The sequence below is a fragment of the Tasmannia lanceolata genome, unplaced genomic scaffold (assembly GCF_043159265.1).
Source record: "Tasmannia lanceolata isolate RefF3 unplaced genomic scaffold, GAP_Taslan_0.1 ptg000002l, whole genome shotgun sequence".
Lineage (NCBI taxonomy): Eukaryota > Viridiplantae > Streptophyta > Magnoliopsida > Canellales > Winteraceae > Tasmannia > Tasmannia lanceolata.
In genome coordinates this window covers 43,921,066-44,038,979 of record NW_027518679.1, presented here as the reverse complement: position 1 = coordinate 44,038,979, position 117,914 = coordinate 43,921,066, and the positions used below count along the sequence as shown (strand labels likewise).

At 38.9% G+C, this 117,914-nt stretch overlaps 3 protein-coding genes across 5 annotated transcripts; 1 reads left to right on the top strand and 2 right to left on the bottom strand.

Moving 5' to 3' along the window:
* Positions 1-2,726: 2,726 nt before the first annotated feature.
* Positions 2,727-4,799, bottom strand: LOC143892224 (uncharacterized). Its single transcript, XM_077396692.1, has one exon. The coding sequence runs from the start codon at positions 4,797-4,799 to the stop codon at positions 2,727-2,729; it is 2,073 nt and encodes a 690-aa protein (XP_077252807.1).
* A 10,581-nt stretch (positions 4,800-15,380) lies between these two features.
* On the bottom strand, positions 15,381-89,437 carry LOC143874309 (tRNA ligase 1-like). 2 transcript variants are annotated; one of them, XM_077376880.1, is made up of 27 exons: positions 89,048-89,437; positions 87,360-87,776; positions 86,788-86,838; positions 80,663-80,745; positions 80,405-80,504; positions 78,514-78,592; positions 64,232-64,355; positions 59,729-59,835; positions 59,469-59,597; positions 59,260-59,324; positions 58,831-58,995; positions 54,208-54,368; positions 54,046-54,077; positions 36,407-36,588; positions 32,818-32,897; positions 30,126-30,191; positions 29,695-29,984; positions 28,102-28,209; positions 24,313-24,410; positions 24,140-24,200; positions 23,475-23,551; positions 23,296-23,367; positions 23,122-23,198; positions 19,903-19,983; positions 17,753-17,855; positions 16,996-17,157; positions 15,381-16,146 (listed from the first exon to the last, which is right to left on the bottom strand). In XM_077376880.1, the coding sequence occupies exons 1-27, from the start codon at positions 89,204-89,206 to the stop codon at positions 15,754-15,756; spliced, it is 3,522 nt and encodes a 1,173-aa protein (XP_077232995.1). In that variant the 5' UTR covers positions 89,207-89,437; the 3' UTR covers positions 15,381-15,753. The 2 variants fall into 2 exon arrangements, with proteins under 2 accessions (XP_077232995.1, XP_077232996.1); XM_077376881.1 differs by lacking the exons at positions 86,788-86,838; positions 87,360-87,776; positions 89,048-89,437 and adding an exon at positions 86,263-86,267 and having other exon boundaries at positions 80,663-80,747.
* Positions 89,438-94,745: 5,308 nt separating this feature from the next.
* Positions 94,746-107,080, top strand: LOC143874288 (uncharacterized). Of its 2 annotated transcripts, XR_013248988.1 has the most exons (8): positions 94,746-95,939; positions 97,025-97,442; positions 102,575-102,719; positions 103,864-103,979; positions 104,059-104,137; positions 104,473-104,706; positions 105,840-106,211; positions 106,491-106,629. XR_013248988.1 is itself a non-coding variant. In XM_077376879.1 (7 exons), exons 1-7 carry the CDS (start codon positions 94,919-94,921, stop codon positions 106,839-106,841), a joined length of 2,364 nt encoding a protein of 787 aa, XP_077232994.1. In that variant the 5' UTR covers positions 94,760-94,918; the 3' UTR covers positions 106,842-107,080. The 2 variants fall into 2 exon arrangements, 1 of the variants encoding a protein (XP_077232994.1); XM_077376879.1 differs by lacking the exon at positions 105,840-106,211 and having other exon boundaries at positions 94,760-95,939; positions 106,491-107,080.
* The last annotated feature ends 10,834 nt before the right edge of the window (positions 107,081-117,914 follow it).

The following is a 117,914-nucleotide window of genomic DNA, read 5'->3' as shown; positions in this document are numbered from 1 at the left end:
CTGCCTCTCTCCGGGGGAGATCTCCCTTATAACAGGTTAGACGGGGACCAACCCTTTTATTTATAGATCAAGACCTCCTAGAGTCACTCCCACAATAGACTCTAGTTGACTTAATCTTTTTAACTAACAGATACAGTTGAATTCAGGGCTACACTAATAATCCATGTCTCAATAAAGATGAGATGCATTGATTACCCTTATACCCGTAACTCTAATAATTTCACACTTAATCTCATTCTTCAATCTAGACCGTAGATCTTATATCAATGATTGCCCACATAAGATCTTACAGGAGAAACCCTAAACCGATTTCTTCATGCAACGTGGCAAATGATTATTTGCCAGGTTCCTTTTTGGGTCCGGTTTCACTTGCAAAACTCAAAAGAATTCATCTGTAGCCAACGGAAGCTGTTCTTCTCCGTAGGGCATGGTCACAACAATCTCTCTCTATCTCTAGAGATATATATGTAAGAAAGTCTTAGCCTTTACCGCCTTTCTCTAAATGTTGGCATCAAAGAGATTTCTGTATGTTTTTTCTCTCCCCATTTCTCTGAATGTTAGAGGGTTGATCCTAACCCTCAATAGATCGGAGGGTTAAGATCAACCTATGGAAATGATTTTTTGGGGCACAACCTATTTAGGTTGTGGCCCATCTAATGGGTGATTTGGATAATTCTATGGTGCGGGCCATACCGTACTTTTAATAAAGTGAGGAGTGCCCTCATCAAAATACAGTAGTGCTGATAGCATTTCCCTAGGTTTATTATCCAAAGCAAAATAAAGAGAACCGATGGAGTTTTTTTCCTAATGGCAATGGCAATGGGTATGGAGATTTACTGTTTGGAAGGCTTGAGGAAGAAGAAGAAAAATAATGAAAAGGGTAGATGAAATGATATTGGGATCAGTGCCTAAGGTGGAGGGAAAAGCAAGAAGGGTATTATTGTCCTAAAACATATCTGATCGTATCTGACAACCAATCTCATGATTTTCAAAAGTCTGCCTTTGATTCATAATTTCAACAAAACTTTGCATTTTTTTTAATAATCCTATTCAATTTTAACTAAGGGGGACCTTTAAGATATTCTACTCAACTCAACACAACTAAGCATTTGTCCCAAACTAGTTGGGGGCGGCTAATGAATTATTTAGAAATTTTTCATGAAGAAGGTGAAAGGATCTACCCGGCTCAATTTTTATATGAGGAAAGTGCTCATAAGCTATAGCTTATCTAAGCTTATCTAAGCTATAGCTCAAAAACACATGTGGCCCCACATTTTTTGGGGGATCTAAATTCATTTGGAAGGCCCTTCCATGGATAGGGTGTGTACCAAAAATCAGTCCTATAGGATCATCCTAACCCTACCATCTATTGAGAGAAAAAAATGGGCAGGGGCCCCCTTCAATTTATGATATTATTTATCTAAAGTAACCGTAGTTGTATCATTTATTCATTTCCTTCTAAATTGTGGGTTTAAAAAAAGGGAAATGTTATCAGCACTACTGTATTTTGATGAGGGCACTCCTCACTTTTTTTAAAGTCTGGTATGGCCTGAACCATAGAATGATCCAAACCGTCCATTAGATGGGCCACAGCCTAAATAGGTTGTGTCCCAAAAAATCATTTACATAGGTTGATCCTAACCCTCCGATCTGAATGTTAGAGGGTTGATCCTAACCTATTAGGCTGTGGCCCATCTAATGGACGGTTTGGATCGTCCTATGTGCAAACCATACCGTACTTTGAATAAAGTGAGGAGTGCCCTCATCAAAATACAGTAGTGCTGCTGATAACATTTCCCTCCTTTTATTATCCAAATGCTAATTACTAGATAACATAAATCAAACCGTCCTCTTCGTCTTCATCTTCTGCTTCATCTTTCATATCTTCTCTCAAATCTCAACTCTCCCTCTCTCTTGAAAATCTTCTGCAAACTCTCTACAGTTTCTCTCAATCAAATATATTCTCAGCTCATCCAATTGAAAAATTCTTTCTGTTTCTCTGTTTTTTCCCTCTGTTTTCTACTAGCCCACATTTCTAAAGTAGCCCTAGGGTTTCTCTTCCAATCCATCTTCGATGCCCTAATCTCTAAAACTCAGAAATCAATTTTCTCTTAATTTTTAGTAATGATTACCGGCCATGATCCCATTGAATCTTTCCATAACACCCTTCACGCCATTAAATAGGCTCTCTTGCCAATCGAATCCGGATTCTGGAGATCCGTTAAAGATCTTGAGTCTTTTTTTCAAGGTCCGAAAAATGCATTGGAAAATCTCGATTTCTTCCCTCAATTGAACGTTAAGAAACAATGCTAAGATGTGGGTTTTGTCGATGAGAGAAAGAAAAACTCGTCGATTAGGGTTTCGTTGAAAACCTTCAATTTTCAGAACTCGGATGGTGGAAAGGAAGGGGAAGTTTTGTCTTTGGCACTCTTTTTAGGGTTTGTGTTTGATCATCTTGTTCAAAATCTTCACAAGTCTGATCATTTTATCAAAGAAATCAATCATAACACTCATTTAGGGTTTCTGTGATAAGATCCTGCACTGAATCAAAAGAAGAGACACAAAATGGAAGAGAAAAGAGTTCCACTTCCAGGGGAACAACCTCAGTAGTTCTGTTTTAGGAAAATATTTCTCTTCCTTTTTCCAGTACAAACTAACTACACAAACAGTAACTACTTTGCCACATCACCCCACTACCTATAAGCTGTAAAACAGTTACAGCACCACTAACTACACATGATTGTTAACAATACACATAACCTAACTACGACATATCTAACAACAACAGACACAATAAACATAAATAAAAACAACAGACTCATACTAAGTATGGATACGTAATATTGCCACCCACTGGGCAGCAACCTTGTCCTCAAGGTTGAAAGCTTGGATACATGCAGCTCGTCCAATAATTCATCTATTATCGGCATCGGAAATTTATCCTTTACAGTCACCTTATTTAGCGCACGATAATCAACGCACATGCGCCATGATCCATCCTTTTTTCGTACCAAGATGACAGGTGATGAGAACGGGCTAGTGCTTGACCGAACAATTTCAGCTTCCAACATCTCCTTCATCAATCTTTCGATTTCATTTTTCTGGACATATGGATATCCACCCATGATTGGATCCCTGAATGGCCCACTTGGCTCATTAAAAACATCAGAGAACTCACTTAAGAGCTCTTCCATCTCCTTGTCAAGCATGGCGTCTTCATGACTGACTGTGGTTGTAAAAAGTTGGGCCATAGTGGCCCTATTTCCCTTCTTCAATTCATGACTGGCTGTGGTTGTAAAAAGTTGGGCCATAGTGGCCATATTTCCCTTCTTCAAAATATGGTTCATGCGTTGAGACCCAACCATCTTCACTGGCCTTTCCTTGCCACCTCGTAATGTATGCTTCCGAACTTCTAATGTAAACTCCATTCTTAACCTTGCAAAATCCCAAACTACGGGTCCCAAAGTTGCTAACCATTGGATCCCTAACACTAGATCACAACCCCCAAGTGGCAACAGCTTGACGTCCGCTTGAAAAATAGTTCCTTGCATCACCCATTTCAACCCTTTGCATTCAGCCACGCTTGTAACTTTTTCACCATCAGCCACTACAACTTTCAATGGTTGAGATTTTTGTACTTCGCAAGCTGTCCTTTTTGCCGTTCTCGGATCTAAAAAATTGTGGGTGCTCCCGGAGTCTATCAAAATAATAATAGGCTGCCTCTTAATGTAGCCCCGAATTCGCATTGTTTGATGGGATGTGGACCCAGAAAGAGCATGCACAGAAATTTGAGGTTCCTCCGATTCACCACTGATTTGTTGTTCGGGTTCGACCAATTCTTCACCATCACTTCCATCTTCTTCAAGGTCCAACATAAATATCTGTTGTCTTTTGCAACGGTGTCCCGGGGTGTAGCGCTCATCGCAATTGTAGCACAACCCTCTATCTCGCCTTGCCTTCATCTTAGCATGAGTCAACTTCTTCATAATTGGAGTAGTAGTTCCAACCGGTTGTTTGTCTTGACCGCTAATCTGCCCCACAACTTTGCTTTCTCCTATTCTTTGCTTCTTTGACAATGCCTCATGATTCTCTTCTTGCAACTTAGCTAATCCAACAGCTTGCAACACCGTTTTAGGCTTAAACATTTGCACACTAGTCCGTATTTCATCTTTGAGACCGCCGAGGAAGCAACTGACGTAAAACCCTTCCGGTAGATCATTGGTCAGATTTGCCAGTTGTTCAAAACGATCCTCATATTCTGCCACCGTCGAAGTTTGTTCAAGTTTCGTAAGCGGGCCGATGAAATCCTCGTACGTATTCGGACCAAAGCGTGAACAGATAGCCTCTACAAATTCTTTCCATGGCACTTGTCCTTTGAGTTTTTCAAACCATTGGTACCACTGAATCCCCTTCTTCTCCAAGTGGATGGACGCTAAAGGAACCTTTTGTTCCTCCTCGGTGTTGTTGTAAGTGAAAAACCGCTCCACTCTTGTAACCCATCCGAGTGGATCTTCCCCATTGAACTTTGGGAAGTCTATCTTGGTATATTTGGTATAAGCAGGACCCCTTCCCCTCTGTATTTTTGGAAACAAATCATGTATAGACTCTTCTTGATCTCCATTTTTGTGCATTGCCGATGCCGACAATGTCTCATATTTGAGGTCCAACGCCGCTACGAGTTGCTTGATCTGATTTATTGCCTCCATTTGTTGTTTACTTTGGTGTTCATTGTTTTCTCGCAATTGTCTGAATTCTGCTTCCAATTTCTTCCCATCCTGTGATCTAGTTCCATCAGCCATGGTTCCTCGGTATCACAGATAAGATCGACCGCTCTGATACCACTGATAAGATCCTGCACTGAATCAAAAGAAGATACACAAAATAGAAGAGAAAAGAGTTCCACTTCCAGGGGAACAACCTCAATAGTTCTGTTTTAGGAAAATATTTCTCTTCCTTTTTCCAGTACAATCTAACTACATAAACATAACTTTTCCCAGATCTGAGATCCACTCATCACAAACAGTAACTACTTTGCCACATCACCCCACTACCTATAAGCTGTAAAACAGTTACAGCACCACTAACTACACATGATTGTTAACAATACACATAACCTAACTACGACATATCTAACAACAACAGACACAATAAACATAAATAAAAACAACAGACTCATACTAAGTATGGATACGTAACATTCTGTTTGATAAAATTGATGAAAATCTTCAAAAACTTGATCATTTAAGCAAAGAAATCAGTCATAACACTCATTTAGGGTTTGTGTTTGATAATCTTGTTGAAAATCTTCAAAATTTTTATCATTTTAGCAAAGAAATAAGTTATAATACTCATTTAGGGTTTGTGTTTGATAATCTTGTTGACAATCTTAAAAAATTTGATCATTTTAGCAAAGAAATCAGTTATAACACTCATTAAGGGTTTGCGTTTGATAATCTTGTTGAAAATCTTCGGAAATTTGATCATTTTAGCAAAGAAATCAATTATTATACTCATTTAGGGTTTGTGTTTGATAATATTGTTGAAAATCTTCAGAAATTTGATCATTTTAGCAAAGAAATCAGTCGTAAGGGTTGTGATCCATCCAATTCTTCTTCTTATTCTTCTTGTTCCCGTCAATTTGATCAGTTAGGGTTGATTGAGGGTTTGGTGAAAGGGAGGAATAAACATGTGAATGGCCTTATTACAAATCTAGGGTTTGCGAGAGTGGGGGGCGTGCCGCAGAGTCTTGTGGGAGCAAGCTCTCCTGTTAAAGAGGAGGGTGAGGCTTGTGTTTCAATTGACAATAGGAAAGATGTAACGACCCGATTCCCATAACCGTTTATATATATATATATATATATATATATATATATATAGAGAGAGAGAGAGAGAGAGAGAGAGAGAGAGAGAGAGAGAATGGTTTCTACACACATGTGTAGATAAGTTATCTACACACTAGCTTAAAATACAGTGGATGGCATATTGTTTGGGTGATCCAAACCATTCATTTGATTGGCACTCACATAGATAGGGTGTCCATAAAAAATCAGCTCCATAGGGTCATCCCAACCCTACGATTTGGGGAGGTAAAATGGATGTCTTTAAACCTTCACAAATTAGTCCATTTTTTGCTTCCACAGTTCGAATGGTTAGGATGATCCTATGGATCTGATTTTTTATGGACACCCTATCTATGTGAGGGCCTTAAAAATAAATGGTTTGGATCACCCAAATAATGTGGCACCCACTGTATTTTAAGCTAGTGTGTAGATAACTTATCTACACATATGTGTAGGAACCGTTTTCTCATATGTATATATATGAGAGAACATTTCCTACACACTTGTGTAGGTAAGTTACCTACACGCTACCTTAAAATACAGTGGGGGCCTACATTGTTTGGGTGATCCAAACCATTCATTTGAATGATCATCACATAGATAGGGTGTCCAAAAAAATCAGATACATAGGATCATCCTAACCATTCAAACTATGGAGGCAAAAAATGGACTAATTTGTGAAGGTTTATACACATCCATTTTACCTCCACAAATCGTAGGGTTGGGATGATCCTATGGATCTGATTTTTTGTGGACATCCTATCTATGTGAGGACGATTCAAATGAATGGTTTGGATCACCCAAACAATGTGGGCCCCCACTGTATTTTAAGGTAGTGTGTAGGTAACTTACCTACACAAGTGTGTAGGAAATGTTCTCTCTCTCTCTCTCTATATATATATATATATATATATATATATATATATATATATATGAGAGAACGGTTCCTACACATATGTGTAGAGAGTTCTCTACACACTAGCTTAAAATACAGTGGGGGCCCACATTGTTTGGGTGATCCAAGCCATCCATTTTAAAGGCCCTCATATAGATAGGGTGTCTACAAAAAATCAGATCCATAGGATCATCCCAACCCTACGATTTGCGGAGGTAAAATGGATGTCTTTAAACCTTTACAAATTAGTCCATTTTTTGCCTCCACAGTTCGAATGGTTAGGATGATCCTATGGATCTGATTTTTTGTGGACACCCTATCTATGTGAGGGCCTTAAAAATGAATGGTTTTGATTACCCAAATAATGTGGCCCCCACTGTATTTTAAGCTAGTGTGTAGATAAGTTATCTACACATATGTGTAGGAACCGTTTTCTCTATATATATATATATATATATATATATATATATATATATATATATATATATATTTAAACCATATATGAAAATTAAATAGCCATCGCTCTTATTCCATTTCCAAAATGTCTCCTTACAATAACTTTAACTTAAAACCAATTTACTCAATTAAGTAAAGTCTCGAACTAGCCAATTTAAAATAAATTAAAAGTGTTGACGAAGGGTATCGACTTCCTTAATTATTTGCTTTCATCATCCTACGCTCCTAGACATCCTCGTGCGCAAACGCACCCTCATTAGAATTCTCTAATCCTGGGGAGAAAAACAAGGTCAGCAGGATGATAGAAACTGATCCAGTTTAAGAATTCAATTTAAAACAACATATCAAAGATCCATATATTATAGATAAGACAATTGTAATTTTTCAAAATAATGGTTCACCAAAATCTTCTACAAGTGAATAGAAAAATAATTTAGGGTGAACAAATGTACTAATAACTGAAAGAGAATAATTCAATAAAAATAGGAACAATTATAATCTGCTACATTCTTATCATATCAATTTCATTTAAACCCAGGACACTCCAGCTCCCACTAGCTTGTTATCCTTGCCGACACGGCCGACTCCGCGTGGACTTATTACGGTAGATCATACCGCCTAGGGACTCTTGGTCTCCGAAGGATTCCGACATCAACTAGGAGTTGAGCGGTTCTCCCAAGTTGTATACCTTTAATTACGGGGATAACTCCAGGTTTCCCATCACCCTTTCCCAACTAATAATTCTTTATTAGAAATCAGATTCTATTTCCAACATGTAATATAAGAGACAAAATTTCATTTACCATAGAATAATTTAGAAAATAATAAAAATGGAGATACTTCACCATTCTTGTTGCATGAATTAAAAGCCATACGAGCAAAGTTAGCTATCACCTGCCTTGTAAAACCTCGGATGTGAATATCGAGACGGCCTCGAAGTGAGAGTGTGAGGGAAATAATCCTGAAGATAAGAATCATACCCAACCATTTACGTTTGATATAAGATTAGGAGAATAGCAAGAGGATTGTAAATTTCCTGACTCGTACAAGGACATTGGATCGAAGAAATGATCTAACTTATATGAAATTTGATTGATCTGGCTTCGTACATAAGATTTAAGATCTGCCTATATATATCTAATATATAAAAGAGGCTTTCAAAAATACTTCTTTATAAGATCTGTTTAGATAAAAAAAAATTCATCTTTAGAGCTATTACATGTATAGCCTTGATGCGATCGAAGTAGTCGCAGAAATCATTTTAGGGAACTCTTTGTGCATACACTGCTAGTTTAGAAATGTGTCCCCAAAAATTTGTCTTATACTCTTATGAGCATGCACCGATAAGATAGGACCTACTCAAAATTAGTTTAAAACCCTATGCGTTTATATACAGTTATGATGGAAAACACTCAAAGCTCATAAATTTGATCTGATTTGGACAACAAAACACACACACACACACACACACACACCTATAACTCATACACCTGGTCTATTTTGGGCTTGAGAATACAAGTACATACTACCCAAAAATCTGGTCCATTGTGGACTAGAAAGTACATGCTTACATATTATAAATTTCCCCTGTTTTTTGGGACATAAGATACTCTCATTTTCAAATGCAACCTGGTCCATTTTTTTGTCCTAAAAATCTTAGACCACCAGGGTGTAAATCTGGTCCAATTTGGACCTAAATACTCATATATATATATATATATATATATATATATATATATATATATATATAGAGAGAGAGAGAGAGAGAGAGAGAGAGAGAGAAAAGTGTAACTACACATACGTGTAGCTAACTTAGCTACACCGACGGCTTAAAATACAGTGGGCCCCACATTATTTGGGTGATCCAAACCATTCATTTGATGGGCCCTCACATAGATAGGGTGTGCCCAAAAAATCAGCTCCATAGGATCATCCCAACCCTACGATTTGTGGAGGCAAAAATGGACGTGTAAAAACCTTCACAAATCTGTCCATTTTTGCCTCCACAGTTTGAAAGGTTGAGATCATCCAATGGAGCTGATTTTTTGGGCACACCCTATCAATGTGAGGTCCTATCAAATGAATGGTTTGGATCACCCAATTAATGCGGGCCCACTGTATTTTAAGCCATCGGTGTAGCTAAGTTAGCTACACGTATGTGTAGCTTCACTTAACTCATATATATATATATATATATATATATATATATATATATATGAGAGAACATTTCCTACACACTTGTGTAGGTAAGTTACCTACACATTAGCTTAAAATACAGTGGGGGCCCACATTGTTTGGGTGATCCAAACCATTCATTTGAATGATCCTCACATAGATAGGGTGTCCACAAAAAATCAGATCCATAGGATCATCCTAACCATTCAAACCATGGAGGCAAAAAATGGACTAATTTGTGAAGGTTTATACACGTCCATCCATTTTACCTCCACAAATCGTAGGGTTGGGATGATCCTATGGATCTGATTTTTTGTGGACACCCTATCTATGTGAGGATCATTCAAATGAATGGTTTGGATCACCCAAACAATGTGGGCCCCCACTGTATTTTAAGCTAGTGTGTAGGTAACTTACCTACACAAGTGTGTAGGAAATGTTCTCTCATATATATATATATATATATATATAGAGAGAGAGAGAGAGAGAGAGAGAGAGAAAACTGTTTGTGAGAGAGCTTCGTTGGATTTTCAAAACCCTCGATTTTCTTACGATGACCAGAACGCAAATTGAAACGCACCTTCAGCGCACCAATATTTCATGCGCTTAAGCGCACAAACAATTTTCTCTCTCTCTCTCTCTCTCTATATATATATATATATATATATATATATATATATATATATATATATATATATATATATATATATGACAGGTACATGGAATAGATAATGCTTATAAAAGTCATTTGTTCCATTAAGCCTAAAAAAAATAAATCAAATCCCGTAAATAAAATTATTTAATCCAAAAGAGTAGTCAAAATACATCAGGACAAAGGAAAATTAGTAGGTCAAATGACTAAAAATATGTTTGTATCATAAATCTTTTGATTCAAAAGTTCATAAAAAAAATCTCTTCAACTAATACTACTAGATCAATAAAATCCTTCGATTTATATGATGGCATCAACTGTTGGCAGAAAGCCAAAAATTTTCGAGTCAATTATTATGAGAACAAGAATTTTGATAGAAGTACTTACTTGGGTGATGAGTTTCTAAAGTTTCACAAGACCACAATAACTAGCATCACTTCTCTTTTCTTCCCTTTTTCTTTTCTTTTCTACTGTTGTTGCGTGAAAGGGGACTAAGTTAAAGACAACTATAGGCAATATATATAATGGAAGTAAGAGTGGGGCGTCGGTTTTTTTTTTTGAAATTTGAATTGGGCGTCCCACAAATTTTGGGCGTGAGGGGATTACATATATTCCCTAATTTTTGTTTTGATTTGCTATTTTGGCTAATCTACTATTAATGATAATATTATATCCCTAAAGTTTCTCACTTTACATCATCCATAAGATTACTTAATCTCCAAGTAATCCCACTACTTCTATTAATGTAAAGTTCCCACTATTGTTAAGAGTTTTTGGATTTTTAATTAAAGAAATTAAGATATCCAAAATCTAGGAATTTCCTTTTAAGATTACTTATAATTAGTAAATCTAAAAAGGCATCTTTAAATTTACTATCATCACACCATATCATTGATTGCTAATTAAAAGCAATCACATATATTTTCCTAAATAATTACTTATAATTAGTAATCCTACAAAGGCATCTTTAAATTAACTATCATCATACCGTATATATATATATATAATTTATTGAGGGTGGGCCCACACCATATGCACGTTTTCCCATACAAGGGAAAACGTGGGTTTCTTCCCATAACTTTTTATCTTATTTTATTTTTTTGACTTTCCACATTTTAAGTGATATTTTCCGTGGAAATTATTTTTACAACAAGACTTATTTTCTTCTCTCATTTAGGGAATTTAGTTATAACCTTCAATAGCCCTAGATTCTAAGATCTATGGATCAAAGCAAATTAAAGGGAAAAGAATGATTAAAACTAAGATCAAGGGTTGATCATTGATGGATCGTTGATCCCCACCCTTGAAAATAGATTCACTGATCCAATGGCCAAAATCTTAGAGTTTTGAAAGAAGAAGATTAACCACAGTCATTATAAGTAGAGAGCAGTTCAATACAGAAGCCTGGAGATGCATTGCTGAATATTCCATTATCGAATGTTGAGCGCTTACGGTCCTCCTTCTCTACCGTTTCACTGACATAATTGATTGAGCTTGTCTCTCAATTAGGGCGGTCTTCTAAGGATTATCCTGATAAGAAGAAGCTGTTCTCTATTCAGGACTTGTTCAGGTATACGGAGTCTGAAAGTGAGTGACCTTCTACTCTTTAAGTACCTTTGTTGATGGTTTGGCTTTCAATTGGCTAAATGGTGGGTTCTTGTTTATGGGTTTTAAGAATTGAAATAACTGGTTTTAGCTTAAATTCATGACATTGCACAGTGGGAGCTAGTTAGCTTTATGTGAACAAATTATGTTCATCGACAGTGCCAAACGCCACCAAGCATGGTTTGTGGTCTTCTAGCTTCTCATTGAATTTGTTTTCACTATATCATTAATTGCACAGATTTTACTACTGGTATTGGAGTATTTTCAACTTCTATTGAAGTGTAATGCATGATAAGTATCCTGTCTCATAGCTCTCTACATGCCAGATTTGAGCTATATTGTGGTATTGAATTCCTTGTTAAGAATGACCAATCTTTCAATAATTGCAGACAGAACCTATGTTTCTCTAGATTTCCACTACTGTGCCTATTTTTCAGCAAATTAAGAGCATGCTGCTGTAGGGTAGGAAAACTATAGTGAACAATTCAAAATATGATCACACAATTTGATATATTTTGTGCCCTATTTTCCTATACCAACTCCAGTTGTTAAGGATTGTGTTAAAATGTTCTGTAGTTACCCATCCTTTTTCTTCTATTACTCCAGTACTGTAATTACTTTGAGGAACTGTATCAAATGGGGGAGGTCTTGTGGGCATTACATAGTTTGGTTTAGCATTTTTGTAGATGAAAAATAGGAACCAAAGTTTAATGTGATAATTTGATGCCATAAAGGTGCCTCTTTCTCAAATGACTTCCAGCCACAGTAAGTGATATTCAAGTGTGCCTTATCTCTGCTATTAGGGAATTATATATTTGTAGCTGCCCATGTTTCTGCCATTTTTAAGACATCCACTAGAGTTCTGATAGAACGTATAGATATTGGGCTATGTTGTGTTAGGTCATTTCTTCTTCAGCTTGTACTTTTAATTGCTCGGGTAGTTATGTATTGATTACCTATCTTGTGGACTGTTTCCATAGATGATTTCTTCAATGATTATTCATCATTTGAAACCAACTATATGCGGTCACAGGAAGGTGGTTTTTTGAAGAGTTGGATAGAGATGGTGATGGTCAGGTAACACTCGAAGATCTTGAAATTGCAATGGGAAAGAGAAGATTACCACGGAGATATGCCCGGGATGTTTTGCGTCGTACCAGAAGTAACTTATTTTCAAAATCATTCTGGTGGAAGCAATTTTTATCCTTGATGGAACAGAAGGAACCAACTATTATTCAAGCTTATACTACTTTATGTTTGAGCAAGTCTGGAACATTGCAAAAAAGTCAAATCTTGACATCCCTTAAAAGTGCAAGCCTTCCAGCCAATGAAGATAGCTCTGTGGCTATAATGCGGTTTCTGAATGCAGACTCCGAAGGGTCTATTTCTTATGGCCATTTTCTAAATTTTATTCTGCTTCTTCCTTCCAAGCGCCTTGAAGATGATCCTCGGTAAGATGAATTTTTATTGTTAATGTCAACTACTCACATTCAGAAGTTATTATGGATCATGTCTAAAATTAGTACTTTGAGTTCCACGAAATTATTTTTAACGTCGTCCATAGATCTAGTTGGCTTCTGCTTATTTGTCAATTGTCTGATAAATGCCAGCTTTTAAATAAGTTGAGTCAATTTTATATTGACCTCTAATGATTTACGTGAAATGTTTCTGTAAAACAACGAAAATACTTCTCATTAATTCGAATTTTTAAGTGAGCCATGAGCATTTTTCAGTATTCATGGTATTCTGCAAGAAAACGTATGCAACCTTGGGAATTGTAGTACACAAGTAGACTAAATTCTTGATTTACAGTGTAGGAATGCTATTGGTAAGTTAATATACACACACATACACATATTACACACATGTTCTTGATTGATAATGTAGGGAGTTGTCCATTCAAAAAAAAAATGTAGGGAGTTTATTTTTTTGGTAGGTAAGCTGGGGTTTCCTCAAGGAGTTGTTCGCCAAAATTGGTGTAGAAAGGATCGTAGATGGGTTACTTTTCTGTCTCTAGGGAGTTATAGGAATAATTGCAGGGTTTGGATATTGTAATGTTTGAATGAGGGCTGATAGGTGCCCTCGGTCATTTGAGTGTTGTAATTTCTTGAATGTCAATGATGGAGGAAGCTGACAGTGGTGGAGTTTTCCATCAAAGGTGAAAGGAAACAAATCTGGCTAGCAGAGATTTTCATTTGCAGAAGCTCATTGTTAAACACATTATGAGAGGTTAGAGATGACATAAAGTTGGTACTGGGGAGCAAGATGGAGGTCATTATTAAGAGATGATGAAATTCTATAAAAGGCTTTATTTGAAAGAGGAAACCCCTCCATATCCCCAAAGGAAACCCTCTATTTTTAGGATTCATTTTGTTTATTTTTTATTTTTCTATTTTCTTCTCCCCCAACCTGCTGCATAAAAAAATCTTAAAAATCAGGGAAGCATAACAAAAAGGAAAAAAAATAGCACATGCTGGGAGGGATTTTTTTATTTTTTTTGAAGTGGGGAACTAGTAATGTTCCCAAAGTTACTTGGAAACCTTGGTAATTTTTCCTTACAATTAACTTCAAACTATAGTGGGTGGAAAGGATGAAAATAGATTAAGAATATCATTTCCCATGTAAGTATTTTTAATTTATGTTATTTGAACGTAGTGCATAAAGGCCACTTTGGCAGCCATTAATTACATTATTTCTAAGACAAAACTAATCATATTTAACTTTACAATCACTTGCATATAAGATTGCAAGTTAGTCTTTCTTTTTCCTCATAAGTCATATGACAATCCTAACCGCCGGATTCGTACCCTTTAGATGGATGATTAGAAATTCAACAGATAAAAGTCAAAATTCATTGCTGTTGGACACATGGAGTGAAGAGTATTCATTTTGGTCATGGAGAGCATGTCTTGATATTTTTCCATGTGGAGCAATTACATATAAAACTATCTGCAAATATGATTTAGAGGTATCAAAAGAGGCCCTACTTGCTGTATAAAACACACAAAAAATCAAAAAACTTAGGGGCCGTTTGGATACGTGGATTTTAGAATCCAGGTTTTAGTTTGAAAACAGTGTAAAAGAGGGTTCATGATTAAGCTGTTGTATGCTGTCCTGACAGCATTTCTTGGATTTTAAGTAAGAAATCCAAGTTTTAGAAATCTCTCTCACATCCTGAGAATTCGGAAACCTGGAAACATAGGACGATCTCCTGCTCTTGCTGTCTGGAAGAAGGGTGAGCCATCAGAAAACGCCTGGTCTCTTTCTTCTCTCACCTCCCATCTACAATTTTGAGGAAATCCAAGGTTCTAAAATCAGTGTTTAGCCCTTAATACAAATCCATCCAGTGTTATATTTTAAATGCTTTACCCTTTTCAGTTTCCAAATAAGAAAATACATTAGATATAGTTTTGAAGGCTACTACTTCCCCTCTTCCTGTTTCTAATAATGAGAAGGGAAATGATATATGCCCCAGACCCCATTCTAAAAGGAGACATCATTCTCAAGATCAAGTCCTGCAAACAATCAATAACTTACGAAAATACTGAACTTGAGAAAACCTGAAAGGTTATACCATTCTTGTCACCCTTGATCGTGGGGTTAGGATCGTCCGATAAAGGTGGGAAAGGAGGCAATAGCCAAAACCTGTGACGGCCGCAGACCCAATCATCGTTCACCTTGTTGTGGGACAATGCCAGTGCCATTGTGGGTTTTTTTTTTCGAAATGAAAAACACACCATCATCATTCAAAAGGATCTTCTCCAAAGAAAAAGAAAAAATTGCAATGAGGAATACTTCTATACACAGCTTTCTTCCCTCAAAAGTTGTATATTCTGTCATTTAAGAATCCCACTCACAATACAAAATGTGTGACATTTGCTTTAAACAACAAAGAAAAATCATCATGAGATAAAACCTCAGATGCCAACCCAATCTATATCATCAACAACAATTTCCCTCTGTAAATTTCCTCTTCACAAAAGTATGACTTGGGGAGTAGCTGTGCAATGTAATCCAAGCCCTTATTTTTCCTCATCATGCCGCCTTATTATACAAATTACCTCATAACAGACTCCATTGCCAATCACCCCCAAAGAGTCAATAACCCCTTCTGGGCTCACCCAACAAACTCAATAGAATTCCAAGATGCCTGGTATGGTGATGGGTGGGTCGATATCGAGACGAGTTGCCTTGCCCTCTGAAAGCAACTGTGGCAGCATGTTGGCATCCTTTGCGGAGGCCCCTTCCCCCGTCCAGATGGTAACGTGGGGCCACTGGTTTTCTGAGGTTATCTTTTCACCATTGATAGACCCGAGTTGGGCGTCCAGAGCAGCAGTCTTATCGGAGAAGAGCAGTGCTGTAAGGTTGATGGGCACTTGTTGGTCGAGAAACACACCATAACTAGCAACAGCTGTGACGCCGTGACTTCTCTTGTGAGCAAGAGTGACATGGGCTCTCTTTAGGCTGTTCTCCATGTCCTTTCCTTTGAGGAACTCATTGGCTTTCGGATTACACTCGGCCAACTGTTTGGACAGATGAGAAAATTAGTTAATTCAGACAGCTTCCATTCATACATCTATCAATAATATATGCTAAGCATGCTTCTTTCCATTGTCATTCGCTTTCTTTCCAAGATTATTTTTTACTGTAAAACCTTTTCTTTATATCTCATGTTTTGTTTGAATAGGGTGGTGTCCAAAATTTGATAACCATGCCTAGCATGAGCGAGGCACACCATCTCCACCCAAACCCATGCATATGGTGGGGCCCACCATTTTACAACGATGGGGATACACCATTTTACACCTCATGTTTTGTATGGGATGGAACCTACCATTTTTACACCTAATGTTTTGATGTGGTGGGACTCACTATCTCATTGGGTGGGCTGGTGGGCCCTACCATTTTACCACTAATCCTATTGATGAGGTGGGGTCCACCGTCTCTACCCAAACCTATGCATTAGGATGGGGCCTACCATTTTACACCTCATGTTTTGATGCTGTGAAGCCCACCATTTAACCCATGCATAGCATGGGCTCAAAATACTAGTACTATATAAGTCGAAGGCTAAACAGCTGCTTCATCATGTGACAATTCCTGTTCGGAAAGTTTGGATGGCTTCGGTTGTTACGTGCGAGAGGGGGACATTCAGAAATTTCCCTCCAGCCAATATTTAAATCAGCACAACCATGTTTTAATAATTGCACAAACCTAGCTTGTCTTTTCTTTTTTAATTGGCTTGTGAGAGCTTTTTGGGAACTGTAATAACCTTTGACAGGTCTTTAAATAATAAAAGACAAGACGGGTTAGTGCAAATATCAAAACATGGTTGTGCTGATATCATTTCCCTATTTAAATAGGATACATACCTTATCCAAAAGGCTCCTGATTTCTGTAACAGGTAGAGTGACTGCAGCAAAGACAATGTTTCCAAACTTCCTCTTCTCGGTACTAGCAGGTGTTTTATATTCGCCTTTTGCAATAGCTCGTAGTTGCTCTAGCACCTGTTTGACGGAAAAATTAAACGGGACCTGGAACAGATGGAGTATGTGTTAGAATAAGCCATGGGATTAAAGCAACAATAGTTAAATGTAACAGAACACTTTATTGGATTTAGAAGATCTGCAGACTGTCCTGTTTTGAAATAAGTTCTCATAAACCTCGGGCAAGCTCAACTACACCAAACAACAGAGAATACTGACATTCAATTTCTAGCAAACTACTCGATAATATGGTGGAGTTGCATTCAGTGATGAACATATTCTCTTGACAATAATAGAGTGATTAAATGTCTCGGGTAAATTCATGATGAACATGTTTAAGATAATATGCATATAACTAACCAGATAGCCATATGCATACAAATCCATACATGGGAGAAAGATAGAGGCTCTCTCTCTCTCTCTCTATGGGACTTATTCCAGTAGTGTCTCTTGGTAATGGCTTACCAGATCAAAGTTTTTTTATCACTCAAAATGTGTCACATGCACAGTTCCACAATCCAAATTAATTTGGACAGGTACTATGTCAATAGTTTATCACCCAAGGGTTAGTTGATACAATTGACTACAGAGTATCATAAATATCAGTAAAATATTTCAAATAGAAAAATATAGAGATACCTACCTGAATAGAATTGAGATGTTCGGCATTTCCAAACAAAATCTCCCTTAGCCGTTTTTCCCATCGAGTCCATTCCTTTGCATATGATCCTTTGGTTGGTTCCAATCTATATATCCAAGTGTATAAAAAGAAAAGTGTAACATGTCAGTATGACAAAGCTAAAATTCTTTGTACGAACTAATTAAATTGAAATTTCAAAACATAACCACTGTCTTTGACTCTTTGTAGCCTTTCACAGATTTTAGTCAATAATACATAATGTAAGAGATATTAAAAATGAAGACATTCGTAAAAAGGTGGGGGTGGCTCCAATCGAGGAGAAGATGAGAGAGCACCGCTTAAGATGGTTTGGACATATCCAACGTAGGCCTTTGGATGCTCCGATGAGAAGCGTGACTCGTGCCAAATTGAGGGAGTAAAAAGAGGTAGGGGTAGACCGAAAATAACATGGGTAGAAACAGTGAGGAAAGACTTGATAGCTAGGAACTTAACAGAGAACAGAACCTTTGATAGGATAGAATGGAAGAAAATGATCCACGTAAAAGAACCCAACTAGAACCAGGATTAGAGCCAGGTAGATCCCTTTTACCTTCTTCATGAATTTTTTTTCTAAAGGATTCATTTAGCCGACCCCAACTAGCTTGGGACAAAGGTTTTGTTGAGTTGAGTTGAGATACAAAATGAAGAGAAGCAAGGAAGGCATGACCAAGGTTCTGAAAATCAGAATCGAATCGTAAATCGTAAAAGGGTTCAAATCGTAAATCGGATCGTAAATCGTAAGATTTTTTGAGATTTATATATAGAAATGAGAAAAAATATTAAAAAATATAAAGAGGTAAAAAATAAGAATAAAATGAGTAATTATCTATTTTCCATTTGAAACTATTAAATTAAATATAAAATTCCTTGATTAGTAAAATCCGAAGCACAAACCATATTCATCGCACAATAAATTACTAAACAAAGCACAAACTATATTCATCATATAATAAATCATTATATAATTTATTACAATAGTAAACAAAGCACAAACTCAAATCTATAATAATCACCATACAAAGAAATATCAGCAATAAACAAAGCATTTTGAAATCACAATCAGTAAATCCAAAAAAAAAAAAAAAAAAAAAAGGAATCGTAAAAATCGTGAAAAGAATCGTAAAAATCGCACGATTCAAAGTCGAATCGTAAGATTTTTACGAAAAAAGATTCTTCGTCCGATCTAAATCGTTCAACCCATGAATCGTTTTGAATCGTAAGATTCAAATCGTCGATCGTAAGATTTTAACAACAGAGGGCATGACTGCTTCACCTTTGAAGCTAATACATCTTGGTAGTTGCCATATGCCTAGTAGCAATAGAATGATCCCTTTTGGTTAGTTCTGTTTTTGCTTAGGACAAAAATACCATTTCCTCTTTTTAGAGATTTATTAAAATACCCCTGAACAAGTGCTAAAATAAGTGATCCCACGAACACAACAAATGAGGTTTTAGCGGTACATCCTCTTCACATCTTAAAATGATATAAAGGGATGACTAAGATTATGTTTCTTTTATATTACCTTTTCACTTTATGCAAGGCCATAATTGTCATTTTGCTCAATTAACAATGTATTCAGCCCCATGAGGCTTTTCATTAACAACTAGGAACTGTTATATGGTATGCATGAATTTCCTTGGAATTACATTAGCAGGGAAAAGTAAATGTGGGGCCCACCTAAATCCAAACCATTCATTTGTTGGGACCTGCTATATATGGGCCACACCCACATATCTCTTGTATTGGACTATCTCAGCCCTTTGATTTGTGGAGACTTTCTCTTCATATATGTTGCCTTTTTTAGTTTTAGCTTACCATTTAAAGGGCACAAATCAAAGGGTTAGGAACGTCTGGTAAGCAAGATTTTTGGGTCATAGCCCACCCATAGAAGGGATCAACAGGTAAATGGCTTGGATCATCGAACAAGCCCCCACTGGGTATTTTTTCCCGTTCATGTGCAATAACAATATAACAGCTCCAGTCTTCATTTTTTTTCTTGGAATGGTAATAGTCAGTCTTCATTCTACAAGGTTTTGACATACATTCATCAAGCATAAGAATAAAAGAGAGCACTTTAACACAAAAAAGAGAGTTGATAAGATTTCTTGCATACCTTCCATGCCGGTTGGTGTGAAGCTTGAATAAACTAATGCCTTCTTCTAATATGGATTTCACTGGATCAGGTAGAGGAGTCCTAGAGGCACAAAACCAATGATAAAGAATGAACTACAATACGAATAATTGCATGGCAACTAGAAAGGCTCTGAAGGACTAATTGTGGAACACAAGGAAAATTCCCCAATGGAAATGAAGTTCTACGGTGCTTTCCAACTAAGTTACGAGCAAATGCTAATAAACACATTAAATTTATTCGAAAGAATTCATGCATCTAACCATTCAAAAAAAAAAAAGGAAAGAATTCATGCATCTAATTGGAGAAGCAATAAAGTGAATTTGTATATTACAAAATTAAAATCTGATCAGAAGCAAAGACAAAATACAAAATACAAAATACAGAAGACCTTTTAGTTTCTAAGAGCGAAACTTGGGCGAAAAAAAAGGCGATTAAAAAAGCTCCCTCCCTAGGGCGTCGGCCTAGGGAGGGAGGCGGTTTCTCCCTCTCGTTTTCCTCTCTCTCTCTCTCTCTCTCTCTCTCTCTCCATTGCTATCCCTCTTTTTACCGTCTCTCCCATGGTTGGCAAAAGATGAGCCGTGGAGGCCGAATCGGGAACTGTGGAAGCTAGATCTGGAACATGGCTTTTCCGTAGTGGCTACATCTAGGGCTGTGGAGGCAGGATCTGGGGCCGTGGAGGCTGGATTGGGAGCCGTGGAGGCTGGATTGGGAGCCGTGGAGGCCGGATTTGAAGCCATGGAGGCCGTGAAGCTGGATCTAGAGCCGGGGAAAACCGTGAAGGTTGCCGGTGGCCGTGGGGGGATAGACCTGGAGCCGTGGAAGGCCAACTATAGGCGGTGCAAGGCCGTGGATTATTGGATCTGGGGGTTATGGAAAGCCGGGGGCCATATATAGGGCAGAATGGCCGGAGCTGGGCTCGAGAAGGCCGGATTTAATGGTGAAAGGGCTGGATCTAGTTAGGGTTGATGGAGAAAATGGATGGGGGAGTTGTTGGAGGCTGTGGAAGGGGCTGATGTAAGGAAAAGAGTGTTCAGATTTAGAGGAGCTGAAGGAGTTTGTGGATAACGGCAATGAACTTTGTAGGGTTAAGGTTTGAAGGAGGAGAAAGAAGAGGGGAGTTTTAGGGTTGTTAAGGTTAGGGTTGATTGGGGAAGGAGGTGGGGGAGTAGTCTAGTCTTTGGGGTTACGGTTTAGGGTTAGGGCTAGGAGTATGCTTTTGGATGGGATGATTTTTGGGTTAGTGAAAGTAGGTTTTGGAGAAGATAGTGGAAGAATTTGATATATTTTTAATGGGGAGCCGTCGGTGTCTGGTGGTGGTTCGAGGTGGAGGCTGCTGGAGATCGGATGATGTGTTGGGTGGTTGTCTATCGTGCACGGTGAGGAGCGCACAATAGCTCTGGGCCTTCGAGCGAGATTTTTGAAAATTGAATTTGCCAGCGGATTGCAGTGGAGAAATCGATGTGACGTGGCAGGTCACGATCTTGACTTGGGGGTTCCACAAATATGGCACTTTTTGCTTTATTCGATTCAATTGAGGCTATTGGGTAATGTAAGGGGTAATGGGTTTTCTTTTGGGCCAAGGAGAATGTGGGCAAATCATACTATGTAAATCTAGTGGGACTACTGGTCCCCATTGTAAATTTGCTGGTATGAATATATATTTGTCAATTTAAAAAAAAAAAAAAAATCTGATCCGACAATATTTTAATTTCAAGATGTTGAATAATTCTAATAAAAATATTATCAAAATTACAAGCTCCGACATTGAAATGGAATACCAAGTTTGAAAGTTGTAACTATTAATTAGTCATTGGGTGGCAATCTTTAATGTGCAAACAACAAATATTTTGTCAGCCACACATATTTATAAGGGAAAACTGGCTACGGAATATGTTCAAGGGTTGACTAGTAGGCACATGAAACCTTTTGTAACCATTAAACCGTGTTTCATGGAAAAGGCTTGCCAAGTTATAGGAACACATTCCATCAAGTATACATTAAAATGTGAATTGGTGAGTGCAAATATTAGTTGTTGATTATTCTTTTACATCTCTTAGGGAACAAATGAGAATGTGAATGATAATTAGCCAAGCACCATAACCTAAATAAGATTGAAGACACATTTCAATACAACAACAAAATTTCAGATGTACTCATGTCTTTCCCGAAATTAAACCTCTACAAAAGATGAAATTTTTTCCATGCACATCACTATGCAGTTTTTTCTATTTTAGATCTAACAAAGAACTACAGATTAGGGAAAAGTGATGCTACTCAGTCGTGTAGATGAGCTTATCTACTCGGTCGGGTTAAATACAGTGGGGGCCCACATTGTTTGGGTGATCCAAACCATTCATTTGAAAGCCCCTTACCAAGATAGGGTGTCCACAAAAAATCAGATCCATAGGATCATCCTAACCCATCCAACAGTGGAGGGAAAAAATGGACGGACACAGTTTGTCCACAAATCTGCCCATTTTTCCCTCCACTGTTGGATGGGTTAGGATCATCCTATGGGTCTGATTTTTTGTGGACACCCTATCTAGGTAAGGGGCTTTCAAATGAATGGTTCGGACTTTGGATCACCCAAACAATGTGGGCCCCCACTGTATTTAACTCGACCGAGTAGATAAGCTTAGCTACAAGACCGAGTAGCAACACTTTTCCTATATATATATATATATATATATATATATATATATATGAGAAAAGTGTAGCTACACATACGTGTAGCTAACTTAGCTACACCGACGGCTTAAAATACAGTGGGCCCACATTGTTTGGGTGATCCAAACCATTCATTTGATAGGCGCTCACATAGATAGGGTGTGCCCAAAAAATCAGCTCCATTGGATGATCCCAACCCTTCAAACTATGGAGGCAAAAATGGACAGATTTGTGAAGGTTTTTACACGTCCATTTTTGCCTCCACAAATCATAGGGTTGGGATGGAGCTGATTTTTTGGGCACTCCCTATCTATGTGAGGGCCCGTCAAATGACTGGTTTGCATCACCGAAACAATGTGGGGCCCACTGTATTTTAAGGCGTCGGTGTAGCTAAGTTATCTACATGTATGTGTAGCTACACTTCTCTCTCTCTCTCTCTCTCTCTCTCTCTCTCTCTATATCTCTCTATCTATATATATATATATATATGAAAAGATACCAAGTATATTAGAGTGGAAGAAAGTATCTGACCTGTCAGCCTTCAGCAATGGCATCTTGACAAGTGCGCCAAAACGTTCAGACAATTCACTGTCGAATTCATTGCGATTCTGAAATATGCGGGCAATGATTAGAGAGATAAGATAGAAAAAATGCTTGAAACCATACATTCTGCACTATATTAAAAGCAATAAGATCATATCGTACCTTTCCCTCGTAAAGGTGATAAAACATTAGCAGAACGTAACCAGCATTAGGAGATGACTTGTCGAGATTCCCCTTCATAAAAGCATGGCAGGAAATAAGGAAACTGGTCAACCATTTATGTGGTGCGGAAAAGTAGGTGAAAAAAATACAAGCGAGAAAGGAACAGAGAAATAGAGTACCGGGTGATTGACTCGTTTAAGTACACGCAAAATGAAAACAGCTAATGCATCGAGAGAAAATGGATTTGAATCAGTCCCTGCAAAGTATAAGGCACAAACAGTAAGAAATTCACAGATATGTCATAGTCAATATAGCCTGTATTGAAGGATTGTTAATTCTTAACTCACAAAATCCATTGGCGATTTAAATGTAGTTGTTGCATGAAGTGAGCGACTCTACTCAAGGTTTTACACATTATAAATTTGAAACAGAATAGATATGTGGGGTGATGGCTCTGTGGCATGTGTTAGCATGGTTGTCAATTTCGTTTCGTTTGGTCTTTTGCTTTGTTTAGCTTGCTGGGGTGCACAGGGTAGTGCTCCAGAAGGAAAATTTATTTTCAGATTGTATTTCCGGAATTCAACACAGCGGGAATTTCATGTGTTTTTAACTCTCATATGACATAAAATGCCCTTAGAATGGCAATGTTTAGTCAAGGTATCGAAAGTACTAAATGATGATCACAATTCCCATCCTTCTTAGGTGTGGATGTACAAGGACTACATATGTACTCATACTCCCCCTAATCATTCCCTTCTTCAATAAATCATTTACTTGCCAATGTAATTCAAGATAGTTGCATAAAAAAAATTTGAAAAGAATTTGAGGAGAACAGCATAATAACCTTCAGAATCAGGAACAACTGGAACAGCGGAGGCCCTTGTGCTCCGACACATGTCCTCAATCTGCAGTTTGAGAAAGTCACAATTAGAAGGCAGCTTAAACAAAATGGATAGTGCCTTCCCAATATTCCTGTTTATCATGGAAGACAAGCACAAACAGAAGACAATGTATTACCTGTCTCCACACTTCTTCGTTTGGTGCATTTTTGTCAGCAAGAGTTATAGTATATGGTTTCCTCTTGCGTTCGCCAGCAACTTTCTGCCAGTACCTTCCTGAAAGTATTGTCCTTAAACGGAATTAAAATCATACATAGGCTTACTCAAATAATAAAAACACAGGTACGATTTTAACAAGTCAGGCCATCCAATAAATAAATAACCAAACAAAAAGCAACCTGAGAAATCAGAAGCTTGGTAACTGGCTGCTTCATGATGTTTGAAGTTCAATAAAGAAAAAGGAAAAGATAAGTGAAGCAATAACTGCATACCAATGGCATTAAAGATTATTCCTGTAACTATGGTTTTGATGTTCAAAATATCTGTGCAAATAAATGATAAATTAACTCTAGCACCCATCAAAACTGGCAATCCTTCTATTATCCTTTCCATTTTGTTTGAACACCTAAAATAGGAACTTCAAAAAGTTCTCAAATTTGGTTTCCTTGGCAGATGTTTCAATGCCAACAACCAGTCTGTCTCTTCTCTAGCGGCCTTGCATCTTCTTTCTCTCACTCAATAAACATCAGATTCATGCAGTTTTATGGTATCACTTATCAGAGCCAAGGTGCTCATGATTCAAAGGAGGTCCTCTCTCAATCAAAAAGAGGTAGTCTCACACATCTCAAAATTCCTCCTTTATTCTCCTTATTCGAAAACCTGTAACTACAATTTCTCTTTGCCCTTCACAAACCCAAGCATCCACTTTCCTTTTAAATCTCAGCACACAACCTATAAAGTTTATTACTGTTATTATGCATAGATGGAGGCCTATCTTTTCTAATGTGACTTTTTTTGGAGGCAAGCTGGGGCAAGGCGAACCCTTGTTAGTTGGAAAAGTAAAAACGAGCAATAGTCATGGTTTTAAATTTCGTCCGAAATTTCGGATTTTCACCAAGACCGAAACGAAATTCGAATGGAATCGTTTTTTTCAGGATTTCGCCAAAATTATGAAATTTCGTCAAAATTTAGAAATTTCCTTTTTCCAAGATTTCCACCGAAATTTCCATTGAAATTTCAGAGAAACCAAAAATTTTCCACGAAATTTACAAGATTTCGGCCGAAATATTTCAACCAAAACCGAAATATTTCGATTTCCATTGTGGCTGAAACCGAATTTTAAAACCTTGCCAATAATGGCTTGATCAAGCACATAAGGAGAGTATAGATCCATGGCACATAGTCTGTGAGCTATTATAGTTAAAGGTTTTGCTGTGTGACTTGGGCATTGAAATTCGAGAAACTATGAGTTTATATTGTGATCATAAGGCTGCAATCAATATTGGACACACAATCCAGCTCAGCATAATAAAACAAAACATATCGAAATGGAAAACACTTAATATCAAGAAGAAGCTGCAGATTGTCTAAATTTGCACACCTTTTGTAAAAAAAAGAAAAGAAGAGCTGGTTGCAGATGCGTAAGCAAAAGGTTTTTTTTTTTTTTTTCCTGAGATAATTGTAGACAAGAGGTGTTTTCAAAGCTTATTTACATGAGATTCTAATCAAGTTGAGCATGATAGATATCTTCATGCAATCTTGATGGGGAGTATTTCCAAGGGCCCAATCTTGGGTTAATTGGTGTTAGCATGCATAGATGAGCCCTATCTTTTTTAATCAATTATTTGTGGCATTCTATTAAATATGAGAAAGCGAGTTTATAGATTTTGTGAGGTTGTTTATTAGTGTTACTATGCATAGATGAGACATCTTTTTTAATCACTTCTTAGTGGCCTTCTTTTAAATATGAGAAAGCGAGATTATATATAATATATAATAAAAGTGAGGGCTTTCATGGGGTTCACAACTCACCCCATACAAAATCCCTTTTTTCCTGTTCTTAACCCTTTCCTCTCTCTCTCTCTCTCTCTCTCTCTCTCTCTCTCTCTCTCTCACACACACACACACACACACACACACATCACAAACCCTACTTTCAAACCCTAATCTTAGCACCCAATCTGTAGGAAAGTCTTACCCTAGCATCCACTCTATTTGAAACCCTAATCCTACCAACCAATCTATTTGCAACATAACGCTGCTACTTATCCTTTCAAAGCCCTAATTATATTCATCAACCTTCAAACACATTAATCTCCTCACTCCTTCACTTTCAAACCCGGTAACTTCCTAAAGAAATTAGATACATACGGTACACTAAAAGGAAGTGCCTGGCATCCAATAGATGGTAGATTAATGTAAAATACAGACACTGTTGACTGTTGAGTCAATTGTACCATAGAAAGGCAAAGCAATAAAGATTGTCTTGAGAAGCTATGATACATCGATACTGGTGTAGGCCTAATGTATCCTATCTGACATGATACCAATCCTCATAGCGGATACTTCATGGATATTTCTATTTTCAAGTAACTATCATGTTTCAAACACATATCACCCTCTTCGAATTAACTATGATGTTTTTGCTTGGTGTCGCACATTTGCAACTGTAGTTTGAGTATTTGAGTCTTACAGATGATATTTAAATTTATTATTAGTTTCATCTTCTAAGTTAATTATAGTTTAAGTTTTATAGTATTTTAGTCATGGCGCAGCCGGAAGCGTGAAGAACAAGTCGAGGGTTGACCGTTGTCGACCTCCAATCAAGTAGAGGGTTGACTGCTGTCGACCTCCAATCGATAAAGCCTTCGAATCCACGAAGAGCGATTCTTCGAATCCACAAAGAAGAAAGAAGAAGATTTTCTTAATTTTCAAAATAGATGTAAATCATGCAACAAGCCTTGCACGTAGCTGCTTTTATAGAAAACTTCTTAAAACTCCCACCCCTGAAAGTTAGCTATCCTAGTTCTACAAAAACCCAACTACCTAAACACTTAGACTTACTTTTGGACTAAAGAAAACAATAGACGATTATATCTGTGAACTGGTATAATAAAAGACTCTATCTCCTGTTACAAGAAGGCAACTAATAACCTAAAAGCATTTGTAGTAGGACTCTAACAAAAAAAAACGCAACTAAGACTACTTCCAGAGACGTGATACTCTTAGGATTTGTTCTTAACAACTTTATCTTTATCTAATAAGGTGAGATTATGGTCTTGTGTCTTATCTCATGACATGGGATACACATAGTTGAGCATTATTATTAGCAGCCGAGTAACAATATTTATGCAATCATAAGGGCTCTCCGAGGAAATGTTTACCTTTCACTTGTTTAACCTTTTTAAGAGTGAAACTAATAACGTGAGAATATAGCTCCAAATAAAAAAAACTAGGACAAAAGATAGTGATTTTACTTCTTTGGCATGCAAAATACAAACCATCCACAGCCTTGTGAAAAGCATTTCAATATTTGGAGAAGCTTTGATACGGAGCAGCTCAAGGCTACAAAATCGCATTCAAGGTGCATAGAAACACTAACTTTAGAAACTGCAACTAGTCATTCTATTGATAGGCCATGATTGATAAGCCAAAGGGTTTTCGGCGTTATCTTGTTAATCATTCCACCGATATGAATGGCATGTGTCATAAATTATCCAAATAAGAAAATAAAAATGCTTGGAAGGCATGAATGAAAAGATTACTGATGATATTCAAACATAGAAGTGCACACAGACACAAGCCATTAAGAAGCAAGTTCCATTATTGTTAATGTAAAATTGCAAGCTAGCATTTCATTGGGCTAACTTTTAACATTTCCCACATTAGTCTATACCAATGCAAACTTTAGAAGAAAATTCAAGTAACACCATACTACAAGAATTGATAATTGTGAATTTGCATGCACCTTTGATAAGATCACCCATCAAACTATGTACAGGGCGGTTATCTCCAAGTCCTTCTGGTGCACTCAGTATTTCTTTGCATAGTGCAGACTTAGCACAACCTGGTATTCCTGAAAAGGGAGGGAAATGTAAAACGGCAGTTATATATATGTTGTTTGAGAATGCTGCAGATTGTCAGTGCAACCAAGAATAACTGATCACAGAATAGGCAAACATCATGAAAATTGTGACACTTTTAGAAAATAAATAACTTTTCCAGAAACAAATTGGATAATAAAAGATACTGGAAAAGCATGAAGATTATTATCAGTTGAAAATAAGAGAAAGAGATAAGGAAGATAAGAGATTTGGTGAGAAAGGAATTTGTGAAAATAAGAGAGAGAAAGAGATAAGGAAGAGAAGCGGAAAGAAGGGAAAAGAGAGGAAAGGAACTCGTGAGATTGTTTCCTCACGATCCCTAATGCCCTTTTATCTTAATTGAGTGAAAAAGATAGGTATACCCTTATCACTTGTGGGATTTTTTATATCCCATAATTTATCTAGGAACCCGGGCCAGCCCCCTTAAATTTTATTGATATTAGAAAAAAAAAATACAAGGACATGCTGCCTTGTCTGAACACCCAAAGAAGAAAAAAAATGAAAGAATCAACAATATCAAATACTCTGAAAGTTTCAAATACCCTTCGTTGCCAACCATTAAGTAGAAGCTCTCCCTTCAAATATCGAGACTTCATGAAAGAACTCCTTAAGTATGATTTTTGGGGCAGATTATGAATGCTCTTAACCCTAAAGGCCCTACAGAAGCCCTTCAAGGACTTGGTATTTAGACCACCTTCATCCTTACGTTTGCAAATGCTATGTAGTTCTCACCAAAAATTAGCAAATGTGCATTCAGCATGTTATTCAGACAAAGAACTTATATTTTAATCCCTAGAAAACATTAATACCAGTAAGTAGAAATATGGACTCCTCTGTGACATAACTGCACTAACAAACTCCACTACTGAGCAGACTTTAGATTAGTTAGAAAACAACCACCACACAATGACCTCCAACACTGTAGCAAGCAAATATACATGAGAAACAGATAAACCTCCAAAACACTAATGTTTAGAATCTTTAGATACAAAGAAAAATATCCTAAAATTACATGTTCAGTATGTAACTGCTTAATTCAAAGTAGGACTAATCCAGCCCAAACTAAAACACTTGCAAATAGAAGATGGTGGTGATATACTCAGCAAAGCCACATATACAAACTGGTACTCTTGCAGATGAATATGTTTCAAAAACTAAAATGTCAGTTAAAAACTTAGTTATCAATTCCGTTTTGTTTGCCGTTTCCTTTTGGTAACTAGAACAGAACGCTTCGGCTTTTCGCCCGTTACGTTCGGCATTTCGTTCGAAACTTTTCAGTTTGCTACAACGATTGAATTTTTTTAAATAGTTAAAAATATGAAATATATATATAAGAAACGTGGTGGAATGGGGCGGAATTCCATCCGAAACGGACGGGGGGGGGGAAGTTGTCCAAAATCCCGGAACAGAATTCATAACTAGGGCTACAATAGCTTTGGGTGATGGAAAGCTTTTACCTGGAAAGAATATGATAAGACCCTCATCTTTAGGAACTGCATCCATAACTGTGGCACCATGGATTGAAGGTGGAGCCCTCCCTTCAGGATCAAGATCGCCCTCTTCATCCCTGCCTCCTTCAACAATAGCCAAGAAATCTTCAGTCCTAACTAGGTTTCCAGCAGATCCTACTAGAGCCTGATTCGCTAGGCTGCGCTTCGCATACTGCTCGAGAAAAGTCTCGGCTTCAGTAAGATATACGGATGACGATAATGGTTTGTTCCCACACTTCCTTCGAATATTAACAGCCCTAAATGTGAAGAAAATAAAAAAAAAAGTTATATATCACTCATTAAACAAGTATATTACCCAGAAACACATGTAAAAGAAGAAAAACTAAATAGGCACTAGACCCAACAGTACAACATAAAAAGAAGAACCGAAAAATTACCACTCATCCAGCATCTTGCTCAGATCCTGTTGCTTTCCAGTGGATGTGCCCCATATTTTCATTTGCCTGCCCATATCAATGGAGTTATCATGTTCTCAAAAGATCCAACGTATCAACAATGGCTCTACAAAAATGACTAACTAGAACATTGAACTGAAATATATGAATGTTGCATTTAACCTCAAAGGCTTAAAATACATGCCCATAATTGAAACATTTTTTTTTTGAAAATTGACAATTTCATTGATACTATGGAGATTACATTGGGGACCAGGAGTCCCTACTTGCATTACATATGATCAATTAAGGGTGGCCAGGAGCATACTCTTGGCCAGTAAGTACCAAAAGAAGTGATCTTCTGGGTCAACCATTATAGACAGATCCACTTTCTCATACGCTACCACCATACTGAGTAACTATTCACTTTCCTTTCGAGATCTTCGGCTACTACCACGGTCGAAAACTCCTAGTGACAATCCCTTCAACGGCCTTTAGAAACCTCACCATAACCCTTTATTTCTTGAGGTCCCGATCCCCTCTTTGCAGAACAGGGAAGAGGCAAGGCATTCATCAGAACAGACTTGTCATCACCATCTATATAGTCATTCAGTTTGTACTGTTGGACAAGTCATCAAAACCGAGCAACCCTTTTGGGTTTTTTCCGGAAAGTGTTGTGATGCATTTGTGCTGGTAAGATCGCATCCTAAAGGCCGAGCACTTTCCACCTCCTCCATAATATACTGGGTATGGAACTCCGAAATCCTAGCCAGGAATCCCTGACATCTTCTACTCGACAACCTTTCTTCCATCAGCCAAGAACCCACCACCTTAGACACCTCCCATTGTTGCATCTTCTCAACCCTTTCCTCAGTCGAAAGATGCCTAAGGGGGTGATTATACAATAGTGAAATGTTGTCTTTAAACAGAATAAACCCATAGAGTCTAAGCCCAGTGAGCGGCTTGACTTGTTGCCAGAACGTAGGGAAAAATATTACCAGGGTTTTCCATACCTTCATTGTTAAGGATAGCTCCAAAAAGAGCTAGGAATTCTTAAGGTTTTAGAAGTTTCTTCACAGAATTAGATCTAGGGTACCTATTAATACCCATTCCAAAGCCTTGAAAGATCCGCTCCTAGAAAAGAGCACTAGAAAGTAGAGTACTGAAAAGACGCAAGGTGAAGGACTGACTTCCCACCAACCGAGAAAAAAGGCGGAACATGCATCCGCTATAGTCACTAGATGGTGGGCCCCCCAGCCCAAGAACCAAAACCTACAACCATCACGGGCCAAAACTTTTGAATTAACCATAAGAGGGGCCTATCCTACCAGATTTAGAGTAGAATTTTAGGACATTCACCAATCTGCTGTTTATCTTTTTTGACCCTAAATTTGTGACCAAAATATTCATGAGAGGCTTTCCTTGAGGTCTCGGCCCCTTGGCCAATGGTTTTGAACCATCATAAAAGCTACCGAGGGCTCGATATTCAAAGCTCCTCCTTGCTCTAGGGGGAGGCCAGCCGACTTGATATTCTTGGAAGGTGCACCCAGGCAAGCTAATTCCCCCTAGGGGCAAGGCAATTTTGCTTAGAAGGCTCTGGATACACCAACAGTAAAATTGATTGAAACCTCTTATCCGGTCCCACCACACCTGTTTCGAGGCAAGCCACAGGCACTTACTTGGGCGGCAAAACAATCGAGTGGTTAGATTTGAAATTTGAAATCTGAACAGGATCTAGAGGCTTTCCAAGGAAACGCCCCTGACTTGCCGGAGATTGATCCGCCGGCGAGTGAAAACCCGATTCTGGGATGCCCTGGGAAGAAGAGGGATCATGATCCCCCTGAAGCTCAACCCCGAAACATTTTTGAGATCCATAAGGAATTAAAAACATCATAATTTTACTAGATTTAGCTGTTACACTTATTAAGAATTTATCTAGTCTTAGATTTACATCATTGTTTCAATGTAATTCCTTTACTTATGTTTGTTCACATTATTAGGATGGAGCCCATAGTAGACGGCCCTAATGGCATACATTGTAACAGTTGAAGTTTGAATTATACATGAAGCGTAGAATTTGTCGCATTGGAATCCAACATCCACGAATTCATTCTCCTTTCTTTTCCTTTCTGTTCTATTTGTGTTTGTTGTGCGGATGTCTTGTATTCTGGCAGTGTTCATCATCCTAGCAGGCTAATGTACGTGAAATGCACATGGGTTGAGCTGCCGAGGTTTCCAACACAGCGCCCTAAAAGGAAATTTTAATTTCCCAGTCTCTGCTATAACGGTATTTCAGTAATTATTGAAGTAAAATTAGGGTTAGAGAGAGTGTGGAGTTTATATAGGGTTTTAGTGGTTTAAGTGGTGGGCCATGGGGGATGGACAAATAGGTAGGGATTGGATTTCAAGTTATGGGCCATAAGGTTTAAATGAGTTTAGGGTCATAAGTGGTGACCACGACAAGTGGGTAAGTGGGAAATAAGTAGAATGGTAATGTTAATGGGCCATTGGTTGTGATGTGGACATCCCATGCATCTAGGTCTCCAATCAAATATGACAAATAACTAAAATAAAATGTATAAATGAAATAAAACAAATATATCCTAAAAAGGTGACTAATCCTAAGGCTAAATAACATCACTTTCACATCCCAGTGGTCGTACTATTTATTAAAGGAAGAAACATGAAAACTCACCTCAAATAGTAAGTTCTGTAAGCTGCTGGACCGTCCTTGAAAAGTATAGACAGACCATTACGAATCAAAAAGGTTCGTATCTGCATTTCAGAAAACAGAAATCAGCAATTATATTATTGCATGATAAAGAAATATTGAATTCTTTTTTTCTGAAAGAAAATAGTAAATGGGGGAAATAATTAAACTAATCATTTTCAGTTCAGCAAAAGATTCTAACTCGAGGAATAATTGGAGAACAAGAGAGCACAAATCATTTAATCAGTATCGTATTTCAAGTAAAGGAAATCGCAAAGCTGAACCAAAAGAAAATAAATCAACAAAAAATATATGAAACAAAGCCAAGTTAGCAGAGAGAAAAAGGCATTTAGGTTTTCTATGCATTAAGTTCAAGAAAAACTCCTTGACGAGAACTATACGGGAATATGCCTTAAACAACCCAGGGCAGACATATAAAGGTGAGACGCCCCTATTGGCGTGATGAAGAATGTAGAAATAATTACTTTATTGAATGAAAACGAACTATTGAATTCTTTTTTTTCCAAAAGATGGGTAAAGAAGAAAGAAAGAAAATTAACCTAATCATGTCCAATTCAGCAAAAGATTCCGACTTCGGGAGAAATGATCCAGCAAAAGCAAACAGTAACATATAAAAATCACCAAGAGTGGCCTTGTTTCTGTTTGTGCAGCTTCTTAGGGTAGAAAAGGCTCCTTCACGAACTCCAACAATGTCAAAAATGTTCCTGTTTACGGCATAATCCCACCTTATATACTCAAGCTACTCTCAAAGAAATATAAGGCATTGATCCCCTTTTAATCTCAGCAATACAATCCAATCCACCCCCCTTAGGGCACAGCGTCCTTGCTTGCACACCGCACCACATACGCATTTGAGTTGATCTTGTTCAAAACTTTGAACAGTTCAATCTTTCTAGTTTTCAACTTGTGATAAGTTCACTTGGGAAATTGTTCCTCAAATGCGCAAAATTTGAACATCTTCATTGAATTCTTTGAAGTGGCAATGCTAATTTGTTGATTCAAGATAGTCAACATCGTTGGATTTAATGGATGCATACACTATTACAACAATGTGTTTAACATGATCAACATAGGCTAGGAGTGCAACTCGGGTCGGTTCAACCCGAACCCGACGAGTTGAACCCGAATTTGGGTTGGGTTGGGTTGTGTTTTTTTTTAAATCGGGTTGGTTGGGTTGGGAAAAATCAACCCGAATTGGAAATCGGATTGGGTCAGGTTGGGGTGTCGGGCAACCTGACCCGACCCGAAACCCGATTTCCAATTCCGATATGTGCTTAAATGTGCTTAAAACCCGATTTCAACTGAACACATTTCCCATTGAAGCTAGAAATGTGCTTAAATTTCAACATAAATTTATCCTTCAGTTCAGTTACAAAGAGTTTTTATATGGTGGATGCCTGTGTAGGAATGTGAGCAAAAAAAAAAAAACAGTGGGGCCCACAAAAAACATGTGCATGAATTGGAAATCGGGTTGGGTCGGGTTGGGTCCAGCCGGGTTGGAAATTGGGTTGGGGTGGAAAAATGGGTTCCTCGGGTTGGGTCGGGTTGGCCTCAACCCGACCCGAGTTGCACCCCTAACTTAGGTGTCGACGTCTTTACTCTCACGTGTTAAGGCAATGGGACAAGATCAAGTATATGTTGTGATTTTATGCCCATAAGCTGCTTCGAATGGTGTCTTCTTGATCGTGCGATTAACCGGGGTGTTACGGGCAAACACAGCATGTGATAGATCGAATCTCGTGTTCTCAAATAGTCCCCAACAATGCAATACAATAAATTACAAATGCTTTGTCGGCGATTGATGTAGATTAAACCAAGGCAATGCACCATTTGGCAAAGATTCAAGACAAAGGAGCCATGGTGTTGCTTGGACGCGAATCAACGGTCAAGATTTGGCTTGGGCGTGGTGCAAGGAAGGTACGAAGAATAATTGTGTGTGTGAGGACCATAATGGCCAAGATGTGTTACTGATGTGTGCAGTGACACATCACTAATGTGCGGCCTATAAGTGTAAGGGTGTGTGTGGGGCCATAAGTGAGGTGATAGGATGTCATCCACTTAAGAGGGCTAGATTTTTCTATAAATAGGGATTTAGGGGTAGAGACTTAGTTAGTTTTGACATTTTGAGAAAACTCGTAATTTTTGTAGTGTGGAGAATTCTTGGAGAAGATTCCAAGGGAAGAGCAGTCCTGTTCCAACGAAGGTGGTATGGCCCTCGAGAGGCAAGTGGCGTGCTATGTGTATGTGTGTAGTGACACATCACTAATGTGTCGGCCATAAGTGTAAAGGTGTCTGTGGCCCATAAGTGAGGTGATATGATGTCATCCACTTAAGAGGGCTAGATTTTTCTATAAATAGGGATTTAGGGGTAGAGATTTAGTTAGTTTTGACATTTTGAGAAAGTCGTAATTTTCGGTGTAGAGAATTCTTGGAGAAGATTCCAAGGGAAGATGAGTTGTCTTCCACCAGAGGTGGTATGGCCCTCGAGAGGCGAGTGGCATGCGGGTGCTTCGTTGTGACAGATTAATTGCTGTTGGACTGGATTAGGAACCCCGACGTGACGTTCACAAGGGTTTTGTTTGCATTCCTATCTATTTGTTCCTTGAGATCTACCCATGATATTTTTCATATTACCTTGTGTTTCTTTCCAATTCCATTTTTAGGTATATCATATTTCATTTCGTGTTCTTGCATTTGTACGTAGATTTCAGATTCGTTTTGAGTTTTATGATTGAATAAAGATCCTAAATCTAAGTTTTACAAAAACCAGTCCTTAAATTCACGCAAAACAGTCCACTTTTCCATGAATTCCTAAACACTTTCATGATTTTTTCCAGATCTGATCATATATTTCCAGATCCAGATCAGATCTGAGATTTTTCTCAGATGGCTTCCGCCTAGTCTACATCAAATTGGTATCAGAGCTAGCCATGTGGATATTTCGTTCTTCCGAAGTCCTTCCGCAGTCCTGCATTTCAATTCCAGATCTGAGAATTTCAGATCTGTTATAAGTTCTATGCGGATTCAAGAAATGTAAATCTAGCAATTCTCTGCACGAATATCAGAAAATAACATATCTGATGTAACTCAACCCATAATAGGGGAAAATGCTACATAGAAATCTATAGTAATTCAACAATGATGTTAAACTATATCTTCATGAACTTCCTAGAAGCCAGCTGATGATTACCAATGTTGGTGGCTCATGGTTCATATAATCCCAGTAAAATTTAAGAGATAAATAGGCCTTAAAATGGCCAAAAGTTTGTTGGATCAGCTCATAGTCCATCCCAAGTTAGAACAAACTTGATAACAGCACACCAATAGAACTTAAATTCTCACTCAAGAGTTGTGAACAAAACAGAAAAATAACAAAGCCAGATCCAGGGCAGTCGCGAACAAAAAGAAAGTAATAAGGAAAAACCAATACTGAGGCATTCAGATACTAAAAAAAAAAGATATCTGCTCTGAAATTAAGCATGTTTTAAAGACTTCATTGTATCAGAAATTATGAGTACAGAATAGATTCAATTAAGGAAAAATCCTCACATACCTTATAGGTCAGAAATTTCAATTTGATCATCAGATTTGCATCTTCATCAGCTAAACCATCTGTCCCCACAGTAGTGGTGCCATAGCTACCATTGATATTCTTTGTTAGTAAGTTGCTGTCTTTTGAAATCTCAGCAGCTCTCTCCTTGTTTACTTTGAACAAATTTATGTCAAGAAAAAAACCTGATAGAAATGAAGCATCAGAAGTAAACCTACCCTCCATATAGTAAAATTGATTCACACACACACACACACACATATATATATATATAGAGAGAGAAAGAGAGAGAGAGGAAATGGTTTGTGAGCAGCTGCTCAAATAAGCTTATCTAAGCAGAGTTTGGATGATCCTTTTTTTTTTTTTTGAAATGGCAATATATTTCAATGAACAGAAGAGAACTGAGATAGTCCTCAAGGATTACAAAGAGAATAAAAACAAAAACATTTAGGACTCAAAGGAGGAGGAAATCGAACCGTTCCAAGCCAACTCTACTTACACCTGATCTAGCTAGAGAATCTGCGTCACCATTTGCAGATCTCTTTACATGATTGAAAGAAATGGAGAACCCAAAGATTAAATCTGAAATCTCTTCAAAAAGATCTAAAAACCTCCAAGGAGGGGCAGCCACTTCCGATAGCCACTCAATCACATTAGAAGAATCTCCTTCCACTATCACCTTGTCAAAATGATCCTTTTCCATGCTCTTTATTCCTTGATACGCGATACGCCGCCCTGACTTCCGCTTCATTTGAATCGCAAATGCCTAAAGGTCCAGAAAAAGCCCACATAACAGAACCGGAAGAATCCCTACACAAACCACCAATCCCCGCGGGACCAGGATTACCCATACTGGACCCATCAAAATTGAACTTGATCAGATTAGCAAGAGGAGCCTCCCATGTCTGAACTATCAGGTTTCTTCTCTCACTTTCATTGCAAACAATATGCCAACCTGAAAATTGGAAGACTTCTTGCCCAATAGATGGTTAGAGCTATGATTTTAACATATAACCGATATGGGGATGTAGAAATCCCAGAAAACACCCTAAAGTTTCTTTCTTTCCAAATGACCCACCAAGTGGCAAGCAAGCATATCCTCCCTAAGACCATCCCTTTCTTTTTCCACGGAACCCACTCCCAGGACAAAATTAACTCCGAAATAGAGAAAGGAAAAACTCAATTTATCCCAAACCTTCCTCGGATAAGACCCCAAATCTCTCTCGAAAACCTACAATGAATAAATAGATGCTCAATGGACTCTCCATCTTCCAAACACAGAGAACAGTGGTTCACCAAACACATACCCCATTTCCTTAGGAAATCAATTGTTTGGATGCGCTCACAGCTCACTGCCCAGCTGAACAAGCTTACCCTGGGGGGCAATGGAATTTCCACACCTTTGCTGAGAGGGAAGGAGATCCACAAGGCACCAAATGACAATAAAAGGATTTGATAGAGAAAAAGCCAGATTTATCCCGAATCCATATTCTTTTATCGAACCCAACCCTTTTGATGTAACATCCTCCAATCATATCTAGCAGCTGCGAGACTGAATCCAGTTCCTTGTCAAAGAAATTCCTCCTGAAATTCGGTTTCCAAATCACACTCAATCTGTCCCGTTCAAAGCAATCACAAACTAAATCCTCCTTATTAGATGCCACCACAAACAAATTAGGGAAGAGTTCCCTAATTGTCTTCCCTGAATCTAATGCCTTTTTCAACCAAAATCTAATTCGGTCGCCAGAATAAACTTTGAATCTAATGCCTTTTTCCAAATTCATGATTCAATCTTAAGATATCTCTCCAAATTGTCTTCCCTCTTTTATTAAATAGATCTTCAGACCCCCATTTCCCGGCCGAGAAACCATACTTAACCCACAAAGAGGATTGCTCCACCCCAAAATGCCAAAGCCATTTTCCCAAGAGAGCATGATTGAACTCCTAACTCTTCTTATACCCAAGCCCCCATTTTTAACCGGAAGACAAACTTTCTCCCATTTCACTAGAGCGATGCCCTTCTTATTATCATCACCACCCCAAAGAAACCGTCATTGGATCTGTTCTATTCTCAATACTACGCTCACAGGGCATTTGAACAACGAAAGGAAATAAATAGGAATGTTGGACAACACTGCCTTAATAAGTGTTAATCTTCCCCCTTTAGATACTAAATTCCTTTTCCAAGTCTCCAACCTTCTTGCTATTCTTTCAACAATCGGATCCCATAATGATTTACTAGGTCTACCAACCCCCAAAGGGAGACCCAAATAAGTAGATGGAAGCTCCTCCAAAATACACCCAAAAGCTTTGCAAAACCCCTAGCATCGGATGTGGAAGAATTATAGCATAAATCCTGGATTTTTGGAAGTTAAACCTCTGGCCTGTGACCAATTCATAGCACCGAAGCACTGCCTTTAAATTTAGAATTTGATTTACCTCGGGAGCACAACATAGTAAAGTATCATCTGCAAATTGAAGAAGCGACACTTCCGCTCTATCTCGGCCAATTCTAAACCCTTCAAACAAACCTATCTTGTTACTTTTTCGAATCAATCTACTGAGAGTCTCGTCAATAATAACAAAAAGAAAAGGAGATAGAGGATCACCCTGCCTCAACCCCCTAGATGATTTGAAAAACCCCTTCGGAGAACCATTTATAAGAATAGAGAACCAAGCAGAAGAGATACACCTCCTGATCCACCCTCTCCATCGACTACCAAAGCCCATTCTCCCAAGAAGGTAGTCTAGACAATCCCATTCCACCCTATCATATGCTTTCTCCATATCCAATTTGCATAAAATTCCACCTTCAAAATTACGTAGGACTGAATCAATGGCTTCATTGGCAATAAGGGCATAATCCAAAATTTGTACAAACAAAAGCATTCTGAATTTCAGAAATAATTGAGGGAAGGACGACTTTCATACGATCCGCCATGACTTTCGCCAGAACCTTATATAAGCACCCCACTAAACTGATAGGCCTGAAGTCAGACACCCTAGAGGCACCCTCCACCCATGGAATCAAGGCTAAAAAAGTGGCACCAATGCCCCTGTGAAGCGACAATCCTTCATAAAACTTGTTGAAGAATCTCATAATATCACCTTTGACCGTTGCCCAACAAGATTGGAAAAAAGCTAAACAAAAACCATCCGGGCAAGGGGCCTTATCTTTTGCTATAGAGAACAACCGCTTTCAATTTCCTCCTCTTCAAAATGCCTTTCCAGATTTGAGCTGTCCTCCAAAGACAAACTATCAAATTCCACATCTTCCATAATAGGACGAATCTTATTTTCCGATGAGTAAAGTGCCGAATAGAAATCTAAAATAGCCTTAGAGATTTCTTCTTTACCTTCCACCATTTCTCCATTCACATTCAGAGCTTCAATTCTATTCCTTCTCCTGCGAGCACTGGCCATAGCATGTAAATATGCTGTATTTTTATAGCCCTCTGTCAACCACTGCACCCTAGACTTTTGCCGCCATGAAATCTCTTCATGAAGTAACACCCCTTTATGTTCTTCTTTCACCCTTCCCAATTCCTCCTGGTTCTCCTCGGTGCCAAGTCCACACTCCTCTAGAGCTACTAATTCCACTATTCGATTTTCCAACCAAAGCTTCCTTCCCTGGGACTGCACCTTTCTTTCCTTTGCCCATTCCTTCAATTTTTCCTTCACATGTCTCAATTTCTGACCAATTACCACATCTGCAGGCCCCACAGCTGGAAAAGATGACCACCATTCTCCCATCCTCTCCTCCAAATGCCGATCAGATAGCCAAGCTATTCAAAGCTATTTCAAATCTGAAAGGTGGAGGACCCCAAGATTCCATTCTAGGATCAAGAAGAATAGGGCAATGGTCGGACACGGAATGAACTAAGGCTTTCTGAAACACCTCAGGAACTTGGTCCAACCATCCACTACTAATAAGAAAACGATTGAGACGGCTCTGGCTCTGACCTCTAGTCCAAGTAAAATATGCCCTAGAGAGGGGCAAATCGATTAATTCAAACTTTGCTATGAATTCAGCAAAATCCTTCATATTCTGGCTTGATCTCTGACACCCCAATCTTTCTCCAACTTCCTTCACTTCATTGAAGTCTCCCCCAATACACCACGGATAAGAACATTTGTTTCTAATCCCACCCAACTCCTCCCAGAAAAGACCCTTCTCTGCTCGAAGGACGGGACCAGGACGGGACCATACACTCCTGAAAACAGCCACATTGAATTATCCTCCACCCTTCTCAAAGATACGGATATTGAGAATTTACCCCTCCACTCATCTAGCTTTCTCCAATTATTTTCATCCCAAGCCACCCAAATTCCCCCTGAAGCTCCTACAGATGCTACATACGAGAACTCCCACTCCGCTCTAGCCTACAAACTTCTGATGACATTCCTATCTATAGACTCCATCTTTGTTTCCTGGAAGCAAATAAGATTTGGTTTCTGCCTCTTCACCAACTCTTTGACTTGAATTCTTTTCTCTTGAGAACCCAGGCCATTAATATTCCAGGATACAATTTTGCTTAACCTTCCTCCCCTTTCTGGCACTCTCTTTCCGTCCATAAGACTTCAAGGCAGCACTACTATTCTCACCCCCACCATCATAATTGATTTCAGATTTTAACCTGTACAGTTCCCTATCTGTTCTTTTTAATTTTTGTTCAGAATGGCCGTCACCTTTACCTTGAATATCAGGCCCTCTCAACTCCGCAGACTTGATTTCTGATCTTAAAACCTCATCTGGGCCTGCAAAGTTTAAACCCAACTTCTTACTGACTCCCACTGTGTGAGTTACAAAAAATTCGATGGCTTCTTCTCTGGATCCCTCCAATTGCTCATTTATTGTAGGAGACACCGGAAAGGCCGAAGATGAAGCGTTCAGATTCTCGTGATGATTCGTGGTTTTAAGACCATCCCGGCTTGATAAAATTTCAGAATCAGAAGATCCATCATCGCAATTAACAAACTGATTCCCAAAACTCCCGCCCAGCATAGGAATACCACTCCCCAATTTGAAAGCCACTAAAGAGCCAGAAAGAATGAAATCCTGAGAATCTCCTCTTTCCAAAGAAAACCATAGGTTTCCACAGGAATCCATCGATATACACTTTGATCCGTACCAAAACGATATTTGAGGACTTAGAATTCTGCTTTGAACCCCATCACAACCTGAGGGAAAAACAACAGATGGTTCTGCCGCTTCGGATGAAACCGTCCCGGTGAGATTCTCAGCTACCTCACCTATCTCTTCATCATCAGAAAAATCCAACTGGAGAGCAACACTACTGATCACCTTCACTTTTGAGCCCCTCCCCCGCCTCAGCCAACTACTCGAGTGGTCTGACTCCCTTCCTCTCTCGGATAATAAGAGCGATGATAAATCTGGACTTAGAATCAGATCGGTATTCTCCTCAGCCAAAGCAAAACTTCTGCTCGAGGGTGGGGGAATAAACCTCCCCAAGACACGTCCTTCATAAGCTTCTCAGTCTAAGCCCACCTCGCTTTGGACTCTACTAAAACATTGGTAAGACCCAGGCCCACTGGCACTTGCAACTTCATGGGCAAGGTAGTCATGGGCCCTACTATCCCCCACCCAATTAAAATGGTAGCTAGATAAAGGGCCCACTTCATTTGGGTCCATATCAATAGTAGACACATCTTCAAAATAAGGTGACGCCATCTGTCGAAAGGACGTCGGGGATATCGCCTTCAAAATATCACTGTAGCTGTTTACGATACCAGGTGGGTCCACACCAGAAGCTGCAGTACGACCAGCTCCACACAAACTCCGCCACCTGTATCCAACTGGAGACGTCTCATTTTGAATTTCAAATACACCACCACAGCATCCCCTGCTACCATGCGCCTCATTCAGCGCATTATAGCTAAAGTCTCTATCGTGAACCATCTCCTCCGTCTCTCCCAACAGAGGATCAATAGTCTCCATTCCGACCATCTCCAAAGCAGAATTTTGGTTCTCGCCTAATTCCAACTCCTCTGAACCCTCCACAGAATTCAACGATTCACTCCCTTCTTCTTCAAGCAAATCTTCAGAACTGACTTTGTCTTTACCCGATTCACTTCCCGAGCAGATATCAAACTCCTCAGAATCTTTTTGAGCTCGAACCCATCTAAGTGGCCCATCCATAGAGACTTGGATAGAAAGGTCATTACCAACTTCACCAGTAGTGGAAATTAATAACTTGGCCTAGGAATACCCTTCTCCTGCTTGACAAGATGAATCAAACTCCACAACTTTTCCTATTTTTTCTCCTATTCTCCTGAAGTTATCCTCGCATCATGCCTCAGGAGGCATCGCTGAAATACGCCACCACAGATTCTTCCCTTCTTTTGGAAATTTGGTGTCCCACAATTGTATATCAATGAACGGCGAGTTTATGGTAGATTTCCAAGAAGACATGAGCTGAAATCTATTATAACCCATCGGAGGGGAAATTAGCACTTCCAACTCAGCAATTTTGTACACCACAAATTCGCACTGAAAGCCCCTCTCTCAAGTCAGCCACCTCTCCATAGCCGCGAGATCTCCAGACCATCCCGGCTTTATCTTCCCCCATACTCCTATGTCCGCATTGCTGATAGATTTGATGGGCACCGACTCGATGTTGACGGAGACCCCTTCTGAGATCCGCGGGAAAACCACTCCTGGGCTTGGAACTGCAGACTCCAAAACCAGGTTTTCCTCCACCACCGGTCTGCTAGGGTTCAAGACTGAAGGGGTAGGAAAGTTAATATCCAAACCTGGCCATATCTTCTTGCATCTCCAACATTCTACTCTTCTTCGGAAATTTCTGAAACCACAACGGCAACATCTCCAATCTCCTAAGGATCCTTCCCTTCTCCTTCTGCTAACTCTTTCGATTCTTTTACCCTTCTTTCTCTTTGCAAAAATCCATTGATTTCGATCCTGATTTGCTTTCAAATCTGCTTGAGAAGAGCCTTCTCTCCTCCCAATCAGCACCAAGTTCGCCCTAGTCACCACCATCCTGTGCGGGTTCAGCTTTCGCCAATGGTTGCACAGATCTTTGGAGAAGATGCAATGGAAGCTAGGGTTTTCTTCCTGTATGATCCATGATTGTATAAAAGTTCGGCTGTATTGTATGATCCATGATTGTATTCCTCCAACCCTTAATATATCCTATAGGGCTGATTTTTGGTTCACACCCTATCCATGGAAGGGCCTTCCAAATGAATGCTTTGGATCCCCCCAAAAATGTGGCCCCCCCATGGTTTGTGAGCTCTGCTCAGATAAGCTTATCTGAGCAGCTACTCACAAACCATTTCCTCACACACACACACACACACACACACACACACACACAGAAGAGAAAAGGAAGAGATTTTTTTATTTATTGCAAAACTCTGTCGATTTAACACGTCCCAACCGTTCCACTTCATCCATCTACGCCTCTAAAATTTCCCAATTCCTCCCTCATCCCCATCTACACACACACATCTCTCTCTCTCTCTCTCTCTCTCTCTCTCTCTCTCTCTCATGCAAGGGCAAAATCGTCTCCTCCAAATAATTTGCACCGTCAGAGATATTTCTCTTATACGTCTTCTCAGTTCCTCTCTCTCTCTCTCCCCCCCTCTCGCTTCAGATATTGTCAAAGAGAAGAAGAGGGTATGCATCTCAAGCAACGGATTTGAAGATCTTGCCAGTGAAAAAGTCAAAAACAGAATCGGTAAAACACCATCACTCTTCCAGCTTTTTATTTGGGTTTCTCATGAAATTTCATTAGGGTTCTTTTTCTTTCGATTTGCTGGTCGATTTGGGGTTTGGGGTTTTTTTCCAGATATTTTTTCTTTAAAGAATTAGGGCTGTTCAGTTTCTTTGAGGGGTTTGGGTTTCTTTCTTTCAATTTGCTAGAATTTCGAAATCACTTCTAAGAACACATAACATTAACAATCCTTCATGGTTTGGGTTTTTACGAATTAGGGTTCTCCTGTTATTTTTCTTTCTTTCATTTGATTTGGGGTTTGGGTTTTTTTGGGGTTTTCCATTTAAGAATTAAGGTTCTTCAGGTTCTTTAAGGGGTTTGGGTTTCTTTCTTTCAAGTTTTTTTAAGGTTTTTTTCATTCAAGAGTTAGTGTTCTCCTTTTCTTTGATGCACTTTAATTTACATCACATTAGTTTTACAGAATATATCTTCCAATGACTACGATTGTCTAAGACACTGAGAAGATAAAATTATGTTTGCTGAACTAGATTCATCTAGATGTGTGGGTATTGCATGAGCTTATACCCATCTACCTATTTGAAATGAGAACTTTACAACTCTGGTTATTGGGTTTTTTTTTCCACTGAATTAGCATTTTGCTCAGATAACTTTTCTCGGTAATGTATTTTAATAAGAGTTGTATATGTTGTCTCTTTTTTTTGTACTTCAATGTTATGAATCTCTATATGTGATTTTAAATTTATGGTTTTGTGCTTTGTTTTGAATCTCTTGCTACTTGACTATGCTATTTTCTAAGACTCGGATATAAGCTTTTTTTTTTCTTTTTTTTTTGAGCTTTGTTGCTTCAAATTCTGTAAATCTGCTTGGGACTGCAAATAATCTTTCCAGTGCGATTTTTTGTCAAATTTCTTTGTGGCTATGCACTGATTTCTTACTGATGTTAATAAATAATGAAAAATACATAATTAAAACAAAGTTCTGCATTCCCTTTCTAATGTCTAAATTAATAATTCATTTGCTTGCCGTGGATTTTAGTGATTTTGCATAGTTTATTTTAAAGTTGGGTTTATGTGATGTGCAGGAATATCTTCAAGGGAATTCATTATTGCTGGGCTTATAAGCAAGTGAAAGACGCAAAGGTTTACAACTATTAGCTGATCTTAAAAAGGATATGCTCCTCTTATTATGGCTCTTCTCTTCATATTAGATGTACGTACATCTCCCAATCATTTTACTAATTGTGGGTTGCTCATCTATTCATTCATCTTCTCTTAATTTCCTGAATATGTATATTTTATTGTTCACAAGCTTATTGGAGGGTTTTATATCAAGTTAGTTTTACTTGGCTCGGCGATAAAATTTTCCCTTGTTTCTAAAAAATTCATATCTTTTTTTTTTAAAGATGACATATTTCATTAATTCTGAATTTGCATTTGGGACCAAAAGTCCCAGCCTGCAATACAAGAGATTAACAAATTTTGGCATGGGCATACCCAAAACCGATTCAAAGAACACCATACAAGTGTAACTGAGAAACATAAAAGTCCCCTTTCCTTCTTCTCTGACATGCTTTCTTTCTTTGAACTACCTAGTGCAATTCAAAAATCTTTCAACCGCTCTTCTGAGGATGCCCAAAACTCTGGATAGCTTGAACTATAATTCCTCCCAGGAAACCCTAAACCGCACACTTATAAAGATTGTCCAAGATATGCTGAATCATGAAATCCGGCATTTCTACAAGAAGCTCCTCCGGAACTTGCTCCGACGACTAGGGATTTTTCTATCCGCAATTCTTTTTCTTTTTTTGAATGGTAACAGAATTCATTAAAAGAAGACTGAGAAGGTCCCCCTTCAAGTACAAAGACGCACATACAAGCCAAGAAAGACAGATACAACCCCGCAATATATTAGGGCGGTAAAAATCAAAAAGCTCTAAAACCTGCTTAGAAACTCCATCTTTTGCTAACTTATCTGCCATAGCGTCAGCAGATCTTCTCACATGCTGATATATAACCGAAAGCCCTTCCGATAGGTCTTTTATCTCATCAAAGAAATGAAGAAATCTCCACGGAGGAATCAAAGAGCCCCTGAGCCATCTTATAACGTTAAGCGAATCACCCTCTACAATACAACTGCCTAACCTATTCCTTTCCAAACTTAGAACGCCTTGGTGAACTGCTCTTACCTCTGCTTCACTCGAATCTGTTGTTCCAATTGGACCAGAAAAAGCCTGAACGACCTCTCCGGCGCTGTCTCTCAGGACACCACCGATCCCAGCAGGGCCAGGATTACCCAGACTAGAGCCATCGAAATTTAACTTTATTAGCCCCTCAGGGGGAGTACGCCAGACCTGAGTAGTAACAATAATATTTTCCTTACAAATCGAAAGCCGAAACAAATTGGAAAAGCGGAAGAGCTCGAGCCCAAGAGATAGTTAACGCAATGGCCTTGATAAATAAAAAATAAGAAGATTTAGCTTTACCTTCAAATACTCTATTATTCCTTTCAATCCACAGAACCCACAATGTGGCCATCAATGAAAGCCACCATAAAACCTTTCCTTTTTTCCTTCATGGATTACATGGCCAGCCTTCAAATAATTCTTTAAGAGAGGAGGGAAAAACCCAATTCATTCCAAACCTTGCTAGAATCCTTCCCCATACCTCTCGAGCAACTTTGCAATGGATGAATATGTGATCTACCGACTCTCCTGATTCGATACACAAAGCACAATGATCAATAATTAGCATATTCCTCTTTCTCAGAAAGTCCACCGTTTGGATCCTATTGCCTATCGCTGACCAGCCAAAGAAACAAACTCTTGGAGGAGCCTTGATTTTCCACACCCTTGCTGCCAAAGGATTTTCCTGGTAAGGAATCAGGCTCTTATAAAAAGACTTAACTGAAAAGAAACCTGAAGAATCTAAAACCCAAAGCCTTTTATCCACCCCTGATAAACTGATGTAAATCTGTTCAAGGACCTGGAAGAAATTGAGCACCGAAGGCATTTCTCCATCAAAGAAATTCCTCCTAAAAAGAGGTTTCCATATAACTTTACCAGCTATTCTCTCATAACAATCTTTCACTAACGCTGACTTATCATCAGCTACTAAGAAGAGGTCAGGGAATAACTCTTTCAAGGGGAAACTAGAGCACCAGCGCATGGACCAAAAGGAAATCCTGTTGCCAGAATACACTCTATATCTAACACCTCAATCAAAAACGGAATTTAGGCAGAGAATATCCCTCCAAATTGTCACACCAGGTTTGCAAAAGCAGTTTAAAGAAACCCAGGTACCTGGTGCAACACCATATTTTCCTGATATCACTTTAGCCCAGAGTCTCGCTTTCTCTTCCCCGAACCTCCACAGCCATTTTCCCATTAATGCTTGATTAACCTGCTTAATCCTTCTAATACCGAGGCCTCCTCCTTGGACTGGCTGGCAAATATTTTCCCAACTGACTAAAGCCATAGACCTCTTCGTCTCCGATACCCCCCACAAAAATCTTCGCTGAATCTGTTCAATACGCTTAACAACACTCACAGGACATTTAAATAAAGATAATTGATAAATGGGAATATTAGACAAAACTGCCTTAATCAAGGTGAATCTTCCTCCTTTAGAGACCAAATTCCTTTTCCAAGTATCAAGTCTTCTTTCGATTCTTTCCACAATGGGATCCCATGCACATTTGAGAGGTCGACCCATCCCCAAAGGCAATCCCAAATAAGACGAAGGCAGCCTTTCCAGTGGACAACCCATGAGATTGGCTAGTCTAGAGGCTTCTGCCTCTTCGATATTCACAGCATACAACCTTGATTTTGAGAAGTTTGATCTTAGACCTGTTACTATTTCATAACATCGGAGAATCGCCTTGAGGTTGAGAATCTTCGAGGCCTGGGGGGAGCTAAAAAGTAAAGTATCGTCCGCAAATTGTAAATGCGACACCTCGATCCCATTCTGGCTGCATTTAACCCCTGAGACCAGACCCTCCGATCTTCCTTTCGACATCAACAAACTCAAAGCTTCAGCTACAATCACAAATAGAAAGGGAGATAAAGGATCCCCTTGGCGTAAGCCTCGCGAAGATTTGAAAAAACCTTTTGGAGAGCCATTAATAAGAATGGAGAACCAGGCCGAAGATAAACAACTTCTAATCCAACCCCGTCACTTAACACCGAAGCCCATCCTTTCAAGAAAACAATCTAAACAGTGCCAATCCACTCTGTCATAAGCTTTTTCCATGTCCAGATTACAAATAACGCCTTCCTCACCTGATTTTGCCATCCAATCCACCATTTCATTTGCCACCAACGAGCAGTTCAAAATTTGTCTCTGATTAACAAAAGCACACTGATTCTCGGAGATAATAAGGGGAAGGACCACCTTTATTCGATCCGCCAATACTTTTGACAAAACCTTATAAAGACAACCCACAAGACTAATAGGCCTGAAGTCACAAACTTTCACCGCACCTTTTAATTTTGGCACAAGAGCAATAAAAGTGGCGCCAGTTCCTCTGTCCAACTCCATGCCATCATAAAATTCTCGAAAAAATGACAGTATATCTCCCTTCACACTCTCCCAACAAACCTGGAAGAAAGCGAGGCAGAAACCATCCGGCCCCGGAGCTGTCACGTTTCATCGAAAATACCCCTCTCTCCACCTCCTCCTCCAAAAAAAGCCTTTCCAACACCGAATTATAATTCTCATCAAGAGATTTAAAAACCACCTCATCTAGCCTAGGCCTGACTAGATCTTCCGAAGAATATAACGATCTGTAATAGTCCACAATTTCCTTGGTAATCACATCTTTACTAAAAGATAGAGATCCCTTCACCTCCAATGCCTCGATTCTATTGTTCCGCCTCCTAACACTTGCCATGCTATGAAAGTAAGCAGTGTTTTTATCACCTTCTTTTAACCAATTTACTCTAGACTTCTGCCTCCAAGATATTTCTATCCGCAATTCTTTCTCTCACTTGTCGGATACCAACGATTTTGTTGGCTTCCCAATTAAGCCTCCTCGTATCTTTTTCTTCTGCCACTAGAAATTTAAAGAACGGATGAGTAAAGAGAGGCGATTGGGTTTCCCTAATCTCCGTTGACCCTGTGAGACGGGTTAGAGTGAATGGGCATTCCTGAGCCTCTTGTCTGAAGATATCCCATTGCTTTCGAAGTAAATCATCAGCTATCTCTTTCGGCCAAGGGTCCATTATAGCAGCCTTTCCTTCATCATAAACCATCTCTTCGATCCTCCTTAATATGTCTTCCAGAATCCTCACCTCTGTAGACAAACACAGTCGTCTACCTTCATAAAAGACGGAAGAACTAGGAGAAGTGCCTTGATTTTCCATTCTCAAAGTAGAGTCTAAAAGACCGGAACCTAGACCCAACACAAAAACTGAGAAACGCCTCGTGGAGCCTCAAGAAACAAAAAGAGGATTCTCCGGAGGCTCATGAAGAAGCAGAACAGAGGGATAAAACCTAGAAATCCACAAAGCTAAACACCAAAAGGAACTAGAATAATAAAAAATAAGTGAAAGGAGCAGAACCCCTCCTCGAGAACCCAAAATAAGGAAAGAGGAAAGAACACGCCACACAAGGAAACAGACAAGACTACCCTCAAAAGCTAAATATCAAAGCAGGAGACCTTAAAAAATCTAAAAGTCAACCCTAGAAACCCAAAATCTAAAAAATCCATATCTTCTTCTATAATATTTTATTTGTGAACCTATTCAAATGGAGTGACTTGGTTTACAGGATGAAGTTGTTATCACCTCATGCGTGTACTATAAAAGATATGGAGGATGACAAGCTGCGGAGTTTCTTCTTTGGGATGTCATCATGGCAAGTAATATCCAATGATTGCTTTGATTTCAGCCTTTCGATCGATATATTGTGTTATGGACTAGCCTAAAAGTCTAATGTTTTTTTGTTTTGTTTTTTTTTTTTTTTTGGGTAGTTTGTACTAAACGGGATATTCAGAGTTGCATCTTCCTATTGAGACTTGGTCCTATTAAGACTTGGAGATGCTTGGGTGATGTGGGTTTGGTTTGGTTAACTAGATTATTTAACAATATTTTGAAGACTAAAAAGATGCCTGATGAGTGGAGGAAGAGTACATTAGTACCTATTTATAAGAATAAAGGGGATATTCAGAGTTGCACTAATTACCGGGGAATTAAGCTAATGAGTCATACCATGAAGCTTTGAGAGAGGGTAATTGAGCATAGACTAAGAAAAGAGACTAAGATGTCAGAGAATCAGTTTGGCTTCATGCCATGAAGATCGACTATGGAAGCTATATTCTTGATTTGGCGGTTAATGGAGAGATTTAGAGAAAATAAAAAGGACCTTCATATGGTTTTCATTGATTTGGAGAAAGCGTATGATAGGGATCCCAGGAGTGTTATGTGGTGGGTCCTTGAAAGGAAAAAAGTGCCTACTAAATATGTTGATGTGATTAAGGATATGTACGATGGAGTAGTAACTAGTGTCATAACCACGGATGGCACGTCTAGTGAGTTTGCAATTACAATAGGACTGCACCAAGGATCAGCTCTAAGCCCTTATCTTTTTACGCTAGTTATGGATGAGTTTACAGAGGGTATACAGGATGAGGTGCCATGGTGTATGATATTTGCAGATGACATAGTATTAATCGATGAAACCGAAGCAGGAGTAAATGCTAAATTAGAGTTATGGAGAACTACTTTGAAATCCAAAGGTTTTAGACTGAGTAGGACTAAGACAGAATATATAGAATGCAACTTTAGAGCCGGGTATAAGATTAAGTATATAATCATTTTTATGACGGAATCTTCAAAAAAAAATTTAGTAAAACATTATGTACTTCAAACTGTTATGTGATTAGCAAGTTCCTATGCTTATCCTTAACCGATTTTAAATGACAATTCTGCTCAATATTCATTTGTTTCTTTTCTTTTTTTTCTAAATTTTGCCTGTAACATGAGGCTGTGAGTTTTCACTGATGGGAATCACTAGAATGTGATAGTCTCCCACATTGCATATTATCAATAATATTTGTAAGCCATGTACTGTGAATCTGTGGCATTTTTTTAGAAATGATGTATGTTTTACCAATGGAACTCTTTAATTTTACACTCTTCTAATTAGCTGTTGGAACCCTTAAAATGATATTAACAGCTAATCAAGAAAGTGTAAAATAAAGAAGAGTGTGATTATCAGAAAAAGGGAGTGCCATTATCAGTTGTGTTTTGATCCATTGCTATATTTTATTCCTTTTGCATTTTTTTTACATTTTAATCTGATTTTATTAGATGCACAGGGGGTGTGTTTGTTCGCGAGAATTGATTCCTCGTCAAGTCAGTTTGGGGGGTGTCGACACACTTGCGTGAATTCGGGTAACAGCTACAAGGGAGAAATAGAAAGGAAACTGTACCTGACCAGGGATGGACGTAAACTCGTAAGCTCAGGGGCTAGGGATAATCGTCCAGGTCTTATTGTGAAACAAAAAAGCCACCCCGCCACAGCAGGCGGATTGGTTCCTCTGTCTTCGCCAGGGAGCTCTTGGCGAGGAGACCGTAGGATAAGTTGCTAAAACAAACGGGAGGGGAGGATCGACCCGTTCAGTAGTTTTCCGAAGAAAGACCGTTGGCAGCTCCTTGATCCATTGCTCTTTTTTTTTCCTTTTGCATTTTTCTAAGAGTTTCATTATCAGAAAAAGGGAGTGCCATTATCAAATCACCGCATTTAGATGCAGTTTAGTTTTGATCCATTGCTTTCTTCTTCTTCTTTTCCTTTTGCATATTTTACAAATTATTATTTTTTATTTCCTTGGTTAAATTTAGCCCATTTTAGGGACATTTTTTTTACATAATACTTTTTCGTTAATTTCTTTTGTTGAATTAAGTCCATTTTAGGGACTGTTGAGGATAATGACTTCCAGGAAAGCGTCAAGGCCTTATTAGGGTCTTAAAACTTTTGATCTGGACAAGTTATTAGTACCCAGAAATTGATTTTACAAGTTACTTTCTTTTTAGGGAAAATTACATTTACACCCCCTCTAGTTTCTGACACATCCACTTCTACCCTTATAGTTTAAAATGTGACAACTACACCCACTGTAGTTTCAATTTGTATAAGGTAGGCCCCCTCAGTTGACGGTTCGTCCACAGATTGAAGGGTTAGGATGATCCGATGGAGCTGATTTTTTGGGCACACCCTATCTATGTCAGGGCCCATCAAATGAACGCTTTGGATCATCCAAACAATGTGGGCCCACTGTGTTTTTGGTAGTGTTTGGATTCGGTGTTTTTGGTAGTGTTTGGATTCGGGTATGGGCCCACATTGTTTGGATGATCCAAAGCGTTCATTTGATGGGCCCTGACATAGATAGGGTGTGCCTAAAAAATCAGCTCCATCGGATCATCCTAACCCTTCAATCTATGGACGAACCGTCAACTGAGGGGGTCTACCTTACACAAATTGAAACCACATGGGGTGTAGTTGTCACGTGTTAAACTATAGAGGTAGAAGTGGATGAGTCAGAAACTAGAGGGGGTGTAAATGTAATTTTCCCTTTTTTTTTATTACTTTCGTTAAATTTAGCCCATTTTGAGGACAAATAGATTTTACCGATTACTTTTTCATTTCTTTCTTTGGTAGAATTTAGTCCATTTTAAGTACTATTGTGGATGATTATTTTCAGTAAATAGTCATGGCCTTATTAGGGTCTCGGAACTTTTTGATCTGTATTATGTACAACTTATTAGTATCCAGAAATTGATTTTACAAATTACTTTTTTTTATATCCTTAAATTTAGCCCATTTTGAGGACAAATTGATTTACAAATTACTTTTTCAGGAATTTAGTCCATTTTAGGGACTGTTGAGGATGATTACTTTCAGAAAAGGGTCATGACCTCATTCATTTATTCCAAGTAAAATTATTTATTTAAAAAAAAAAATTATGATAGTTTTTTTCAATTTTCCTACAACGTTTTTATTTTTATTGCCCCGTGCATCGCACAGGGGTTTTTTACTAGCAGAAGAGAAAAGGAGAGAATTATTTGAATTTCTCCCAAAATTCTTGTTGAATTACACATCACTTTTTTTGACTTTTTTTAACAAAGGCACTCATTCAACCCACATATTGTCAATCCTACCCCCTCCTTTATACTTTTTAACAAAGGCACCCATTAAAGCCACATAATTTCAATCCTACCCCCCTCCTTTATGCTTTTGTAATAAAAAAAAGTGGACAAAGTCAACATAGTGACCTTTTTTCTTTGCAAAATTACGGATTGGGTACATATGTTCCATAATATACTGATTTTTCTGAACATATTACATAATACTACGGATTCGGACGCCTTTCAAAATATTGACGAATTCCAGGCACCTGAAGAGGAACAACATATTATGGAAACCTCTATAGATTGGAGGGCTAGGATCAGCCTATGGAAATGATTTTACGGGCACAACCTATTTCTGTTGTGTTCCATCACATGGACGGTTTGGATCAACCTATGATGTGGTCCATACAGTTCCTTGTCGGCCCGTGCATCGCACGGGGTTTTTTACTAGTGTGTGTGTGTGTGTGTGTGTGTGTGTGTGTGTATATATATATATATATATATATATATATATATATATATATATAGAGAGAGAGAGAGAGAGAGAATGAATTACATTAAAAGAGGACGATGTTATAGACCAAAATCAAACAAAAACAACACAGCTCCCCAAATATTTTAACCCAATATGACCAGAATGGTGACAGAAATAAATGGACAAAAAAGTCAAAATTCATCGGATTGTTAATTTACAAAAATGAACACCAAGTCACCAATTTGAGAACTAAAATTAAGAGAAAGACCAAACATATTTCTGGAAGAAAGAAGTGCGGAAGTTTGAAAGAAAGAAGTGTGCACATTACCTCTATACAATGGCCACAATCCCGGGTTGTGCCTGTAAAACATCAAGTTCTTTGTTGTTCAGTACATTTCATAGCAAAGGAACATTGGAGAATCAAAGGATCCATGTAAACGACATTTCATATGGAAATAGACCCCATGCAATTGTGAATTTAAGTAAGCACCTCATCTCCTTCTGATATCTACGAAAAGCAGAATCACTGTGTACATGGATAACCATCTTAAAATCAAGGTTGTCAATTGATAAAGAGTTGATTTTGTGAAAGTTATGGTAACACTTAAAAGCAGCCGGGAAATGATTTTGCCTCATCAAACGGATCATTTCCTGTTGCAATAGAAAAAGGCATTAGAAAACAAACCGAGTACCAATCTGGCAGCAGATAGGAATGAACCTTAGAAATTCAGAGTAAACATAAGTCTACATAAATTACCCAAGGGAAAATTAAACCCAAACAAAGCATAAATCAAGCCATATCTACAAAATAATCATAATGACTCGAGATTCGCCATTTGGATAGTCGATAAGAAGAAATTTAGTAATCCAACAGTCGTTGATTAGAACAGCAAAAACGCAAGTAAGAAAATTGATGTTTCCAATCCTGAAGAATAACGGTACAGTTTACATAAGCATATTCCATAAGAAAATGCTTTTAAAAAGTACAGTGTGGGTACGTATTCAACAACATCACACCAAATGCTGTAATTTCACAAAAGATTCAAAGAAACGATAGCCCAAGTGGAAACATGTACGTAGCAATACAAGAACAGCTTAAGATATGTTACACATGGAATTTTTTATATCTTTTTGTAAACTAAATGGTGTCTTTAAATATGGCATGCTTATCTTTATCTAAGAGCTTTTTTGGGATTATTAAAGAGTTACTTAGGAGTGAGACTTGACTTGTAATTAAAAGCCTCGTAGGTCAATATCCCAACTTATTTTTTACCAATGTTTAGGATCCCTTCCCAGGTCACTTATCCTATTGAAAAAATTCAAGACTTTCTTTGGAATCATAACCCTATCGTCCACTCAAGAAGGTTCATCAAATTAACAGGGGATAGGTGTGCCTCCCTAAAAGAGCAGAAGTTATTGGGTTTAAAAATACTGGGGTTCGAAACAATGCGCTTCTAGCAAAATGGTGGTGGCAGCTTTTCATCGATGATAAATAACTCTGGACTAGAGTTATAAAAGAAAATATCAAAACTAGAGTGAGGAGCATAAACTTGGAGAATGGAGTCAGGCGGGGTCCCATAGTTTGAAAGCCTGGACGATGGTGTTCAAAGAATTTAAAGATAATGTAATAAGCAACACTGGTAACGACAATGGTGTTCAAAGAATTTAAAGATAATGTAATCGGCAACATTGGCAATGGGAATGATACACTTTTTTTATTGGAAAATTGGTGCGATGAGTTGGACCTTGCTGACTAATATCTAAATCTTTTCATGAGGGTTGTTAACTCTAAGGGGCCGTTTGGATACACGGATTTTAGAATCTTGGATTTCCTTAAAATCGAAGATGGGAGACGAGAGATGAAGGAGACCAGCAGTTGTTTTCTGATTTCTCGCCCTTCTTTCCATCAGCAAGAGAGGAGGAGATCATTCCATTTTGCCAGGTTTTAGAAATCTCAGGATGAGGGAGAGATTTCTAAAACCTGGATTTGTTACTTAAAATCCAAGCTTCTAAAGAGAAGCGAAACGGACGGTCTCCTTCTTCTCTTATCTCCCACCCAGGATTTTAAGGAAATCCATGATTCTAAAATCCGTGTATCCAAACGGCCCCTAAAGCTTCAGTGGCTGATTATCGATCCTATGTTGGTCATAACTATTTGATAACTCAGATTCTTCGTGAGGGCCTCCCCATTTGTGCCTCAGAAGAGTTTGTTGATCATTCAGCCAAGATGTCGAGTATCAGTGATGATGAGAGCTAAGAGGATGAGATATATGGAAAACCCAATCAATCAGGAGTCTATCCAATTAAGTCCTCTTATGCTCTTTCACAAGCTTAAAGCAAATAATATTAGACTCTGCAAAAAATTGAAGAAACAGGACCAAATGTCAATGACTACAACTACCTGACGAGCTCAACAAATATCCTCGCCTCAACTTTTCCCACTAATGACTATTACGAAGCAAAATTTTGAAGAAGGTAGGGATGAAATGGAGGATGAATCACACAAATTCCAATAAATGGGCCAAAGATGGGAGGAGGCAGAAAATATGCCTTACTGGTGATGCCACCATGATGTCATGATGATGTCAGTAGTGTGGCTAGCAAGTCTTGGGGGGACTGTCACTAGTTTTCATAAAGCACTCCCTTGTTTTAATAATGACACTCCTTTCTTCGATTTACACTTTTAAAACTAATTATAATTCCCAAAAGGGAAATGATACCCCCCCCCCCCCCCCCCCACATATCATTTCCCTTCCCAAAAAGCTATCAACATCCAACCAGACAAGTGCAAATAAAGAGTTGGAATGCCATTAACAAAACAAGGGAGTGAAGATATCATTTTCCTTTAATTATAAGAAACTTAATTGGTTTTTTTTAATTGCTGTCAGAAAATCCCCAAATTGATGTTCAGTTTGGGACTGATTTAAGAGAGTTTCTAATTTAAGCATACGAAGACAGATATGATTCTTTGGGTTATGCATAAATGGAGTCAGTAACCTCTTGAAAATTCTTAAGATACGTACTTACAATCAATTGCATACTTCTGAATTATTTACAACTGGAGAGAAGGGAAAAAGGATATGGCCATAGGTTGATAGGAGCAAAACAAGTTAATAAATAAATACAAAAGATAACTCCAAGGGTGCAGTTAAAACAAGAAGCCGGTAATAACTAAGGGAGTTAATAACTAACAACAATGAAAGTATCGACAACAATTGGGATTTATTGATCTCTGCTGATCATAACAGATGAGGTGGAGCAATAGAATGATTATAAGAACTGAGAGAGAAACATCTTTGGCAATGCAAGTATCAACAACAATTGGGATTTATTGATCACTGCTGATCATAACAGATGAGGTGGAGCAATAGAATGATGATAAGAACTGAGAGAGAAACATCTTTGGGAAAGTGGACGACCAAATATGGGTTTGTGTGATAAAAAAAATGCATAGCAACATGCAATCTCGAAGAGGGGAAGAAACAGTGTGTGTGTGGGGGGGGGGGGCGCATCGTGGATGGGCTGTTGCATGTGAGAGAAGCCACACAGACTCACTTTTCAGCAGATTTTGTCTTCATTCATGAGGTGGCTGCTCTCACATGCAACAGCCCATCCACGAAATACCTTCTGCGATGGACGCGAGCAAATCCTATATATATATATATATATATATATATATATATAGAAGAGAACAATGATTGTGCGCTCGAGCACGTATAAGCTTATACGCGCTCGAGGGCCCAAACACATGGGTCCCACATTTTTTGTGGTGATCCAAACCATTCATTTCCAAGGCCCCATCATAGATAGGGTGTGTACCAAAAATCAGGTCCATTGGATCATCCTAACCCCCTCCAAAAGTGGAGGGCAAAAATGGGCAGATTTGTGGCAAACGGTGTCTGTCCATTTTGCCCTCCACTTTTGGATGGGTGAGGATGATCCTATGGAGCTGATTTTTTGTACACACCCTATCTATGTAAGGGCCTTTCAAATGAATGCTTTGGATCATCCTAACAATGTGGGCCCACATGAGTTTTGGGCCCTGCGCTCGAGCGCACAATCATTCTCTCTCTCTCTCTCTCTCTCTCTCTCTCTCTCTATATATATATATATATATATATATATATATATATATATATATATATAGAGAGAGAGAGAGAGAGAGAAGAAAAGATGGTGAGCCCACATTGTTTGGGTGATCCTAAGCATTCATTTGAAAGGCCCCATCATGGATGGGGTGTGTACCAAAAATCAGCTCCATTGGATCATCCTAAATTCCTAACCCTTCCATTTGTGGGGTGAAAAAATGGGCAGATTTGTGGACAAACAGTATTTGTCCATTTTCCCCTCCACAAATGGACACCCTAAGATGATCCAATGGAACTGATTTTTGGTACACACCCATCCATGATGGGGCCTTTCAAATGAATGCTTAGGATCACCCTAGCAATGTGGCCCACCCTTGTTTCCTGCACTCGAGCGCAGATAAGCCATCTGCGCTCGAGCGCAGGAAACCTCTACTCTATATGAGTAAAGGTGTGTGTGTGTGTGTGCGTGTGTGTGCGCGCGCATGTGTGTGTGGACAAACAATATCAGTTCCATTGGATCATCTTAGGGTGTCCATGGATAGGGTGTCCACCAAAAATCAGCTCCATTGGATCATCTTAGGGGTGTCCATTTGTGGGGTGAAAAAATGGGCAGATTAGTGGACAAACAATATCTGTCAATTTTCACCCCCACAAATGGACACCCTATGATGATCCAATGAAGCTGATTTTTGGTACACACCCCATCCATGATGAGGCCTTTCAAATGAATGCTTAGGATCACCCCAGCAATGTGGCCCCACCCTTGTTTCCTACACTCGAGCGCAGATAAGCCATATGCGCTCGAGCGTGTGTGTGTGTGTGTGTAATCTAGAACAGGGGGGAAACTATGTTTTCCAACAAATATGTCCATTACATTACAACATCAGAAAATCTATAATTGCATGTTCATATCCTAGAAAGCAACAAAACTGCAAGGCATCAATTTTACTCCATAACTAAAAATGCTGAATTGCTAGGAGATTTACTAGTTTTGGAATCAAACCCAAATAGTTATGTCGGCTGACCTGCAATTTGATGGTGGAAAAATCTGTAGGATGAGCTTGTAAAAATTTTGTGAGAACCGATCTATCAACATTTTTTGAAGAAGCATCACCAGACCCATTTCCAAACCAATCAGAATAGTCCGGGCACATAGCAGTTCCAGCACTTTGAAGAAGAGCTCTTATTTGCTATAAAAATAAGAATAATCAACATACCATTAATATAATGATGAAACTTAAATTACCTGTTTGTTTGAGATCATGAAAACCGATGTTTAGCCCCCGGTCCGATTAATGGGATAAAAAATAATGTAAATTTGAGTCCATAATCAGTTTGGGGGCTCACAATCAGTTGTCATAATCTCAAACAAACAGGGCCTAAGCAATTGAAAGGATAAAGAAGCCAAAAATTATAAATAACATCACATCGGGACAAAAGGGAACTCACATTACCTGCTTCTCATCTGATCTGTTGGATGCACATATTTCACGCAAACTCTGTCCCATATCATGGCCAACTGAAGTACAAGGAACAATTAGGAAAATTTGCCAAACAATAAATTTAAAACAGAATCATACAAGATATAATGGTTTATAAACGAAACACAGAAATTTAAGTGAACAACAGTTAATCTTAAAACTACAGATGATGTCATAGTTACCTCCATCTAATGGCGGTGGAGGAAAATCTCTCAAAACTTTCTCCATATGTTTTGAGCTCTCGTGGCTAACCATACGAGCAACAAGACCCTCCAAGATTTCGCCTTGTACTTTTATGTGATCTTTTGATCCTGCAGATTGATCCAAAGACCTTTTCATATTTAGAAGAACTATCAATGAACAAACTAAAGGAACAAACCAGCTCAAAGTAGGTAAATCAAAATCCTAGCTACAAAAACAATACTTGAAAAAGAAACATAACCTGGAACAGAAATGTCCGCAACTTCATCAAGAGCCTTACATACAGGTGTTGCAGTTCCTTCTTCACATAGCGCATCATAGGCAGCAAAAAAGGAAGTCACAGATTTCCTTCAGGGACACAGATGAAAGCATCAGCAACAAGAAAATCTGACAAGGAAGCCAAACGTTTTCCAACAGCCATTACCCATCCATTAAAAAAGAGTAAAAGACAGTGGCATAGATTCCTGTAAAAGGATAATAAGAACAAAAAATTTCTACTGCAACACAGGAAATTGAACACGCCAACTCACAGAAAATTACCAAATGCAACATATATACAACCTGATACAGACAATTTTTTAATGGAGCAGATACAGATTGTTTCAAACCGACTCTCATTGATGAAATGGAAGAACAGTGAATATGGAAACTTTGTATATGGTAACATTCAGCAATTCAGAAATATAGGGGCCATTTTACTCCCATTAAATCCATATAAAACACAATGGGATATATATATATATATATATATGAGTAAAGGGTTTCTGCGCTCGAGCGCAAAAAAAGGGGTGGGCCCACATTGTTGGGGGGATCCAAAGCATTCATTTGGAAGGCCCTTTCATGGATAGGGTGTCAACCAAAAATCAGATCCATTGGATCATCTTAGGGTGTCCATTTGTGGGGTGAAAAAATGAGCAGATTAGTGGACAAAGTGACAAACAGTATCTGTCCATTTTCACCCCCACAAATGGACACCCTATGATGATCCAATAAAGCTGATTTTTGGTACACACCCCATCCATGATGGGGCCTTTCAAATGAATGCTTAGGATCACCCCAACAATGTGGCCCCACCCTTGTTTCCTGCACTCGAGCGCATGAACCCTTCTCTCTCTCTCTCTCTCTCTCTCTCTCTCTCTCTCTCTCTCTCTCTCTCTCTCTCTCTCTCTCTCTCTGTGCGTGTGAGTGAGTGTGTAAGAACAGTGAATCAGGAAACTTTGTACATGGTTACATACAGCAATACAGCAATTCAGAAGTATGATGTCCATTTTACTCCCATCAAATCCATATGAAACGTAATGGAGTATATAGGAATGTAGAGTGAAGCTACTCACTGATACAGGTAACTGAGAAGAGAAATGTAAATGAGAGGAAGTTGGCAAGGAACCATCTTCATGCAAACATCAAGTACGATAAGAATTCACTTAACTAGGTCAATTTATGCCTCTGCATCTACACTAAGGGAGGAGTAGTACGGAAATGCCATTAAACTCCAAAAACTAGAACACAGGAAGTAAATAGAAGGAAGTAGTCCATACTATTAAAATCCCAAGCAAAACCCAAATCATGAAATTCACCATATGACATGCACATATGAGGAAGATGAGATCTCCAGACAGTTGTTTTGATCCCAAGCAAAACCCAAATCATGATATTCACCGTATGGCATACAGATATGTGGGAGGTGAGATCTCTATACAGTTATTTTGATTTGGAAGCTCTTCTTTATTTTGAACTTCTCTAATTGGCTGTTGATAGCACGTCGGAAATCTTCGCTGTGGCACAAAAAGGTACAAAATAAAGACAGGGCGGCCAATGAAAAAACAATGGAGTAAGGCAATCAGCTCCATTCATACACACACACACACACACACACACACACACACACACAGCTATGCACAAAGATATAAAGATACTGTAAAATCTCTTTAGAATATGAAGAGCAGGAGAAGGTAAGGAGCCCAAAGAGGTTGCCTCTATTTATTCATCATAACAAAGAGCATTATATAATGTCATATATAATAAACCCTAATTAATAGAATTTACAAGTATGTCACAAACATGTAATTAAAATAATGCCATGCCAAATGAATGCTATACACAGCTATGCACAAAGATATAAAGATACTGTAAAATCTCTTTAGAATATGAAGAGCAGGAGAAGGTGAGGAGCCCAAAACGTGGAGGTTGCCTCTATTTATTAATCATAACAGAGAGCATTATATAATGTCATATATACTAAACCGTAATTAATAGAATTTACATGTCACAAACATGTAATTAAAATAATGCCATGCCAAATGAATGCTTTAACACCTCCACCCCCAAAAAAAAAGTTCCTTGGAACATTTTTAGCTTATCAATCTAGTAGCATGATGTTCATAGTGAACAGATCAGTTACCTGAGCTTCGCCAAAGACATGCATAGGGCTAATCTCAGACTTCTCAACCTTCACCTGGATGAAAGATAATCCAAGTCAACCTGTTTGGTACTTACATAAAAAACTGGATCATGTGACATCATGATGGCACTCTAATTTTCATACTAAAGAGCGAATATATCTGTCCTAAGGCAATGGTCCCAAGGTTGATGAAGAATCCACATAAGCCCAGTAGCAATGGAAGCCATGGCCTTATAATCTGCTTTTTCGTAGGACAAGGCTACAGTCCTTGGTTCCTTACTAGTTACTTCTACAGGAAATTAAGCACATATTCACTATAACACAATATCTAGTGACAAACCGTCTACTGTCTAGGTTTCCTGCCCAAATCAGCATCTAAATATCCTGAAACTATAACACTAGTGACCTCGCATCTCCCATAGAATAAACCATTACCCGTAGTTCCTTTTAAGTATCTTATAATTCTCTTTGCTGCATGTAGACGCTCTTCTCTTGGCTCATGAATGTGCTGACAAACCTAATTTATTGCGTAATATCAGGACTGGTGAAGGCAAGACATTAAAGAGCACTTGCTAAGTTACTATAGTATGATTATCAGATAATCTTTATCTTCTCGTCTTCTTTCTCAGGCATCTTTTTATTATACGTAGCTGGTGTGCTAACTAGTTTGCAATTTTTCATTTGGATCCCATTAAGGAGATCTGTTACACACTTCCTTTGGCTCATTATCATTCCTTGCCATGGTTTTTTTCAACACCTAGGAAGCAACATACTTCCCCTAGGTCTGTAATGTCAAGTCGTCCCTCGGACTCCTTTTTATCCTTTTTATGTCTTCCACATCACTACTAGTGTCATCAACATAAATCAGAATCAATGTCATACGACTCATACCTGAGTGTCTCATAAACGAGGAGTTATTTGACTTCTCTAATAGCAAAGTCTCCTGACTGCCTTGTTTAAAGTTTAAACTCTCAAACCATTCTCGAGGTGCTTTCTACAGTTTGTAAATAGCCTTTTTAAGCTTGCACACAAATCTACCTTCGTCGATTGTTACATAATCCTTAGGCTGCTCCATATACCCAAGGTTTTAAATTTCGGTGTCGATTTCGGAAACCACGGAAACAGAACATTTTGGTTTCAGTTGAAAATTTCGGTGGAAAAACTGTAAAATCACGGAAACATATGGAGACAATATGCAAATGAAAGAATTTAAAGATAAAATCTAAGGAAATGTTAGAATAAACACAAGTACACACTTAGAAACCATCATATAAGCAAGACAACGATCCTTAATGGTTTAAAAACATCGAACACCAAGTGGCATGCATTGTCACGCATGTGTGATAATTTAGTTCATACCAAATTTCACATGTCATATAAATGTTTATACATAATGCATGTACCACATTTCGCATGCAATCCATGTAAACATAATTATGTGATGCATAATGATGGCCTTCACATTTCACATTCCTTTGTCATGGCCTCCACCCATATGTCAGTCACAATTGCCTCTAAAAATGTAGTGGGTTCACTCATGTTTGTCACCTTAGGAGCTAGTGCATACTTACGTTCGTGTTGATAACTATAATCTCTCTCATACAATTGTATAATCCCTAGTTTGTGAATGCGAGAAGAGGAATTTGCAGACTGAGGATACGTGTGATGTTTCCCCATAAGTTCACATCTAATGGCAGGATCATAGAAGCGGTCGCCATCCTTTTTTTTTTGGAATGATAAGGGTTCCTTAATTGAGAGGAGAAAAAACCATAGCAAACCAAGAAGATCACAAAGAATTGGCCAAAGACCCGCGCCAGCAACAAAGAAGACTACAAATCAATGAAGTTTGGGAAAAATAATGACAACATAATAGAGACTTCGGTTGAGCCCCTCTTTGGATAGGTAATCAGCCTTCCCATTAGCTAAATGCTGAGTTTGATGGAACGATTGTTCATGTTGAAATTCAACAAAAAAAGTGTTGAAGGACTCTAGAAGTGAAGCTAGGACTATATCCATCAAAGAAAAATGCCCACTCATACACCCAATATATCAAGCTCATTTAATTAAGCTATCATCTTTAACATGCGCTCTCGCAAAGGGGTGCCTTCCACCATGTTTGTGCACATTTGCAATAAGAAAATATCTATTCAAAAGGATTTGTGGTCACTTGCAATTCATAATATTCACATTAGTACATAAAAAGTGTGACAATAGAAAAGAAATATTTTATTATGCATCTAACCAAGCCCTTATTTAGTTAATTCTGCATTAAATGTTATGAAGCTCCTTATCTTTCCCTAATTAAAACTCATCTTCGGGTGAAGGTGCAGAATGGATTGTCACCTTGTTGAGAACAACCAAACATGATTTGTTGGTAGGCGCCATTTCCTACAGAAAGCGATTATGTCAGGAGTAGAGTAGAAATTTGGCTTTCCTCTGCCCAACTCGGTTACAGCTGTCACTACAACTGCTCAGAAACAGCAAAAGTCCATTAGTATCAATGGAAAATGTTAGAAGACAACATATCCAGAAAAAATAATGCAACAAATAGCATTCATACATCACCACATGTGGCAACCTTACGAAGAACATAAAAAAACACACACACAAATAATGCAACAAATAGCATGCATACATCACCAAATGGGGCAAAGCTAGGATTATATATATATATATATATATATAGAGAGAGAGAGAGAAGGGTTTCTGCGCTCGAGCGCAGATAAGCTCAGAAACCAGGGGGCGCATTGGGGGGGGGGGGGGGGCGATCCTAAGCATTCAATTGGAAGGCCTCATCATAGATGGGGTGCCTACCAAAAATCAGCTCCATTGGATCACCATAGGGTGTCCATCTGTGCGGCCAAAAATGGACAGATACTGTTGTCCACTATCTGCCCATTTTTTGGGCCCACAAATGGACACCCTAAGGTGATCCAATGGAGCTGACTTTTTATGGACACCCTATCCATGAAAGGGCCCATCAAACGAATGCTTTGGATCCCACCAAAAAATGTGCCCCCCCCCCCCCTGTTTCTGTGCTCGAGCGCAGAAACCCTTTTCTAATATATATATATATATATATATATATATATATAGAGAGAGAGAGAGAGAGAGAGAATTTATATGATGGGTGGCCGTGAAAACACGTGAAGTCTAAAAAAGTAGGTACGGCCCACTTTTTTTTATGATCCAAACCGTTCATCTGTTTGGGCACAACGTAAATAGGTTGTGCCCAAAAAATCATTTCCATAGGATGATCCTAACCCTCCGATCTGTAGAAGATTCCATAAATGATTTTTGGAAATCTCCATATTCAAATCAGTTCAGATCGGAGTGTTAGGATCATCCTATGGAAATGATTTTTGGGGCACAACCTATTTACGTTGTGCCCAAACAGATGAACAGTTTGGATCATCAAAAAAAGTGGGTCGTACACCCATCATATAAATTCTCTCTCTCTCTCTCTCTCTCTCTCTCTCTCTCTCTCTCTCTCTCTCTCTCTCTATATATATATATATATATATATATGAGAGAACGGTTCCTACACATATGTGTAGAGAGTTCTCTACACACTAGCTTAAAATACAGTGGGGGCCCATATTGTTTGGGTAATCCAAGCCATCGATTTTAAAGGCCCTCACATAGATAGGGTGTCTACAAAAAATCAGATCCATAGGATCATCCCAACCCTACGATTTGTAGAGGTAAAATGGATGTCTTTAAACCTTCACAAATTAGTCCAATTTTTGCCTCCACAGTTCGAATGGTTAGGATGATCCTATGGATCTGATTTTTTGTGGACACCCTATCTATGTGAGGGCCTTAAAAATGAATGGTTTGGATCACCCAAATAATGTGGCCCCCACTGTATTTTAAGCTAGTGTGTAGATAACTTATCTACACATGTGTGTATGAACCGTTTTCTCTCTCTCTATATATATATATAAGAGGAATGATAGATGCAAGGGCCCTCTTTATGCAAGGGCCAGAGAAGGGCCCTTGAATAGATCCACATCATTTTTAAAGTCGGTTGAGAAACTGAATTCGGTTGCACTTAATGATGTGGATCTATTCAAGGGCCCTTCTCCGGCCCTTGCATAAGGAGGGCCCTTGCATCTCTCTCTCTCTCTCTCTCTCTCTCTCTCTCTCTCTCTCTCTCTCTCTCTATATATATATATATATATATATATATATATATATAGAGAGAGAGAGAGAGAGGAAAGTGTTGGTGGCTTAAGCGCCCCAATCACATGGGTCCCACATTTTCTGTGGTGATCCAAACCATTCATTTGCAAGACCCTATCATAGATAGGGTGTGTACCAAAAATCAGCTCCATAGGATCATCCTAACCCCTCCATTTGTGGAGGACAAAAATGGGCAGATTTGTGGACAAATAATGTCTGTCCATTTTGACCTCCACAAATGAATGGGTTAGGATGATCCTATGGAGCTGATTTTTGGTACACACCCCATCTATGATAGGGCCTTTCAAATGAATGCTTTGGATCATCCTAACAAAGTAGGCCCCAATGTGATTGGGCGCTTAAGCTCACCATAAGTTTGGTGAGCTTAAGCTCACCAACACTTTCCTCATATATATACACTAGTAAAAAAACCCGTGTGATGCACGGGCTGACAAAGAACTGTACGGACCACATCATAGGTTGATCCAAACCGTCCATGTGATGGAACACAACATCAATAGGTTGTGCCCGTAAAATCATTTCCATAGGTTGATCCTAGCCCTCCAATCTATAGAGGTTTCCATAATTGTTGTTCCTCTTAAGATGCACGGGTTCGTCAATATTTTGAAAGGCGTCCTGAATCCATAGTATTATGTAATATGTTCACAAAAATCCGTAGTATTATGTAACATATGTACCCAATCCGTAATTTTGCAAAGAAAAAAGTCACTATGTTGACTTTGTCCACTTTTTTTATTAACCAAGCATAAAGGAGCAGGGTAGGATTGAAATTATGTGGCTTTAATAGGTGCCTTTGTTAAAAAGCATAAAGGAGGGGGTAGGATTGAAAATATGTGGGTTGAATGGGTGCCTTTGTTAAAAAAGTGATGTGTAATTCTATAAGAATTTTGGAAATTCAAATAATTCTCTCCTTTTCTCTTCTGCTATATAGATATAGATATATATAATCCAAAAAGACTAAGAAATATGTTCTAATATTTTTAAATAGCTCGTGGACCAATTACGACTTTTAGTTTTGATGAGCTCCAGAAAATCTGCAAAAGTAGATTTGTAATGAAAACTAATAAAAACAAGAAGAAAGATTTAATAACAAAATTCGTATTGCTCATAAAGAATCAACGAGTGTTAATAATACCCCATCCATCTCTTCCTTAATAAGATGAGACTATGAGAGTAAAAGTGTTATTTAATACAGCCCAATGAAAAGGAAAAAATTATATAACAAAAGAAATAAGTTTGCCTGTAATTTCAAGAGTATATACATCTTTTTACCATGTGTAGGACATGGTTTTAAATGTGCACCGAAACCGGCACGAAACAACCGAAATGTTAAATCAATTTCCATCTCCACCGAAGACGAAACCGAAACGACCCGAATGCATAAATTAAAATTGTAAGTGTAAAAATGGAATACTATATCAGTATGTATTAATTAATTATATTTACATGAATTGCAAGCAAAATGCCGTGCATGTATTATGTATAAATATTTACATGTAAAATTTGGGACGTACTAAATTATCATGCATGTGCAACAGTGCTCACTAGGTGTTCGATGTTTTTAAACCAGTATGGATGGTTGTCTTGCTTATGTGATTATTTCTAAATGTGTATTTGTGCTTTTTTTTTTTTTTTTTTTTTGAATGGTATGTGTGTATTTGTGCTTATTCTAGCATTTCTTGAAGTTTCATCTTTAAATTCAACCATTTGCATATCTTTCTGTGATTTTACAGGATTTCGACAAAAATTTCCAACCGAAACTAAAACATTTCTGTTTCCGTGGCCATCGAAACTGAAACCGAAATTTAAAACCTTGATTTAGGATGAGGCTCATCTTAAATTAGAACTTTAGAAGTGATGTTTGATGGAATCAGTAGTGCAAAACATAAGGGAGGAGAAGTAAAGAGATGGAAGATGGGAGAGAAATGTTTGTGAGTGAAAGCATTGGGAAAGAAATGTTTGTGAGTGAAAGCATAAGGTGATAAGTGATCTCCTTGGTTATATATTAACACATCTTATTACTAATGACTTACCAAGTGTAAACAATGAAAAAAACAAAGAATAAAACCTAACAATGAACTGACTAATGGAAATAATACTGTTGGTAAGTTAACATGGTATCAGAGCCAAAGGCCTCGAGTTCAAACCTCCCAGATAGCAAAAATCCACATGCGATGGTCGGCCCAAAGTGGGACCACATGTGCCACGTGTTTGCCAAGTGGACCACACGTGCGGGGGAGTAGCAGAAATGAGCTCTTTGTTTGCATATGAGAGAGAGACTGTCGGCATCTCAAAAAAGCGATGAGTTTGTGTGTTTTTTGTTCCTCCCAGCCACTATTTCTGCTGATTGCATTTGCTATCTTAGTTTTGAGTTGACCTTGTCTCCAAGATTTGTAGGTTTAATATATGGTTAAAAGTTTCAGATATTTTTCTCATATCTGGTTTTGATGGCATGGGATGCGCATTACGATGTTTTTTTCCTAAATGAACTAGTCAGTTCTACTCTTCCTGTTGTTGAAGGCCCATTTTGACAAAATTCCCATATTGGAACTAATGCTTTGGAAGTATTAGTTTGTCAAAAAAAAAAAAAAAAAACTCGAGACCTTTGGCTCTGATACCATGTTAACTTACCAACTTCTCCAAAAGCTTAAGCTGTTGGAGAAAGGCGTTATTTTTCTTTTAGACTTTAACAAATACAAATCATTAGAAAGATACAGAGCAAAAGAAAAAGAGGGGGGGGGAAAGGAAAGAAGAGAAGAGAGAAAAAGAAGTAAAAGAGAAGAGGGGAAGGAAAGATAGGGGTTTTCATGGCCGCGAGTCTCTCCGGTGAGTATCGGGTAGATCGTCTCTTGAGTGCTGCTCCTCTGAGTTAGCCGTCGGTGGAGGGGGGTTTTGCGGCTGGAGAGGCCCTCTTGGGGTGGTGGTGCCTGTCCTTCTAGATAGTGGTGTTTCTTCCAGTTCAGCCATTATTTCTTCCCATTCAGAATCGGTTCCAGAAGTCTCTATTGTAGAACATTCTACTTCATAAACCTCAGGTTCATCGAGCTCCTCATCCGATTCTTCCATACTCTCTTCAGATTCGATCTCTGTCTCTGAATCCTCACTGGTTTCGGTGCCGGAATCTGGTGGGTTTTCCCAAGGAGTGGCCTGCACATTCTCTGGGTTTGGGTGTGGGAGGATAGTATTCTTATAATAAGAAGGATGGTCGAGGGCGGGGTGATCGATTTTGTGTCCGGTGCTGGTGTAGCGACAGGCTCTAATCGGATTCCCTTAGGAGAGAATTTTACCGAAACTTCTTGGGTTGCTGTGAAGAATAAGTGGTCCAATAGAGTGGCTAGGATATCCCGAATCCGGTCGGTGGGTGGTTTGGGAGATTGGAGGTGCTGTAGATGTGGGTTTAGGAATTTTCAAAAAAGGAAGTTTTGTTGGGAGTGTAACAAAATTTGGTCCAACCTGGATTATAATTTTCCTCCTTTTCAGAGTCGGGTTGCTATGGCAGATTGCCGGAAGCTGGGGAGATCTAAGGGGGCGACAGCCGAGATCCCTTTAGAACCCAGAAAGCAAACATTTGAACCCCAGACTTCTGAGGGTGTGAGTTTCTCTCTGGAAGTCGTTCCCTTACAGTCTATAAGCAATGCTGCATTAGGAATATGGGGTAGAGTTTCTCCAAGATGGTTAAGGGACTTAAAAGGTATGGAAAGGTGGTTGAGAAGTAGGAAGGGTATCAATTCTGAAGTTATTGTTTACAGACTTGCAGAACTGGAGATACTGATCTGTGTTCAGATGGGGATGGATAGAACTAAACTTATGAATGTCTGGTCTAATGCAATATATACACCATTTATGGAGCTTTCATTATGGGATCAGAAGTTCTGTCCCGAGGGTCATCTCTTCTGGTGGAGCATAGAAGGAGTCCCGCCTCAGGCGTGGTGTGAGGAGAATTTCCGGCGGATGGGTGAGAAAATCGGCAAGGTGGTGGAAATGGATCAATCTTGTCAATCTGGGCAGGGTTACTCCACTGCTCAGTTACAAATTTATGTTGAAGGAAGTATTGGTAAGGAGCTGTCTATCCCAGTTTCACTGGATGGAGCCGTCCGCTGGGTTCGAGTTTGGAAGGAGGAGGCAACTGAGAGGTTGGATCTTGCTAAGATTAGATTTCATGTCGAAGGTGAAGGTGAGGAGGAGGATTCCGTGCGGGATTTTTCAGAGGATGTATCATTGGGGCCGGAGGAGGAGGAGGAGTCTTTGATCGGAGTAGCGGTTTCCGGTTCTGAACCAGTCCCGGTGGTCGAGGAGGCATATGATAGTGAACTGGGCTATCATGCGCTGCATGCGGTGCACGTTAGTGCAGAGACACTTGGCGGAATTTTTGAAAATCAAAATAGTCTATCTCCTGTAGGCTACAGGTGGCGCAGCATTTGTGGAGGGTCTACTGTTTGTTCAGACGGGGTGGGCCCTTCCTGTCACGTGAACAGCTTCTTTGATATAATTGAAGCTCTCTATCCCAGGCTTTCGAAAAAGACAGATTCGACTTCTCAGCGAGATCCGGCTCTAGATGTCTATGTCAGGAAGGATTGGGATGCAGGTTGGTTGCCACCTGTAGCAGACCCTAGTCAATGGTCGGAGGCCCTTACTTGTGATGAAAGGATTGGTGGGTCCATTCATAATGGGCCTGGGGTTTTTAGCCACGAATGGTCTGATTCCTCCTATCCTATCTGCTACTTACGTATGGAGAAAGTTCGTTCAGAAGCTCTCAATTGCTGTGGGATCGAAGGGAAGCTGAAGGAGGGAATGATTCATGTTTTTCGCCCTCTATGGAAGACAGAATTCTGCGAGTGGAGCTTCTCTCGGAAGTTAGAAGATCGGAAGATGCTGCTCCTAGAGTTCCTCTAGCTAAAGATGTTTCGCATATTAACTTCGATTCGGATCTCAAGGATGATAGCATATTGGAGGTGGCAACACGGCCCTTCGAGAGAAGATCCCAGGGGGATAGAGGAGCATATGGGGCCGTATTTCAAAAAGTTGGTGAGAAGGTTTCACAGGATGGTTCGAGCTTGTGTGCGTGTTGCCGATCTTTGAGCTTAGAGATCGAGGGATGTGTGGGTTTTTGGGATCTCCAGAATAAAGGGAAACCCGATGTGGTCATCCGATTGGATAGTCTTGGCAATTTGGAGCTGGAGAAATTCCGGAGGTTTTCCTTTACTTCCGTGGCCTATGATTCGATCCGCCGATTGCCTTGTATTTCGGTTGGGTCGAAGTTGCAGATTTGTCGAAAAAGGAATTAAGAAAAAATATAAATCCTTTCTTAGTCCGCTGAAGTTAGGGGAGGGGTCAAGACTCAATAGATCCTCTCTGGAGTTAGCTATCGATCCTCCAAGTGATCCAGTAGGAGGCACCGATCTTCAGGCCATTGATGTTTTTGTTGGTCATGTGCTGGGGGTCAGTAAGGAGCTGGGTGTGGTTTATGCCGGGTCTGCGGAAGATTATATTTCTGAAATTCAATCTGCTGAGCGGAGAGATTCAGTGATTAAGGAATCTTTGCGTAAGGGTGCCGGAGAGCTTTCAAGTAGGAAAGATAGAGAATTACAGAAGTTAAGGATCGACTTAAATTTTTCGAAAGAAGCGGCCTTGACGGGAGACTCGGTGGTCAAGTCGAGAAGAACTCCTAGTGGTAGGAGGGGGAAGCGAGCAGCAATATCCAGTGGGTGATGAAAATCCTTTCATGGAATGTTAATGGCCTAAGTCATCAGGAGAAGCGACTTCACGTGAAGGCGTTGGTTCGAAAGATATAACCAGATCTAATTTGCTTACAAGAAACTAAAATGGAGGTTGTAAATAGAAGTGTCGTGCTGGGCTTAGGAGTACAAGAGGGCTGGGATTTTTCTTTTGTGGGCTCTTCTGGCGCCTCGGGTGGGATTCTAGTAACATGGAATGAAAATGTCTGGCGACTCCAGGATGTATGGAGGGGTAGGTTCTCTCTGTCGGTGGTTTTAAAAAAGGAGGATAATTCAATGTGGTTGTTCTCAGGGGTTTATGGTCTGGTGCGTAGAGATGAAAAAAGTCAATTTTGGGGGGAATTGGAAAAGGTCAGGGAGTTTTGGTCCATTCCTTGGTGTATTGGAGGGGACTTCAATGAGGTGAAAGAAGTGGGTGAAAGATTGGGTTGTGAGAGGTCTACTATCAATATAAAAGCTATTGTTGAGTTCATTGCAAAATTTGAGCTTATTGATATATCTATGTTGGGAGCCTCTTTTACTTGGTCCAGGGGTCCCCGAAAAAGTAGGCTGGATCGATTCCTTGTCAGTGCTGAGTGGCTGGCTTTGGTCCCTGAGAGTTTTTCTCGAGCATTGGTGCATTCGGTCTCGGATCATTGCCCTCTTCTTCTTGACCCTCGTCTAGAGTCTTGGGGTTATCCTCCCTTCAAGTTTGAAATGGCTTGGCTTAAATTCCCAAACATGGAGGATCTGTTGGGAAATTGGCGGTCTTCGTGTCATGTGGAGGGTCCTGCAGATGTGGTGATTGGAAAAAAACTTAGATTTGTTAAGCAAAATCTGAAAGTTTGGTCTAAGAATCAAAATCATCTGAACCAAGCTAGGAAGTTTTGGTTGGAAAACCGTCTCAAAGAACTGTCAGCTCTGGAGGAATGTGGACTTAGTTCTGAGGTCGAATGGGAAGAGTTGGGAAAAGTCAAGGAGGAACATAAAGGGCTGCTGCTGCGGGAAGAAATTTCTTGGAAACAAAAATCTATGGTGAAATGGCTGAAGGAAGGAGATAAAAATTCGGCTTACTTCCATGCGATGACCAGCGCTAGAAGAAGATCGAATAGAATTGAGTCTATATCAGTCAATGGCATTATGTTGAATTCTAAGGAAGAGGTTTCCTCGGCTATTGTTGATTTTTATACCAATTTATATGCTTCAGAAGGAAGTTTACGTCCTATTCCTGAGGAAGTGGATTCCACCAGCTTAAACCTGGCCGAAAGTGCAAGTTTGGAACAGCCGTTTGCGGAAGAGGAGGTGGCGAAAGGGCTGTTTGCGCTTCCCAAAGACAAAGCTCCAGGTCCGGATGGTTTTTGCTTAGCTTTTTTCCAATCTTGTTGGCCGGTTGTCAAAGGTGATATCCTTCGGTTCTTCAAGGAGTTCTTTGAAGGAATGAGTCTTGATAAAAGTACAGGGGCCACCTTTATCACCTTGATCCCCAAAGTAAAAGGGGCATCCAGGGTGTCTGAATTTCGGCCAATCAGTCTGGTTGGATGCTTGTACAAGGTGTTGGCCAAGGTGTTAGCAGACAGGCTTAAAGTAGTACTCCCATTACTAATTTCAGATAGTCAGAGTGCTTTTGTGAGTAGGAGACAAATATTGGACTGTTCTTTAATTGCGAATGAAGTCATTGAATCATATTCCAGAAGTGGCTCCGGGGGAGTATTATGCAAGCTCGATATGGAGAAGGCCTATGACAGAGTGGACTGGGAGTGTTTGGACTATCTTCTCGGGAGGATGGGTTTCGGCAACCGCTGGAGGGGGTGGATGAAGCAATGCATTTCATCGGCATAGTTTTCGATTCTGGTAAATGGATCGCCAAAAGGTTTCTTTCAGTCATCCAGAGGGTTAAGGCAAGGTGATCCACTTTCTCCCTTTCTGTTTGTAATTATAGCAGAGACCCTTAACCGGTTGATGGTAAGAGGAAGCAGTAGGGGGCTGCTGCAGGGCTTTAGCATCAGTCGAAACAAAGTTGAAGTGTCGCTTTTGCAATTTGCTGACGATACCCTTTTGTTCTGTACCTCTGATAGGGTCAAGATTTTAAATCTGAAGGCTGTGCTAAGATGCTATGAGTTGATCACCGGTCAACGATCAAATTTCCAGAAATCCAGTTTATTTGCTATAAATACTCCTTTAGCAGAAGCTATCGATTTTGCAGATGTGATGGGATGCAGGCTGGAGTCTTTACCGTCATCGTATCTTGGGCTCCCTTTGGGAGTTGGAAATCCGAGAAAAGAGCTATGGACTCCTATTGTAGAGAGAATCGAAAGAAGGTTGGAAACATGGAAGAGAAAACTTCTGTCGAAAGGTGGAAGGTTGGTGTTAGTCAAGGCAGTTTTGGCTAACATTCCGGTATATTACCTATCCCTATTTACCTGCCCGGTGAGTGTCATTTTGAAAATTGAAAGGATTCAAAGAAGATTCTTGTGGGGTGGGTCAAATTCGAAAGGCGGAATTCCTTTAGTAAAGTGGGAAAAGGTTTGTGTTCCTTTAAAAAATCGAGGGCTGGGGATAAGGAGGTTGAAAACTTGCAACCGTGCTCTTTTGGGAAAATGGTTATGGCGTTTTGGTGTGGAACAATCCTCGCTATGGGTCAAAGTTATAGGGAGCAAGTATGGGTTCTTACAAGGTAAGTGGTGTTCGGATGATAAGTATGGTAAAAAATGGGGATCAATTTGGCGTAATATTTTGAGACTCAAGCAAAATTTTGAGGCGGGCATTCGGTTTAAAGTTTACATAGGAGATCGTATCAAATTTTGGTTGGACCCTTGGTGTGCCGCTGAAACTTTGGCGGAGCTTTTTCCGGGGCTGTTTTCAGTGGCCTCGGTCAAAGAAGTGACGGTTTTTTATTGCTTCCAGAGAATTCACAATCAGGTGGTTTGGACTCCTTGCTTCCGACGGAACTTTTTTGACCGAGAATTACCGGAAATCTCTCACCTGCTTACTCTTATTGAGGGGTGTTATATAAAAAGGAGTGGGGTGGACAAACGGATCTGGAGTTGGAATGCTTCTGGAATTTTTTCAGTGAAATCCTTTTATCATCATCTTCTACCTGCGACTGGATCCCCTAGCTGTGCTGGTATTTGGAAGTTTCTGGGCCCCCCATCGGTCTCCTTTTTCAGTTGGGCAGTGTGCAATGGGAGGATTCAGACCATTGATTTTCTTAGAAAACGGGGCATGTGCCTGGTGGATCATTGTTCGCTCTGTATGGAGGATGGGGAATCGATTGATCACCTTTTTATTCACTGTAAGTTTTCAAGGGCGATTTGGGCCCTCATTCTGGTCAGATTTGGCATTTGTTGGGTTTTCCCCAAGTCGCTCGCAGATTTATTTTTGAGTTGGGATCTTGTGCCCTGGAGAAAAAAAGGTAAGGTGCTCTGGAGGTTATGTTTGATAGCATTGTGGTGGGTTATTTGGAAGGAACGAAACTCGAGAGTATTCGAAGGGGTGGCAAAGTCAGCTTATTGGTTGTATACTAAAATTATAGCGTTAGTTATTTTTTGGGTCCAAAGTATCCCTTTGTTTAAGTTTGTCTCAGCCTTCGATCTTTGGGAGGGGTGGCACATTGTGTGCTTTGAAGGTCTGCAAAGAGAGAAGACAAGCCTAAAGTGGGAAGCCCCTCCTGATGGTCATACTAAATTGAATTTTGATGAGTCCTATCTTGGGAATCCGGGTCCAGCTGGGGTCGGAGGCCTTTGTAGGGACTCCCGAGGGGTAGTGTCGTGGGCTTTCGTAGGACCAATTGGAATATCTGATTCGACTGAAGCGGAAGTCAGGGCAGCATATCAGGGGATTAAGCGTCTCAGTTTGGATTCTTATGATAGGACAATTGTGGAAGGAGACTCTTCAAATGTCATCGGAGGGTTATCGGGGCAAGTGGTTCCTCCGTGGCGATTTTTAAACTACTTTGAGGAAATTCATGATCTTATTGAGGAATCTTCCATCGTTTGTAAGCATGTTCGTCGCGTAGCAAATGGGGAAGCGGACTCCCTCGCTCGATCTGGAGTTTTTAAGGAAGGGTTGGAGTGGTTCGATTTCCTTCCTCCGTGAGAAGTGTGCGATTTGTTGATGTATTTTTGCTGTTTTGTTTTATTATTTCTTGTATCTCTGTTTATCTCGTGTGGTCCATCTCGGCCCCTTTTAATATATTATCATTTCAGACAAAAAAAAACAAATACAAATCATTACAATACATTAAAACACTCCCCCGCAAGTTGACAAACCCAGCTTGATACACGTATCCTAAAGAAGAGAAGTGATGTGATGATGAGCCATACAGAAGAGCAAAAGATTCATCAATGATCTTTTCTCCAATAAAGTGAACATCAACTTCAATGTGCTCCGTTCGCTCATGGAGAACTGCATCTAAGGCAATGTCGATAGCAGCTTGGTTATCATAGCGAAGAGGCACTGGACCCTCAGTATGAAATCCTAAATCAAATATAATGGAACTAAGCCATAGCAGCTCTCATTCACAATGAGCTACCATGAATTCAGCCTCAGCACTGGAGTGAGAAACAACCACTTGTTTCTTGCTCTTCCATGTAACAAGCTTGCACCCAAGGATGGCACAATATCTTGAAGTAGTGCGGTCAGTGTCGGATCCAGACCAATCAATATCAATATATGCTGCGATGTCTAAGTGCCCATGACAGTGGCACATGAATCTATAGGCTCGGCTGGGCTTGATGTAGAAAAGGATGTGATGAACTACAGCAAGGTGCGGAGCACAAGGAGCATGCATGAACTGAGTGACCAAGCTGACAGCAAAGACGAGTTCATGCCAAGTAATTGTGAGGCAGGTAAGCGGTCGACCAGACATTGGTTCTCTTGAGGAACATAGAGAGGCTACCCTCACTAGCACAAAAAGATAGTGTAGGATCCATGGGAGAGCTAGAAGGTTTGCACCCTAACATCCAAGTATCCTTCAAAAGACCAAGTGCACAGTTTTGTTGAGACAAAAAAATCCCTTTGCTAGATTCAGTAACCTCAAGACACATAAAATACTTCATGCTACCTGAAGTCATTTACTTCAAAGATCCTACCGAGCACCTCTTTCACATGTGTGAACAGTAACATTTTTTTTGAAGTTTGGATGAAAGGAAGAGAAAGTGGGAGAAAAGGAAAATATGGAGGAGAAAAGCTGAGAGAGAGAGAGAGATGGAGAAAAATGATAGTCGATAATAATGACCTCTCACATAATAAAAAAAAAGGGCGGCCCAATGCACGAGGGTCCCGCCATTGCCCAGTACCTCTCACATAATATGATGTATAAATAATTAGGGTTACACAAGATAATAAAACTAAATTACCCTTCAACAAAAAGGATTCTAAGTGATTTATTTTTCTAATAACTGGCACCTAACAAAAAAGAGGAGGCGAGGCACTCTCCAACCATTCCGAAGAGTCGAGATCTCGTAAAGGAAAAAATGAGCCAGCTGGTTTAAACCTGCATGAATCAGTTCAGTGAAGGGAGCCTTATGGCTTTTCCAAGCCTTGCCGATAGGCGGCTCACGGCTCGCTCCGTTCGCTTGCGGAGTTCTTTAGATCATTAGATCTATAGATCTGGATAGAGTCTCGCTCATAAAGAAAGAGTATGCACGACATACTAATAAGGGCGTGATATGGGCGTTAATAGGGCGCTTAGGGGGCTTGACTTGAAAACTGAACTAACGTGATAGGGCTAATCAGAGAGGGGGGAGGGCCTCTCCCTACCCCCTCTCACATAATTGAAGGGAAGTGAAGTTGCTTGCAACTCCATAATTGTGCTCCTCCTTACTACGTTTCGCCCTTCTTAGTATAATAGCCCTCTCATGCCCTTCTAAGTATGGTAAGTTCGCTTGCTGCTTGCTGCCGCAGAATCTATCGCTTCTCGAATAAAAAAATGCCTACTTACTTATAGGCTAAAACTAACGCAACAAGCCCGTCCTATTTTAGCTCGTTTCCAAAGGCAACTTTTTTATTATGTCGTGATGTAGATTGACAAAGGATGATGTTAAAGTATAAAAGATAAATAACGCCTTTCTCAAACAGCTTAAGCTTTTGGAGAAGTTGGTAAGTTAACATGGTATCATAGCCAAAGGTCTCGAGTTCAAACCTCCCGTATAGCAAAAATCCACATGCGATGGTCGGCCCAAAGTGGGACCACATGTGCCACGAGTTTGCCAAGTGGGCCACACGTGTGGGGGAGTGTTAAAGTATAAAAGACAAATAACGCCTTTCTCCAACAGCTTAAGCTTTTGGAGAAGTTGGTAAGTTAACAGATGACACCATATTAGCAAAAGCATTTGCAGCTTCATCGGAGGTCAAAAGAATTCGAAGTGATTTGCTTTTCTAAACTATGTAGCAAATCAAATGTAGACCAACCCGATCCCAAGATTAATTACAAAGATGTGATTACAAGACAAATGTGATGGCCAATCAATTCTCAAACAAGTCAACTCATGTATAAAATAGATATATAACTGTGGCAAATACCACAAAAAAACCAAAGCAAGGAAACTCAAATTATCTTAGAAAGTTGATTAAGATGCGACTTAGAATTTCTTCAACAGTTCATAGAAAAATGTATAAAATTTAGCATAATGTCGAAGTGGTCTTATTGTATGAAATTTTGTTCTGACTTCTTGATTGAATGATAAAATAAAATAAAATGCATACCATAATCCTCCAAGGGTCGTTGCCCATGGTCTCCTAAAACAGCAGTGACCAATTCCATTGATATGCACATGCGGTTTGTCTGAAATACAAAAACATGGGGACAATAAGCGTGTGGTTTTTCTGAAATGCATAAATATGGGGACAATAATCTGATCCTCTCTACAACAAATTCAAAAGGTTTACCATGCCAAAATAATTGATTAGCACACATTGCATTACCTAACAAGCCATAAAAGAAAACTGGCAATTAAAAGAAACTCAAGTGACTTCCCTTTTATACGTATCCGTAAATTGCGAATAATGATAGTGTTTCTCTGGACATTCCTAAAGGATAAAATACCATTAAGGTGAGGGAAATGCAGCAATATGAGTGTAAAACAGCTACCGTATGATATTATAGCTATATTTAGAAGACAAAAGAAAAATTAATCACGTATGTTTTCCTTTCACAATGGGGTAATTTCTGGCACTCGCTTATCTGCAAAACATAGAGTTATAGTTCAACTATAGTCAAAACTCAAAACAATACCCCTTGAAATAAATCCAAAAAAAATGCAACTTTCTTTTTTAAATGGATAACTATATTGAGAGAAACAACGGATTGTGAAAAGGATATACAAGGTCCAAAGTTTGCACACAACAACAAAAAGAGACAAGTACAAATAGGCATAAAATGCAAAGCGCCAACATATGTACTAGAGAAAGCATAATTAGCTACATTATCATCTTTTGTATTTCCCCTTTTAGGCAAGTGGTGATAAAAGATTGGTACTCTTTGAGACCTAATTATTGAGAAAATCCGTAAGCCCCTTCACAAGATATGTTAAAAATTGTGAGATCAAATTTGTAAAATGACTGCAAATACATCTCAAAGCAATTCAATAAATACTTGCAATATAAGTATGCTGTGACAGCCAGATCATGTCTTAGCTGGCATGGGGCAGCTGCCCCATTTGCAGCTTTTTCCTGTAATTTTTAGGGGTGCTTCAATACTCAATGCCTGGTTCATGGGTGCCTACAGATTCATGTGGCTGCCAATTCTGATCTTCCATTTGTTGTGAAAGATTCTGAAATTTTCCCCGGAGGATTTCCCTTCAACAGATGCTTGAGAGGATCTTAGTCCTATTAATGTTGATACAGAAATTGAGATTGGGCTTCGGGATACAAATATGATTACCTTGGATAAATCATCGCCTTTATCACGCCACAAACAAGTCATAATTCCAACTTGATAGGATTGTGAATTCTGAAGGAAGTTTATAGCTCTTAGTTTTCACCACTAAGCATTTATTTGAAAGTGGTCAGAGCTTGTGAATCGCTTTGAAGTTTAATGGTTATTATTAGGATATTTTAAATTTCGTAACACATACAATTTCGTGGTGCATTTGGCTAAATCATCGCCCATATCACGCCACAAACAAGTCATAATACCAACTTGTTAGGATTGTGAGTTAAGATCAACATTTAGATTTTATTTTTTTATTTTTTTATTTTTTTTGAATGGCAAGGTCAACATTTAGAGTTAGGTGATTGAAATATGTATTACATCTTGAACCAAATTCTGATGGAAGTTTATGGGTCTTAGTTTTCACAACTACTCTTTTATTTGAACGTGGTCTGAGCTTGTGATCTTCAATATTTAATCACGTTGAAGTTTAATGGTTATTATTAAGATATTTAAAGCTTCTAAACCCGTACATTTTGGTGGTGCATTCTGCTAAATCATCGCCCATATCATGCCACAAACAAGTCATAATTCCAACTTGCTAGGAATATTTTTAAGATATTTTAAATTTATTAACCCATAGATTTTGGTGGTGCATTCAAATGAATAAAAGTTAGAACCTTTCAGTAAAATCATGCAAATTTGTCTTTCTAATGCCTAAATTACCTCAAGGAAGTCATTGAACTCTGCTTGCTTTCTTCTTGCTTCAACACCCCATGCCTCATGAAACATCCGTCCAAGGACAAAAACACCCACAGCAGTATAACTGCACCAATAGCAAAATGTTTTCTATGCTTCAGACTTTCAGAAAAGAAAAGTCACTAAATGAATGAGTATAATTAACAGTCAATATGAATTGTGAAACAGAAATCAAATTATGAATTTAACAACAGAAAAAAGCAAATAACCCGTGGTTTTCCATACATGTTTCCATAGCTGTTTTTTGCATATGCTCCACCTTCATGCCCTGCGTACATGAAAAGCGACCCAGAGTGTTTAAGTGAGACCTGAAACCAGAAAATCGTGTAGGTCAAGTTACATGGATTATTTCAACACTGTCACCAACTTATTGATGTACATTAAATGGAATACTCAAGTTCAAAAATTATCTCTGGTTTATTGGGTTTTGGAATATTGAGCAGCGGCACACTTGCAACAGAACTCCCTGTCTCATCATTTCCAAAACTATTCAAGGGATCACCATCCATTGCAGAAGCATGAGACACATTCATGTCGGAGATCAGCAAGCACCATATTGCATCGACGGTGCTGAAAAATGGCCTAAGCTCGCTAAGCACACAAACAATCTCTGCCAATATGTATGTACTTCTCAAACTGTAGCAAATCCTCAAAAAAAATGATCTCTCTCTCTCTCTCTCTCTCTCTCTCTCTCTCTCTCTCTCTCTCTCTCTCTCTCTCTCTCTCTCTCTCTCTCTCATATTTCATATGGTGTCTATACACCCATAGCAAAGCCCTGATCTCAGCACGACCTTTTTAGCAACCTCCTCATAAGCACAAAAACCATCTCTGCCAATATGTATGTACTTCTCCAACTGTAGCAAATCCTCAAAAAAATCTCTCTCTCTCTCTCTCTCTCTCTCTCTCTCTCTCTCTCTCTCTCTCTCTCTCTCTCCTAAGAAATACCAATGTATTATCTTTCATATGGTGTCCACACACCCATAGCAAAGCCCTGATCTCAGCACGACCTTTTTAGCAACCCCCTCACTATAGCCAAGGAAGAGACTCTAGACCGCTCATATCCTAAATCTGATGATCCTACTGCACCTGAAGATCCAACATTGATTTGAACACATTGAGCTGATCTTGATTAAAACTACACAAGTCACAGACACCATGTTGTTCCAGAAACGGATTTCTTTGGGATTTTTCACCAGGAAATTCATAGCTCGAGCAATCAATATCTTTGGATCATCGAGAGGTGGTTCAGTACGGAACTTTCTTTTATTCCTACTACCTTTCTCTTTAACCAAAAAATTGAAGATGACAATTGACCACGATCCCTGGCCACCAATGCTGCTATTCTTTAATGTAAATTGACCGACATTCCTCAAGTTATTCAAAGATCCTTATCAATCAACAAATCCTCGATGGATTACTCCGGTACAAAAATCCACACATAAAACACAATTTACCAATTTCAGCTCTCATTGATTCAATCGTTAAAAATCAATTTACAATCGCAAGAAAAATAGGTGATGAATCGACTCAAGCATTGCAATAACCCTCACATTCCTGAAAAGTCTTTAGAGCTAACTTTTCCCAAAATAAAAAATAAAAAATGATCCCCTATGTCACTCCAACAAATGACATGCAATTTTTCCATTATGCGTTGTTTCTGCTTTAGTGTTCGCACTCTTAAGGCATGCTAGGCCAAACTTATACTGGTAATATAAATCGTTTGGTAATTGCTTAGATTATGATGTCATAAATAGGTCCCCAACATTTCTACCAAATCCAGACATTGCCGGTTATTAACTCCATAAAATCTTGGTATGTCTCTAATCCTCAGAGTATATTGTATAGATTTTATTTTTTTGAATGATCGCCAATTTTATTAGAAAGAAGAAGACCGAGATGGTCAAGACACAAGCAAAGAAAAATACAAAGAGGTGATTCAGTGCGGAACTTTCTTTTCTTCCTACTACCTTTCTCTTTAACTAAAATTGAAGATACCAATATAAATCTTGGTATATTGGTATGTCTCTAATCCAATCTTGGTATGTCTCTAATCCCCAGAGTATATTGTATTGATTTTATTTTATTTTAATGATCGCCAATTTTCTTAGAACGAAGAAGACCGAGATGGTCAAGACACAAGCAAAGAAAAATACAAAGAGCTAGTTTAACGGAAAAAAAAAATCAGGGAGGAAGAGAATCGAAAAGGGCTAAAACTTCTTTCGACATCCCCGATCTAGCCACCTCATTAGCTGAAGAACAAACATGATTGTAGGATAGAGATATATTTCTAGTACAATCCGATATCTCATAAAGTATATATCGAACCTCTAAGGATTCTTTTGTGCACCCTTGAGGCACTTGATGACATTCAAAGGGTCCCTTAGACCACTACATTGTCCAAACCGTTTGATACCAATAATTTAATGCCCTGATGGGCAGCACGGACCTCTGCTTCCGAAGCATCCGCTACCCCCAATAGGCCCGCGAATGCCCAAACAACAATCCCTTGATCATTTCTAAGCACCCCATCCCTCCCCCCCCAATTCCCGCTGGCCCCGGATTGCCCAAACTGGAGCCATCAAAGTTTAGTTTTAGATATCCTGTAGGTGTGGGATCCCAATTTTGAGTGACCAATTCAGCCATCAAAGTATATTGTATTGATTGCAATACATAGGCTCCGATTTTTCCGCCATAATCCATTATTCCGATAAACCATTAGAACCTGCGACCTATGGCCTATGTTCCATGGGTCTGACACCAAATTGATGTGAATCCATGGTTCGCAGATTAAGATTCAGGGAAGAGAAAAAAAATAATAGAAGGAAAGAAAGAGAACGATGAGGTAGGACTGAGGGGAGAGAAAATACAGATAGACAGAGACAGAGAGTAATGGTTGACAACCAAGCTTGGGAATATAAAAAGTTTATTCGACCACATCATTGTAGCTATAATGGGCCTTCATAATTTATATATACTTCAACACCTATGAAATTCACAGCTATGGGATGATTAAGACCTTAAACTTCACCCAAGTCAAGTTGTAAACCCCAATTTCTACCCCTACTAGGACACCTATTATCAACTTAATACTCTTTTTTCATGAACTTTCCTTTTTAAAACAAAATTCTTACCATTCTAAGGACTCTTATTTTCTAGTTTCTACCAATAGTAATAATACATGTGTCAAATGACTTGTTCAACTCCTAAGACTTAAAGACTAGTTACATGGACTCTATCTAATCTTCTTTTTTAAAATGACTGTATCTAATCTTATTACAAATAAACTAGAACTCTTCAAATCCCTCGTGGAAACTAACACACTTCAATTCCCAAAAATACAAGTACTCCCTTATGCTGCTATCTGGGCTATTGTGCACCTAAAATGACTTGAATACCCCTATCACTTAAGATTTTCATAATAAACATATGGGCCCCATTTTAAACACCTACAACTTAAAAAAAAAAAAAAAAAACAAGTGATATTGGTGAGAAAAGATCGTGGTATCCCTCCTATAACTACAGGACTTAAAAGACACCTAAAGGACACAAAAACTAGAATATGGGCCCAAGGATGGTCACCATGAGTTGTAGGCCCCAATGTCCAAAAATCAATGCACTCCACATGTCTGGAGGTTGCCCAACATTTGTTCCTAGGCAAAACGGAAAGCTGCATTGAGGGTTTAAAGAGAGAAAACTTTAAGATGAAATATAAGTGTCTTCCTTTCCATACACAAAGCAATTCCCACCTTGGAAAGCCTTTCTTGTGCACCCAAACAAAGGAGAGTGGTGAAAACTTGAAATTTGGAAAAGGTTTTCCTTTTCTTTTCTTTTTTGAAATGGAGGAATATATTGATAAAACGGAACCGAGATGGTCCTCGGAATACAAAGGGAAAGAAGAAAAAAGAGAAAAACAAAACCATCCAATAATACAATTAGGGCGGTAAATAATTGAACCACTCTAGACCCTACCTAATGACCGCAGATTTAGCTAGACCATCAGCTTCTTCATTAGCTGATCTTCTAACATGGGCAAAAGAAATCTCTGATCCTGACACCCAATCCGATACCTCCTCAATAAGGCTGAGAAATCTCTATGGAGGACGAGCTTTACCAACAAGCCATCTAATAACATTGGAGGAATCCCCTTCCACAATCACTTTATCCAAGACATGTCTTTCAATATGAAGGATACCAAAATATGCTGCTTTGACTTCAGCCTCTGACGAATCAGAAATCCCATTTGGACTGGAAAACGCCCACTCCACAACACCTGCATGATCCCTCATCAGGCCACCAAAGCCTGACAAACCCGGATTTCCGAAGGATGCTCCATCCACATTTAGCTTGCAGAAACCCACGAGCGGCGGAACCCACGTTTGAATTGTCTTTGGCCTTCTTAACCCTTCCATACAGATGAAATCCCATCTTTCCCACAAATCATAAGCCGACACGAATCTAAACATAGGAAGACTTTTCGCCCATTGAATAGATAGAGCAATAATCCTCTGATAAATACTGAAGACTGAGCAGGCTTTTCCATCAACGACCCTACCATTTCTTTCTTTTCATACCGACCACCAAAGAGCTAACAGGCAAATTCTCCACAGCACCTTCCCTTTCTTTTTTCCATGGGACAAAGTCCCAACAATCCAAAAGAATAGGTATTGATTGGGGGAAAACCCATTGGATACCAAATCTTAACAAGACTAAACCCCAAATCACCCTTACTACTTTACAATGCATGAACAAATGATCAATAGATTCTCCATCCTCCAGACATAACGGACAGTGATCAATCAACCAAAAACCCCTTCTTCTCAAAAAGTCAATGGTTTGGATGCGTCCACTACTAACAGACCAACCAAAAAATGACACTCTAGGGGGGCACTGAAAGGACCAAACCTTAGCCACAAAAGAATCATCACCGCCCGGAACAATCTTAGCATAAATAGAATAGATTTCACAGAGAAGATTCCAGAGGAATTCCAAATCCAGATTCTTTTATCCTCACCTGATTTCTTAATATAGCATTTCTCGATCACCTCAAACAAAGAAGATAGATCCTCTAATTCTCTGTCAAAAAAAATTCTTCTAAACCGTGGACACCAGATCACTTTCTGATCCACTCTTTCGAAACAGTCGCACACAAAAGCATTCTTGTCTGCAGCCACTCTCAGTAAATCCGGAAATAGCGAACCCAAGGGCTCATTTGCGCACCAAACATCATGCCAGAACCTGATACGCCTCCCAGAATACACTCTGAACTTGCAACCCTTGCTAAACACATTTCTCATACGTAGGACATCCCTCCAAATCGCAACCCCTCTTCTCTCGAAAGCATCATCCGATTCCCAGTTGCCAGCAAGCACCCCGTACTTACTCCCAATTACTCTAGCCCACAGGGCCTGATCCTCCTCCCCAAACCGCCATAACCACTTGCACAGCAGTGCAAAGTTGAAACCCTTAATTTTCCTTATTCCCAATCCAACTTTTCTAATCAGAGCACAAACCTTCTCCCATTTAACCAATGGGATACCCTTCTTTTCATTTGACCCCCACCCCCCAAAGAAACCTTCGTTGTATCTTCTCTATCCTCAAACCCACACTTACAGGGCATCTAAATAGCGAGAGGGAGTAAACAGGAAGGTTTGCCAAAACGGCCTTAACTAGGGTCAATCTACCCCCTTTTGAGACTAATCTTCTTTTCCAAGTCTCCAATCGTTTCTCAATTCTTGCAACTATAGGTTCCCACAGAGCTTTATTTGGTCTCCCCACTCCCAGTGGAAGGCCAAGATAAGAGGAGGGAAACTTTTCTACCTTACAGCCCAAAGTAGCTGCACAACTACTAGTTTCACAAGAGGATAAGGTTTTCCTTTCCACCACTTTTCTACCAACCTAACAGACGTACAGTGATTGTTTTTGTTTTTTTGACAAAATTGTAAGCTTGCTTTCTATTAGTTTTTTTAACCAGCTCTATCTTGAACCTTTTTGTATTTTCTCTTTTATTTTTATTTTTTTGAAGGTCGTTTTCTCTTTTATATTAATGATTACTTGTCCAAAATCTATATTTATAGTACTGCAAGGGGCTGTTTGGAACTAGGAAAAAAAATCTTGGAAAATATTCCATGGAATGAGAAATTCCAAGGTCCGGCAGGAATGAAATTTTCTTAGCAAATGGGAAACAATTTTCTTTATGGAAATAAATCTATGGAAAATAAATTACCCAAATGTTGGAAAACTAACTTTCCAAGGTTTTTTTTTTTTTTTTTGAGAAATTGTTTCCCCTAGATTCAAACAAACGGCAAGTAGAGCAAAAGAGAGAATAAATTGTACTAATTTGACACACATACCTCCAAAGTAGCTTGCCCAGTAGAGACCATCTCTCTCATCCTTGTTCTAACCTGCAAGTATAGAACACTATTAATCAACGAACAATACCCTTAAAAGTTGAGTGTTAACATGTTACATCTTGAAAAAAAAACACGGTTTCATCATACAAATGAATAAACTAAATTATCTATATGCTCGCTCATAGGTTAGAAATTCTCAAGTAAGCATTTCGCAGTGTGTCGCATTAACAAACAGAATTCCGGGGAATAAAAGGACATAAACTCAGCAAAAGGGAGATAGAACGTAATGTAATAAATAAATGATAATTGAGAAGCACAAAATAACAAAATTATTCCACAATGAACTACAGGAAAACTGAATTACATTGAAAGGCGAGAGCAATAAATGTCTAGAAAGACCTAAGAAGTAAAAGACACAAAATACTACAGGGCCATACATGCCACCTTCCTAACTATGAAAAGACTACACAAGTATTGGACCTAGCTATCTCTTGACACACCGCAATTAAGGTTACCACCTTTACATTCCTTTTCACCCATATAATTAAGAAGAACAAAACAAAGAAGGTTACCTCTTGGTCTGACTTTTCATTTTCGAATTTGGGATAGAAAGTAGCTCTTATTTGAGCCAAAGAATAAGTAAGATTGTCCACATTAAAATCCGTAATCACAGGACCCTTGAATAGCTTAGTCAAACCACTGCTACTTTTGTCAGCGGAAGCACTTTTGGCACCTCCCGTGGTTGAATATGCCTTTGGCTTCCATATGCCTTGGCGACCTTTTGTGGGAGCCTGGCTCGTAAGCGAGAGACTCCCAAATTGCAAGGGTGGAACTGGAGTATGAGATGGGGCACCATTTTCCGTAACACTAAGCTGGCTAAGGCTGTCAGTGATTATAGCTTCATTTGCTGATACGTCCTCCATGCAAGGAGATGGTCTGTCGTGCATCGGCTTAGCTTTCCATTTTCCCACAGTTGAACCCGACTTACCCTGCATAAAGATTGATGGGAGGAAATATAATCCGCTGAGATAGATGGACAATCTACAGATATTATCAGAAGATGTTATACTATTCATAATGGTTGGCAAGTGCAACAAAAAATATGGTCCATCAACTATCTATCCTGATCGCAATAATTGCCTTTAGCAGTAATGAATCAATAAAATCCCATGCAAGTCAACAATCCAGGCAAACTTTTCAAATCATGAGTCATGGAAGTAGAACAAAATCATTTAATTGGCGACAAACGTAAAAAGAATGATTAATTAGCAATGCACCAACCGATTCCAAATCAAAACATACAAAATAAGAATCAGAAATGCTTCAGAAAAACAAAAAGGGAGTAGAGCCAATGCCAACTTTCATGAAGTGAATCACTTGATCGTCAAAGACAGTAACAAACAGAAAAGAGATTAAATTCCACACAGTCTAAAGAAACCCAGTATTCGAATCACCTCAGAAATATTAACTAAAATTAATTGGGTTTCAAAAATGAATGCATTGGATACCACAGCTGCCTGATGAATACCAATGCATCTCCAGAGACATCGTAAGAAGGGGAAAAAACAGGGAGAAAGATGTTGGATATTTCAAAATATTTTATTTTTAAAATATAAATAAGAGTTTTTTTTTTCCCCATTCAAAAGACACTAATATTGTGAAAAAAGGCATAATTTGTCACAGCAAAAGAACCCTTCCAACTGATGATCGTAAGACGATTACATAAATCAACAAGAGCCCAGTTTTGATGGGGGGAAAAAAATTCCCGGGTTAAATTTTCTTTCCACAATTTTGAGGGAAATAATATGAGTTGAATTAATATATATGGATATCATCATAAATTGAAGGTCCCTCTAAATAAAAATTGAATTGGGTTGGTTCAAGTTATTTTTTCTACTGTGTAGTAAAATTAGGGAATTCCATAAATAATGAGTTTAATTAATATGTAGGGATATCATCACAAATTGAAGGTACCCTCTACATAAAAATTGAATTGGGTAGGTTCAAGTTATTTTTTTTACTGTGTAATAAAATGGGGAATTCTATAAATAATTACTTCTTTCGAGAAAAATAAATAAATCATGCAATCCAAACAGGGCCTAAGATTAAGAGAAACATAGAAGAAGTCAAGAGAATAAGGATTGGAAACATCTACAAAAAAAAATAATAATAATAATAAAGGAGAATATTAGTACTGAGAGGGAAAAAGTAAAAAAAAAAAAAAAATGCGAGTGGTGGAGACATCGATGGATTGTAGTACCTGGTTCTTAGGCATGGATTGAGATGGGGGTGTGATTGTAGTAAGAACGTGGGAGAGAACAAGACGTTTATATGGATGGAAAAGGAGCAGATTGGGGAAGGGTTTTGGAGATGAAATGGGGAGAGAAAAAACATACATAAATCTCTTCGATGCCAACATTCAGAGAAAGGCAGCAGAGAGAGAGAGAGAGATTGTTGTGACCAAGCCCTATTTGTGAGGCCACGACACCGCCAATCTTTCCTCGTTTTCTCTACTTTATTTTTTTGTTCTTTTGGAACTGTGCAGAGCAGAACAGCTTCTGTTCGCTCCAGATGAATTCTTTGGAGTTCTGCAAATGAAACCGGGAGTATAACCAAGAAAGGAACCAGGCAAATACTCATTTGCCACGTCGAATGGAGAAACCAGTCCCGGTTATGATTTATTATCTTCTTCTTTTTATATTCAGAGATTAAAAAAAAACACTATTGGTACTGGTGGAAAGTAAGGGCCCGTTTGGAAGATTTTTTATTTGGATTTATCACATTTGCAGCCCTTTTTGGCATTGAAATTTGGATCCGAACAGATTCTTGGATTTTCGAGTTCAGCAACTGACAGTGAAAAAACATCAGATTTCCAAATAAGCTGTGCAGATAAGAAATTGGAAATCCACTGATGTGGCACTTTCCTTCACCCTCTTTGCTCCTCAATGTCTCCCCTCCAATGGGAAGTACCCGCTTCCCCCCTCTCTCTCTCTCTCTCTCTCTCAACATGAGCTACCGGATCTATTCATTTTTTTATTCAAAACTCAATTCCAAATCCAAATACAATATATGAGGTATCCAAACTAGGGGTGCAACTTGGGTCGGGTTGAGGCCAACCCGAACTCGACCCGACCCGAGTTCCAACCCGACGAGGTTCGACCCGACCCGACCTGACCTGACCTGACCCGAGGAACCCTTTTTGCCAATCCATACCCGACCCGAGTTCAACCCGACCCAACCCGGTATTTTAAGCTTAAAAATTTTAAAAAAATTATTAAAAATCTCGGGTTGACTCGGGTCGGGTTGCCCAAGCCCTCAACCCTAACCCCGACCCGAACTCAACCCGACCCCTAACCGAAGTCAACCCAACCCAACTTTTTTCCGGGTTGAGCCCGCCCAAGTTGCACCCCTAATCCAAACGGGGCCCTAACTGAATTTGTAGCTAATCAACCCGAAAGACAAGGGTATCGTGTATGAGTACCGTATTAGGGTATAGTATAGTACGGTATAGCTGTACGGGAAAAAAAAGAATAATATAGCAGGATGGGGTTTCACTGTCCCTAGTTCAAAACAGGAAAATAAAACCCTAAAAAGAATGGATTCCGGATTTGTTGTGAACTTCAAAACGCATAAATTCGCCCGACTACGATTTCGCCATTCCTTCCGTAAAAAAAAAGAATTTAACCTTTGGCAATGTTTCACAACAAATGGAATTGCTACTTTAGAGATTAACTCACCTGCAATCATGGTTTGAAATTTCGGATTCCGATCAACACCGACATCGAAATGACCGAAATCCGAAACGGCCGAAGCGTAAAAGTTTCGGTAATTTCGGCAAAATTTTGGACGAAATATTAATTTTTAATTCCTTTACAAATTTCAACTGATATTAATTTCGGCCCAGAAAACTGACATTTCGCCCCTCTGTACCGATTTTCATCTGAAATTTTGGGATTTCAGCTAGGTCCGAAAATTATGTTGAAACTGAAATTTCAAACCATGCCTGCAATTAGTTCTCCACCGATGGATAAAGGTTTCCTATCTTATAGATTTACTCATCCGAGATTACCGGTTTCCTATCTTACACATACTCATCCTAGATTACCTTATTTATTCAATGTCAAAAAAAATTGGGCGATGATATTTTCACTCCCCATGCATTACATGTGCGCCCCCTTTATAACATGATTTAACGTCAAAAAGTTAAAGTTGCCCTTTAAGGGAGGCTTTTTTACGCCAATTCACATTTAAAGTGGGGTGGAAATTATCCTATAGGGGTGCGAATTTATCATCGCCCTTCATTCAGAGAAGTGAAATATCCGCCACTTTTAATTACTTGGGACACCCAGCAGCAGTGTACGTGGCAGTTAGCCCCATTGAATCCTTCCAACATGAAGTACAACATCCCCTCTGCAGTCGTTGAAACACTGCTGCTGGGTGTCCCAAGTAATCTAAAGGGGCGGATATATCACTTCCCTTCCTATATTGGCAGTTACAACTTACAACCATACGAGAATTGTTAAGGCTTAGTTCACTTTGGATTTCAGAATAGTCAAGTGCAAAATTGATTATTGGGAGAAATTATATGGTGGCCGACTGTCAAGTCCCATGCGATGGAAATACCCTCCTTGATATTTGATCCAACAGTAGTGCACTTTTTAAGAGGCAGTTGTTGAATCAAATATCAAGGGTGGTACCGATTTGATGGTACTTGACGGTCAGGCACCATATAAAAACTCTGATTATTGGACACAAAACTCTCTCTCAAAACAATTGTGCATGATGTTTTTCATAGATTATTATTCTAGAAGCTGCTGCTCTATGAAATTGCTTCAGATATTTAGGCTCGAGATTATGACAACCAATTGTGAGCCCCAAACCTGTTGCTGGGCTCAAAATTACATTTAAATTCGAACCCAATAGTAGGTTTATGGCTGACAGTCAGTTGTCATAATTTGAAACAAACAAGGCCTTAAGATAAAACTACATTTTCTCTAACCCGTGCGATGGTATGTATACCCTTTTTTTTTCAAACAGTTTTAATACATCCTTTTATAAAACATTTACTTTTTTTTTTGGTCATCCTGTGCATCGCATGGGCTGCCTCACTAGTAAAAAAGAAAGGATGGCCCAGTGCACGAGGCTCCCGCCATTTCGGGTCTAGGAGGGCTAGATGTACGCAACCTTATCTTTTTAGTTGGAGATTTTAATTAATGAAACATGGACCTATTTTCTCTCTAATTCAATCTACAAAAGAAAAGGAATTTTTTTCTGTATTACTACAACTCACTATTTTCTTGGTCTAATTTTTATTCTAGATTATATGCATCATTTGATTAGTTTAGTTCTTAACAGGTCTAGAGACCCAATTTTAACAAGATTTGTATAAGTTATCGTACTTAATCTAATTCAAGTGATTTGAACATCAAAATTTGTTTTAGATACCTTGTTCTTACATTTAAACCACAACCCTCTTAAGATATCTGTTTTGGGGTTCTATGCAAAAGCAAGATCTCACGTCGGAAAAGTGTAGAGATGTGGATTGCTTATAATGGGCACCTTCCCCTTGACCGCTAGCTCTTAAGGGTGAGTTTTACCATAATCCCACCCAACAAGTGGTATCAAAACCGGGACGTGGTAATACCGGTGTGCTTCCGATGATGGTGAAATTCCCTCGAGCAAAATCTCGTAGTTCCCATGTCGCTCCCACGTGGAGGTGCGAGATTGTCCACGTTGCTTCTGCATTTGGGGGGTGGGTGGGTGGGGTGACGATATTGTTGGGGGGTTCCATGTAGAAGGCTAACTTTCAAGGGTGAGTTCAACCCGAGTCCCAACAATATCATATAGTGTGAGCTTACCCCTGTTATGTCTATTTTCTAGTGATTAACGGTGTGATGGCTAGCTATGATTAGAACTTGGGATGATTCGATGGTGTGTAGATGGTACTTCGAAAGGCCAATGGTGATCGCGACAGCAGCTGGCAGGTGGTGACATCAAGAAAAAAATTTCAAGTGGCTAGGAAACAAGACAATGCAGATATTGTTGGGAAAGTTGCCTTGTTTCCCTCGCCACTAAGTTTCCTAATCGTGGGAAATAAAGGAAGAAAGTTTTTCTAGGTTTTCTAAAATCATAGGTTCACAAAAGGAAAAAAAAACATGTTTCTCTTTCGTGGAGGCAACTCTATGTGTGGTAGCTTCAAAGAGAGAGAGAGAGAGAGAGTTTTTCTCGGGTTCCTTGTATTTTCTCTTGTGTCTCTTGTGCACAGTATTGGTTGAGATGACAAGGAAAGGGTTGCGCGTTTGTGGGTTGGGATAATCCATTGTAATCCTTGTATATTGTTTTTCTCATAGTAGAAGATCGTGTTATCACTCGTGGATGCAAGTATCTTGACTGGACCACGTAAAATCTCAATGTTCATCTTGTGGTTTGCTTCTTGTTTTACACTATTGTTTATCTATGCACGATCATATCGGATTCGCCCGGTGCATTTTCCCAACATGCCCTTTTTTAGTTTTCTATTGTAATAGTCCTTGGCTCATCCGTCTTTATGTTGATCATTATAGGCATCTTGGCTATTTTCTTCCCCCATTTTATTTATCTGTTATTTGATTTATTGTTTTTGTTTGTGCGTAATGTAGATTTACTATTGTTTTGTTTACCATTGATAGGAATTCTCTTGTTGAGACCCATTAATCAATTGAGACCTTGGATTCATTGTGAACCAAACTGATCCAATAAAGCCCCCAAGCTAAGCCCAAAGGTTATATGAGTAGGAACCATTTGATTGGGTTCTTCCACCGAGTATACCCACTTCAAAGTAGAGGTCAAGTCGCGTACATAGCATAGCAAAATCCACATCGAGTGCCAGTGTGCCACTTTTTCAATGATTCAAGCTATTTATTTATTAGTTTTTACTATGGACTGGACATCTAGCAAAATCCACCCACATTGGGAAAAATTAGGTGTAAAATTTGTTTCAAACATCTCGTTAAGTATAAAAGATTAAATAACGCCTTCTCCAACTTAAGCTTACGGAGTAATTGGCTGGTTCACATGGTATCTGAGCAAAGGTCCCGAGTTCAAACCTCCTTGATGTCAGAAATGGTCAACCCAAAAGTGGGGCCACACGTGCCACTTGCAGGCCAACCCAAAGAAAGAGGGGCCACACGTGAGGGAGAATGTTAAAGTATAAAAGATTAAATAACGGCTTCTCCAACCGCTTAAGCTTACGGAGTAACCGGTTGTTCCGCACATTTTTACGGTGAAAGAAACAGAGCTTTAGGAAAAAAATTATTTTCTCAATTATGAGGGAAATGGCATCGTTATGGTAAATTTAGAGGGATATTATCATAAACTCACTTTCCTTCTAAATAAAAGTGGAATAGGGTTTGCTTGAGTTATCTTTTCTGGTGTTATAAAAGTAGGAACTTTAAGAAATATTTTTCCTTTTCAAACTTTTTCCAGAGACGCTTTGGGATCTTTTGTTTGTTTAAGCCAAAGCCAAAGCCAAAGCCAAACCCAAGCCCAAAATATTTGGGCCTCAAAAAAGCCATCCCATTTGTATCTCAAATTGCCGTTTATCTCGGGAAATGATATATTCGCCCCCTTTTCTTCTCCGGGCCACCCTTATTCGCCCATTTTATATTTTTCTTCCCCTTTCACCTATCTGTAGCGTAAAAGAGTAGCCATAAATACGATAGACTGGAGTGGCCAGAGAAGAAAAGAGGGTTGGTTAATATATCCCTTTCCTTTAAATCTGCATTTTATCCGAAAGGTAATTACAAGACTAGTCATAGAAAAAGGGAGATGATAAATTCGCACCCACTGTAGGATAATTCGCATCACTGATAACGTGAATTATGCAGACTTCAACGCTTTTTGACGTCAAATCACTTTACCAGGAGTGCGAATTATCCTACAGAGGTGCGAATATATCATCACCCTAGAAAAAACAGAAAATAAGTTAAAGCCTCTTTCCTCGTCTTCACCACCAAAGAAACTCAGAGCTTTCATAACTTCTACCAAATCTAAACCCTAACCCTAATCAACGAGAAGCTCACATCTCTTTCCTTTTTCGATGCCCTAATCTCTAAATCTCAGAAACCCTTTTTTTTTTTTCAAATTTTTAGTCATGATTACCAGTTTTGATCCCGTTGAATCTTTCCATAACACCCTTCACACAATCAAAGATGCGTTCTTGCCTTTGGAATCCGGATTCTGGAGATCCATGAAAGATCTCGAGTCCTGCTTTCAAGGTCCGAAAAATGCGGTTGAAAATCTAGAATTCTTGAACGAGAGAAAGAAACACTCGTCGATTAGGGTTAGGGTTAGGGTTCCGTTGACAACCTTAACGATTTTTCAGAACTCGAATGGTCTAGATACGGGGTCCTCGAGGAAAGGATCGAGAGAGAGCAATGATTTTCGTGAAGATATGTCTCTGTTTCTTAACGGTTTTGTTCTAGGGTTTCTGAGTACGTACAAATTCGTAAAGGAGTGTTTTGAGAAACAGTTTGTCAAACAGAATTGCCGTTTGGATTCGTGCGTAGAATCATCGATTTTTTCTGGTAAATCAATTCAGAAGGAATCCAATGGTAAGCTCTCGGTAGAATTTCAGAGCATGGAATCATCAATTAATGAAGGGGAAGTTTTGTCTTTAGAACTTTTTTTAGGGTTTGTGTTTGATCATCTTGTTGAAAATCTTCAGAAGTTTGAGCATTTTAGGAAAGAAATCAGTCATAAGGGTTGTGATCTAACCAACTCGTGCTGTTCTACTCAGTTTGATCACTTAGGGTTGATTGGGGGTTTGGTGAAAGGGGGGAAGGAAGATGAGAATGGCTTTATTACAAATCTAGGGTTTGCGAGAGTGGGGGGTGTGCCGCCGAGTCTTGTGGGAGCAAGCTCTTCTGTTAAAGAGGAGGTTGAGACTGTTGACAACAGGGAAGAAGTGGAGGGCAGTTCAACACAGAAGACTGGAAATGCATTGCTGAATATTCCATTATCGAATGTTGAGCGCTTGCGTTCCTCACTGTCTACCGTTTCATTGACGGAATTGATTGAGCTTGTCTCTCAATTAGGGCGGTCTTCTAAGGATTATCCTGATAAGAAGAAGCTTTTCTCTGTTCAGGACTTCTTCAGGTATACAGAGTCTGAAGGTGAGTGACCTTCTACTCTTTAAGTACCTTCATTGATGGTTCGGCTTTCCATTGGCTAAATAGTGGGTTCTTGTTTGTGGGTTTTAAGAATTGAAATAACTAGTTTTTGCTTAAATTCATGACATTGCATGGTGGGAGCTAGTTGGCTTTATGTGAAGAAATTACGTTTATCAACAGTGCCAAACATCACCAAGCATGGTTTTTGGTCTTCTAGCTTCTCATTGAATTTGTTTACACCATATCATTAATTGGCACAGATTTTAATACTGGTATTGGAGTATTTACAACTTGTTTTCAAGTATAATGCATGGATATGGTGCATATACAGTTTATATTTAAGTATACTGTCTCATAGCTTTCTACTTGCCAGATTTGAGTTATATTGTGATCTTGAATTCTTTTTTAAGAATGACCAATCTTTCAACAATTGCAGACAGAACATAAGTTTCTCTAGATTGCCACTACTGTGCCTATTTTTCAGCAAATTAAGAGCATGGTGCTGTAGGTTAGGAAAACTATAGTGAACAATTCAAAATATGATCACACAATTTGATATATTTTGTGCCCTATTTTCCTATACAAACTCCTGTCGTTGAGGATTGTGTTAAAATGTTCTATAGTTAGCTATCCTTTTTCTTCTATTACTTCAGTACTGTAATTACTTTGAGGAGCTGTATCAAATGGGGGATGTCTTGTGGGCATTAATTATCACATAGTCTGGGTTAGCATATTTGTATATGAAAAATAGGAACGAAAGTTTAATGTGATAATTTGATGCTATAAAGGTGCCTCTTTCTCAAATGACTTCCAGCCACTCTTAAGTGATATTCAAGTGTGTCATATCTCTGCTATTCGGGGATTATATATTTTTAACTGACCATGGTTCTGTCATTTTTTAAGACACCCCCTAGAGTTCTGACAGAAAGTATAGATATTGGGGTATGTTGTGTTAGGTCCTTTCATCTTCAGCTTGTACTTTTAATTATTTGGGTAGTTATGTATCGATTAACTATCTTGTGGACTGTTTCCATAGATGATTTTTCAATTATTATTCATCATTTGAAACCAACTATATGTGATCACAGGAAGGCGGTTTTTTGAAGAGTTGGATAGAGATGGTGATGGTCAGGTGACACTCGAAGATCTTGAAATTGCAATGGGAAAGAGAAGATTACCACGGAGATATGCTCGGGATTTTTTGCGTCGTACCAGGAGTAACTTATTTTCAAAATCATTCGGGTGGAAGCAATTTTTATCCTTGATGGAACAGAAGGAGCCAACCATTCTTCGAGCTTATACTACTCTATGTTTGAGTAAGTCTGGAACATTGCAAAAAAGTCAAATCTTGACATCCCTTAAAAGTGCGGGCCTTCCAGCCAATGAAGATAGCGCTGTGGCTATGATGCGGTTTCTGAATGCAGACACTGAAGGGTCTATTTCTTATGGCCATTTTCGAAATTTTATGCTGCTTCTTCCTTCCAAGCGCCTTGAAGATGATCCTCGGTAAGTTGAATTTAGATTATTCATGTGAACTACTCACATTCAGAAGTTTTTATAGATCATGTCTGAAATTCGCACTTTGAGTTCCACGAAATTATTTTTAACGTAGTTCATAGATCTAGTTGGTTCCTGTTTATTTGTCAAATGTCTGATAAATGTCAGCTTTTAAATATGTTGAATCAATTTTATATTAACTTCTATTGATTTACGTGAAATTTTTCTGTAAAACAATGAAAATACTTCTCATTAATTTGAATTTTTAAGTGAGCTATGAGCATTGTTCTGTATTCATGCTATTCTTCAACAAAAAGTATACAACCTTTGGAATTTTTTTTTTGAACTGGTAATAAGTAGACTAAATTCTAGACAACCTTGGGAATTGTAGTGCACAAGGAGACTAAATTCTTGATTAACAGTAGAAGAATGCTATTGCTAAGTTCATACACGTACACATACACATATTACACATATGTTCTTGATTAATAATGTAGGGAGTTGTTTTTTTTTCCCAGTAGGTAAGCTGGGATTGAATCCGCGACCTCAAGGTTGAGATACAAAGCCTCAACCATTGAGCTACATGCCAAACCCCTAGGGAGTTGTTTTATGTGGTGTTGTTTGCCAAAATTGGGGTAGAAAGGATCATAGATGGGTTACTTTTGTGTCTCTAGGGAGTTAGAGGAATAATTGCAGTGTTCGGATATTGTAAGTTCAAATGAGGGCTGAAAGAAGCCCTTGGTCATTTGAGTGTTGCAATTTTGGAATGTCACTGATAGAGGAAGCTGACAGTCGTGGAGTTTTCCAACAAAGGTGAAAGGAAACAAATCTGGCTAGCAGAGATTTTCAGTCGCAGAAGCTCATCGTTAAACACATTATGAGAGGTTAGAGATGACATGAAGTTGGAACTGCGGCGCAAGATAATTGGGCTGAGCGAAGTGGGTAGAAGCGAAGAAAAGGAGGATGTCATTATTAAGGAGATCATCAAATTCTATAAAAGGCTTTATTTGAAGGAGGAAACCCTCCATATCCCCAAAGGAATTGCTTTCGACCAGATTGATCTGTTGGAGAGAGATCCTAGAGAGGCTTTTTGAAGTTGAGGAAATCACACAGGGACTTTTTTCTCTTCAAGGAGACCGTGCGACGGGACTGATTGATTTTGCGTAGCTTTCTTCCAGCAGTCCTGGGAGGGGCTGAAAGAAGACTTATTGATTTTTTTTTTCAAAACATTCTACGACAATCTAGGGCTAAATAGAAGTACTTGAGCTACTTTTATAGCCTTGATCCCAAAAATTGAAGGTAAAAAATATGATATCGGATTCCAGGCCGACCAGTTTGGTAAACTGTCTATAGTGCTAGCCAAAGTCCTGGCAGAAAGTATAGAGAAAGTGTTACTTTCATTTATATCTCATATCCAATCGGGTTTTATTAAAGGAAGGCATATTCTTTACATTGTTTTGATGGCGAATGAGATGGTGGATTGTCTAAGTCTCAGCATAAATGCATCATTTGCAAGCTAGATATGGAAAAAGGCTTGCGATTGGGTGGATTGAAGATGCTTAGAATATCTTTTGGATCGTATGGGCTATGGATGCATGTGGTGGGGATGGATCTATAGAAGTGTTTTGCCGGCGTGGTTCTCTGTTCTTATAAATGATTCCCCCCAAAGGTTTCTTCAGATTAGAGAGAGGCTTAAGGCGGGGTGATTCACTCTGTCCTTTCTTGTTCACCATAGTAGCCAAATCTTTCAATAGAATGATGGAGAAGGACAGACCTTCTGATCTCACTGAGTGGCTTAGGGTGGTAAGCCCGAGGATGGTTGTTACCCATCTCCAATATGCGGATGCCATCCTAATTTTTGTAAGTCCCACGAGGAAAATGTGTTCAAGTTGAAACCTATAATTCGTTGTTATGAGGTGGTGTTAAGGCAAAGATCAAATTTTATCAAGTTGAAGTTGATGAGGTTGAGCCTTTCTGATGAAGAGATAGATAGGTGTGCTTCTCGACTTGGGTGTTCAGTAGATTGGGTCCTTTCAAGATACCTAGGCCTATCCCTTTGCGAAGGGAGACCGAAGCTCAGCATTTGGGATGTGGTTGTTGAGAAAGTGCAGACACTTGTCGAATTGGAAAAGGAACTATACTTTCTTAGGGGGCAGGATCACCATGATCAAGGCAGCTTTAGCCATTATCCCGGTTAATAATTTGTCTCTTTTTGGTGTTCGGCGACAATAAATCATGTTGAACAACTCCAAAGGAATTTTCTCTGGGGAGATTCCGAGCTTGAAGTTGCAGGCGGGCTTAGATTTCACAATCTTAGAGTTATGAACAAAGCACAATCTTAGAGTTATGAACAAAGCTCTCATTGGTAAGTGGCTCTGGAGATATGGAGAGGAGAGCAATCAGCTGTGGACTCACGTAAGTAAGCATAAGTATGGGAACCACCCATGTCACTGGAGTTCTGGTGATAATTACAGGCAAAGTGGGGTGACGGTGTGGAGGGACATTTTGAAGCAGCCAACTAATTTCTCAAGAGGGATCAGATACAGATTATACATAGGAGATAGGGTTGAGCTTTGGAAGGATAGTTGGTGGGTTGAGCTTTGGTAGGATAGTTGGTGCAAAGCGAAACCTTTAATGGAGTTGCTTCCGAATCTATTTGGCAGTGGGTAAAGAAGCTTTAATTAAAGATTCCTTTGATCAAACCAGGGAGATGGTGACCTGTGAGGTTCAGTTTAGGAAAAAAAAATCCTTGACTGAGATTTAAACAGGGTAGCCTATTCCTTGAATGATTGGAGGCCACATCATGAGAGACGCTAGGGACAAAATGGTCTGGATTTGGAACTCCGTTAAGGTGTTTAATGTGGAGTCTTTTACCCTCATCTCATTCCAATGACGTCGTCAACTGCAGCGAGAAGAGTTTGGAGTATATCAGCTCCTCCTAGAGTGTGCGCCTTCTGTTGGATGGATGCCCTGGATACAATTATGATGGCCAACCATCTTCGTAATCAAAAGATGTTGATTGGAGACCACTGCGCTTAATGTTTAGAGGCATTGGAGGTTGCTGATAACCTTTTCATCCATTGCAGCATGTCTAGGTAGGTATGCCATCGCATTCTTCAACAGTTTGGTATGTTTTGGGTTTTCCTAGCCAGGCCTATAAATCTCGTTGAGAGTTGGATGGGTATCTCTTGGCCTTAAAAAAGGCAAGATCATATGGAGATTGGTTCTGTTAGCTACGCGGTGGGTATTATGGAAAGAAAGAAACAACCGGATCTTCAAAAGTGTCTCTATAGAGCCTCATTCTATTTTTTATGAAGGTGATGTATTTAACTTGCAGATTGATGCAAGTAATCCCTTAGAAGCAGGAACCTTCTCTTGGGGTGCCGCTCCCACCTCGGAACCTCGATTCGGCGCTCCTTAGGAAGGAGTTTCCAGGAAGTGCGACCCAGAGAGACGGGAACCGCTCTAATGACTCTCCCAGCGTGCTTCTATTACTCTATAAGTCCCACCGCCACCAACTTCCTTACATCAAACTCCTCCAACTCTTCAAAGTACTTCATTGGGACAAGCACAAAGGCTTGTGCATTTTTAGAAGGCACGATGAACGAGTGCACACGAATGAAGATGGTTAGAAACTAGCTTTAAGATGTACTTAAATTTTGAAAGATACATATCAAATTGGTTAGAAACTATTCTTTTTTGTGTACTAGAATTTTGAAAGATATATAAAGAAAATATTACAGACACGCTCCCATGGCGCTCCCAAACTTAGACTCTTCTAGACCCACGCTTCCCCCGCCTCCCCCGCCTCCCCCCCCGGCTCGCGCCCGCTTCGTGCTTCTAAGAGTAATCCCTTACTTTAGGGATGCATCTAGCTACGCTCTAATCTGTAACTGGAGGGAAGTGTGTAGGAGCTCAGAGAAGATTGATGTCCTTGCTTATAAGTTGACCTCGCCAGATCCTGGGAAGTTGAAATTCAACTTTGATGGGTCGGGCATAGGTAACCCCGACCTCTCTGGAATTGGTGGATCCTTAGAGATGACAAAGGTTTTGCTCAGTGGGTGTTTTTTGGCCAAACTGGAATTAAGGATTCCAATGAGGCCGAGGTGATGACCATCTTACAAGGTATCAAGCTCTTAGAAGAGGGTGAGGCAGAGCACATGATTGTGTAAGGAGACTCCAAGAATCTAATAAGATGGTTGGATCATATGAGTCTGCATCCTTGGATGTATGCTAATGCTATCGAAGAAATAATCCAGGACTGATTGAGAGGGCCACGAGATCATTTTTCAGCATGTCAGGAGACCGGCTAATTGTGATGCTGATTGTCTAGCTCGAGCATGAGTTGACAGAGCTCACTTAGAGTTGTTCGATTTTCTTACTCCTTGGCGCTGTTTTCCCTTTCCTTTTCCTCTTTTTTTCTTCTTCTTTTCTTGCTAGTATACTTTGATTTCTTATATTTGACCAAGTTTTAGTACATCTCTTCACTATTAAAAAAATAAAAAATATCGAACGCCTAGTGACATGTGCTGTTACGTGTCTGATAGTTCTTACATTTTGTATGTAATTCATATAAAAATTTATACATAATACATACACCACATTTCAGTATGTAAGGTGATTCACCTTTTACATAATTATATGAAATGTGGTGTATTTTTATTAAGGTCACTATCCAATCGGTCCTGGATTTTATGTAAAACATACTGAGATGTGGGTTGGCAAAAATACACCACATTAAAACATACCAATATCCTTTTGTGAGTGAATCACTCTTATTAAGGTCACTATCCAATCTTCTATCTACTTTATGTCTCTCTTCGAGATTCCTATTGGGTAGGCAAAATATATTGAAACGTTGCAACAAAAAGAGGAAATCTGGGAATTACTTGCTTTGCTGAAATCAAATTGTTCAACTTAAGTAGCCAACCATATTCTCTTTTAATTTCAGTAACTTATTACCTATTTACTTGTAGAATGGTTTTTTATATTATACTATGTGAAAAAAATTAAAAATAACAGAAGAGGGTGATCTTTGTTTAGTTTTGTGCACAATCTTTGGCTTCTATCCTTCTTAGGGAATCTTCGTATATGTTTACTGGTTTCAAATTGATATTCACAATTTTTAATTACACTTACAGGAGTATCTGGTTTGAAGCTGCTACTGTTGTTGCTGTTGCTCCGCCTGTGGAAATACCTGCTGAAAGTGTTTTGAAATCTGCTTTGGCAGGGGGCCTTGCTTGTGCACTTTCTACTTCCTTAATGTATCCTGTTGATACAATGAAGGTAAATTCTTCCACTTAAGTAATACTTGATCTTGATTATTTGATATTACAGTGTGCTATATCTTTCTGGCATTATTCTGCTATGTGATTTTAATGTGCTTTACCAACACACACATTTGTACTGGCATGTATAAATGAATAAAAAGAGGCACTGATATCGACACTAACATTTTTTGATAATTGCACCAACTTACCTTTTCTTTTCTTTTTAAATGGGCTTCTGATATCTTTTTGGGAATTGTAATAACCTTTGACAGCTGGTCAAATAATAGAAAACAAGGTGGGTTAGTGCAATAAAAAATTGGTAGTGAGAATATCAGTAGCCTAAAAAGAACGTAAAAACAAAATAAACCTTTTTTTTTTGTTTGAAAGGTAAAATAAACCTTTTTCTTGAACTGTTAAAATCTAATTTTGCATCCATAGGGATTAGTCCCGTCCTAGAATGGGGTGGGGATACCCTATGTCATAAAAAATCTAATGTTCATTAATGAAAACAGAAAGTGCACAAAGTGAGTGGAAAAAATTCAAATATTTTGATTATTTTCCATATTTTGAAATTACAAAAACTTAGACTAATTTACTTCCTAAGATGCTGTTCAATTTTTTGTGTTCCATTTTCATCTTTGAACATTCTGATGGATGTGCTATACATGAGGGGGCTCCTTTAACCATGAGATGACTAGAGCAAGTTGCCCTCAATCTTAATCTTTGTATGAGCAAATCCTCTCTAGCTCTTTAAACCCATTCCTTAACATCACTTCTGCCTCCATAGCTTGTCCATGTACCCTGCCAAGCCTTCATTATTGAGTTTCACAGATCCTAAAGTATTTTACACTCGTTTCTCTGCAACCTGCAGCGCAAACTCTCTCTTCTTACTATCAGAATTTAACTTTTGCTAGCTTACGATCAATGTATGACTAATCCTCTATGTGCCTGCGATTTTCCTGGTATTGCTTATAAATGCCATTAAAACAGCAATGCACGAGTGATCATTTTGAGATATGAAGGACAATATCTTGGATTAACTTTTCAAGAATTGCGTACCCCCCTCAAAAAAAAGAAAAAGAAAAAACGACTTTTCAGGGCTTGCGTACATCTCATTTTTACCTTGATTGCTATTTTTTTAACTGTTTCTTGGTTATCAGACTCGGGTACAAGCATCAACACTCTCATTCCCTGAACTCGTTTCAAAGCTTCCTCAAATTGGACTTCGAGGGTTATACAGGGGTTCCATCCCCGCCATTCTTGGCCAATTTTCAAGGTTAGCCTTGTCAGATTTGTCTTGCACTTTTTGGTAACTTTTTTATGAATGGTTTGCTTGTTATTTAATTTATTGACAGTCACGGATTACGGACTGGAATATTTGAAGCAAGCAAGCTTGTATTGATAAATATTTCCCCAACAATCCCAGAAATTCAGGTAATATCCAATTAGGTTACTTGAAGTTACTGTTTGTTTATTTGGTTTCTTTTTCAAATTGTGTGTTTGTACTACTTTTATTTCTGCTTTTTATTGTTTAGAGTTTTAGACTTGAGCCACGTAATCTTCTCTTCACCCCTCATTTCATTCGGATGTTTCTCATCTCATCCCACTTACAATTTTTAAAGCTGTTTAATCCCATTTTCTTCTAGTTCCACTTTATTCTCATTGTATCAATAGCTAAATTACGAAAAAAAGAAAACCATATAGATGTACTTGGAGGTTGTGATATGGTTCAACTGAAACACTTAAACTAAAGAAGCATGTTATTGCAGGTTCAATCTTTGGCATCCTTTTGCAGTACAGTCCTGGGAACAGCAGTGAGGATTCCATGTGAGGTATTGAAGCAACGGTTACAGGCTGGTATCTTTGACAATGTGGGTGAGGCGATTGTGGGTACACTCCGCCAAGATGGCTTCAGAGGTTTCTTTCGTGGGACCGGTGCAACACTTTGCCGTGAAGTTCCTTTCTATGTCGCTGGCATGGGACTATATGCAGAAGCCAAAAAGGTATGAAAATTATCATGTATGTATGTGTACCCAAGGTTTTAAATTTCGATTGAAATCCGAAATTTCGGGTTTCGGTTGAGACCGAAATCGAAATTGGGTGAAATCGAAACATTACAAAATTTCGAACGAAATTTCGTTTTCCCCGAAATTTAAGGGATATTACCAAAAATCTGGTTTTCATTCATTATTTTATGTTACCCCGAAATTTCAGCCGAAATTACCGAAATTTTGTACGGGCTAAAATATTCCGTTATTTGATTTCGATAGATTTCGTCTGAAATTTCGGTTTCGGTGAGGACCGAAACGCATTCCAAAACCGAATTTCGGGCTTCGGGCCAAATTTCCTAAATGTACCAAATTTCGGCCAAAATTTCGGTCCGAATTTTGTTAAAATGATTTTTTTATAAATTTTTTTTTGCCGAATTTTGGCCCGAAATCTCGACCCAAAAAATGAAATTTCATATTTGTTTACCAAATTTCGGTTTCAGCTGAGTCCGAAACCGAAACCAAAACCGAAATTTAAAACCATGATGTGTTCTCTGTTAGCATGTTTTGTGCTCAAGATGGCGTGTCTTCTTTAATCATTCAATATGAATTACCATGTTTGTCTGTACATATGTTGCAGTGTGGCTAGTTTTGTGTTGGAATTTATGAACAATCTTGGGTTCTGAGTCATTCAACCAACTACAACTTAGATTTTGTTGCCCTAAATATTAGTTGCCTAAAAAGATAACAAGAATTTATTTGTCTAAACTTTTCACGTATGGTTGCGGTGTAGCTGGGGCTTCTTGCAATTTTTGGGGCATTTTAGTGGAAAAGGAGAAGTATTCCTTATTAGACAAATCCCAAGTCACCATAATATGCTTCATTTGCTGTGTATGCTTCTGGTTAGGTAAGGCATGTCAAGGCATACAAAATACCTGCCAGTCGGCCTAAAACACGATCAGAGTGCTTCAGAAGCCTCGTTAATCATGGATGAATGTTTCACCATTGCTCAGAAATAACAAATCCTCACTTTCCTAGAACATTGAAATCTTCTTAGTGTCTTAGATCTATGGAGCCCTGATACTTTATGACAGATGCCATTTTTTTTTATAAATGGTAACTTTACTGAAGTCCAAAAATCAGTACAGGTGAATCAGTTGAAGTGGGCAGCCTCTTTACAATCCGTGTACTACACCTTCCCTTATCCTATACAACAGTCTGCCGCTCAATATCTGTGGTAATGACTTCCATCTCCGGTTTCTCCACTCCCTACTTGGCGAGCTTATCCGCTTCCTCATTTGCTGATCTGAGCATGTGTGAATACTTTGGACGGATAACCCTGCAATAATCTCGGATCTCTCCATGATAATGTTGACCGATTTCCATGGGCCAGATGCCGACTCATTTGCCCATGCTATGACATTGGAAGAGTCTCCCTCCACTATGAGATGCCACATGTCCACATTCTCCGGTGCTTTACGTAGATGGGTCCACTTTTCCGCAGGAGCATATGTTCCCAGGTCAATAATCAATTAGAGAATGAAGAATTCTAATTTATCAAGTAGCTGCATCTGGGTACCAAAACCTATGGTGGTATTCATGAACAGACTTTAATCTTAGAAGTTATCACAACACTCACTCTGCGGAAGAGTGAATTCAGTGACCTGCCTATTGAATTCCATCTTCTGAAAATGCAAAGTTGAACAATCAAAATTTTCTGATTCTTAATCGTAAATAGAAGATATCATTGTTTCCAATGAAGGTAGCCATTCTTAATTTGTGCTTTGTATGTATTTTAGGCTGCTCAGCAACTTTTGAGGCGGGACTTGGAACCTTGGGAGACCATTTTGGTTGGGGCATTATCCGGCGGGCTTGCCGCAGTTGTCACTACTCCCTTCGACGTGATGAAGACTAGGATGATGACTGCACCTCAGGGCGTGCCAGTGTCAATGTCAATTGTAGCCTTTTCCATTCTCCGTCAAGACGGACCCCTCGGCCTATTCAAAGGAGCACTTCCCAGATTCTTTTGGATTGCACCTCTAGGCGCCATGAATTTCGCTGGCTATGAGCTAGCAAAGAAGGCGATGGACAATACCAAGAATCCTGCCAGTGATCAGTTGCCGGAAAAGAAGCTCTCCGGTTCTGGGTAACTTCTGGTAGAGATTCATTTATACCTTCATTCTTGCGATTTTTGTTTATAAATAACATTGAAGCTTTGCTGCAACTCTGAGTTTTTTCTGGCTATCAGCAGCAGATTCTTCAGAGGTTATCCATTGATATCTTTCGCTTCCTCGGCCTGTGTACATAAATGTTCCATAAATGTACAAGACCCATAAAATTTTGTCCTTTTTTTTGGGATTTGCTAGGCAACTGACATTGTGATTTCTTTTATCTGCGTACATAAATGTTCCATAAATGTACAAAACCCATAAAATTCTTTCCTTTTTTTTGGGAATTGTAGGCAATTTTGTGGAAAGCCATTTCGCGGCTGACTTTTGCATGAGGGAATAGCCACAGGCGCACTTTTCAGCTGATTTTGTCCTATTCGTTTAGTTAGTCAGAGGTGGCTGTTCTCTCATGCAAAAGTCAGCCGCAAAATGGCTTTCCGTGAAATAGCCTAGCAAATCCCTTTTTTTTAATGTATGTACATAGGATGAACTGAATCACTGTTTCTTGCAAATTTTTTTGAAGTGAACATTTCTCAGCAGTGCACTCAAGTGATAAACATAGAAAGATCTAGAAAGATCAGTAGAAATAACTAAGTAAAGACTAACCTAATCTTGGCTAGTATCTATTATCTAAATCAATCCGAGTTACTTAATCTACCCTCCCTGCCTAATTTCCTATAAAAGGTACCTAATAAACAGATCTTATAAGGTCTGGTATATCCTAAAACCAAATTAATTTATTCTACTAAAGTCCTGCGGAATTCCTTTCTTACTGGTACATTCCCAATTTTGCAGATTAATTGTTTCTGATCCTATAAAATCTTACTAATTCCGCTAGTACATTTCAAATTTTGCGGATTTTTTTTCTTCTCAAAATAAATTGTTTCTGATTCTATAAAATCTTTCTAATTCCACTGGTACATTCCAAATTTCGCAGATTAATTGCACCTGTGAATGTAAAGCCAACCGATATGTTTCTTATTCTAATACTTCAGCAAATGCTTTTCCCCGTATTAGTGGAATTCTTCCAAAAATCCTCTTTGATATTTTTATGGAACCCTAATTTATTATTTTTATCAATTGATTTGAATAGTTTTGTATTACATGATGTGGGAATTTAGTTCTAATCGAAATTTCTTTTGGTGTGGAATACTACTGGAATTAGGCTCTTTCAATTCAGTTCTTTTTCATTTTTTTTGTTTTGTATATTTTTCCTCTTCCTAAAAATGATATTTGCACTTCTGTTTTTTTTTTTTTTAATAATGACAGCCTTTTCTTTGATTTAACATTTTTTTTCCTTTTTTGTGTGTGTGCTTATGGAAAGAAAGATTATTTGCAGATTTTCTAATCAATTCTAATTATTTCCTTTTTTTTAAGAGAGAATCCATTTTGGTATCATTTGATTATAGCACTATACCTGTTTTGGAAGGATTTTTGTAGGCTTGAGGGACGGCTTTAAAATTTTTTTTTTTTTTTTTTTTTTTGAGTGGATCCATTTTATTAGGATTCATAGGATTTATTTATGGCTTGAAGGAGGGCAGGAAAGGAATATGTTACAGAAGGAATGTTTAGAGGTTTATAGATAGATAGAGATATTAGCCCAAAAACTGGAAGCTCTAAGTGTGGTAATATTTTGGTAATACTTGGGATTTTGGTTGAGAAATTATTGATTTGAAGATAATTTTTCAAAATAACTAATATAAAAAATGCCATTCTCATAACCTCAGTCATGCAAAAGCTTTCTTTTATGAGTTTTTATATGGTGCCTCCCCTGTAAGTATACAGGGCGTAGAGAGAAAAAACCACCCACCTTGATTTTTGATCCAACATGAACCCCCTTTTTTGACTTTTTGTTGGATTAAAAATCAATGGCGCCGCCCTTTACACTTGACGGTCGGCCACCATATAATTTCTCTTCTTTTATATATACTGATTACTAATTTTAATTCCTCATTTTTTCACTTTATTCTTCCTTTTTTACTTTCCCCTTCTATTTCTATCTCTTTCTACTTTTACTACTACTACTGCTACTTGAGGGGGAGGTATTAAGAGGGTGTGAGTGAGATGGCAAGAGTGCTGAAACCAGCTTGGCTTCAAGGGTTGCTTAAGAAAGAATTATTCTTTGATGTGAATTGTGAAACCTATAAGGAATGGCATGATAACTACATAAACATGTTTTGCTTGGATTGCTGTCAAAGCTTCTGCACCAACTGCATTCATTCTCATCCTTATCCTCTTTTTCATGTTCACTCTTCTCTTCTCTTCTTATTCATTATTTAACATTGCTATGTATGTAATTTATTTTATTTTTTAATCCTTCATGCTTTTTCGTTTTATGAGAGAGATTTGCTAATATACACTCAAATCTCTATACTATTTGAGTTTTAATTGGAGGTTCTCCCTCTGTTCGATTGGACGATCTCAAGGAGCACATCGATTGCTCTGATATCGTGGTATGGGAATTATACAAATAAAAGATGTATATTAATAATATGGGATTTGCTAGGGTCCATCGCAAAAGGCATTTCGCAGCATGCGACAGACCAGCCGCGAAATGCCTTTTGCGATGGACGCTAGCAATTCCCTAATAATATTGATGTGTACTTTTGTAATATATTATCAATTTGAGTCCATGTGTGACAGTTACACACACACACACACAAAGGCATGGTACGAGTGCAAGGAAATAATCGCACTACAATCAAAGATGGCAACAAGTGCCTTTATTGTTCTAGGGCTCTCCAAAAGCCTAATCTGTTCTGTTGCCTCTCCTGCAAGGTCAGATTCACCATACTCCTCAACCGTTACCTAGTTTTTTGGTTGGATGGGTTGAATTTATTAGTCAATTCTATGTACTTGGTTGATATTATTAGTCATAATCAATATTTAGTTTAATAGTCTCAAATTAGTAAATGCATGTAGATTATACGATAGACACAAGGAAACCTGTCAAGCATTCTACACAGGTTCTAGATTGGCTCTTCAAGCTCTCACTCTTCAAGGCTCTTTTAGATTGGCTCTTAAAGAAACACTTTATTTAAACTTTAGGTGTTTTTTGTTGGGTATACATAGTATAACCCCTGTATATGTTCTAATATAAGCCCAATAGGTAATGGGCCAAGTGTAGTGGGCCTTATGGGCTGGAGCCCATTAACTAAGTTCTTCTTCACGTAGAACTAGATATTTTAGTGAATTATGGAATTGTACTAAGTTCTTCTTTAGGTAGAACTAGATACTTTCATGTTTACACTGTTGGTTGGATTCATTTTTATGAAATCCATATTTGGTAATTCACAGGGATTAGCGAAAAAGGAGGAGCTTGTCCTGTTTTGGACTTTGATGGGGATGACTTACTTGATGAGTAAATCTTCTAAAGTCATGAAGACTATGCTTTCATTTTTGTATGTATAGAGTTGTTCACATTTTTGTAGAACTTAATTTTGGATCTCGATGAGAATCATGCCCCATGAATGAATTCATCTAAGATCAGTGAGGTTCACTTATATGTGAAACTGCCTTTTGGTTGAGTTTAGTTTATATCTAAAACTCTTGGTTAATCATAAAAGTATTCGTGTTTTCATATGGATTACAGATCTTTTATGATATGGTGATGTGGATGATTCAATATTTTGTTTGAACATCACACTATTTATCTATTGGATTGTGCCTTATGTAGAACATAAGGAGGAGATTATTGGGTATACATAGTATAACCCATATATATGTTCTAATATAAGCCCAACAGGTAATGGACCAAGTGTAGTGTGCCTTATGGGCTGAAGTCCATTAACTTATCAAAAACCCTTTAATATTCAGACATCTAAATAGGGGCCGGGAGCAGCTATCATGGCATTCCAAACTAGATGCCTCGAGAGCAATGCTTCAAGCAACCGACTCTCTTCCCTCCCCACCGACTTCAACATTTTTTTGTGTTTTGCTTTTCATTAATTTATCTTAGTGTAGGGGCGGTTATAAATTTGTAATATCCATTTCATTTTGTTGGGGGCGGTTACTTTAGTGATCTGATGGCAATTGACCGAATTTGGCAACCAATTCTGTATTGAGGTAAATGGAATGCCAGTAATTATATTATCATATTTATATTTGATATTCAATATGATATAAATTCAGGCGTGTGCTTTTCTACTCTCTTTTGACAAACAATATCCTCAAACATTTATACGTTTGGTATGACTGTTTCATGAGATTTTCTAGGCAATTTCGCGGAAGAGCATTTGATGGATGGCTTTCGTAGGAGGGCACAACAATACAGGCACAACTTTTAGTAATTGTCTTGTTAATTTAATTCATTGAAGACAGGGGAGGAGCCAGGAATTTGCTCTAAGGGGGGCAGAGAATGGTTCTTATAGCATGTTGGGGCCCACCATTTTACACTTCATATTTTACTAGCTGGACCCGCCATCTCCTCCTAACCCGTGCATATGAAGCCCGAATTTACAAATCATATTTTGTTGTAGTGGGGCCTACCAATGACACATCATGTTTGGATGGGTTGGCCCACTATTTTACACCCGTACACAGCATGAAAGAAAATCCCCTTCCGCTTTAAAAACCTAATGATTCCTAACGTTTTGTATGTTGTTAGCGCGTGATGACCGTGAAGTCCGGTAATTTTCAAAAAACTGATATGGGCCCACTTCATAGAATGATCCAAACCGTTCATTTGTTGGGCGTAAATTGTCTACTCCGCATAATAGAAATGAGACTGCCCATTGTAGAAACCGCTATATTTCGAAATCCTTGGGAGGGTTAGGATCATCCTATGGAGAAGATTTACGGGTTGCAAGTATTTATTTTGTGGCCCTGCATAAACAGATTGGATCAACCTATGAACTGGGATCCACAGTACTCATTTTTAAAATACCGGACTTCACATGCACACTAAATATATAATCTCATAGGGTGTGTGTGTGGGCATGTGTGTGTGTGTTAGAGAGAGAGAGAGAGGCAAGGTATCACAGGGAGATAGGGGGCAAATGTAGTGTCAGAGAGGGCCAAGGGGGCAAAAATTCCCTTCCTATGAATGGAAAAATCTGAATTTTCAGGGGGGCAACTGCCCCCCTTGACCCCCCTAGATTGTTCATTTAGTGTGATTTTTTATATATTAACCCATCAATGATTTTTGTCTAGTAGCCCATCTTTGGTAGGGATGACTAGATGGACTATTTTTTATCAAAAAAATAATAATTTGATGGTATATTAGCCATGTCGATTAATCCCTGCCGTACAAATGGTAGAGAGACATACCCAGATCAATGTAATGTGGTGAGATTCTAGGTTTTCTTCAGATTAGAATTTTGGACTTGTGAATAAGAGAAGAACTAAAAACCAGGTAAAAGGGTGTCCCCATTGGTTAATGTCCATTTACAATGGCATAGAAATTTATGATCATAACTGTCATAAATGGACATTGACCAATGTGTTGCCCTTTTACCCGCGGTTTTTACAAGGGTTTGTCTAGCATTCCTTATATATATATATATATATAGAGAGAGAGAGAGAGATAAAAAACGGTTCCTACACATATGTGTAGAGAGTTCTCTACACACTAGCTTAAAATACAGTGGGGGCCCACATTGTTTGGGTGATCCAAGCCATCCATTTTAAAGGCCCTCACATAGATAGGGTGTCTACAAAAAATTAGATCCATAGGATCATCCCAACCCTACGATTTGTGGAGGTAAAATGGATGTCTTTAAACCTTTACAAATTAGTCCATTTTTTGCCTCCACAGTTCGAATGGTTAGGATGATCCTATGGACCTGATTTTTTGTGGACACCCTATCTATGTGAGGGCCTTAAAAATGAACGGCTTGGATCACCCAAATAATGTGGCCCCCACTGTATTTTAAGCTAGTGTGTAGATAACTTATCTACACATGTGTGTAGGAACGGTTCTCTCTCACACACACACACACATATATATATATATGAAATTATTTAGAGGAAGGATAGATGCAACGACCCAATTTATGCAAGGGCAGGAGAAGGGCCCTCGAGTAGATCCACGTCATTTTAAAGTCGGTTGAGTAACTGAATTCGGTTGCACTTAATGACGTAGATCTATTCAAATGCTCTTGCATAAAAAGGGCCCTTGCATCTATTATTGCTCAATTATTTAATAAATTATTTTATCCAATACCACCGACCAGATCTCTTAATTAAGTCAAACTAAATAAAGAGCCATATATATAAAAGAGTTTTTATATGATGGCCGACCGTCAAAGTAACAAGGGCTAGGTGGCCCTTGTTACTTTGACGGTCGGCCACCATATAATTTCTCTACATATAATATCTTTAATAACATTTGTGAATTCCATAATGAGAATCCATATTACCCATATGTGTACCTCGATTGGACTTGCCCTTTAGTAATACCAAAGTTGTACATGTGACGCACATGAATCCCTCAGTTCTTGGAATTTTTTTATCCTATAAATAAAACAACCTGGATAAGACTGATCATTCTATTGGATGTCCTTCCTATATCTATAATCTATCTATCTATCTTCTATGATATATACTAAGCAGCTAACTTTCCGTTGTCATTCGTCCTTTCCAGAAAAGTTCTGGATTTTTCAGAAAAAGTTTTCCCGTAGAGTATTTTCCGTCCAAAATGGCCTTCGTGTTTTCTGGGCATACGGGAAATTTTTTTCCCGGAAATGATTTCCCCCCGGAAGTCAACAATTGCGGCCGCTTTTTTAATCCGAAATTACGAAACTCGGGCAATAATGACATAAAACTACCGATCGGGGGCTTTGCAAAATCTTGACTACATCCAGTCATTTTAATTACGGATTGGGGCACCTTGCAAACAATTGACGAAAACATGGTACTTTTTCTAACATGTGAGATGTGCATGTCATCCTGGCCTCGCCACTTAAGCCCATGCATAGCACGGGTGGACCCGCCTACCATTTGACATGGGCTTATTGGTTGGATGGGGCCCACCTCTTGCACATCATTTTTAATAGTTTGGGTCTGACCACTTTAGACCCATGCATAGCACGGGTCACCCTCAGTCCCACTGATGCATGGCATGGGCCTGCCATTTTACATGGGCTTCTCCATTGGATGGGGCCCACCTTTTGCACCTCATTTTTATTAATTTGGGTCTCACCACTTTAAACCCATGCATAGCCCGGGTGACCAGCGGGTTCACCCGTGCATGGCATTCCTTTTTTCTCTTCGGCACCCGTGCATGGCACGGGTTGCTTACTAGTTTGATCTATATTTGTGTATATTCATATTATAAACACTTCATATTTACTTAGGATATTTACTTTGACATATAGTGAAAGATCAAACTCACCTACTCATCTTGCAGGAAGGTACACCCACATAGTAATTTGCATATAATTTAACTAAATTTATTCATGTCTGTGAAGATCATCACCGACTTCCTTATACTTTTTGTTAAGGTTTGTTTGTTTGTTTGTTTTTTTTTTTTGGAGTATTTTTCCTTCTTAAAAACCTTGTGATAGCTTATTAGGAAGAGTTTGTGTCTATCTACGATTCTTAGTAGATAAGTTTAAAGGAGTTTTGTTTGGGGAGACAGCTTGGTTGTAGTTACCAAATCAAACAAGGTGCATGCTGTAATGTAAATAAATATTGAACGTGGAGTTCAAAATAAACAGAGTGCATGGATGTTTTTTTGCTTTGCAAGGCTTATTAACTCTTAGTTCTTTTTTATGTTTTTTTTTCATATCTCAAGCTTTTTCATCATCTCTTTCTTGTATTCTTCTTTCAAATACACGAAACAGAAGTTCACAATTTCTTGTAAAACTAAATTGCATGTTCAAATCGTAAGCTTGCGAATTTAGCGCACTCAAACACAAGAAATGACTTCAAGCGTCTGCAAAAAGAGAACAATTGATGGCACTCTTCTACTCTCTCGACGATAACCTTATGTGTATTCCAATGGGGAAATAGCAACCTTATGTGTGAGAGAAGAGGTCAGCCCTGTATTTATATTAACTAAAAGAGAAACACTAGACTCCACCCACTACGGAATCTTGTTCCTCAAATATGCTCACTAACCTTATTAGGCTTACATCAGGCCAGACATATAGTGATACTAAAATTTTACAATAGCCAAAACACTATGCAAGTCCACTAAAAATCTTACATTTCTTTCTTTAAATTTGGTTGCCGCGCGTTCAATAATAAAATGTTCTCATATAATATCATGCAATTGGAGTGTCATTACTAAACTTTAAAAGAATGAGACCCCTCTCTTATAAGTGTGGTTTTTTCAAAACTAAAGAAAGATAACGATGACTAATGTAAACCTGTTCTCATTTTTATACAATTTCTAAATTATCAAGGGAGAGGTTTTGTCTTATCATGAAAAAACAGAGGCAATTGCATTGACTTGGGGAGTGTAGAAAAATTGAAGCTTTGTGGGTGAGATAATAAAGGGTTTGAATCTAAGAATTTAAGGGATCTTAGAGGCAGCCAAACACACACCATCAGTACTTTCCGACATCTGGTAACATTGTTTGGCTCATAGGCAATAGGCTGTTAGGAGTTAGGCGGACATCTTTTTCTCATTGTGACTTGTGGAGGATTGCTAGACTAGGGTGTGAAGCTTGGTGGGTCACACAGTCGTTTTGATCAGGACCATTGGATCTCTAGAGTATGGTGAGAGACTGTGAGGCTTGGTGGGTCCCATGTGTTCGGTTGATCGGGACCATCAGATGTCTAGAGTAGGGTGTGAAGCTTAGTGGGCCTCACAGTCGGTTGATCAGGACCATCCAATCTCTAGATTGTAGGGTGTGAAGCTTAGTGGGGCCCCACAGTCGGTTGATCGGGACCTTCCAGTTATCGGAAAATTGTTGTGATTGGGTGTGGAACATACATCTGAAGGTGATTAATTCCTCTCCGGTTGAGTGGGAACGAGTAGGTACAAAATCAAGATTGTTGAAGTTGTAGAGCATTAGAAAGGAACCCACACGGTTTCTTTTCTGAAAGGTGACTCATATTGATGGGTAAAATAAGATATTTCAAAGTTATTAGCTAATCTTGGTGGAACAAAGATCATACAACAGAGTGTGATACACGGTGGGCCACCATTTTTTTTTCTTTTTAATGGACGAATATCAAAATGTAATAAGTTGGGCCCACTTGCTTTGAACCCACTTAGTGGTTGGTGGGACCCACTTGCTTTGACCTCCTATATTGATGATGAGAGTGTGACATGATTTAAATATGTTAATCTCTTATCTTTAATTAGTCTTCTTTTCAAAGGAAAAAAACAAAATGGTGAAGCATTTTTGTCAAACAAGAAAATATTTATCTTGCTTCTAGAAAGTCTATTGTCAATTTTCTAGCATTTGACTAACTCCTTTTGCAGGGTTCTGTTTTTTCTTGATAGAAGTTTCCCTGTTTCCTAGGAAATTTTCTTTGGAGCTGGGCCCTACAATTTCTCTTTATACTGTAAAAAACCTTCCTTTATCCAAACATTCCTATTCATTTGGAAAAAAGCTCTCTTACTGAGTTGAAACCAAAGTTGCTTTTATTACCTCAGTGGGTGGTGGGATCAAGTATGACCCACTTGTTTTTGACATATTTATATAATATTTCTAGGGATTTGCTAGCTACCATCGCACAAGCATTTTGCGGATGGCCTGTTGCATGTGAGAGCAGCCACCTCGTGAATGAAGACGAAATCTGCTGAAAAGTGAGCTCGTGCACCAAAATGCCTTCTGTGATGGACGCTAGCAAATCCCATATTTCTTTTTTGGGAAACTTTGTGATGGGTCCAAAATCTGCAACCAATCGGCTGTTGACACGTGGCCCTCACAGAGACCACTGCAAAGCCAACACCTGTCCCTGCTAGGTATGACATCTGGACCAATCAGGGACTTCCACCTGCCCCTCCTAGGTATGAAACCTGGTCCATACAGGGGCTACCACCTGTCCTGGACAGGTGGCTCAGGATCACTATAAATAGCCCTCATTTGTGCTAAGGTGGGGGATCTGAGATCAAAACCCTCAGCTTTTTGCTCTGACATTGCTCTGCACTCCTGCTCATACTGACTTGAGTGTCGAAGCGCCCGTTAGAAGCACCACTCCGGGTTGGTCTTCTGACCCTTTGTATCCTTGTCTGTGCCCTTGTGCAGCGCAGGACTCCATTGGCCCTTCAGCTGTGGCTTGCCAGATCAGCCCTTCCGGCCCTACCATAACCTGTTACCAATTTTAGACCTAACACTTTGTATGTTTCATATTGAGATTAAGATTAAGTATGACCCTTTTGCTTTGACCTCTTATATAATTAAGATTTGTATATGGGGAAACTTTAAATGTTTCACATTGAGATCAATCATTTCGAGACGCTTCATCAAGGTGTAAGAAGTTTGGGCCACTTGCCTTGAGCTCGATCCCTTACTGGGTGGTGGATCAAGGAGGGTCCATTTACTTTTACTTCATATCTATGAAGAGATGTGTGTGAAATAGCATTTAAAAATAGTGAATTAAGTATTTCAAAATGCAGATGCGAGAAAAAATGCCGCTAAAGCAAACCCTAGTCGACTTGGAAGACTTAAAGGAGATTTTATTGACTTTGTAAGGCAAAGTATGGACTCAAACAAGAACTCGGCCAATGTAAAAAGGAGTCGGGCGTGTCGAGGATGACATGCAGGAGTTTTGAAACTATTAGGCTTTGTTTTGTTAAACAATATCATGATTATTCGAGGGATTTAGTGTGGGCTTTAAATGCCGTTGCAGCGAAATTCATTGTTTGGATGCCAAACAGAACCAAAACGCCCGAAGACTACCTTGTATGATGGAGTGATCAGCGGTGGAGCCAAGAATTTGTTCCAAGTGGGACAGACAATGGTTGTCATAGCATGTCAAGCCTACAATTTTATACTTCATGTTTCGATAGATGGGGCCCACCATCTCCCCCCAACCCATGCATAAGGTCAGCTGACAATTTACATCTCATCTTTTGATGAGTGGGGCCTACTATTTTACACCCATGCATAGCATGGCCCAAGAATGTTAGGGATTTAACCAGGATTTGATATGTTG

Coding starts and splice junctions, on each gene's coding strand:
- LOC143892224 (XM_077396692.1), bottom strand. CDS start 4,799: ATGGCTGATGGAACTAGATCACAGGATGGGAAGAAATTGGAAGCAGAA.
- LOC143874309 (XM_077376880.1), bottom strand. CDS start 89,206: ATGTTGGCATCGAAGAGATTTATGTATGTTTTTTCTCTCCCCATTTCA. Junction 80,746..86,787: donor CTGGGCAAGCTACTTTGGAG/GTATGTGTGTCA, acceptor TTCTGGTTTCAG/GTCTCACTTAAACACTCTGG. Junction 23,368..23,474: donor TTAAACGAGTCAATCACCCG/GTACTCTATTTC, acceptor GCTTTTATGAAG/GGGAATCTCGACAAGTCATC.
- LOC143874288 (XM_077376879.1), top strand. CDS start 94,919: ATGATTACCAGTTTTGATCCCGTTGAATCTTTCCATAACACCCTTCAC. Junction 103,980..104,058: donor ATTCTTGGCCAATTTTCAAG/GTTAGCCTTGTC, acceptor ATTTATTGACAG/TCACGGATTACGGACTGGAA. Junction 104,707..106,490: donor TATATGCAGAAGCCAAAAAG/GTATGAAAATTA, acceptor TATGTATTTTAG/GCTGCTCAGCAACTTTTGAG.